General features: G+C 47.3%; 1 protein-coding gene and 4 long non-coding RNA genes across 10 annotated transcripts in view; 1 reads left to right on the top strand and 4 right to left on the bottom strand.

Annotated features, from left to right (window-relative positions):
• LOC144175586 (uncharacterized) overlaps positions 1–95 on the top strand; it is a 1,737-nt gene extending 1,642 nt beyond the window's left edge. Inside the window, exon 2 of the long non-coding RNA XR_013323659.1 lies at positions 1–95. This exon is cut by the window's left edge and continues 689 nt beyond it. This is a non-coding gene — a long non-coding RNA (uncharacterized LOC144175586).
• A 270-nt stretch (positions 96–365) lies between these two features.
• On the bottom strand, positions 366–18,279 carry LOC144175566 (uncharacterized). Of its 5 annotated transcripts, none has more exons than XR_013323653.1 (3): positions 17,910–18,275; positions 10,490–10,656; positions 366–2,366 (listed from the first exon to the last, which is right to left on the bottom strand). It is a non-coding gene; the product is annotated as an uncharacterized LOC144175566 (long non-coding RNA). The 5 variants fall into 5 exon arrangements; XR_013323658.1 differs by lacking the exon at positions 17,910–18,275 and adding an exon at positions 12,102–12,195; XR_013323655.1 differs by lacking the exon at positions 17,910–18,275 and adding an exon at positions 12,142–12,194 and having other exon boundaries at positions 367–2,366.
• Positions 18,280–22,164: 3,885 nt separating this feature from the next.
• Positions 22,165–23,978, bottom strand: LOC144163386 (uncharacterized). 2 transcript variants are annotated; one of them, XR_013320907.1, is made up of 5 exons: positions 23,767–23,978; positions 22,689–22,815; positions 22,531–22,610; positions 22,389–22,475; positions 22,165–22,319 (listed from the first exon to the last, which is right to left on the bottom strand). It is a non-coding gene; the product is annotated as an uncharacterized LOC144163386 (long non-coding RNA). The 2 variants fall into 2 exon arrangements; XR_013320904.1 differs by having other exon boundaries at positions 22,389–22,610.
• A 35,810-nt stretch (positions 23,979–59,788) lies between these two features.
• On the bottom strand, positions 59,789–122,100 carry LOC144175559 (serine protease HTRA2, mitochondrial-like). Its single transcript, XM_077704627.1, has 7 exons — positions 121,783–122,100; positions 114,583–114,805; positions 105,967–106,168; positions 100,656–100,880; positions 82,509–82,617; positions 78,887–79,043; positions 59,789–59,982 (listed from the first exon to the last, which is right to left on the bottom strand). Exons 1-7 carry the CDS (start codon positions 121,904–121,906, stop codon positions 59,829–59,831), a joined length of 1,194 nt encoding a protein of 397 aa, XP_077560753.1. The 5' UTR covers positions 121,907–122,100; the 3' UTR covers positions 59,789–59,828.
• Positions 122,101–135,090: 12,990 nt separating this feature from the next.
• Positions 135,091–138,598, bottom strand: LOC144175555 (uncharacterized). The gene is made up of 3 exons (XR_013323651.1): positions 138,109–138,598; positions 137,264–137,464; positions 135,091–135,951 (listed from the first exon to the last, which is right to left on the bottom strand). It is a non-coding gene; the product is annotated as an uncharacterized LOC144175555 (long non-coding RNA).
• Between the last annotated feature and the right edge of the window lie 5,581 nt (positions 138,599–144,179).

Raw genomic sequence — 144,179 nt, 5'->3', positions numbered from 1 at the left:
GATGACGTGTTGGTTTCGATGTGCTTTTAGCCTTTTCATTGGTTGTAATCGCATTGGTATGTTTATTCCTTGAATAAACAATCAGTCACAGTTCAGTGCTTTGTCCTGCCTTTGTTCATATTGCTTTGTAAGACCCACTTTTCATTATGCAATACCAACTAGCTTACCAACCCATGTTCTTTGTGCACCACCAAAGCTTAACATTGGTGTTTCCGGGCATCAGCAGCAAGGCTTAAGTTAACTTGTCTTACTTACACCTAGGGTAACTGCTAACAGCAGCTTGGGACACTATTAAAAATGGCATGATGAGAACATGTCTATCAAGAAACATTTTATTACACATCAATAAAACACCGCCCAACCAACAGTTCACAATGTAATTACCCATCAGTTAAACATTAGTGATAGTTTGCAGTAGGTCACAGGAGCACCGATGCAGTCTGCCGATTCTCTTTTGTTGTCACTTCTGCGCTACTACTTGGAGCTAAACAGAGACAAGGAGCCTTGCTGGGGTAAAAAAAAAAATTACACCCATCTCCCCGAAGGGAACCATGAGTAGGATGCGGAGTGTCATGGGGGTTCCGTTTGCGTTTCCGTTATGTTTCATTGCGTCAGCGCACCCGTTGACGGGACTGTTGCTTCCATCCTACTTCATCTGAAGAAGCTCGGAGTCAAGCGAAGCAAGCGCAGCACTGAACGGGCGCTCTGCTAGTTCCCCTTTATATTCACAGCTGTAGGAGAGGAGACTACGAGAGAGAAGTTTGAAGTTTATTAGGAAGATTGCATATAATACAGTACATACATTGGTAAAGAATACAGAAAGAGGTCCCATAGTTTATCACTGTGGGGGGACCTCTTGTTAAAAAATACATAAAAAACGGTAAAACAAGAGCAGTCAGAAGAGATAAGCAGAAATATAATGTAGATTTATACACAAACCAAATGGACATGGTATAACGGTATAATGAACAATTGCGATGATCGTTCATTACTGATTAGGCCAAAATATCAGAGCGGAGGTAAAAAAAAAAAAATGACGCTTCACTGGACATCAACAGTGTCGAAATATAGAACAAAACAGTTTAATTGTGGCAAAACAGCCTAGGCTGATTTGTTCAGCCTTCATAAAGAAAACAGAGCATGAAAGCAGAATTATTGTAAAATAATATTACACAATAAATGCATTACGGGGATCAATCAGGCAACATGCTTTCACTGGGATGGATTAAAAAAAAAATTGCAACACAGAAATCAACGTCAGTGAACTGGAGACATACATTTTCCCAGAATATATACGCTTTCCTTGGATTTATAGGGTGAGAGTGAATGAAGGACTATGAAGGAAGAGCTGCGCATGCGCGCGAGAGAGCTGAAGCGAACGGAGGAGGAGCGCGCGCAGACGGTAGGAGAGGAGAGGAGAGTACGCAGCTGTTTGGAAAGGAGGAGAGGAGCGCATGCACAGATGGTGTGCGGACGGTCGCCACTGGTCAACAAGTGACATACCCCCGAGCATAAGACACTCCGCATCTAGAACACGGAAACACCATTTTTTCCCATTCCATTCGGTTTTTGTGTGTGGGTGCTTCCACTTGTAACCTTCCATTCTTTGTGTTACGATTGATACACATAGCCATGCCCTCTTGTGCACAGTTAATCTAAAGCAAGGGTGTGAAACACCCGGGCCACATGTGGCCTGCAGACCTTTTGATTTTTTTTTTGACCTTTTGATGTATTAAAGGATCACCGTAAAACAAATATCAGTGCCTATATTTTAGTCATCCTGGAGATCAGTACTGATATGTTTCTCGAATGGTGACACCAAATTCCATACAGAAATGACCAAGCATATTTACAATGTGTGGGAAAGGACTTGTTTCGTTTGAACGGCAGCATTAGGTGACGATTTGTTACACCCCCCTCCCCCCTGCCTTTCTTGCATTGCAACCTTCCCACGTGGGACTGAACTTCTTGACTGTGGCTTGCTTGCTCACTGATGTGAGTTGAGACCCCTCATGTCACTAACTAAGATGCACAATTTTTTTTGCACAAAACATTAACAACTCTTAAAAACTTGCATACTACGACGACAATCATCAATGTCAGCTTGGACAAAAAAGGGAAAGAAATACTGACATTGGGCAGCATTACAAACACCCTGTATTTTTTGTGAAGACACAGAACTAAGCTGAAGAATGTTTACTAGAGCAGCAGCAGCAGCATAAAATGGACAGTGGTGTAACAACTGACAAAATATAACCTACCTAAACCATTGGAATCAAAATCACGAGCGTAACAGTTCAAAATTGGGCTTGATGTCTTCATCTAGACTCCCATTGCTTTAGGCTCGCAATGGGTGCTGCCATTCACTGCGTGAAATAGCATTTCACATTATGGATAATTCGGAGGGCTTATTTTACACATTACGGCACATCAAAACTTTCACCGCCAAGAAATTAGGTAAATCGTCGGTCAACAGTCCAGGAAACAGCTTTTCATGTCTACAGGAGCAAAATCCTCATAATGTTCTGTTTGAACAGAAGAGTGCATTCATACAGATGACCAGGGCTAAAATCTTCATGACAGAACATAACTGCAAATCACACAATGAAAACCAAAACATCTGTGCATTTAGATACTACAGCGAAAAAAAAAATTGCATCAATAAGTCAATCATCAGGAATTGCACTACCTGGTACAGTAGCCTGTGCATTGTGCTGTTATGCCCATCGCTGGGTAGTCCCTAAATCATGCTTCCAATAAATACACATGGTTTGCGGCGATTTTAGATGCCCATCACACAACATTTTTTGCACACCCATTACACACCACACTAACCATGCGTTGCATCCTGGCTGTCTTAATGGTCATGTTCGCCTTCTAACCAGTGGCATTGGATGCCTGCTGCTCTTTTCACTGTTGCCCAGTATTGGCATTTCATTGCGGCCATTCCCATTCCATCCTCTTCTGTGTGGCTAAGGTGTTGTGCTGCTGGGCCCAAGGACATTGCAGGTTCGATTCCCAGCCACTTTTCTGACAGAGGCGAAAAGCAAAAACGCCCGTGTCTGCGAGATTTCGGCGCACGTTAAAGATCCCCCCCCCCCCCCCCCCCCCCCCTCCCTTTTTGCCCCAGGTGGCCAAAATTAATCCGGAGCGTTCCACTACGGCATGCCTCACCCACCTATTTCCCACACAATAAGGGAAACTGCTAGACATTGTTGTCTCAGCCAAACTGATGCACACGGCTTGCTGGAAAATGCCTATTCGAATGGCACAACTGACTGGCTCAGATTTGCTAGAGCTGCGCAGACAGCTACAATTTTGTCTAGCTGGGTGAGCCTCTCGTTGTGCTTCACAGTCACAAGATCAATTGGAATAGTGCTTGACAGGATTCAGTATCGTCCTCTAAGTAGCCCAATCACCCGTTCTACATGAATGCGGACATTAGCCAATTTTCGAGTTTTTTGGACGTCCCAAGCCGATAACTGCAATTTCCCCCTAGTGAAAGCCGGCATTTCTAGCTTGGCTGAGTGGATGCCAACAGCCATCACCTATTGTGAATCCTCTGTCAGCCAACACTGTGTCACCTGGTACAAGGTTATTTAAGATGCCGCAAGACTCGGTAAGGCGCTTGTCGCTGGTCCGACCACCCCAACCCTCGGAAATGAAAGTGACTGCACCTCGTGCTTTGCAGCGCAACGCCTTAGCCACTGAGACACCGCGGCGGGTTATATTTGCAGCATTGGTAAAACCATTTTGAAATACTGCAACTTGCCAAGGAATTTAGTCCTGTCAGTTTTACCTTGCAATCTGATTATACTCACATTTTTTGCAGTTTGTTTTTAGTTGTAAATTAAGTGTATCAAGTCATTTTTTTTGCGTGTTTGCCATTCAGCAGAAGACTGCACTTACTGGGCACGTCTGGTATTGATGGTCATTTGTACTCAACACATCCTGTATTTACAGATTTCTTTTCTGACTCCAACAACTGCATCGGTGAAGCAATTTTGTAAGCCTGCAGCTCGTCGTCTTGTTCAGTTGTTATTAACGTGCATGTTAGAGAAATTACATCAATCTCAATTATCTTTTTAGTTTAAGAGTGTGGCATTACTTTGTGTATTTACCAGAAAACTATTACCTGTCTGTATAATGCCTTTAAATCCCCATTTCTTTGAACTGTTTCAACACTTTTCTGTGTATGATACTGTCCAGTTGCTGTGATTTTTTTAACACGAGGAAAATGCAAATATCATTTTAAGCAGTGACATCACAAATGACATACTGTGTGCTGAATAAACTTTTTCTGTTGTTGCCCACTAACCTGTTGCCTACTAACAGCTTTGCAGGCTTTGCTTAAAGACCTAAAAAAAAAAATAAGTAGCAGATAGTGAATTTTCACTATTGTAAACGCGATACCCAGGACTCTGCTGGGAAAAACTCGTCATTGTGTACATAGAAGGGAACTTAGTATCTGGCACACAGCATCACTGAAAAGCAATTTACATGCCCATCATAGCTAAAACATGCTAAAATTCACACTCACTGCTACATTGTAATTTTTTTTTATTCTAAGCATCCCCTTTTATTCATGCCCCTTGCACTTGCGATAGATGCACTTATGGTTGATGCACAAAGATTTGGAGTATTTAACATTCAATACACCTTTTATTAAAATGGGGTAGGAACTAAGAATTGAGCAAATGGGGCAGTAAAAATTGGAACAATTCATATGGTGAAAGGTGTTGGAGGGCCAGAGACAGATGTGATGATAGTTCCAGGGTGCTTACTGCTCCTACCCTTGTTCTACTCTCCCCAAGTAGGAGCTGTGCAGTACGGTCTCCCACTGCTATTAACACTGCAACTTGGTGTGGCTGTGTGAGGACGCTGACATAGCATGTGTGCTAGGCCTGGTCCTTCCTGGCACCTGTGGCACTCTGCAGGGGGGGTGGGGGGACAGCTACTGTTACCTGTCCTGTGTAACAGTAGCTATAGACAATTAAGCTCCGACACGAATTTGTCTGGAGGTGTCTCCAAACCACAGATTCCTGGGAGGGATACAGGCTCAGGTCAGCTGACAGTGGTTGGGGATATCCGTGTAGGACACTACTCTGTTCCTGCCTGACAGTGAGATGAAGCCACCGTCCAGATTGACGTGCGCTAGGTCGGTGAAGCCGCAAGCGGCGTTGTGTGCGGATTCACTCCTGGCCATGCCAAAGAGGGCAGCGGTCCAGATTAGATCCAGAATTAGCGGTCCAGAACTTGCCGGTTCGTTTTTCGGGGTCGAAGCCAAAAGTTAGAGGTACGGACACCTCTTCGGAGATCTGCCCTCGGGAGAAATTTAGGATTGCAGACTTGGAGGTTTTAATTAACAGCGATGCTGTTGAGCAAATCATTTCTGTATGGTGTCCGCAGCTTTTAAAATACTACGAAAATGCACACCATTCATGCTCGCGTGCCTTGATACGTGTGCATAGTTTGTCACGGATAGTGGATAGGCCACAGATAGTTGGCATGGCCGAGGAAAGGAAGAGGCCGGTGTGCTTCGACAGGCTCGGCGTGCAAAGCATCTGCTAGAGATGATAAGTCATGCTTACAGGGCGGCACAAGAAAACGTCGACCAAAACGACGAGGTCACTCTGGCGTTGCTCAACGTAAGGTAATGAAATGCCATCCCGCCGACGTCAACCACGGCACCACGACAATAAAACTCAACTTTGTGTCCGTCAATGATCAAGTCTTGCACGTGAGCACAAGCTTCCCTGAATTTTTTTACTGTTCTGATTTTTGTAAAGGCCACCATTGCCAGTGCAATGGCTGCTGCTTCATACACCACTGGGGTATGAAGCGGGCCAGAGGCAATAGAGTTTCCCTGGTTATTGACTACAGCAACTAATATTACGTCGAGACGAAAATAGTTGGCTGCGTCCCTGTAAACCACGTCCTCACATTTAGCTTAGCGTTTGCGCAGAGCTTGCGCCCTGGCCTATCGTCGCTCGTCGTTGTAATTGGGGTGCGTTTCACGAGAAGAGGGGGAATGAGGATGCAATCTCCGCGTTGTTGGAATAGCTACTTGTAAAGTCGTGCTGCAAGGAAGGTTAATGTCCAATGTGCTTAAAATGCGACTCCTTGTTTGGCTGTTAGCTAAAGCTCATGCTGCCTTAACCTTTGTAGAAAGTGTACGTCTGAAACTGATCATGGTATGCAGAAAAAGAGTTTTCCTCCATGTTCAAGAACCTTTCCCATGCATGGAATGAGAGATAATGGCTGGAGAATTTCAATCGCAAGCTTTTTTTCAGGTTTAGGGATTAAAATATTTTTAGCTCTTTTCCACTGTTTCAGAATGTGGCCTCTATCCCAACACATATTGAGCTAATGAGTGAGGGCTTCCAAAAAGTCATAACCTAGATTACAAGCATTTGTTCCTGATGTCGTTTTGCCTAAAAGCACATTTTGTTTTGTGCAAAGGGCCGTATGGCAGCCGCGTACCTTGCCCGAAGTAATGTTGAGGAGGGCATTATTCCGGCTCGAGTAGGGGGCAGTACCTTGGCAGCACAGCTTGCAATATGAAGATCCTGAATAACCTTCAGTAGTTCTTTGTCCGTGCTACCAAACTGATAGAGAATGACACTTATGGCGAATTCCATTGGGAGAGCAGGAGCACTCAAAAGCACTCTGAAAGTGCTCTCTCCTGAGCAGGCGTGTTTCAGTGGTCGAACAGAAGTAGGAGCACTGTCATCCAGTGGTAGTGCGAGACCACTTTCGGTGCTCTGAGAGCAGTTGGGAGCAGTTCGATCTGCTCCCGCTTGAAAAGTCGGAGTGAGCACAGTACGATACGAAGGAAGTCACATGACCTTTAACGTCATATCCTCCCCTTTGTGTGTGTGTGTGTGTGTGTGTGTGTTTTGCTCCCTTGTATCGGGGAGCGCGGCAGTATCCATCGTGCATTTGCAACTTTGTGGAATGGGCAGCGAGCCCTACGAGCATGCGAATGCTTCACACCGCCACAGGTGCTTTGCCCGGCTTTGCTCACACATGCTTTTCCGCAGAGATTGCTGGGATGCCTAAAGGCTGGAATACGTGGAGCGAACTTTCACGACAAAGTTCGCGCGGCGGGAAATCTCTGAGCTACCGTACTTATCCAATTCTAACGCGCCCCCGATTCTAACGCGCACCCGATTTTCCTGACAAAAAAAACCAAAAAACTTGCACCTCCGTTTGTAACGCGCACGGAACTTTATAACCCAGACAAACGAATGCGGGAGAAATGGGCGATTTATTCCCCAAAGTAATTTCGCTCATCTCACTCCTCGTCGCTTTCCGCTGACCAGAACATCTCGTCCTCGGTGCCACCAAGAGCCTTCGCGATGCCACACTTCTGAACGAACATTCAACCATGGTCGATGGGATCGTGGCCCACGCCTCGCACGCCCATCCCGCGAGCTTCTCCAGAGCCGCACGCTTCAGCCGACCGCTCGTTTTGAACGCGTGAGAGCCGCTGCTGCCATTGCTGTTATCAAGCGCGCAAGTGGAACAATTTGACGATTTGTGTGAACGCCGATAGAAAAGTCTAGGCGCATATGGTTCCTCCGTCCGAAAAATCGTTGCTAAAAGCTTTAGCGCCATCTTGACATGGTGATGGCGATGGGTGGGACGAAATTTCTGCTGTTTCGGTTTGGGTTTCGAATCCGATGCTAACGCGCATGTGATTTTTCGGCCTATTTTTCCGGAAAAAGGGCGCGCGTTAGAATCGGGTAATTACGGTACATAGAGCGACGACATGGCGCGCGCCGCCGCGCTACCGCTGGGCTGCTCTAAATTAAAGCCCCTCCGCCGCGGCCCTGCCCATAGGAGGGGCTTTACTCTCACTGAACTCCATGCCCAGAATCAACGGTGCTGTTCAGTAAACAGACCCAGTGAAGGAGCTTCCCACTTTGGTTGTACATCATTTAACGATTCTGCGTGGGGCGGGGGTGTTTCTTCTACTGAAATATTCATTCTCAGTTCTCAAAAACGCTAAAGGCCGAAGAGAGAGAGAGAGAGAGAGAGAGAGAGAAAAAAAAAAAACGAACGGCACCGGGGAGATTCGCATGAACGACTACAAGAACAAGTAGCCGGCAGTTTAACCTCTACTTCACCCCGAGAGATGGTGCATATGAGCAAAATAGCCTCTGTTACTGGTTTTTGTCGTATTTGAGACGCCCTCGTAGTGATACCGCCTGTTCCTCACTCGCCAATCTTGCAGACAGGCCTCATATTGCTGCTACTGCAAGTAGTGTAGCCGGATCGCCCTTATTTAACCTGATAAATGCTATCATGTATGCCCATACAGCCGGTCGGGACCGTGTTTTCCCCTCGTCGTTTTTTCCTCTCCCACCTGCTCTCCGGGTGCGTGCCGCACTCATGGCAGGTGCAGTGGCCCTGCTCCCGCGTGCCCCCAAGTGTTCTGTCACCTACTCCTCACTGCACGATGCCACTGCTCCTGTTCTCTCAATGGAATTCCCCATTAGGTTGCATCAATGTATGGCTTGGCTCTTACCGAGATCGATTAAGCATCAGACGACGTTTCATGTCTTGGGTAGTTGCTTCTCACGGTGCAATCGCAAGCTGCATGCCAATTTTGTCGCAATAACTGAGTATTCTTCAATGTGTTGGTCAAGCCAATCCAGGCGACAAAACACGTTGCAACTGACTTTGTTCTTGCGGAGTTGCTGTTGCAAACCACTCTTGGCCTCCCACATGTGGGGAAGCTGCAAGTCAACCTGGCATTGGTTCCCTGCTTCAAATGTATAATTAGTTGCCTGCTCAGCATCTCGGCCCAGTTGATCCGCCTTTGCCTTGATGTTAGTTATTTCTCAGATATGTGGACCAATCACCGAATGTGAGGAATCCCGCTGCACCACTCAGAGCCCTTGAAATGCATCTCAGTAAATGAGGATAAGCGGGCCTACCAGACCTTCGTTTGATGTTGCCGGGTGGTCGCTGCCGAGATTCTCTTATGTGTTGCGTGAAGTGGTCTTCCTTTACGTGTGTTCCGTAAAAGTGAGGCAAGGCTGCTCACACTGCTGCTCATCACTGCTCACACTACTTCCGGTGCAAGTGGGATGCGTATGGTCAGTGGTAAGGGTGAGGCCTTCTTGTTGGGCATCAAGCCAAAGGTTTTCGCTTTTTAATGGTGTCATGCTTGCAATCCCCACTTAGTGTGATGTGCATTAAAATCACCGACAATGAGTAATGTGTCGAAATGGAAAATTTCAAGAGTTTTCTAAAAAAGCTTGGTCAATTTGGAGGTGTTGCGAGAAGGGCTCCATACGTTTAGGAGAAACGTGCCGGTCAGCCATGTTTTGCATTTAGTAATTAATTCGATGCAACAATACTCGCATCCCGGCCGGCAAATTTCACTTCTTTTCACAGACGCAGAAGTTTTGACGCCTCCAAACGCTCCAAGTTCTACACCATGTTTGCCATTTGAAAAGACTTTCCACACTGATGAGTTCTACACTGTTTGTTGATTAGTAAACACATACCCTGAAGTCACTGACCTAAGAACTGAAGCGCATGAAAACTTCCTTGCCGGCCTGACCCCTGACCCGACAGGCACAGTCAGCCCTGTGCGGCAGCAGCGGCTCACCATTGTTTGCATTGCTGGATGTAAACAAATCTTTCCTTTGCAGCTACGTCAGCTGACTCCTTAGCCATGATTGGCTATCCGGTTTTGCATTGCCGAGGCGCAACGAGGGGATTCAGTCCTAGAGCGATCTTGTCCTCCCTCGCAAAGCGAGAAAAAGCGATGCCTGGCTCATCACTTGCGACGTCACGCAATGTGCCAAGTCGCCAGTGGGAATGTGACTTTAGACGATTGGTGAGCAATTTCGAACTGTCCGCTGACGGAGGCCAGACGCACGTGCAGTCGATTTTATGGGGCCTATTCCCCTTCACGCAGCGTCCTCAAAGAACCGGTGATGCAAATGTTGAGACAGGTGATTTCAGCACCAATCTTATCCTCAAATTGCACTAACATGGCTTTGAATGTCGCACGAGAGTTTCCATGATCTGTTCTCCAAAATTTTGAAGCACACCTTCCGTAACGTACTAATCATCCGACCCCGAAGCAAGGGGGGATTGCCAAGGCCAATTTTCTTGTCCCAGTGTTTTAACTGAGTAGAGCCAGATGGAGAATTGTCCATTGCATCTGCGGACCCAATTTATGAGGACCCCAAGGTCGGTAACCTGCTGTGGCTGGAGTCAACGATGGCCTGAGATGTTGGTCTGACGTTTTGGAAGAGGCGGGGTTCACAGTGGTGTCGACTCCCTTAAGTTCAGTTACGGCTGCTTTTAGAACTTTTTTTTCCCCAACGATAACGAACTCAAGCATGTGATGGATTTTGTTAATTTCTGAGCATGAATCGGAATGTCTGCCGTGAGTGTATTGAATCTGGGGGACCATGTGTCTCTGAGTGTGTTTGCCGTGGGAGACCGTAGCTGCCCAGCTCACCTTGTTGTTTAGGTTGATTCTGTTGGCATGGATATGGCCGCCAGTTCTCGATGGTTTTGGCCCTCAGTGCTCGACAGCCGACGACGCAACGTCCAGCGCACACAATCCCAGCTCCGGGTGGAGTTGTCCTTGGTCGCCGGTCCACAGCTCGCATTCCCTTGGCTTTGCTGCAACCAAGGAAAGGAGCCCAAATGGTCACTCTCTCCAGATGAGGCCCTAAAGAATTTTTTACTGCTCCTTTCTATTGTCCTCGTCCTTCACGAATAGTCACAATCTGCGCATAGAGTGTAAATCCCGAAGTGCTAGGACTTGATTTTAATGAAGCCTGTCGCGTGCTTAAGCTCCCAATCAGAGGTCAAGAAAAAAACGTTCAATGCATTACTGACCGCTAATCGCTAAAACACTTCAACAAGGCCGAAGCCACATGTAGCCAAAGCAACAAGCACGAAATGAACATCGTACTGTTAAACTAGGCCGTACAGCCAGTGTCTTCTTGGCAGGAGGCACTTATTCACGTGGCAGCATGTAATGCCTTTCAGCTGCTGCTTGCATCAATCTAGAGTTTTGCTCCCGTGAGTACACCCCATTGTTTTTCTCAACAGCTGCGTAGTTTAATTTGACCCAATGCAAGTGCAGTTACTAATACGCCTGCAGTGCACTGGCCTTGAATGCAGGATCACACATGCTTGGTGCATTGCTACCGTGGTATGCTGCACGTATCAACTCGACTCAACAGTGTGTCACCTGACAACCTCCAAATGCACACCTGAAACACCTCCTTTAGTTCTTTCCAGGGTGCTCATTCTTCACAGTCCATAAACTGTTGGTACAGCCAGAAATACTTTTAGGGGTTGGGGGTGTATGGAGGTATGGGAGAATGGAAGGAGCCTTGCCAAAATGAATGCTAGCACTTGCTTATGTGCAGCATAGTAAAATGTTGGGGGGAGGGGGTTCAAAACCCCTCCGCGCTGTACCTGGAGAATCCTATCGGCCATCTGGGAGGCCATCACTGATGTGTTGCTGGGGCATTTTTGGCTCGTTTCTCTCTCACAAAGGTGAGCACATGGCGGAGTTATTTGTGCACTTGACAGCACCTGAGGATTCACAAGGATTGTCAGCTGCTGATAATGGCTGAGCTGTTGGGTTGACCTTTTTTCTGTGCAGCTTAGCAAAGGGGTCAGCCTCGCGTAGGATGTTTACTAGCACTGATGAGAGGCTGAAAGTTGGGACATAAAGAGTAGTCAGGCAGTGGATGTTCACACGTATTTAAAGAATTGGCCATAATATGGCTTATGTGAAGACTATGACATGCTTTTCATCACTATCAGAAGTGGGGTAGGTCCAGCCCCTTTAAGGGACCGTGGCACACCATCTTGCATTCGGGACAGACGCAAACACCCACACATCAAAACGTCGACAAGTGCTCCTGTAATGATGCCAGCATTTACGGAGGTGAAGGATAAAAAAATCTAAAATGAAGTTTGCCTTGGAGGTGCAGTGTCTCTTTGGCACTGCACATTTTTATACGTTTCAACACGAAAATGCATAATCAAGATAAAAAAAAAGTTGTACAACTGAAACTGAAAAGCAACACAGGCTGCATAAACTTTACCTTCTTAAGAGAAGCAAAAATAGGCCAGAAACATGCATACGCTATGCCAAGTTTTTTCTGCAGCCTTGTGTGCCTAGTGGTGGATGGATGGCTGACTTCGCCGGACTGGGGGAGTGGCTGTTGAGAGCCAGTGGTTGATCTCATGCTTCAGACCTGCAAGAGTGAGTAGTAACATGTGAACTTAAACATGCTGCGATGCACAGTTTTACAACAGTCAGTTCACCAGTGACCACATAAAGTTGAAAACGGCTTGTGCTTGCTTTGTAGAAGGTTTGTACGAACACTTTGATTGACTATGAGGTTTAACACACTGACACTACACAGGTGATGGGGCACACCGTAGTGAGGGACTAAGGTTAATTTTGACCACTTGGGGATGTTTTAACGTGTGCCAAAATCTCGAACATGGGCATTTCTGCTTTTCGCCTCCATTAGAAAAGCGGCAACTGTGGCATGTTGCCGCTTTTCAAATATGAAGTCTGGACTAGAAGGTATGCAGGCAACGTTTAACAAATATACATATGTGCAGACGCAAGGATGGTGAGAACAGAGCCTGCAAGCATATGAATAGTCTGCTTGCCGGTTGGGAAGGTTGGTTGCTTAAAAAAAGAATGGTGCATAAAATAACCTGCTAGATACCATGTGTGCCCAAGGCAATGCTTAAAAATCAACTCGCCATTCCATGCAATAAATGCAGCTATGTAGTAAAACCACAGAGAGGGAGGGAGGAATAACCGGGTGTTTTAAGGTGCACAGTAAAAATAGCGCAGTTAAAAGGAACGAGCCAAAGATGGAACTAGCGTTACTCCGCTTTGTTCACTAATTAAAACGCCCAATTTTTTTTCATTCCTCAAATTAAGGTACTTCCTGTCTCGTCGGCTGACGAGTGACGATGAAAGCGACCACACCGACCGGTTGCTGGAACTCAAGTGCCTTTATTAAGCGAAGAGAAATAAACCCCCCCGGTCCCCGATGGCGCGGCGGCGCAGGCGTGGAACACGATAGCTCACGCGTCACACATCCGGCGGGTTTGATTCGCGGAGCTTTCAACCGTCACTGCTGGTGTTTCGTCTGTGCTTGAATAACTGTCAGACGCAAGGCCATCAGGCATGCCTGCACCGTTGAACGGCACCAAATGCCGACGGTTGCGCTGAATGATGCATGTCGGTGTTTCCACCACATATGAGTGTGGTCTTCTTGCTGGGCTGAGCACCTTTGCTGCGCATGACATATCCTGCACCCACACATCCTCCCCGTCAGCAAGTGGGTGGAGTTGGTGGGCGGCGTGACGACGGTTGAAGTCTTGACTTTGTTTTGTTTGGTTAGCTTTATCCTTAGCTGCAACTTCGTCGTGTGGTGGCCACTCCGGTTGCAGGGTGTCTGGCATCTTCGGCACTGTCGTTTGCAGACGTCGGCCCATTAGGAGCTGCGACGGGCTGTATCCGCTCGCTCCTGGCGTGTCGCGGTACACCAGAAGCGCCATGTGTGGGTCCTTGGATTTTGTGAAAAGATCCTTCATGGTCCGCACCATGTGTTCTGCCTCGCCGTTTGACTGTGGGTAGCCCGGGCTGCTCGTGATGTGATGAAATCCGTAGGTCTGCGCGAACTCGGCGAACACCCGTGACGAAAATTGCGGGCCGTTGTCGGACACGAACACATCAGGTATTCCATGTCGCGCGAACGTGCTCTTGACAGCCGCGATGACAGCTGTGGAGGTGGTCGACGACAAGCTGATTACTTCCGGAAAACGAGAGTAGTAGTCCACCACGATTATGTAGTGAGTTCCATCAAGTTCAAACAAGTCGGCGCCTACACGCTGCCATGGCCAATTTGGAGTCGGTGTTGCGATTAGTGGCTCCGAACGCTGAACTCTCGTCTGAGCGCATTTCTCACACGATGTTACGAGCTGCTCAATTTCGCTGTTAAGGGTAGGCCACCGTACTGCGTCCCTTGCCCTTGCCTTGCACCGTCCAATGCCCTGGTGGCCTTCGTGGATTTGCTGAAGTACCTCACGGCGCATCAGGCTTGGAATAATGATGCGTCGATCTTTGAGCAAGAAGCCATCGCACACTGTGATGTTGCCTCTTTCCTTCCAGTACTCCCTTAGATGAACTGGAACCTTTGAGACGTTTTCTGGCCATCCTTTCTCACAGAAGCGGAGTTACCCAGAACAGATGCCGTCTTCCGCTTGGTGCTTGTGTAAGGCATCCATGCGGGAGGACATGAGGTTGGCAGCTGCTGTAACGACTTCCCCGATGAATAACTCGATGGAGTCTGTCTGCCATTGACTTCGCTCAGGATCGTGTCCCTGAATAGGAGCCCTTGACAGCGTGTCTGCCGTGGCAATCAGCTTGCCAGGGACGTAGAGAACAGTGAACTGATAGCGCATAAGACGGATTCGCAAGCGCTGGATTCTGGGCGGAATCATGTCGAGTTCTGCTGATCCCAGGAGCGTGACTAAAGGACGATGATCCGTTTCGACTTGAAATGCGATGCCCCTCAGAAACTGGTCGAACCTCTTGACAGCCCACGTCACAGGCAAAGCTTCTTTTTCTGTTTGACTGTAGCGGCTTTCAGTGTCCGTTAGGGATCGTGAGGCGTAAGCAACCGCTCGTCGTTCTCCCGATGGTTGATCTTGAAGCAATACAGCTCCGAGACCGTATGAGCTTGCGTCAGCTGACACAACCGTGGGGTACGATGGGTCATATTTAGCCATGCAGACCTCTGAACTGAGCAAGCTTTTGAGCTTGTCGAAAGCAGCTTGCTGGCACGGTCCCCAAAGCCATGAGTTTCTCTTTTGAAGCAATGCCCTGATCGGTGCTGTGATGTCGGAAAGATGAGGAATGAAGCGGCCCACATGGTTCACCATTCCCAGTAGTCTTCGGACACCGCTGACATCCGATGGGGTTGGTAGCTTGGCCAAGGCCTCGACCTTTTCTGGATCGGGACTGATTCCTTGTGCGCTAACCACGACTACAAGAAACTTGACTTGGTTTGCAGAGAACGTGCATTTCTTGCGGTTCAGCTTGATTCCCGCTTCTTCCAAGCGCTATAACACCTGCTTGAGACGTTGGTCATGCTCTTGCTGCGGTGCTCCGAAGACAAGAATGTCGTCAATCATGCTCACAACTCCTTCGAGGCCTTCCAGGATTCTGCTCATCTGTCGCTCAAAATATTCTGGCGCTGAGCAGATTCCAAAAGGTAGCCTTTGGAAACAGAATATTCCCATTGGTTTTATGAACGTAGTGAGTTCTTGACTTTCTTCTGAAAGCTTCACCTGGTGAAAGCTAGCGGTAGCATCGAGCTTAGAGAATACCTTTGCTGATCCGAGGCGTCCCAGGATGTTCGCGACTGAGGGTAGTATGTGACGCTCCCGAAGCACGACTTCGTTGAGTCGGGTGAGGTCAACGCATATTCGGTAGCCTCCTCCTGCTTTTGGAACAGCCACCATACCGGAACACCATGGTGTGGGACGGTCCACCCGTTGGATGACTCCCTGGGATTCGAGCTTGATGAGCTCCTCTCGAACTGGTTTGTGAAGCGGAATCGGTACTCTTCTCGGCACGCTGAGTGAGAACAGTTTGGCGCCTGGTTGGAGACGTATCACGTCTTCGTCTTGCAGCTCGCCCAAGCCATCGAAGAGACTGTCCTTCAAAGTGATGGTAGAATCCGTTACACTGTCCACGAACCGTATAACTCCGAGAGCCTGTATCGCAGGGAATCCAAGAAGCGGCGGGTCTTGCGAAGGCACAACATACACTGTTTGCACTGTAGACCTGCCTTTCCAGCTCAGTTTCGCTTGGAATGTTCCGAGAACGGTGAGGGAGTAGTTTCCTGGGCCCGTAAGCTCACCTTCTGGCTTTTGCAGCTGTTTCGGTATGCCTGGAAACGAGTCCGGTACCACTGTCACCTCCGCACCCGAGTCGACCTTGAAGTTAGCGTAGTCCGTTGACGGCCACTTTTACGAACTTGGCTCTGGTGATGGCTGCTACGGAGGGCAGTGTGAGAGCTCCCATGTTCTTCTTGCTTTTCTTTTCGCAGACTGCTTCGAAGTGTCCAATCCGATTACACCCTTTGCACTTGGCTTGCCTAGCTGGGCAATCTGCTTGAGGATGCGTTGGTCGACCGCAGTATCTGCAGCTCATGGTAGCGTCGCTTGTGTTGGACTTTGTAACACGCTTGCCGGAGCTCCCTTGAGAATTCGAGCCATGTCGCGGCTTTTGGAAGCGCTTTTGAACTTTGGCCTCGGCCACAACGTGAGCAGGATTCGGCTCTTTTTGGAACACTGCTGCACGGGCTTTCACGGCATCTTCGTTGATGCGAGCCTGTAGTCTTGCTTCTTCAAGGGTAAGCTTTTGTGTTCGGCACAGTTTGTCCACAAGGTTAGAGTCCCGGAGACCCACGACGAACCTGTCTCGAACGAGTCGTTCTTCCACTTCCGCTGAGGCGTAGTTGCACTTTTTGACAAGTGTACGCAGCGCAGTGTAGAACTCGTCTACGGTCTCGCCTTCGCCCTGGGTTCGACGGTGGAAGCGGACACTTTCGTAGACCTCGTTGACCGGGTGGATGAAGTGATCGGTGAACTTCTTCTAGCGAGCTCCAGTCTTCGCTGGACAATGCTAGAGTGTCGAGAACGCGGCAGGCGTCTTGGGAGCCCATGTCGTAAAGAAGCGTTCTGACCCGTACTTCTCTTGGCGCTTGGTAGAGCCCAGATGCATAGCAATAGTCGTCGAACTGGTAGACCCATTCTTTCCAAGAGCTTGGGTTCCCAAAATCGAATTTCGGTGGCGGTTGAAGCCCGGTGCCGCTGAACTGGATAGAAGGATCTCCATCCGCCATAGCGTGTTTTGCAGGCTACGCACCTTAGACTGATTGCTATTAATAATTAATCGATGTGTCGCTAACTTTATCCCACTTCTGACACCATGTCTCGTCGGCTGACGAGCGACGATGAAAGCGACCACACCGACCGGTTGCTGGAACTCAAGTGCCTTATTAAGCGAAGAGAAATAAACCCCCCCGGTCCCCGATGGCGCGGCGGCGCAGGCGTGGAACACGATAGCTCACGCGTCACACATCCGGCGGGTCCGGTAAACGCGAACCGCCGCCCGAGCGAGCGTGAGAAACGCACCTTCAGCGCGCCGTGAAATGCGCGTCCACTACACTTCCGAAATCTGGGTCCTAGTAATTTTTCTGCGTCAAGACTTGCGCATTGAATCTACACGGCACCAGCGGAACGGGTTGGTCACTGCAACAGCAGATTTTCTCTGGAATTGGAGTCTGAAGAAAATCTCAGTGATGTCAGTGATTGTCAGTGTCAGTGATTGCCGCGATTTAAATAAAAAACAAGAGCGCGCCTGCTTTTATCCCTCGTACGAACAACCGACAAGGCATCCAGCGTGCGACCGCGACTGGTGACTGCGAAGCTGATGGTGGCGCATTGCTGCCTGCCTAAGTTTTCATTCCAATTTATTTGAAAACACGTTGGCACACGGGGGCGTGCACGAGTAGGTAGAGCGATAAAAACGTTAGAGTCCACGTATGCGTGCGACTGCGTCGCGATAAGTCACGCGTATGCTCGCGGAAAAGCGATCGCCCGAAGGCATATGCAGAAAATGTTGCCGTACGGAAGCCAAACTCGAGGGATTTGTTCAAAGGGCGCTTGCGATCCGTCAGCGCTCGGGTAACAGCACGGCTCGGGAAGCGGCCTCACATTCGCTACCATCGCTAACTCGGCGTACACGTGAAACAGCTCTCCAAAGAAATTATTCGGTTTTTGTAATCAACCATGTATTAGAGGGAACTTACCAGACAAAGTCGTGGATACGGTGCGGGTGCACTTGCGTCGGCATCCACGGCGGCAGCCAACAGCAGTGTCGGACTTTTGCGCGCCGTTCCGGCCGTTCGCTGCCGCGGTTTCATCCTCCGGTGATGCGAAGTTATCGATGGCAGGTAGAGCGCCACCACGTAATGTGAATGCGATTAATAATATATCTCTTGACGCCACTACTGATAATTGGGTTGAAACGCGGCAGACGACAAACGGGACACCGGTGTTTTTTTTTTTTTTTTTTCTCGAGATGTGGGCGCACAGCGCATGCGCTAGCACAGTGGCCACAGACATGGCGGCTTTCAGTGTGGCCAAGCGAAGAAAATCGCCCGCTAAACTTTTGAATGAATACCGTCTATATAAGCGGCGGAGCGCGCGTTCGGAATTCAGTCAAGGGCGTCTTTGCATGGCTTACGCTTGACGTGACGCTTTGCTTGACTTGAGTAGATGCGACGCATTTACTCGAGTTCCCCCCGTGGGAAGATGCGGGCGGCTTTGTTCTCCGGATCAGGCGATTCCATGACTAGGGCTGCGGGTGCACTAGGTTTTACTAGTATTTTTAAAATGGCCGCCGTCTCGATCGACTCCCGCGTGTGGGTCCTATATGGAGTCGACATACTAAGTATCTGTTTCATGGACCGGCTCTATGACGCCATGGTTCACGTCACAGAATGTGCAATTTTAGCGGGAGATTTAAAATTTTGGCTTAAATTGCCTTATTTCTCAGTGAACAAAGCATTATTTGCTTCCGGGAAAGCGCTTGGGGTACTATGAAACACCTAATCTTTCGAATAAAACAAACTTTTGTTTTCTCTTCATGGCTCCTTTAAACATCGTCTTCGTTCGAGAAATATGGTCACGTAAGACACCATCGCTTACGCCAATCCGCCTCTTTCACAACCCCACTGCGCATGCGCAATCCCCTAGCGGCCATGTCCCTAAGCAGTCCAGTAGGGGCAGCAGACGACATTCCCCACAGCTCCCGCACAAGCGGGAAGGGGTCGTGGTTGTATTTACATCGTTTGATTTTTTGTGTGTGCTCGTTGTGCGCGGAACAATGCCCACAACTTGTGCTGCGTTCCGCTGTAACTCGGAGTGCCGAAAAGGGAACGGTGTCGGCTTGTATCGCTTCCCGTCGGCCGCGCGCGATCGGCTACGGCGGCTTGCGTCGCTCGCGTCGGCTCGGGTGATGGGAACATTAGTCTTAGCATCCTGGCGGATATTTGATCGCTGCTATCTGTGCAACTGCGAATAACAATCCGCAACACAACTTTTCACTACACTATCATCCACTTTCTCGCATGTGGAACTCTATTTAAGTTATAACTGCCGTTTGAGCGATCGGTGACCAAGACATCTGGGTAGCCTGTTTCGATGCTCCCGTGCAGGTATCGCCATCTCTCGGCCGCTCAGCGCAACGCGCGCCGCGGCGACCGGTCAGATGCCGGTCAGCGTATACGCTTGCATCGCGGCAGATATATCTGATCGCCGCTTTTAAAATAAGCCCTGACAACAATCCCTAGCACAATTTTTCACCACACTAACACCTACTTTCTCGCATGTGGAACTTTTTAGCGATCAGATTGATTCAGAAGAGCAGCGACAAGCGCGGTTGCTACCGTGGTCTGCGCCGGTTCGAGCCGCTGAGTGTGCCGAGCTGGCAGGCGCGGCCGGCGTGTGCGCTGACTGTTTCCGAAGGCAGAAAACGCTTCACGATTGCTTGCTTTATCCATTTCTTGCGAACAAAAGCGCAGAATCTACAAATTCAGCTCAGCGATCATCGTAGTTGACCGTGGAGAAAAAACAGTAGGCGGAGCGACGCCGACGACGCATCTCATGCGCGCATCGGGCCGTCTGAAATTCACGCGTACGACTAGTCGTGGCGACAGTCGTAACGATCAGTCGCATGCGAATCGCGTGTACCAATCGTACATGTGTCCAGCGCTTAAAGGCATTTTGCGAACTGCCGGCCTTTGTTGAGCTGGCGATCGCACTTCATGCCAGACGACTCCAAGTACTGCTCGCTCTGCTACTCGGACGGCACACCGGGCACACGAATCTGTCCGAGATTTCTTTGCCAGCCCTCATTCAGTGATAAGAATTCCGCCTGGTATTATGTGATGACCAGGGGCTGTCATCTTAGGCGTTATAACACCAACACAGAAGAAAAACTTCGGCTGCTCCTCGCCGTAATGTGGGATTGCCGTGCATACAACGAGAACGCAGCCGGAGGAAACGCCGGCAAACCCTACCACGGCCTCCGCAATCGGCGTCCGGCGGCGCGGCGCGCCGCCGGCAGCCGATCGCGGAGGCCGTGACCCTACAGCTTCAACTTCCGCTAGGCACGCTAGGTGGCAGCACACCGCAATGAAAGAGGCGGATTGGCCAGTGTCCGTCTGAGGCAACGTTAAAGGAGCCATGAAGAGAAAACAAAAGTTTGTTTTATTCGAAAGATTAGGTGTTTCATAGTACCCTAAGCGCTTTCCGGGAAGCAAATGATGCTTTATTCAATGAGAAATAAGGCAATTTAAGCCAAAATTTTAAATCTCCCGCTAAAATTGCACATTCCGTGACGTGAACCATGGCGTCATAGAGCCGGTCCATAAAACAGATACTTAGTATGTCGACTCCATATAGCACCCACACGCGGGAGTCGATCGAGACGGCGGCCATTTTAAAAATACTAGTAAAACCTGGTGCACCCGCAGCCCTAGTCATGGAATCGCCTGATCCGGAGAACAAAACTCTCGCCGAGGAGCTCGGGCTTGCATTTAACAACCTCACACCACAAAAACGCTCAATGCTTCAAGTGCACGAGCGGCAAGAGTTGTGGGATACGCGGTGGACGGGAAAGCGACCATTCCGCGATAGCCACAACAGACGAACGCCCAGCCGTCGGCACCGCTGCCTCGTCAGCCCCGTCGCGACGGACGAATATAGACTGGTACGTATGTGCCGTGTTTTGATTACGGTTAATAATAGTTCAATTTCAGTAGCAGTATCACTTATGCCAGTTGGCCGGTGTTGTGTATGGAAAGCCGTTCGCGCGAGCTGTCTGCTTCGACCAGAAAGATACGAGCGTCAATGCGCGGTGTTTACGGCATTTTTTTTCCCAAGGTCAGAGCGATTTGACGAAGTCGGCGACGGGCGCCAGCATGTCCCAGGAGTGAGCTAACCCTAGTAGCACAGAATGTTGCCCGAACATTTCCACAACGTTTCCCCTTAACGTTGCCAAAACGTGGCTAATGTCCGCTTTTTTTAACGTTAGTGCAATGTTTCCCAGAAACATTGCGTCAACATGATATTAGCATTGCTCCAACATGGGGGCAACGTTTTAAGGGTGTTGTTTTAATGTTTGGATAACGTTGTTTCTGACGTTCGTCAACGTTGCTACACTCTTGGAGCAACCTTCCAGCCACGTGCGGGACACATTTGAACAACGTTACGAGACGTTTTCTGATGACATTGCAGCAACTTTTCAGCTACATTTTCGCAACGTGCATACCACATTTAAGCATATCCCTGTACCATTCGGACGTTGTGATAACATTGCTACAATCTTGCAGCAACTTTAGATCCACACTTTTAACATGAAGTTAGCATACAAAGAACGTTGCTGCAACGTTCAAGCAATGTTTTTATGAAGTTGCAATAACATTCCTACAATTTTGCGGTAACTTTCCAGCTATATTTTTCCAACGTGCGGGTAACATTTAGAAAACGTCGCTATCATGTTCAAGCGATGCTTCCTACAACGTTACCGCGACTTTACAGATACGTTTTTTCCCCACGAGGGCCGCATCCGCGCACTGTTGATATGACGTTCAAGCAATGTTTCTCTTACGAAGCGATGATATTGCAGCAATGTACAGGTAACTTACAGTTACATGTATCTAATATACATGCAACAATAACTAGATGAAAATATTATAAGTTAACTTTTTCCTAGACAGACGATTGTTGACTGCATGATAAGCGAGCACTTCAAACCTCGTCCTCATAAACTCCTGAAAGGTATAAACTGGCATTTTAGACTGCATGTTCATACATTTGATCCCTACACTGACCAACACACACAATTAAGGCAGTCCGGCAAAATAACAAACTAAGAAATGGCGGAATTTTAAAGCAAGGAACATGCCAGCTAGCATAAATAACAACACTGACACTCTTTAAGATGAAAGAACATGTGCGTTTTATTTTACCATTAACAATCGATCCGAATACGTATTGTGTTAAAGCAATTGAATTTCGCAAGTACGCTGTTTAAGCCGTTGTCTTCGTTTTTCTCCTCCTGGGCTTGCTTGTTCTTCTGCCTTGACAAGTCAGTTTGATGACATACTTGACGGCCATGAACCCAGTAACATGGGGTTGTTACTGCCACGCTTCTGCGAAATGAAAAAAAGCTGTAGTTTAGGAGAAGTTGCAAAGTTGTTACAGCATAGACAATGTCTCACCTCTCAGAACACCAGGACTTTTGGCATACAATATGGCCTCATCAATTTTCTTGTACTGGCACTTCAAATGAGGTTTGACTGCCATTCCTGGAAAACAAACAAAATGGCATTGCTCTAACACACAGGGTGCTCAGAAGCTCACCTGCAGTTTGGATGACGCTTGCTGCCAGATGAGCTTATTCGTGTGTCAATGTTGTGGTGCTGGTAAATCATAAGGTATTTCTGAAACAAAACAGAGTGTATAGAAGTGGTTCAGAAAACTGAAGTGAAGCAAATTTTAGCTAATAGAGAAAACCTTACCTTTAGGAAGGAATATTATAGCAAAACAGGCCTCTTCACTTTTCACTTTGTCTTGCTTGTTTAACTTTTTCTAATGCCCGTGCCAACTTTATGACGCACATCGCTTGAGTTGGTTTCTCAAGCATCCCTGGAAAACAGAAAAGGACAAAATACTAAATTATATAAAATACCTTACAGCTTTCTTTCCAGGCCATTGAGTAATTAAGTGAAAAGTCTTCGATCAGACAGCTTGCCAGAGAATTTTCAATTAACAAGAGAAGCCGACCAACTGATGACGACGTGGTACGTCGGCAATCATTGAAAGAGGACGATAATTACCTCAATGGCCATAAACATAAAAACGCAACGAACAAAAATTAGTAAACAGGCAAATGTAAAGAAGGGAAACATTACATGTACAACTAGATGAAATTACAACCGTCTATTTTCTTGGTTGCCTAATTTTACCTTTTGCTCTCGAAAAATGTGCTAAAAACTGGCTTGAGCTGTTTTATTTTCTTATTTTTATTTATTTTTGATCATTTTATTTATTTATTTTTATTTGTAATTTATTTTCTTTATAGTTATAAGCATCCGACGTAGACCAGCCTTTCACATGGAAAATATGTGAATACTACAAAGACGTCAGGCGTTGTTTTACATCGTAAGATGGTTCGCATAAGCAGCTGATAACATATGGCTTAACTGCAACGCTAAATTGTGTTCCGTTACAGCATGCCGCCGAAACTCGCGTGAAATTAAACATATCAAAGTTATATTTATTAGTTGTATTTTTCGCGTTCGTGAGCAGCTGCGGCGAGAAGTAAATTAAAAGCCAATCGTACATATCAAGGTTCTTGCAGAACATATATACACTCGATTTCAGCATCATAACAAAAAATCTACTACTGAGCGCCCACCTGATTTCTCATTATACTCTTTCCATAAAATTTAAGTGAATACGTGTTCCCCTTTTACAACCGTACGCATTCACAAAAGCAAGGATATGCTTAGAAGTTAGAAACGGGAGGGTCCCGCTCTTTTACGAAGTAAACTGCATTCGAAAGAACGAGGCGAGCTCAGAAAATCGAGCGCTTACCTTCACTGGTCGGTTGCTATGAACTTTCCGGCCCGCAAATATTCGCCGTAACATGCGGCCACACAACAATATTTCGTATGACATGGTTCCTTCTCCATTCCGTTTGATTGTCACTATGGCTGCTCCTTTCTGAAAAAAGCGCGCGCATTTCGTCTACTCTTCCCAACCCACCGCCGGCTGCCAGTCGCAAAGGAGCATGAGGGGAGGACCCCTCTGCGAGGGGCGCGCACGTGTGCACGTGTGAGAGGAGGGTAGGACGCTGGCCAAGGACGAAAGCCTTTTCTTTCGGTCTTTTTTTTTTTTTTTTTTTTCGGCCATCCCCATACTTCGCGCTCGGCTGCTGAAACTTCCTTCGCGACACACAGAAGGGACGGGACGGGACGGAGCGTCGACGAAAACAAAAAATAAAGCATGCAGGAAGAAAGGAATGCGCGAGACAGCGTGCCTGATTCCCAGCTGAAGTCTCGGACGGGGCGGGGCGACGACGAAAAAAAAAAAAAAAAAAAAATAAGGCATGTAGGCAGAAAGGAACGCGCGAGACGGCGTGCCTCCCTGCACCCCGCCCCGTTTCTGAGAACGCCTGGCGCCCTGTATTTCGTTTCGCGCCAAGCAGAACGCGACAAGTGTTCGATGCATTGGAACCTCTTACGAATAAAAATTACACCAGGAAAAATCTGAAGATTGTGTGTGCAATGCTATTGGAAGGGAACAAGAGCAAAAATTTTCAGGTTACTTGGAAGGTTCGTTTGTATAATGAGAAAAGATCCTTGAAATAGGCCAATGAGCTTTCGTACAGCTAGGCAGTATCTCCTGGAAAATGGGTGTCACACCAGGGTTAGGTCTTTGTTTTGTTTTATTGTTTCATATATGTTACAATATCATGGTGCTCTGACTTTGGCGCTCGAGGTAGGTGAAATGTCTATGGGGAAGTTGAAATATAAAACAGCCCACTCCATGTTGTCTATTTCAAACAAAGGTGCAAGGTGTGGACTAGTTGGAACGTTCGCTGATCAGAGGGGCTATAACAGTGACTAAATGTCACAAGAAGGGGGCAATTTAAAGTACATGAACTTTGGGCTTTAATCTATATCAACCCTAATTACTGCGGCAATGTATATATGAAGGAAAAACACACGATTGTAATTAGCTGGCGACATGTATACGGCTCGCACACCCATATGATGCACAGAAATTTATATAGCTTGCATATAAAATTTCTCCAGTAAATTAATTTTTTCGAGCAATTATGAGGATCCAGCAACAAGGCAATGTTTGAGCCTTCTATCTAGATTATTTTTGTTTAAGGATATACAGGCGGCAACATAAAACAACCCGGCCATGCATGCTTTAAAGGGGCCATAAATAGGCTTCCGAAGGTCGCCATTGTAATCGCGCAATCGCTAGAATACCCATTCACGGCAACACTTACCAAATATTACACCTATTACACCTAAAGAATAAAAACATGAAGCAAAAATTTGGTGTCAGTACTCCTTTAAGAGAGAAAGTTAACAGTGCGAGTCGCTTGTGAAAACTTAGCAAAATGGAACTGGAAATTTTCCTTGTCGATGCACGATTACCTTTTTATAATGCAACCGTTTACTACCAAAGGAAGGCGCGCAATGTTTTAACAATAGGAAAGGAAAGTTGGGAAGTCATTTCTGGATGCTGTTTTCAGGCAATGAAAAACACGGCGTATACCCGATCACTTTGTCTTTCCATATGGTGCACGTTTCCCAAAAGAACACATCTCCATTGTAAAGAGGCCGCGTTAAATTTCGGTATGATGTCATGGTGAAGTGAGCGGCTATGGAACGTAAAGGAAGCCAAGTCGGAGTAGATACCGTTTAATGATGGCATAAAAAGCTATTTTCTTGTTGAAATTCCAGTTTGTTTATTTATTCAGCAAATAATGATTGCAAAATAACACACGGCAATGAAACCCAAGTTCTCATTCGTGCCTCACGACGTCGAAATGCTGCGCCGTCCGTTTCACGCGCGCGTTGGGTTAATTAGCAGGCGCTGTGCATTTGGTCAGTTTCCTGGATATATGCGGCATGCACATGGACAAAAACGCACCCGAGTGGCATTTGTAAAAGACTCACGAAAACAGCCCGATAGTTGGCCATACGTGACAACGCACAGTTGAGGGTGAAAGCTGCGCGGCTTTATCGGTGCTCAGCAGCTGTGTTTTGCTCTTTAAGTTTAATAATGTGTTAAAATCGCCCTAAAATATCTGATTTGACTGATTATGAGGTTTCATGCGCCGACGCTACTCAGGCGATGAGGCGCACCGTAGTAGAGGGCTCCGGATTAATTTTGACTACCTGGGGATCTAATTAACGTGCACCGAAATCCCGAACACACGGGCATTTCCGCTTCTCTCCCCCCCCCCCCCCCCCCCCCCCCACACACACACACACACACAAAAAAAAAGCGGCTGCCGCGGCCTGCAATCGAGCCCGCGTCCTCGGGCTCAATCCTTGGACTCAGCGCTAGCACAACAGCCACTGTGGTGGGTTTCTAGAATAACTAAATCACACTATAAGATGAGACAATCGGTATACCAATTGCATGAGCGACACGGCCTGCAGGGGCTGGTGCGAACCGTTGAGCGCACGGATGTTCCAATAAGAGCGCATTCGCAAAATGGAAAAGTTGGTTTCGTACATCAGTGAAATTCTGCTTAAAACACGTCATTATTTGGGTGTCATTTACACGGATCTAAGTTGATTTACACTGCAGGTATTGATTTTTCAGAGCGTGGCTGTCGTGCCTAATTGATTGGCTTTTTACTAGGTGTGGCACAGCGACGCTTCATTGCACACGTTCACAAATTTCGCGGGGACTGGACTTCACGGAAACGCGTCCATAGCCAACAAAAGCGGCCGCTTAGAGTTATTGTAATTCCAATCTGTCCTCAAGAAACTCATGTGTCAGATGCACGCCGCCAAGAAATTTTTGCGTGTATACGTCGTATGCGTATATACCTTTAGGAAAAGTGAATGAAAAAAAAAACGGGTATAGAAATAAGGTGCTTCGTTGTTGAGTCATATCTTCAAATTATTGTGGGCACCTCACCGTAAAAAAGTAAAAATTTGTTCATCAACTCCATAAGAAAAGTGCGACTAGCACGACGAGTATAGAAAAGTCATGATTGCTTTTGAAAGTGACTGTTTTTGAGCGATATTACGAAGGCTGAAGTTCAAATGGGACATATAAATGGAGCAGGGATAAGCAACAAGTAGGGGGCGAGGGGGAACACAAACTTCTTGTTATTGCATGTTTACTGATGAAAACAAATAACGCGCTGCAAAGATTGGCTTAAATTGAGCTTGCTATTCCGTAAAACTAAGAGGAAACATGTAGAATACAGATACAGTAATCCCTCGTTATAGCGAAGTCAGCAAGACGGCGAAAAATTTCGTTATAAGCGGTATATTGATATAAGCAACCACTCGAGAAAAGCTAAACCAGTTTAGCTTATTATACGCCACAGCTGCGAGGAATCAAACCATAATGTATTCACTGAAGCAAAACGTTATTCAGAGTAAGCTGTGGTGGCTGTTTCATGTTCTTGCCGGGCGAGAGCAACCCCTGCTACAATTTGACCATTTGACCAAGCAATGCAGGAGGCTATGGTCGCCGCCCACAAAAATTGGCAGCGGCAGTGCCCCTTTTATAGGGGGGCGTGCGGGCGTCACGAAACGCTATACGAGAGTTTTGCGCTGAAAAGCGCCGCAGATGCCGTGGCTCGAGACGGAGGTTGTTTGTTGAGCTCAAAAAATAAATAAATAGTAATAATAAAAAGATTAACCGCTCATTGGGCGTACAAAGCACAATCATGAAAACTGATCGGTTTCGCATTAGGGGCATTGCATGATCACTGGGAATTGTTTTCCCGAGTTGTGCAGCCGTGAAGTTTGCAACGCAAGAGTTCTTCGGCGCCTCGTTGTCGGCGACACTGCCAATTCTACGGTTCAATTGCCAGTGTTCGCGCACCGTCGTGTCCACGCCCTTGACCAATGTGTTGCGACGAAGTTCAATGACCCTACCACGCATTTGGACCGTTTGCCCAAAATGGGGATCACCCGAATCGAGCATGACCGGCTCGAGAAAACCGCCGGCGAAGTACCAGCTTGTGTTGACCTGCCATGTTGACAGCCTGACTCGCCACTGGGTCACCGCGGCACGGCGACGCCTCCGCTCGCCACTTAATTCGCTCTAAGCGGGTCAAGCTCTTCTGGCGCTTCGAGTAATGCGGCCTAAAATGCATCCGTTTGGGTTGGGACCAGAATAAATTTCGAATGAAGCGATATTTCGAATAAAGCGATTTCGTTATAACGAGTGACTACTGTATTTATATTTATTGGACGTAGTTTTTCGATGATTATAATAATTACGCCTGCGTGACTAATAATAGAAGTTCGATTTCTTACACGTGGAGGAAATCGCCGCGGGCCCATGTGCAACACAAAGAAATGCCACTGCCAACACGATCATTGCGGGGGAATTTGCGGATGACGCGAGCTCACGCACGACACTGATAACTTAGTGAGGCTAGAAAGTATTGGCTATGATCGGGAATCTGCCTGCCTGACCTGTTAAAATTCTGTTCTCCAACGTAAACGAAGCCTGTTAGTGTATTTTTTTAGCTTTACAAAATGATACAGCAATGAATGAGTGTTTTTGTAAGTTTTTCCTGAACAAAAAAATATTTTGTTCGCGCTCAACCTTCAATCGAAGGTGCCATATTTGTGGTATATTTTCATTAACACCAAGAACGGCGATGAGATTTACCCGCTTACTAAAAAAATGAAATAAAAACGATTTTCATTCATGGAACAGCCGGCGGCCATCTTGAAAAAAATGACCGTCTTAGAACGGTGCAGCACCTGGCTTGTAACGCACGATGCGCGGAATGGCGGTATTATTTTATTCGAGGCTGCATCCACTCTAAGATAATATTGTGTGATCATCCAACAAATGAGGGACTAAAATAAACGGATCTGCCGCCGAGTTCGGCTACGCCATCCGTCGGACCGGCACCACGCGTTTCTTTCGTTTTGAGAAACGTTCAAACGTTCACGGTTTCTTTAAGATTTCATGGGGGAATCTACACGCTCAGCGTGACACTTCTCCACATGCATTTCTGCAGTTTTTCGAGAGCTGTGTTTCTAAATGATCACACATCGATGTAGGGTTTTTGCGGTCTGCCTCTGAACCCAGCAAACCACGAAAGTCCATAGGATATCCACAAATGGTCACAATATCCAATGTCATTTCAGGACATTCATGTGATGTCCATACAATATGTTTCACCCAAGATCATCTGCTTGTGGACATCCATGCGATATCACTGCAAGTGTGTTATAACATCATTACGCGATATCACTAGGACGTCCACAAATTTACATTTTTCCTTACACTGAGAATTCGCATTCATAGCGTGGTGTACATATAGGGGCCCCAGCCACACAAAGCGTGTCTTAGTTCAAATCTCCCCTCATCCCCGTCTTTCCAGCTCCAAAATATTTTCGGGCCTGTTTGTAACTCATATTTTAAATGAAGAGCGGGTAGTTATTTGATTTGGAATTTGAGCGAAATCTGGTTTGCCTTTATGTTTGATTCGCGAATTGGATTCTATATTTTAGGCTGCTTGATTTATGTGGATGAAGAACAAGTGGGACTGTTGATTTTCTCATTCAGTTGTAGGTGAGCACTGGTACGGAGGCTGCAGTACGGAGCCAGTTACGGAGCCTGCTGAGTAGGCAGGATTCTTAATTGTCACCCAAATTTGATGCTTGGGATGCGAGCGGGTGCATTGCATGATGCAACCCACGCGTATGGGTATTGCTTGTTTGGTTCTTGCGCGATGGAGTGGCGGGCCTCGTCCAGTCTTGTAACGTCGGGGAAGATGAGGGTGACGGCCGAGTAATTTTGCAGCGTTTTACTGCATCATGAATAGCCTCGTGGCGTAAGCGGTCGAAGGCTTTGCGAATGTTCAAAAGGACGACAAAGGCCACGGTTTTTGGTAGCCTTCGCGTTTTCTAGTGCAGAGACAAGGTCGGCAATTGAATCCAATGGCACTGCGCTGGCGAGGAAAACCCGTCTGCGGCCCAGGGTTCAAGTTGCAGATTCGTGCATACTTGTAATTCGAGGCGTGCGAGCGCCATGGATTCGAGAATTTTGGAGGCAACGCTCGTGAATGAAATAGGACGAAAAGAGGAGAAAAGTTTGGGAGATTTGTTCTTTTTTAGGATGGGAGGGACAAGTTGGAGGCCAAATTGAGCAGGGAGGGTGCCGGAAGACTAGTGGAAGTTGCAAAGTCAAGAAGGCGCGAGTGCTGCCTCTCGGCTACGGGCGCACTTTTCCTTTTTGCATTTTGAATGACCCGCACGAGCTCGGCCGCCATGAAAGGAGCTTCAAAAGCCGTGCTCAGGGCGAAGGAGGGAGCCGGCGCGGGGGCGTCAGATTCTTCGTTTTGGGCTGCGGCAGGGTTTGCGGGAGAAGAGAAAGCTCGGCTACGTTTTTTCTCCTTGCGATGGAGCGGGCGAGGAGGGAGGGGGGGGGGGGGGGGAGGTTGTATGTCGGGGCAGGTCGGGGTCGCGGAGATGGCGCGAAGCAAGTGCCGTGCAAGGAGGAAAGAATACTTTTCTTTCCTGCATGGGTGAGGCCTAGAGCCACGTAGCTTATTTAGTGGCTCTAGGTGAGGCCCACGTCCTGCAGTAGACAGGCTGACGATGGGGATTTAATTTATGTGCGTGCGTGTGCGTGTAAGTGCCGTATTATATGCAGCTAATGTACAGTAATTAAAGTACACGAGGCGATGGTACAGTGAACCAACATTTTCTAAACCAACCTAATCAGTGAACTGTGGCTAAGACGTCCATTGGGCATAACCATTTGAACTTTTATAGGCGACGTAATTTCTCCAAAACATGGGTTAGTGTGGTGTTTCACATAATAAATAAATGGAAAAACTGCTATACATTCAACATTCCTCAATATTGCGGCAACCTAGATAAACATGTACACAGACAATGTTAATTTGAAGGTTTTTCGTGAGCATTGCTAAATATGTAGAAACTGTACGTACGCGTTGATCACTTTTAACCACACTCCCGAAATTAACGTATCCTGTAACTATATCGCAAACATTCAAGTGTGCTGTACGGGATCATTTGAATTTTTAGGCAGCTTATGTAACTCCACGTGAAATCGTTTATCATCATAAATATGACATTTGCCAACATTCGGCAACATTGCTGCAACGCGAAAAAAGCGTGTAAATGGCAGTTTCTCATGCGTTGTTTTTAAACGTTACATGAATGTATCCAACGTTGGCCCACATTTGGCAACATTGCTGCAACGCAAGAAAATGTGCATGTGGGCGACATTGCCTATGCGTTAAACGTTGCGTGAATGTTGTTGGATGCGTCCAACACTGATTTTACGTTGGCCCACATTTGGAAACATTGCTGGAACGTGAAAAAAACGTGCATACGGGCAACGTTGCCCATCCGTTGTTTGTAAACGTTGCATGAATGTTTTTGAATGGGTCCAACGTTGGCCCACATTTGGCAACATTGCTGAAACGTGAAAAAATGTGCATACGGGCAACGTTGCGCATGCGTGCATGTTGTTGAATGTCTCCAAAGTTGGCCCACATTTGGCAACATTGCTGTAACGTGAAAAAACGTGCATACGGGCAACATTGCCTATACGTTGTTTGTAAACGTTGCGTGCATGTTGTTGAATGTCTCCAACGTTGGCCCACATTTGGCAACATTGCTGCAACGTGAAAAATGTGCATACGGGCAACGTTGCCTATACGTTGTTTGTAAACGTTGCGGGAATGTTGCTGAATGTGTCCAATGTTGGCCCACATTCGGCAACATTGTCACCACGTTGTGTAACGTTGCCTAACGTTACACAACATTGGCAACACGGCAGAAACGTTGCGGCAACAATTTGTGCTACTAGGGAACGTAAGGTTCCCTGCCGTAATCATTTCGTCGGAAATGAAGCGAGCACACTCGTACTTCCTTTAGCTCTCTTTCTCCTCCGTTTGCAAAGTTCACAAGACGTAGCCACTTGCTTCGCCTAGGTTCGTCATTGGGCAGCACATGAAAGAAGATCTCCTCACCGGCGGGGATGTCGCACTCCCTCGACGATTTGCCCGTACTACATGGGCATTTCAAAACGCAGCAACGAAATTTCATTGTGAAGTACTCGAACAAACTGAAGTTTTCAGTGGTTGTAAACTGGAAACGAGCTAGTAACGACAGCAGCAAGCCAACACCATTCGAAACTTACGCGACGACTGGCACTATCTCGTCGCTTCTTGCTGTTCCGTACTCCCCTCGTTTCTATTTTTACCTTTGCTGGTTGGCGATATGACGGCCGACCTCCTGTGAAGGGATTACGATACGAAGCAAGGTCGCGGCTGTGCGTGCTGGAACGGTTCGTTGGCCCCGAAGAGCCTCGAACCCGAAAATTCGTCTGCGCGACGGCGAGATGTCGAGCTCGGCCGGCGCTAGTTTCGCACGCATTGGCGCACACGCTTGCGAGTTCCTTCGGACCTTCAACCGTTTACTCCACCGTTCTTTGTCATAAAAAGAATGTGCAGTATGTTTCACGGGCATTTAGCTCGCTATGCAAACTGTAAGCCCTGCCTAACATGCGGTTGCTTTTGCCGGCCTCCGCCAATCGCAGAGCATTCCCAAGTGACATCACAGGTTCTGTTGCGGAAAATGAGCTGGTGGTTCGCATGGTCATTTCCTTTTTTCCTAATTATGTAGCTTATTTGAGCGAAGTTTGCGTTATAAGTGGTGTCGTTATGGTTCTAACGAGGCAATCTTTCGAATGAACCAAACTTGTGTTTTCTCTTCATGGCTCCTTTAAAGCCCTGCAGTGCTATGCATCTAAACCAAGAATAGTGCACGCAGTACCAACAGCTGTGCGCATCGGTACTTCAGTTTACGTGTACTTTCGTAATTTCCACTGTTTACGCCATCATTCTTACTGCTATAGAAAGAATTCGCCCTAATTGTAAGGGCAAATAGCTCGTTCGCCGAGCTTATAAGCCCTGCCTAATTTGCATTTGCTTTTGCTGGCCTCAGCCAATCGCAGAGATGGCACATATGATATCATAGGTTCTGTTGCGGGAAATGAGCTAGTGGGTCGCATGGCCATTCTCTTTTTTAGATTATCTAGCTTATCTCAGTGAAGTTTACGTTAAAAGTGGTGTCAGTATGGTTGTAACGAGGCGGTCTCTGGAATGAACCTAACTTTTGTTTTGTCTGCATGGCCACTTTAAGGGATAATTTCCACAATGACAGACACCCTTACACCCCGGTCCTGTATTGTTTTATTATGTGTCAGCTGGGGTGCGCGGGTGTTAGTTAAAGAGAGCGAAAATTCCCTTCAAGGGTGTAAATCTTTTTACTGTGTACACTGAGACCGAGTTTGAAGCATTTAAGGGCGGGATAGGTTGCGGAAGTTGAAACTTCTAGCCCTGCAATGGGCAATTAACGATGGTTAAATACGTAGAATGATGAGAATATTTTACCTGTGCCAGCATTCTAAAGTCGCTCGATGATCGCTTATGAATTTTCAACGTGAAGGTTGTACAGTATTGCGTGTGACGGGACACCTGAGCGTGATGGCATAGGAGAAGGGGAAGTGCACACCAGCGGCTCGGAACTCTCATTCTAGGGAGGCTGTGGCGTGTGCCAGTCTGTTTGCTGGCATAATTTAGCGCCGTAAGCCGAGGGCTTCCCTTCCGCGCGCAGCCAAACAGTCTCTGCTCACACGCTGGAACATCCAACCCGCCTCGCCTCCTTCTCTGTGGCCACAAAGCCTTGGAATGTTAACCCCGTGTTTTAACCTTTCGCCCATCTTTAGCTGAGCACACGTGCTTGAGCGAGGCGAACAGGACCAGATGGAAACTTCGCGAAACATCCTAATCAGCTGCAGTGCTTTTAGGCTTTGCTTCCGCACGTAGGAGTGTATGAGAGGTCATCTCACCATCAACGAGTGGCTTTCTTCCCTTGTACGCGCAGCTGATACGTCCATCCGACAACGGCATCGTACAGGCGCATGTTTCTACCAACGAAGGGCAAGCAACTAGACCCGCACGCGTGTATGAGAAGTATAGAAAGAGGGTCGCATGAGTGCCATACTGCGCGGATCAAGTGCACGGCCGCCTCATGTAGCGAGCTGAGATGACAATCGCTGGACCACCAGGGCAACAGAGTGGACACCCAAAGACAGATCTAGAAGACGGGAGAGGTCAATAACTCGATGGTGGGACGAAATAAGGAAATTCAGAGACAATGAACTGACTCGAGCAGCGCAAGACAGGAGTGATTGGAAGGGAGGCCTTCGTCCTTCAGTGGACCTAAGTAGGCTGACGATGCTTGTGCTGATAATGATGATGATGATGGTGATGATGATGAATTAGGCGTAGTAAGCCGACTTATAAATAATACAAGTGAACAATTCCAGGAGAAAATGCAGGGCATGGCCACTTTTAGCATTTTTTTTCTACACCAGTTGCCATGAAAACTTGCTCCATTTCACTCCATCAAAACTTGCTCCATTTGGTCGCATGGGAAGATGAGTTTGGTATTGAAAAATACAGGAGGCGACGCCGATAGACGCCGATTTCGCTAACAGACCCCATGAATAGGCTCTCGCCCGAGCTCCCAACCGGAAAACAAACGACCCGGCGCGTGCCGTTTGCCGGCCTTCAACATCAAGGCATTCCCACGAAACCAGTCGGAAACGTAACCGTAGACTCAAAATTTTTCAGCACGTCTGCTACGTGGTTCGAAGGCGAAAGCCTAGCAATTATCAGAACTTCTTTAAGCGTGAACCGCATGGAGCGTTTTCTGCTCGCGAAAACGCGCCGCGCACGCCACAGGCGCGCTGACGCTGCCGCGGAGCCACCCGCACACTGCGCGCGCCGCGGCCGGCGGCGGCAACATGGCGGGAGCTTCGGCAGCGAAGTGGTGCCGGGAGCTCGAGCGAACGCTCGTAAGAGCTCTCTAAAAGGCCGCTCAAGGCACGCACGAAGTTGCTTGTGCGTTATTGGAGCTTATAATGTGGATGAAAACGGCCACTATCAAACATCATCCGCGTCGCTAGTTAAAGCGCCCATTTAATATCTGCTGGGGTGGTAAGCCTAAACGTCCCCGGCGGAGCCAGCCGGCTGTCTCGAGCGCTTCAAAACCGCCGCCATGATGCGCGCGCCTCCCCATTGGCGCAAGTCGCCAGGCTCCTCCCACTGCCGCGTGCGACGCGCGTCCAAATCTAGCCAAGGCAGATGCTGCCGCGGGCGCGGAATCGGCGACGCGGGCGTCGACAAAACGCACACGCAACGCCGAAGCTCGCGAATCGCGCGAAAAAACGCTCCATGCGGTTCGGCCTTTACTGCTACGTAGTGTTTGCGCGTCTTCTTGTTCTTTATTCTCTGACGCGAACCACTCAGTCAAGTGGACGGGCCGCACCTCACGCTGCAGCTTCGCCACAGTCAGAGCTGTCGTCTGCGTGCAGCCGTACTACGCACGTGCCCCCTCGTGCACCGGTAGCGGCGCCGGCATCCGTCGAATTCTTGATTCATTCTGCTAGGGAACCTCTTTAGTTCTGCGGTTAGAACGCTTAGCCACTGCGCTGGTGACCCGGGCTCAAATCCTACACGAGCCGAATTTGTTTTCTCTTTTACAGCGTCGATCATCTCGGTGCCATTCGTGTTGAGGATGACAACGGTCACTTTTGCGTTTCTTGAGACGCCTAAGGCGATTTCGCCGTAACAAAACGAGGCCTGCGTCCTTAATTCACCATATGAATTTTATATATAAGTGTAACGAAGTGCGAACGTTTTGCCCGCGCGATGCAACTGCTCATTAATTATTCATGTGTATTCTTTCCTCATGCGTCCAAAAAGTTCGTCGTTGAAGCTACTTGCCTCAAAGCGCCGTCAGGTGTGGCTCTTCCAATGCCGGGTGGCGGCGCTGGCAGGAACATGAGTCCGTCCGTTGGGCCTACCACGGTTGGCATGGCGGCAATGGAGGGTCCTCTGGCCGCCGTCTAAAAGGGAACCGGTTGGCGGCTCAGCACGAAGAGCACGCGGCGGCGAAGCTGCGGAGAAGGGAATGTCACAACCCAAAGAACGTTATTTTCAAGGATTTCGAATGCCGTCCCGTCAGTCACGTAGCTCACCACGTTGATCATGCCGCTACGCCAGAAGCGCTGCTCACTCGATCCGACGTTCTTCGCAACGCTGACGCGGTGACAAGCACGAGATGCCACGAGCCTGTGACGTCTTGGACACGACGACGACGATGGCAACGACGATGATGATGATACCTCAAAACCAGTTTTTCGACTGCATAGGGCTCACTAAAAGAAACAATTTTATTCTTGTGACCTGAGTGCATATGTCAGGAAACCGAATCTGCACATAAGAGTCAGTAAGGTGCACACTCAACAAAACTCAACTGAATCTGGTGAATTGACCGCTTATGCGCAACACTTTTCTGATGAGGCGAACAGCGAAAGCACCCGCGTGGTCCATGATGGTGATGGTGGCTTGATGATGGTGGGTTTAACTGGTTTATTAAGTGCAGAGGTTGGAAGCGGATTATCCACCAGATAGTACATCGCACAAAATGACGAGTCATAGACCCGATTAAAGAAATCACAAGTTCAAGACAAAGTTCGTGGGGTCTAGGTGGTGTCCATAAAATGTCCTCCTGGGTTCGTTTCTCACGGATTCACGGCAAAAGGCCCACAATATAAGTGTATATACAAGTGTATATACAATATAAGTGTATATACAATCACCCCTATAACAACGTGTCGAGTCTTTATATGATGTGTGGGCGAATGTTTCACGGTTTTACCGGTAAGCATTGGAGCTTCGCCCCACTCATCATTCACTTCGTGGAGATGGCGGGATTTTTTTGTTTGTTTTTTTCATCACATTTGCGAGTACGAAACAGGTATGTGCCGGTTCCAGCAGCGGCTGTGTTGATTAGCTCGCATCATAAATTCGCCGGTACTACAAACGTATTGGGGCCCGCAAAGGCTGCGGATCTGTCAGTCAGCTCTGTTTACAAACCCCTCAGCGCTTGCGCCGCGACTCGGGCTCAGGCCTGGGTTCGTTCTTTTTTTTCGCTTCGCCCGCAGGAGAGGTTGCGCGCTCTAAATGGCCATAAATGCCTATTTTTAATTCCTATTTCATTATTGTCGCCTATGTGAACCCTATTTTGTCTCAAGTTTCGTTTGCGGGGCGGTTTGAGACCGTTTGATGTTGATTAGCACTAATGAAGCTTTTGGACCTCGAATTTTTGCACCTTGCAGCTTACTTTTTTTTTATTTTTCACCGAAAAGAGACAATAATTAGCTATTATCACGCCTCTACTTTTGCTGCAAGGTTTAGAAGACTGCTGGTTAACACGCTTTGTTCATTTCGTTGTAGTGTTGCGGGAGGGTGAACTCGTGCTAAGAGCAGCAGGTGAGCTCATAAAAAGCAAAGATCAAAACAGGAGGGAGGGGGTAGACAGGGCGTCCGAATGTCAGGGAACACGGCCGGATCTCGCAGAGTGGGAAGGGAAAACTTCGGGGGGTGGGGAGGGGAAGGGGGGAGATAACGTCTGGTAGTGTCGGGAACAAAAAAACCGTAGCTTTGTAGAATACTGCACATGCATAAAAACAATGAGTCACAAGAAATATGGAGTCTGTTCATCGAAAATTACCCCATTTTTTGACACGCGCCAATAACAGTTTTTCGGTAGCGTGCGTGCGTTGTGTTGTGGGCCAGCACGTGTTTGCTCTTTCAGCACCCTGTTTTCTGTGAAGTGTAGGCATTGTGGCTTTCCCCTCGGTAGTTTTAATGACTCACGGAGATGGCACTCATTCTCTCATGCCACAGCACTGCTTCAGACCGCACCCTGCCCTTGGTGTCGCCCTCCGTCACACTGCTCCTCCTCATCCCACCACGCTTCTCTCGTGCTTTCCTCTCGAAGAGGAAATGACGCTGCAGGGCACGGGTACTGCCCGTATAGCCTCGGCTGCAATTTTCAATTGAAACGGTGATAGGGTCCCCTGGCACTTGGCACCTGGAGAGCCACCAGCACGTGCACATGAATGCCTCGCAGAGATGAGAGATACAACTTCTTTATTGAGCCTGCGTGGAACCGTTAGGTCACCTACTGTCGCCGCCCTCCAGCCCCCTGTGGGGGGGGTGGGTAGCAGCGATTTCGGCTGCTGGCGCTCGATGGCCGCAAGCGCGAGCTCCGCAGCCATCTTCTGGTGTTCGTAAGTTCCGCTGGTCGCCGCGCGCTTCACACGCGGTGGTAGCGGGTCGTCCTCGTCTGCTAGTGGTGATTGGTGGCAACCCCACAGCATGTGCTGCATGGTCGCCCGAGCGCTACCGCACAGCGCACACGTGTCCGTTGGAAATAGTTCGGGGCACACGTGCTTGGCGAACACGGGCGTCCATATCGCTCGCGTTTGAAGCTGTCGCACGAGCACCCCTTCCCTTCTGGTAAGGTTCCGGTGTGGCGGCGGGTAGGCTCGTCTGCCCTCCCTGTACCATGCCAGCACGTCTCTGTAGGAGCTAAGTGGGGTTGTCTCCTGTTCGTCATCCCCGTCTTCATCCGTTTCTTGGTTGCCTTCCGCGTTCGATGGAGGGGCCGGACTCGCTGCGGCCGCAGCCGCCACCGGCGCCGCCGCCCCCATTGCGGGTGCGGCAGCGGTAGCAGCGGCTGCGCCGGCGGCACTGCCGTGACTTGTGAGCACGCGCGCCGCGCGGTCCGCCTCCTCGTTGCGGTTGGTCCCGGTCCCCACTGGTCCCACGTGTGCCGGGAACCATTTGAGGACCACCGGTAGCGTCCGTCGGGGCAGGGCCCCGCACACCCTGATCGCGCACTGTGACACCGAGTTTCTGGCGTAGTTCAGCACTGCACTTCGCGAGTCGCACAGCACTGTCGCGCACCGTGGGTCCACTAGGGCCAGCGCGATCGCCAGCTCCTCCGCTTGCGTTGAGTCCCGGGCTCTGACGCTGCCCGCCGAGCACAGCTTCCCGGAGGTCGCTGCAATCACGGCCACAGCGTACGTGCCCCGGCGGTTCGGATATTACGCCGCGTCCACGTAGTATGCATTAGTGTCCGTCGCGTGCACGGCCGCTCTCGCTCTGGCCGCGCGGCGCTCCCGGTTCTCTTCTGGGTCCATGTGCTTCGGTAGCGGCGGTATCTGCATGAGGCCGAGCAGCCCGCGCGGCAGCGACCGCGCCGGCACCGGCAGCGGCCGCCGCGGCTCCTCTCCGCCGCCGCAATCGCCGCCCCCGCCCGCGCCCTCGCCGCTCCCGCCTTCGTTTTCCCGCAGCGTTCCCGATCGGTAGCCTATTCTGCGGAGAATTGACCTACCGGTTCTAGTGAGTGTAAGCCGCGTGAGCTGTGCGGTGTTTTGCGCTTCCGCGATCTCGCTAAGGGTGTTATGTACCCCCAGTTCTAGTAGTCTCTCTGTGCTAGTGTGTGTATACAGGCCTAACGCCGTCTTGTATGCTTTGCGCAGCAAAGCGTCCACTTTCCCGCGCTCCGCCACCGTCCAGTTGTGAAAGGCAGCAACGTACGCCACGTGGCTCACGGCGAATGACTGGACCAGCTTAAAGGAGCACTGACACCAATTTTCGGCGTTAATATTATTGCACAGTTCGCTTCCTTCACTCAACATAATACCCTGGCTGAAATATGAGCGGCCTGCGACGCGAAGAACGTAGTTCAATTGGATCTCATTTATCGCGCCGACGGAGCAGCGCGCGGAGCGGCACTCAGCAAATGGACATCAGCGTGACGTCAATCCAAGAGCGGAAAAGAAGTGACGCGACAGCGCTCGTCAAAAACTCGTGACGTCCCTTCACGCGCGCGACCCCACGAGCGGCGAGCGGGCGCAACACCCTCTCAAGCGGGCGCCGGTGACGTCCGCACAAAGCGGTGACGTCTGTCCGGGAGTCTGTCATATGCGCCGTTCGGGATGAAAGCGCGGGAATTTGAACCAAACGATTTTCAGGCCGTTCAATGTAATTAACTATCGCGCGCTGAAGTATTTGAAGGGCTGTTTCGGGTTCGCCAGACCATTAAGCATCGATAAAAACAATAAAAGTGGAACATGAAATTTTTGTGTCAGTGCTCCTTTAAGGAGGTTGGCCTCTCTCATGCCTCCGTGTCTGGACGCCACTTTCTTGATTAATCGCATCGCCGTCATGACCTTCAATTCGAGCTTGGCAACGGTGAAGCCATTGTGCCCGTGAGCGTCGACGTGCAGTCCGAGGACTCGAAGCGTCTTCACCCGCGGAATGGCCGTCCCGTCCCGTGTCTTTAGGTTGATGCCCGGCTTCTCTTCTTCTTCTCCTCTCTTGTGGCTTCTTCTTCTTCTTCCCTTTGGTGTTAATATCAGCAGCTCCGACTTGGTCGGGGAGCACGTCAGGCCCGTGTCTTGTAGTTGGTCTTCGACCGCGTCTATGGCTCCCTGCAGGGACGCCTCAATCTCGCCGTCACTGCCGCCGGACACCCACAGCGTGATGTCATCTGCGTATATGGTGTGTCCGACCTTCGGGATGCCCTGGAGGCAGGGTGTCGAACCGGAACCGGAACCGAACCGAAAACCGGAACCGAACCCGAATTTTTGCCCGGAACCGGAACTGAACCGGAACCGTATTTTTTCCGCCATTTTGGAACTGAACCCGAACCGGAACGAATTGAAGGAACCGTTCCGAACCGGTTCCGGGGCTCAAAACTGTAATTTCTAGTTTTCCATCCCGGTACCTTACCTTGCATCTGAAGATATTTTTACCATTCGCCAGACGGCACTACGCAATATTCTGCATAGTCTGCAGTTCCCAAGGCCCATAAGGTTCTCATCTTATTATTACCCTAAATTTAATGTAAAGTCCGCATACACTATTAGTTTGCTTTCGGTATTGCCCATTTTCCCAAATTATCTTTTGCATTTACAATAGCCTAAGTTAGAACACATATTCCGTGGCAACATATCATGGGGTATTCTTTATGGTTTCTATCTGCAGTGTGTTTAAAATCGTGTGAAGTTTTCATGTTGTTAATTCGAATGCATCCGTGTCCGCTTGGGAAGGCCTTCAGGGACACCATCAACAATAAATCAGTATCTTCCACTTATTTTAGTTTGAGTGGGCACTTATATAAAAACAGCACTGAGAGTCTGAGACACAAACACTCACAGTTCTCTACGTCACCATCACTTTTTCTTGTACAGTGCCGTTGTGTCCTTTGGTTACTGCCCTAGGAGAACATGAGAATTGAAAAAAAAATTGGGGCCTCATTTTCACTTTTAAAGTAAATGCGATAGCATTTCGATGCATGGATTTAAGTCGATTAACGCGCATTAGCGGGTAGACTAGGGTGGTTTAGTGAGATGAGTGAATGAACTAATGGGAATTAGTGGGACTGCGGTGTTGATTAATATGGATTAGAGGAATTAGCGGGTCAGTTAAGGCGGATTAGAGGGTTGGACCAAACATGATAGATTTGGGGTCCTTGGCATTTGTAAATTTTGCAGCGTTCTCTTTCTCGACCAATCAGGAAATTTAGTTACGCACAAAATAGCCGGAAAATTATGTGTCGACCACCTGAATGCTATAAAAGGCCTTTTTTAAGCACGTATTACGCTCTTATGTTATTTCTCGCGTAAGATTTACATCTCGCAATGAAATTAAAAACTAATTCCCTAATGCATGTCTTATATTCACCAAAAGGTTCTCAAAATGTGTATATATATGAGGTAAGACTAGGAAGCAACTAAACTGAGAGAAAAAAAAGGAACGATCAACTGGTTTGATGCGAAAGACACCCGATAGCATTCTCCGATACCTTCTCTTTCTTTGTGCTACCGTTCTGCAGCCTTCCACAGGTGTAGCATCTCAACCCCCGAACACAGCCCCTTCTAAGCTGAGGAAGAGGCGATAGCACGTGCGCTTAGCCAAAGGGCCGCCAAAAGTCTAATAACAGACTCTTATCAGGCGTGGCGCAACTTTTCCAACAGTCTGTTGCATGTTACATCACTTCGAATGAACAAGTAGAGACCACCAACGAGACCAGCCAGGATTGTATGGACAGTGGGCACCAGCTCATACTGGCATCGCCGGCAGACAGGATCACCAACCTCGTGGCTGGACATTTGACCCGCTTAGCCAGCGCTGATGAAGCCGAGCCCGAGCGCATGCATCCTGTATACATTCCAGGAAATTAATTAGCACTATAGGCTCTCCCGTAGAACGTATTCCTTCCCGCACAAATCGCTCCAACTCCAACGGCCGCTTCTAACCGCTCTTTAAAATGCTACTCAAGGCGCAAAGGCACTTGCTTGTGCAGGAAAAGGAGCCACCGCAGGCAAGAAACCGTCGACGCGGCCGTGAAAATACCGCGCACAAATCGCGTGCAGAAACTCGCCGTGCGGTTTTCAGGCAGCTGGCTTAGGTTGCTGGGTGCATTTGCGGCCTAGGGACGTGTAGGTGGTGCCCAAATCGCACGCACGGGCTTTTTTTTCAGCGATATTTTTAAAAGGCACCGCTTTTTGGGAGGTAATCTTCAAAGAACTTCCTTTTATGACATCAGGAGCCAGAATTACATAATAAAAAAGGAACATGACATGGTTTAGCGCGAACCCAGTGAACCGCATGGGCGTTTCCTGCTCGCGAAAACGCGCCGCGCACGTCACAGGCGCGCTGACGCTGCCGCGGCACCACTCGCACGCTGCGCGTGGTGCTGCCGGCATCGGGCAACATGGCGGTGGCTTCGACCACAAAGTGGTGACGGGAGCTCGAGCGACCGCTTCTAAGCGCTCTCTAAAATGTCGCACAAGGCACGCACGAAGTTGCTTGTGAGGTAAAGGAGCTTATAATGTGGACGAAAACGGTACTATAAGACATCATCCGCGCCGCTACTGAAAGCGCCCATGCAATACCTGCCGAACTGGTAAGCCATCTCTGGCGGAGCCAGCCGGCTGTCTCGAGAGCTTCGAAACTGCCGCCATTAGGTGGGCGGCTCCCCATTGGCGCAAGTCGTCAGGCTCCTCCCACTTCCGCGCGCGACGCGCTTCATTTTCTGAGCGAGGCAGAAGCTGCCGCGCGCGCGAATCGTCGACGCGGGCGTGAAAAAATCGCACGCGCAACGCCGACGCGCCCGAATCGCGTGCAAAAACGCACCATGTGGTTCACGTTGCATGTCAAGACAGGACAATAAAAAAAGCAAAAGGTGCTTGCTGAAGCGCAACTTGAAGCTTCTATCTCGCAAGATGAAATAAACACTCTGAAACCGTAACTGAAGGCAAGCAAACCTCAAACTGAACAAACAAACTGAAGTTAATCAAAATGCGTTTTGAGAATTCGGGCACTTGCAACAAATGTTTTTCCCTATGATAGAATGTGTTTTCTCTACGCTTTTTAATGCTTCACGGACCATTTCCACAAAATGGCGCGTGTTGTATCGGTCAGGAAATTTCAAATAAAATGGTTATGGAAAACCTGGAAAAGTCAGGGAAATTGAATTAGGGAATTTGCTAGACACCCTGTATGGAATATTCGCGAAATCTCTATTATTGTGGAAATGCAAGCAGTTATACGGTTTCCCATTTTCCTTTATTGCTTAATATTTTTCTTATTTTATAGTTTTTCAAAATTTCGTTCGACCAATTATTTCCATTTGCGCTATTATAACGATTACATTTGTAACTCGCGAAATCTGCCTTATTGTGGATATGCAGGGTGTTACGCGGTTCGCCAGTTTCCGCAATTATTTTAGATTTTTTTTAATTTTTTACATTTATAAATCTTGTTCTACTAATTATCTCCATTTACCATATATAACGATTACAGGTGGAAATTTCCCGAAATCCTCATTATTGTGGAAATGCAGGGTGTCACACGGTTTGCCAGTTTCGGTGATTACTTTTTTTATTTTTTAGTTTTTCAGAAATTTTGTACGACCAGTTATCTCCATTTACGCTATTACAGCGATTACAGGTGGAACTCCTTTGAAATCGGTATTTTTGTGGAAATGAAGGCGGTTACACGGTCCTTGCTGTGGGCAAAGAATGGTACGCATTAAAACGATTGTGGACGGACGGGTCGTCTGCTTAGTAGGACGGGGCAATAGGCAGTCTGAAGGAAGGCTGCCCATTACCAGAAGATTCTGGCGAAGATGCACCGAGGGGGAGGCGTCGGAGGCACCGGTGTGCTGCCCACTGGCCAGGAGGCTACATGTTTGCCTTCCAGAAGACTGTGGCGAGAACGCATTATTTGGAAACGATGTGCGGCCCGTCACTTGTCGGCGAAGGGAGTGGATCACATGGCTGCACAGCGGCTACGTAGAGCCATGCGTTAGAGCGCAGCCCGCTCCTCTGGTTTCGCGTAGTCCCTCAGCGTTGGACTCGTTGTAACCGAGAGAACGAAGACGCCACTGAAGATAGAGCTGGCAGGAAAACGGAGGTTGCAAGTATGACGAAAGTGTAAGGGGGAGGGCGTAATTCCGTGACCGTGCGAGACGTGCTTCACAGTGGCGACCCCTTACGAGATAACGACAGAGTATGCCGCGCGCCGTCGTGCATTAGCTGATGACGCGATCACTTTCTGAGGCACAACATCTATGAGCCGTCGCCGAGAAGACTACAGTTCGCACTGCACTCAAATTTCGCATTAGCGAGTGTCGTAATCGTCCGTCATTTTCTTCCTCAAGAAAACAACTGCTAGGTATAAAACTGCAGTGTTATGATCCAAGAATGAACTAAATTAAATTATAAAAATGAAAGAAACTAAATCAATAAAAACAAACTTGCGGCCATAAAAAGCAGGGCTTTCAAATTGATACAAATACGCAGTCTTATGTGTCCGAGCGAATTTTTCATTTCGCTTCAGTTAATGTTGTAATCGTGGACCTACTATAGAAAACATTTTGCAGTACATCTTACAGTTAAAGGAACTCTTCAACACTTTAGATCAACGCTCTCACTCTTATCTTCGCATCTGGAAGCACTGCAAAAATTATAGCTATTGCCAGCACAGAGGATTTACTCGTCCCAGCAGATACGCCTTCCGTTTCTGCTTCGCTGTTGTGGTTTCATTTTAATGTCGCAACTTAAGGAAAGCCGGCAAATAGCCGCTACATCGCTGTAATGACGTCATTCCAGCGGTAGAAGAACGCCAAGACTGGGGAAGAGAGAAAAATATTTTAAGCAAGTTTGTAAGTATCTGATGGGGACAGAGCAGTACTTTTTGTCTGGGGGACTTTACGACTCCCTGATCTAAGTTCTGGATGTGTTGTTGACTACTTTCTGCAAGCATTCAAGGTTTCGAACAAAGTAGAAAAAAGTGTTGCAGGGTTGCTTATTTGTGGCCAGAACAAAACATTTGCACAAAAAAACCTACATTATGGCTTCGTTTTTGACAAGGAAACCTGACAAGGAAACGAAAACCCAGGAGGAGGAGGAGGAAAACGTTTATTCAGAAAAATGGAGAGAGGAGGGGGAGATAAAGAGTTAGGAGCGGTGGGTGGCCATCCTATTCCGGTAGGCCGCGCAGGGTCGCCGCCGCCTTCGCCCGAGAACACACACAAAAAAATTAACAGAATAAAAAAACACGCTTGCTTTTTTTTTTTTTTCTCCGAACCCGTTCGAACCCGTTTGAACCGGTTCGAACCGGTTCGAACCGGAACGGAATGGTGCGCCGGAACTGAACCCGAACCGAACCCGAAAAGCTTGAACCCGAACCCGAACCGAACCCGAAAAAATTCCGGTTCGACACCCTGCCTGGAGGCGCTGGGCAACCCCGATCATTACGATGTTGAACAGCGTCGGCGAAATCACGGCGCCCTGCGGCGTTCCCGTGCTTCCCAGACTCTTCTTCGGCAGCTCCATGTCTCCGGCCACGATCTTTGCGGTGCGGCCCGAGAGGAAGTCGCGAATGTAGGCGAACGACCTCTCCCCCATGTTGAGGCGCAAGACCTGGTCGAGGATGGCTGAGTGGCGGACGTTGTCAAACGCGCCTTCCAGGTCTAGGCCGAGCACCGCCCGGTTGTCCATGGAGCCGGCCGGTCGGTCGAGGACCTCGTGTTTGAGCAGCAACATCGCATCTTGAGTGCTGAGCTTGGCCCGGAAGCCCAGCATGGTGTCCGGGTACAGGCCTTCCTCTTCGAGGTATGCTTGCCACCTGTTTAGCAGGACGTGCTCCAGCACTTTCCCCACACAGGACGTCAGGGATATGGGCCGCAAGTTGTCTATGCTCGGTGCATTACCCGGCTTCGGGATCAGGACCGTTTTGGCCTCCTTCCAGCTGGCTGGGAGCTTGCCGGTCCGCCAGCACTTGTTGTAGTACCCCGTCAGCGTCCTTATTGCCGCATCGCTCAGGTTACGCAGCGCTTTGTTGGAAACCCCGTCCGGCCCCGGGGCGGACTTGCTGTTTATCGTTTGGATGACTGCCCGAACCTCCCACTCCTCGATGTCGGCGTCGAGCTTGGCGTTAGCCTTGCCCGCGTAACTCGGGAGGGGGGTCGGCGGGGTGGACGGGAGGTACTTGCCGTCTTTGCGCCGGCGGACCTCGGCTTCGCCGAGCTCCTGCTTCGCCTTGTGCATCGTCCGTGCGAGGATGTGGTGTTGGGTCCCTTTCGTTTTACTCTCGTCCAGAAGGTGCCGGAGCAAGTGCCAGGTCCTGCTCTTGTGGATTTGGCCGTCCGCTTCTTGACAGACCGCCTGCCACTGCTGTCGGCAGAGCACTGCGCTGTGCTTCTCGATTTCGATGTTTAATAGTGCAATGCGTTTGCGGAGACTTCTGTTGTGACGTTGCCTCCGCCATCGGGCTTTCAGCGAGTTTCTCGCCTCCAGCAGGTGCGCTAGGCGGCTGTCTATCTGCGGGATCCCTTCGTCCGCCTCGATTTCCGTGGTGGCTGCCCGCGCGGCCGCGTTCAGGGCTCGCGTCCACTCTTCGATGTCGTCTTCCACCCGTCCAGTCAGGGCATCCAGCTCCGCTCTGTATTTGTTCCAATCGGTGGTTGCCTGCTTGCGGGGGGCCGGGGGTCGGCCGTGCAGCGGCACCGCAATCTCGAGGACGCAGTGGTCGCTGCCGAGCGTCTCGCCCGTGTTCCGCCAGCGGACTCCGGCGGTGGCTTTGTTGCAGAAAGCGAGGTCCGGGTTCGTGTCTCGCTGTAGCGACGTGCCGTGTCGCGTGTGGGTGTTCGGGTCGTTGAGCAAGTGGTATTCCGCTTCGAGGGCTTCGTCGTGTAGGCTTCGGCCCTTGGCCGTGGTCTTCGGGTACCCCCACGCCGTGTGCGGCGCGTTGAAGTCCCCGCACACGAGCGCGGTGTCGTCCCCGGCCAGCTGCTTCGTTTTATGCATGAGTGTCCTGAACTTTTGCTGGAACTGTTTGGGATTACTGTAGACATTAATTATGTAGGTGCTTTCTTTCCTCTTGCGACCCGTCACGACTTCGATTGCCAGGTGCTCGATGGTGCTGTTCTGTAGTAAGCCGTGTTCTACGTAGGTGATCCCTTTCCTTACCAGGGTACACACTCCCTGCCCCGCACCTTTCCCGGCCGTTCTTGCGCTGGGCGGGCTGGCGTAGGAGCGGTATCCCAGCAGGCTCGGGGGGTCTTCTGTGCGTGTCTCCTGTACGAGTATAACGTCCGGTCTTCTGCCGACACTCTTGATGTATTGTTGTAAAGCTGCCTTCTTTGCGCGCAGGCCATTCGCATTCCATTGCCACACCACGAGCTCGCGCGCTAGCGTTGTTCCGGCCATGTTGGGCGAGTGGCTTCGGTTGTTTGTTGGTGTTGTGGCGGCTGCTGTTGCGGCGGCTGCTGTTGCGGCGGCTGTGGCTGTGGCTGCAGTGGCAGCTGCGGCTGCTGTTGTTGTTGGTGGGTGAGATCGCGAATTCTTGTCAGTAGTTGTTGGAGCAGGCGTTCGACGTTAGACATGCGGGTGTTCATGTCCGACGTGTTGCTCCCACCTTTGCTATCCTTTGGTTGATCGCTTCTAGCTCCCTTTCCGTGTGGTCGACACGCTCGTCCAACCGTTGGTAGCGGCGCTCGAGCGCTTCTAGCATTGTTACCCGCCTTTTGGCTCTGGGGCTAAAGTTCTCTGCTTCCTCTTCTTCTTCCGTGGTAGTAAGTTCGCCGCTTCCGCTTGTCGCTGCTATTACTTCTCCCTCTCCTTCTTCCTCGGTGGATTCCGCTGTCTGCAGGCCTGCCGCGTATTCCGGCTCCGACTCCTCCTGCAGCTGCATCTGCTCTTCCTGCGCGTACGCGCGCCTTTGCGCCTGTCTACGCGCGACTTGCGGTAGTGCCTGTAACGGTGGCTGTTGGCGCTGTTGTTGGTGTAGTTGGTTGTTAAGGACCATGTCCAGCTTGGTGCTGAGCTCTTGTATCTGTCTGTCCCTCTGCGCTAGCTGCTCCTTGAGACGCGCAACCTCGCCGCGAAGCTCGATCGTCTCCGCCGTTGGTTGCTGTTGCTGCGCTTTTGGCTGCGGCGGCAGCGGTAGCGGCGGCGCCGCCACTGCCTTGGCCCACGCTACTCCTTCTCGTAGCTGACCGCTGCTGCTGCTCTTTCCGTGATTTCCCGCGCTGCCGGTTGATCTTTCCGCCGGAGCGCTGCCATCTGTTGCAGTTGTTGTTACCGTTGCCGGTCGGATTGAGTGTTGCTGTTTCGCGCCTTTTTCGGGCGCGCGCTGCAGCTGCGGGAAGTCGGTCAGGCCTAATGTCGGCACACGCCGCTGTTGCTGCCTTTGTTCTTCCGCACGCCGGCGCTCCCACCGGCATTGCTTTACCAAGTGGGGGGTCTTGTAGCGGTTCTTGCATCCCGCCGCCCCGATGGGGTGAGCCCCGCCGCACAATTTGCAGCGGGGTTTGTATTCCAGCTCGTGCGCGGGGCCCGGGTTGGGCGCTCCGCACGCAAAGCATAGTTTAGTGTTCGGGTAGGGGCACACGTCCATGCGGTGTCCCAACCTGCCGCAGCAGTGACACACTTCGTAGTGCTGCTTATAGAGACTGCATTTGGTAATTAGAGCTCCGAACTTGATTGTACTGGGCACTGTGGTGCCCTCAAAGGCCACGATCACCGCGGTAGTACTACCTATTCTGTGCGCCTCTAGCGCCGTCGGGTTCTCTCCGCTGACCATGATTTCCTGTAACTCCTGCTCCGTGTACGCGGTCGGAATGTTCCTAATAACTCCCTTCACGGTGCCCTCGGGCGCCGGTACGTACGCGCACACCTCGTGCACCCTGCCCGCTATCTTGAGCGAGCTGATGCTCGAGTACTTCTGGGCCCTCTGCTCGTGCGGGGTGCTGATTACTATAATATTCTGTGCGTCGTTAGTGCAAATCGCGTCCTCCCTGGACTCCTGCAATGTAATTCCCGCCACCTCTAAAATGGCTTCCATGAGTACTGTGCCGCCGCATGCGAGCTACGTTCAGCCCGCCACGTGGCCGGAGTATAACCCTAAAATCGCCCTTCGGCAACTCACGCGGCATGCACGCTGCCTTGGTTAACCTGGCCGCGACCTGTTTCGCGAACCTCGCCTGATTCTTAGCGGGGGTTGCGGCGGGCGCGGGAACGGAAGCGTTAGCAGCCGCGGAAACGGCAGAAGAGGGAACCGACTTACCGCCGGCCGTCTCCTCCCCGGTCGCTCGCCGCCGCATTCTCCGTCTTGCTTCTTGCCACCTGCCTTCGCCTCCCTCCTTCGGTGTTGGATCCACGCCGGTAACCGCTACCGACATCCGTCCTTGCGTGAAGTTAACTTGCATCGTCGATGCTTGCTGGTGGTTGCCGTCTTCCTCGTACTCGGGAAACTGGATGGTGGTGGTGGTTTCGATGTCGGTGTCCATGGTGGTCACCGCTCCCTCCAGGGTGGTCTCCGTCTTCGCCGCGGCGGCCGCCGTCGGCGCGCCCGGCCCGAAGTCGTGCTAAGCCTAGGTTAGGCTTAGCCGACCGACCACGTTGGCCGATCTGTCGATGCCGATAAATGGGTGAAAAATGATGCAACTTGCCGAAAATTGGTATCAGCCGATTCCCTGGGTCAAGCTGCGCAACCCTATACCAGAATCACTTCGATGTAATCGCTTGGCCCGACACAATTAGTCGAAATCATCGGAGCCGATGCGAAGTGCGTCCGCTGCCTTCGGCGACCGCAGCGCCCTCCCATGCCTCGCAGAGTTTTCTTCCACTGTCGCTGGCATAGCTTTGACAAAGCTAGCACGTGCTGGGGCATAACGCACACACAAACACACTTTAATGTATCAGTTATGCGTTAACATTAACACATAACGCATGCACTCTACTGAAAAACTAATCGATACGTGCGCGCAACAAAAATTTTGGGGATATTCCGTGATGAACAGATTCCATTTCTTGGGGCTGTCAGAAAACGCTCGCCGAATATTTGATTTCAGCATTGAGAAACGGGCTACTCGATATGCGTTCATAACGGTTCCCAGACAGTTAATCAAACACCGTTTTATTGAAAAAATGCCCGTTTTACCGGATGCCGTTTGATCGAATGCCACTTTTCCTAATAGAATGCCTGCCTATGTCTGTTTTGGTGAAAGTGCGGTTTTGTTTCTTTCACTGTCATTTGCAGTGTTTATATTGTTTAACTGGCCTTTGCATCAACCTTATCTGCAGCTAGTTTCATTCGACAGTGTCGCGGCCGTGCTTTATGTGCAAGAACCTGCATATGTATGTTGACGCGTCTTTCCCGTCTTTTCGTTGTTTTCGGGCACCTTTATTTTGATGGGTTTTTAATTTTTTTTACGTGTTAACCGATAGTTCTGAAGCATGTATATTCCAAGTTTTTGTATTACAATATTAGCCACGTGAACTAAACCTAGAAATGCCGAAATTGGAGGAGGCTTTTACTCTCTGTCCAATTGGATGGACAAGCTCTGATTTGATTGATTTTTGGATTTAAAGCGCCAAAGCCACACATGGGCTATGAGGCGCGCCGTAGCTATGGCTCTGGGTTAATTTTGACCACCTGGGGATCTTTGACGCGCGCCTAAATCTCGACATACTCGGGCTATCGCTTTTTGATTTCGTCTGAAAACCGGCTACCACGGTCGATATCAAACCCGCGCCAAGAAGTGCCGGACTGACATAAACAGACGTGGCAAAATGATTATTTATGCACCGATACAAAAGCAGAGTATAAAAAACTAAGAGCAAATCACGGCACCATACTCCACAATGATTTGGTATGCTGCGGATCAGATTGGGGACGAGAGGGAGACAGAGATTCGTTATAGCAGTTCTCGGAGAGAAACTTCGCACACCACAAAATCATGAAATGCACGCAGGAAATAGAAGGCGGCTACTTTAAAAATTTTGGTAAACGATAAATACCGGTTGTGGAGACATTCTTTTTAATTACACAGCATAGAGGAAAGTAAAAAATGTACTGCAAATTATCTTACATGAAAAGGTTGAGAAAAACATTTTAAATAAAACGTCCGTCAATAAAATGGCGTTCAACAAGCGCGGTCCGGACAGCTTATCAAACGCCGTGTTTGATAAGCTGTCCGGACCGCGCTCATAACAACATTCTGTTATAAATATTATGAACTCGAAGGTATACTCAATGACGACACAAAACAACTCTTTACTTGGGGACGGGTGATTTGCATGCTTGAAATAAAGGGTTCACTTATTCTGAAAGGCACACTACATGGTTTTCTGGCATTTCCTCGCGGATTTGGAAAAAAATATTTACTGAACCACCCACGTGGTTTCACTTGCTTTTTCAGGGGGTCCAGACAGTTTATCATTTTATCGAAGCCGTTTCATCGAAGGCGTTTTATAGAGCCGTTTCGTTTGGGAAAACTTGGAGTATATTTTTTTAAATTCCTCTTGGTCTCCACACCCGGTCCAATCTCTCGCAAAGCTGCGCAGGGCTACATAAAAATATTGCGTCATGACTATAGACCGGAACTTTAGGCAAAATGCTTATTTTTTCCTTCAGTCCGTATGAAGCCTATTTAACACATAAGCACGAAGTAAGGGAAGGGGAGCATTTTAAACAATAGTTTATTGTGCCTATAGCGCCTATTCTGTCTATATCGGATTTTTAGTACCTATTTTGACTATATGGACTTTTTGGCGCCTATAAATGCTTCGTTTGTGTTATACATGCCTTCTTTGGGTAGTTTGAGTCGGTGCCCTGCGGGGACTGTTCTCACTTCAGAAGACCGCTACGGGGTGTTTGTTTGACGCTGTTTTCACGAAGAATCCGCGCGTCGTTCCATACCACCGAGAAGCGGAAACCGTGCCCGAACCACAACCACCTCGAACTTGCCACCTCGGCCGAGCCTCTATAAAAACTCGTGCTCAGCTACACCGCAGCCAAGCTCACGGACGTCACCCCTTTCCCCACGAAATCTTCTGTTCTATGTGCTTCTGACGCACTGTGCCCGCAGACCAACAGCGAAAACTTCTGCCAGTTGCCCTATCTATTGCTAACGCGACGAAAAAAAACAGCAGACAAAAACAAACGAACGTGACACAGCCGCGTACACACCGGTCAAGGTGAAAGACGCGTGCCTGGGAAACCACGTGCAAATCTCAGACACCAAGGTTTTAAGGTGACGCCACGAACACGTGCATTGTCAGCCGCCGACAACAGGTACACCACCGTCTGGCAAGGTGCAGTGCGTGTAGCACGAAGAATGAATGAGAAATGGAGCTTAGGAATGGGGATCTCAGCAATTTACAAGTGATCTAGTACTGACACTTGTCATCTCCCGTGGCGGGTAATCCTTAGGCGCATTTGGAAACCTAGCATTATAGGAATTAGTTCCAAAGAATCTTGCGTGCTGTTTACTGTTGATAATCGGCATATAGTGCACAGTCACTGAACGGCGTTTTTCCCGCAGCTTCGCTAATGATCCGCATCTGCAGGAAAGAATTGCTCAATAATTTTTAGAGAACTATTGCCCTTCACTAGCTATCCATGGGATGATTCGGTGTTGTGAAGAGCTGGGAAGGTCATTCTGCTCCGTCAATGAATAATCAGTTGCAGTTATGTCTTCAAGCGGCAGTTACCGATTTTGCATCTTCTAACAGCGGCCGTTGTTCCACTTTCAGGAACTCGGCCGAGTGCTTAAAACTAACACAAAACACTTCGGTCCTATCAACAGAAATTTGCAAACACCAATAGCGTCGCGGCCCAAAGTATTTGCACCACGCTACACTTCAACGTGACAGGACCAGAGGTCGGCGAACTCACTCGATGAGTCCACTCACTCAGACTCATTTGGACTCAAACTCACGCGTGAGTTTGAGTTTGAGTGAGCGCGAGGCTAGTGTGGCATGGTGAGTTTGAGCTTGAGTGAGTTTGAGCCGAGTGATCCCGACTGAGTTTAGTCCGATTGAGTTTGAGTACGCCTTAGAACTAGTGAATTCTGAGTCCATTTTGAGTTCTGAGTACATTTTCACTTTGAGTCCATTTTGAGTTTGAGTCCATTTTGAGTTCTGAGTACATTTTGAGTTTGAGTCCATTTTGAGTTCTGAGTACATTTTGAGTTTGAGTCCATTTTGAGTTCTGAGTACAATTTGAGTTTGAGTCCATTTTGAGTTCTGAGTACATTTTGAGTTTGAGTCCATTTCGAGTTCTGAGCACATTTTGAGTTTGAGTACATTTTGAGTTTGATTACATATTGAGTTTTGAGTATATTTTGAGTTCTGAGTACATAGGAGTTTTGAGTCCATTTTGAGTTCTGAGTACATTTTGAGTTTGAGTCCTTTTGAGTTGTGAGTACATTTTGAGTTTGAGTCCATTTTGAGTTCTGAGTACATTTTGAGTTTGAGTCCATTTTGGGTTCTGAGTACATTTTGAGTTTGAGTTCATTTTGAGTTTGAGTCCATTTTGAGTTCTGAGTACAATTTGAGTTTGAGTCCATTTTGAGTTGTGAGTCCATTTTGAGTTTGAGTCCATTTTGAGTTCTGAGTACATTTTGAGTTTGAGTACATTTTGAGTTTGAGTACATATTCAGTTTTGAGTACATATTGAGTTGTGAGTACATATGAGCTTTGAGTCCATTTTGAGTTTGAGTACATATGAGTAGCCTAGCAGGCAGCTATGGTTGGCTGTTAAGTTTCATGCGTCACTGTGGGCTCGGAATTCAGGTTACCTGCGGGTACGGCACCAATCGCGATCTGCATGATCGGTTGGGAGGGAGGGGGTGTCTGACTTTTTTTAGTTTCTTGTTGAATTTTCATGGCCATAAGCACTTGCTGTATACCTAATTTTCGTGGCTGGGCGCGTGAGTGATAATTGACTGGTGAGGTCATAAAAAAGGGTTGTCTTAACTTTTCCTCCTCACGGATCCACTAAGAGCGTGGGAAAGGGTGGTGGGAAAGCACACGGCGGCGCTGGCGTGCTGGTTGTTCGCCTGCTACTGTTAACGGCCTGATATACTAGGGGTCACAAAGGAAGAGGTGAGAGCCGGGGGGAAATGGGGGTGGGGGCTGTCCTTTCTGCTGTTTCAAATGAATTAGCTGAATTGACTGGGTAGCGCCCCTTAAGACAGAATAATGACCACATTAGATTGGGTGAAAGGTGAAACTGATGAGGCTAAGGCGTGTAAGGTATCAAATGAAAGGTCCGGATTAACGGAATCAAGCGGGGTAAATAAAAAAAATGCTTCCTGATTGTAGTCATCAGGCAGTCATAATGAGTCATAGATTGGGTTAAAATTCAAAATGACGCTGCGAGAGCATGTGGGGAATCAAATTCAAGGTCTCGATGTGGGGAATCATTCGGGACGAAAATGAGTTATGGATATATCATGACGTAGTCATGGTAAGTCATATATTCGGTTAAAATTCAAGTTCATGACGCTAGGGCGTGTGGCATATCAAATTAAAGGTCTCGATAAGGGTAATCACGTGCTTCCTGATTATTATCATGACACAGTCAAAATGGGTCATAAATTAGGTTAAAATTCACAATGATGCCACTGGGTGTCCGGGGCATCAAATTAAAGGTTCCGATAAGGGAAATCATGTGGGACAAAAATGTGGTAGGGCTATATCATGAGATAGTCATGCTTAGTCATTGATTGGTTTAATTTCAAATTGATTCCGCTAGGATGTGATGGGTATCAAATTAATGGTCTTGATGAGCGGAATCACGTGGGAGAAATACAAAAATGCTTCCTGGTTATAACCATGAGATTGTCATGGCGAGTCTTATATTGGGGTAAAATTCGAAGTGACCCCGCATGGCGTGTAGGGTATCAAATTTACGGTCTTGACGAGGGGAATCACGTGGGAGAAATACAAAAATGCTTCCTGGTTATAACCATGAGATTGTCATGGCGAGTCTTATATTGGGGTAAAATTCGAAGTGACCCCGCATGGCGTGTAGGGTATCAAATTTACAGTCTTGACGAGGGGAATCACGTGGTACAAATAAAAAAAGGCTTCGTAGTTCGAATCATGAGATTGTCATTATGAGTCATAGACTGGGTTAAATTCAAGCTGAGGCCGCTGAAGCATGTGGGGCGTCAAATTAAATTTCCAGTTAGGGGAATCACGTCGGACACTTAAATAATGCGTCCTGGTTACAGCCATGAGCCATGGTTAGTTTGACCGGTATGAATTCCATATGACCCTGCTAGGGTGTGTGGGGTATCAAATTAAAGGTTTCGTCGAGGGGGATCACGTGGGACAAATATAAAAATGCTTTCTGGTTATAATTATGAGGATATAGCAAAAGGTACACACACACTCACACGTCCACTCACTCACGCTCACACTACACTCTCACTCCACTCATACTCTCACTAACACTCTCACTTACACTCCCCCTCTCACTCACACTTTCCCTCTCACTCACTCTCAATCCCACTCTCGCTCACACTCTCACTATCACTCATTCTCACTCACACTCAAACTCTCACTCACTCTCACACTCGCTCCCACACTCTCACTCACACTCAGACTCAACTCACACTCACACTCAACTCACACTCTCATTAACACTCACACTTACCCTCCCACTCACTCTCAATCTCACTCACACTCTCATACTAACACTCACTCAGACTCAACTCACACTCTCACTAGCACACTCTCACACTCACACTCGCTCTCACACTCAACTCACTCACTCTTACTCTCACTCTCATTCACACTCATACTCTCACTCTCATTCACACTCTCACTCACACTCACTCTCTTTTTCACTCACACTCTCACTCGCACACTCTCAATCTCTCACTGTCTCAATCTCTGTGAGGCCATTTGAGTTCTGAATTCATTTTGAGTTCTCAGCCCATTTTGAGTTCTGAGTTCATTTTGAGTTTTGAGTACATTTTGAGTTTTGAGTTCATTTTGAGTTTGAGTACATTTTGAGTTTTGAGTACATTTTGAGTTTGAGTACATTTTGAGTTTTGAATACATTTTGAGTTTTGAGTTCACTTTGAGTTTGAGTACATTTTGAGTTTTGAGTACATTTTGAGTTTTGAGTCCATTTTGAGTTTGAGTACATTTTGAGTTTTGAGTCCATTTTGAGTTCGAGTACATTTTGAGTTTTGAGTACATTTTGAGTTTTGAGTCCATATTGAGTTTGAGTACATTTTGAGTTAGAGTACATTTTGAGTTTTGATTACACTTTGAGTTTGAGTACATTTTGAGTTCTGAGTACATTTTGAGTTTGAGTCCGAGTGAGTTCTGAGTTTTGCGCTCAATGTGAGTTTGAGTTTGAGTGAGCGCAGATGTGCTGCTCAGCATTGAGTCCGAGTTTGAGTGAGTGGTGATTCGAAAAAAAAAATTGTGAGTGAGTTTGAGTGAGCCGCGCCAACTTTGCCGAGGTATGGACAGGACACATTCGTGTGCTTATTTCGCATTCTTGGCTGAAGGCATTTCAGCAGCTGAGAGCTTTGGCGCCACTCTGTCTGCTGAGCTCATTTGGGAGGTCCAGGACAGATCCGCCACCATCTCCGAAGGACCGTTTGATTAAATCTGTATGGCATAAAATTTCTGGAATCCGTGCGGTAAAATATCTGTTGAATGATCTCATCAGCAAACGTTGCCATCTTCTATATTCAATGAGGTCATGGAGCGTCCAGAAGTACAAAAGCGCTCCCCCACCTTCCGTGGACGTTGAGCGTTGTTTTTTTTCGCACACAATTACCTACTGAAAGAGAGTACATATTTCAAGCAGCAAATCATTGACATTGGTGTCGTTTTTCATGGCCTTAAGTCCTTTCTTTTGGCAGTGAGTCCCACTGAATTTCCTGTAAATTTTAAAACGGCAACTCTTGTGCGGCCGATTTTCCTAAATAAAATAAAATTGCTTTACCCCAGCCCACGATTTTTCCACAGTATGACTGCAAGTAAACCAAAACTGTGCTAAAATATGCTTCTGAAGTAAATACTAACTGAGCCTATATATGCCTAAACCAGAGTATTTAGTGCCTATATATGCCTAAATGGCTATTTTCAGTGCCTTATATAGGCGCCTAAAACCTACATTTTTCGTGCCTAAAGTTCCGGTTCTAGTCATGACAGTAAATTCAACATGGACGCTTGTCATTTGGGCTCGCGCTTAGTGCATCTGAAGTGCCACAAATGAAAGGAAAAGTAGTGCACCTTTTGTTTTGGTGCGAGAGGCTCTTGATGACGACAGTGCTGGTGTTCTACAGTGCATCAGAACAAAATGTGTAGCTAGTGCTAAAAGGTCCCGCCAGGAGCTACCACTGGCTGCATTAATTAAATGCAAATAAAATTGTCAAGACTCCAACTGGGACTTTGCATTGACAATTTGCAAATTGTCAAGACTTAGCATTTGTTGATAAAGTCCCTCAACTGTTGCCTGTTGCAATGCAAAAAATTTGAAATGCAAGAACTTTATGGCTTCCCCTGGCAACACTCATTAGACTTCCCTACTGCTGCATTGTGCTTGCATCTTTCTTCACTTTTTGTTCATCCGCATTGGTTTTGAGACTGCAGACCACACGGAACTCAGCACTGAGTAGCTATGAATCTGTATCAAGGTAGCTTTGTGGAACCAGCATGGAACCAGCCACACACTTTGTGGAACCAGCCACACGCAACGTAGCAGTAAAGTATTTGCCAAGTATTGACAGGGGAAGCCATAATGCTGCCACATTCAAAAACTTGTGAAGCACACGCTATAGCGTCACAAGGGGCATGCACTCGTTTTATTTCTCCTTTTGGCTTTCTTTTGTTTGTACTTAAGGTAGCTAGAAAAGTATGCTTCGCGTGATCTTGGTGTAGAGTACAAGTACTTGTACTTGTACTCTTTTTAATTTTTGGTAATGATGTAATGCAGGCTTTTGGTACCACCTGCTATGGATGGTCAACAGTGCTGTATTTTTTCGCTCGTGAAGCACATAATGCTTTTGCATGAATAAATTTCCAGCTCAGTAAGCATTTATGGCTGCTGCTGGGCTCATATTTTTTCACAACTACTTGGATTATTTGCTCACATGCAAAAATCACTAATTGCACAAGCCCCGTCAACTGTGATCACCTAGCATTTCCCTTTCTGAAAACAGGCGCCAAATTCACTACCATAAACTTGAGAGCGGTTGGATATGTAATACGAAGCACTCCAGATGTTGGGCTGATGCTTTCAATAGCAGTCAAAACAAACCCTTTTGTTTATGGGGCTACATTTTTCTGCCACTACAGCAGTTAAATCGTAGCGAGTATATACTCGACCCTCAGCTAAGCTAGATTCTAATCAAATACAAATATTCTTACACCATGGCTTATGCCCAAACCTGGCAAGTCAGATAAAAAAAGTGTAATCTCATTCAAGCAAGCGAAAAATGCAAAACACGAAACTTTTGAAATCCCAAACAGCATCTGTTTGCCAAAAGGTGGCAACAGCACCAGTACCGTTGCAGTTCACCGCTTCCAAATGCCATCACTTGTCCCCATTTTTTCCTCCATCCATTGCTTTGGCCTGTTATATCCCTATCGTCATGGGAAAAGCTGCTGTCCTCTGCATTCTCATGCAGTCTGATAATCTTGTTTCAACAACGTGATGACAGCATCTCAGTGGCCAAGTAAATGCCATCCTGGTGCCAATACACTGACACAGCTTCTTTCGCTGCATCCTTGGTGAAGCATGTTTGCTTCCCCACACCAAGGTTCTGCTAAGCTTGGAGATTAAATACCTACTCCTCTGCTAAGATAGCCCTAAGCTGAAAACATCGGCATAGTGAGAGCACTGGTTTGGTGAAACTAGTACTTTGATTGTGGCACAGATTGTGGCAGGAGTTAGACACCTCGGCATGCCCAACCACTGATGCTATCAAGTAATGCTTTGTGCCTCGTTACAGGCTCACCCGCATAAGCAGCAGCTGTCATGTCTATGGCGAGCAATGGCAACAATTGACAACACAGAGCGTGGTTATGGGGAGGGGTCAGTAGCACACTACTTGCCACTACTAATACCATAATTTTTCTGGAAAATAGAAAGAGCAACGTCAGACAATGTGGGCCTGAACTCTGTATGGTTAGACTGCATGCAGTCCTCCACCACAGTCACGAAAAGAAAGCCATAAAATAAATCCATATCCATCTGTTGCTAGCAGCGGACATAGCCACGTGGACCTAATTCTTGAAACTATATCGACTCACGAATTTGGCATCAAGCGCTAAGAAAAAGAGAAATCTGCTGGCTTAAATTAGAATGACTACAACATTTCTAATTTACACTAGCGTAGCTACAAAATTCCTAAATATATCAAAGGTGCAGAGCAAAGTACAAAGGTTTCCAGTCTTTTTACCAAGCTGCTTCTTGGTACCTCAAAGCTAACATTCAAGAGCCACTAGCTTGAATATGCCGATTATGCCTGGCCTAACATCATATATAAAAAAGCATATTTGCTGGTAACCCCTTGTAGCAATAATACTGGGTGCCCATGCCGTTAAAGCATAGGAAAAGCCCGAGGAATGAACCTTCCCGTAAAGTTGGCAAGGCTGCTTTATTAACACCGGGAGCAGCATCAGGGTTGAACTCGGAGCTTCTTCTTTGTTCCCCTATGTATGACCTCGACATCGAGTGGCTTCCAGACTTCAAGCGCCTTGTAGACATCCTGGGAGGACTTGACTTCCTTGCCGTCGATGCGGACAATGATGTCACCGGGCTGGAGGCCTGCCCTGCATGGACAACACATTGTTCTGATGTACGAGTCTTTGGCAGCATAGCATGCATTCTACAGGGAGAACCACTGGGAAGAGTGTGGCATGGCTGCGGGCGTGTGCCACAGAGCCACTGCTTGATGCCAGAGTGGCGACCAACGTTGTTTGTGTGGCTGGAAAGGGTGCCAGCATCAGGGGAGAAAGCAAATGGTGGGAGGTGCTGGAGATAACTGCAGTAAGCACACCAGGTCTAGTGACGGCCTTATACGAAATCTGCAGGCCTCTCGTGACCGCATGCAATTGAACTGGAAAGCGGAGCAGCTATCCGTAGAGAGTGTAGGGCGATTTGGCGTGTGCTGTGGTCAAGGATGCCCACGCACTGTTCTGTGCCATGCTGCACACAAAGTGGGAACAAGGATGCTCTAAGAAGAAAGGTAAGAACTCTACAAGCCAAAGTATGATTATTCCTTCTGTAATCGTAGGTGCCGCAAGAAAAATGGCATGGACATTGCTACTATCTATTGCATGCGTGTCACGTGCACTGTGAATGATATCTGTTTTACCTTCGCTCATGCAACAATGACAAGATGAAATTATATCCCTGTGATATGAAAAACGTTACCAAAGCCTGCTTGTCTCAAATGTGCCAGCTACTTCGCGCTAATGCAGCAATTGCTGCAGCATTAGCGCGATTGCTTTTCCTCAGTTTTCTTCAGTTTTCCTCGCGGATTACGTACAACTGCCGAATTTTTTAATAATAGAGAGTTTTGGCAGTCCATCTGTTCCGTCGTGTACGGAGTTACCGTGTTCACCAGGACATGACTGCGCCTGCGTGCTTGGAAGGGCGAGGAGGAAGAGCGAGGAGGCGCACCCCACCATAACAAATGCGCGGACATGGCGAAGGCCAGCCCGCGGAACTAATCCCCCTACCGTGACGAATGCACAAGTGCCCAGACGGGTCCCGGTCAACACGGTAACTACGTACACGACAGAACAGACGGACTGCTAATACTCTCTAATATCGTAAGTGTGTCTACCGACAAATTGAGTGAGCGCAGATCACAACGTTTGCACGCGCAGAACGGTCCTGCTAGTGCACCCGTCATCTGCTAGGGTGTTCCCATGATCACGACACAACCTCTTTCCTCTGGTAATCAACTGGCTATCTTTACTGCCAGGTGGTAACAGCAATTTCTCCTGCGCCTTGTTCAAGGCAATGACGATAGGCGACTTATTACAAGCAGAAAGGGGTTGCATCACAAGCAAACAGTGCAATCTATTCTCGCTCGTTTCGCTGCTCTCTAATGTGACAAGGCACTTTCCCTCCCACTGGTCGACGCTCCCGCGATATTTAAAATTTGGCGGCTGTACGTAATCTGCACGGAAAACCGATGTTTTCGGATGTTGTAAATAAAGAGTTTATTTAACGTTTCAGCAGTACTAATGTCTTTCACTCACGACACACCAGCACCTGTGGCGTAGCCAGAAATATTTTCCAGGAGTAGCAATAGGCCACCGGCAAAAAGGAATCTCAAGGGAAAGATACCCTGCCTGCAAACATCACTTAATTTTGTTATGTAATTTCCTTCCCTTGTTTTTGCATACTAATATACCAATGAAGGTATGAACAGTGTGGACGAAAAACAGGCCGTAATGTGGAAGGGACAGAGGGGGGAAAGCAGTGCTCAGAAAATTTCAGGGGGTGTTTGTAGTTCATTGGTGGGAGGTGCTTAGATAAACTCTTTAATTTATAAAGAAAAGTACTCGCGGGAAACATCAAACGAACCACCACAATGGGTCCTAGTTTTATGCCGTCCCTTCGAAACAAAAGGCGCTCAAACCTAGTGTTCTGCACATTGTTTCAATTCTTCAACACACGTTTGTACGTGTTTGTTGACCTGGGCATGCTGTCGAACTTGGCCACAGCACAAACGGTCCACAAATGTAATACTTGTATGGACAATCGATGTTGTAACTTGCCCAGGCTGATTGCACTACGCACACCTAGAACAAAAGCAGGGTTCGTACAGGCTTCAAAAGCAAAAATTCAAGGGTTTTCAAGGACTTTCAAGGACCAGAAAGCACATTTCCAAGTCCCCTATCTAATGTTTTATCCGGGATTATTTACAACTTTTTCAAGACAATGCAAAATTCCGTTATTGCCCAATTGCTAAGCACATCAGTGCACATTTAGATAGGCGCTAACGGGTTCGTAAATGCTACCCCAGCTTTATTTTTTTTATTTCATGGCTGGTATTTACAGGTTTTTCTTTTTTCTTTGTTTTTCTGAGGCTGTTTGATTTCAAAACTTAGTTCATGTTGCCTGCATCACCTGTTTTGTCAGCAAGAGCATCAGCTGGAGCAAGTGTTGCTTCAAGGCAGGATGAACTATGTGCACGTCCACCATTTGCACGTAAAAGCAAACGTAGATGGAGCGTATGAGGCACAGACTAGATGGAAGATGCAAGATAGAGAACAGAAGCTGGCTTTCACTGGATTGTATCATGATATGGATTGGATTGACAAGTGCCTGCTCCCAATGTTGCCTTGTAATAATGAAAATCCACCCAACTTGTAATTTCACGCAATACACTGAAACTTGATTGTTACAATGTTTCTTTACATTTGTTAACACCTAAAATCCACGAAAAACACTTTAAATTCTTGTGAAAACGCAGGGCCATTGATTCTCTCCGGAAAAATCAAGGGTATTCAAGGACCATTTAAAAATTCCAGGACTTTCCAGGCCTTAAAATTGACACTTCTAAATTCAAGGGTTTTCAAGGTTTTCAAGGACCTGTGCGAACCCTGCTACGGTGCACAGCACACACTCATAGAATAAAATCTCACACATAAGCCTCTACGGCTGCACCAACACCAAACCGAAGGGCTCGTGACCCCGTGTAAGTGATGAAACCTTAACCGGAACAACTGCCAAAAATAATACGGCACCATTTGCATTAAAACGAGGTCTGAGACATCCCCACTGTCATTTACCGATTTTTTACACTGCTTGTGTATGAAAAGTTCAGCGGCTTCAGCCTTGGAAAGCTGCGAATGTTCAGGAGGATGGCCCTCCCCCACACTAACTGCCGGCATCAATGCGAAGTGCATCAGCCAGAGATGCCCCGTGAGCCCACTACAAACCTTCTAGAGCACTGCAGTTGAAACTAAGCCACAAAATAATTTGTGCCTAGAAGAATGTGCCTTTAGTTTATTAGTTTCTAAACTGCATCAAGCTTAGTAAAGCCTATCAAATCAAGGTAGCTCCACACCGCCGTGCATGTTACGCTTCGCCGACTGGTACACTAGCGGAATATCTAAGGTCAATTAAAAGGGCCCTGAAAGGCGTTTTGAGCACACTAAATGAACTAGCACAATCATTAGATTGGGTCGTCAACGTCATCTGTGCCAAGCATTACTCTTTTACGCGCAGTGGAAAGCTCACACTTTTGTTGCAAAGTTTGTCGCTTTTTTCTCACCCTTCCCTTCGTGTTTTTGGACGCCGCTATCTTCACATGTCTACGTCATCGATCCCCAGATGTTCGTCATGAGCTAGACATCCTGCTATTGGGCGGCTTTTTCACGCACTTCCGCCAAAGAGATGAGTCGTCTGCTCAGCGTCAGCTCGCCCGCTGATCTGCCAGCGTAGTGCCGGGGTGCTTGGACATTTTACGACAAACGAAACAAGTGTAAACAAACGCTTAACCGTTTGTATTAAATACAACACGGCCATAACACGACATGCATATTCTCTTACCTGAGTACGTTCCATAAAGAAAGCGTTGAAGCCCCGTGGCACTTCTTTCGTGCAATGGCAGAGAACGCCCTGAGCCGAATTCCCATGTTTGACGCACACACTTTATTCAACTTCAAAACAATCCAGAGATGCGTTTCGAACGAACAAACGTCACAACATGTGTTGCAAGTCTGAACCGTGATTGACAGACGATGGGTTGCCTCCTCCTGCCCGTCGTAAATTCGGCTCTCGCCTCGCGCGCGGTTTGTGGGGACGAACAGCAAGTCACTTAACTCTGGCGCACAAGCCGAGATGGCTTTTAGCCTCGCACACTGCACATACCCCATGCGAGGTTGAGTCGTACGTTGCTCGAGAAAGATAATCCAGACCATGGGAAGCACTATCCACCCGCAGAAGCACAGCGTCGCATTTCATCGCAAAACAAAGGCATCCACAACACACACACCATCGCCTCCTGTAATGCCAAACGCATCTCGCACTTCCCAATGGGAGTGAGTGGTACGCCTGCAGTGCCCACATGTCGCGAGGTGGGGCCCCGAGCTGAACCGGAATCACGGAACCGTAACTGACTTCTAGAGCGGTTTGTGCCTTGTTGCTAAGGCAACTGATGTTTGAGATTTTCAAAGAAATGGCGCTCGATCCAGCGCTAGAAAGCTCAGAGCCGCGGCAGAGCATGTTTTGCCAACGTTGCCGCTCTCCACCATGCGTCTCCCCAAGCTGAACTGGTCACATGATTGAAGCGTTTTCTGCACGGGTTCTGTATCGGTTTAAAATGTATTTTTCACATGCCGCCGGCAGGAATTACCACTGCCGCAAAATAAGACCCGGCACCAGCGGGGCCACATCTGATACGGCGCTTTTTGGATAAACAGTGCGCGGTGCATCAAAGAGAACGAGCGCACGATCCTCCCCGTGCGGCTGCGAGTTCGTCGCCGATAAAAAGTCACGTGCCGCCGATAGCAACTGCAGCGACGTACACCGCGAAAGGGCAAAGTCCAAGCCGCCGCACACATGCGGCCAGATTTTTCGTTCGCTTTTCCAGCCTTGAGCGGAGTGCAGGATTCATGGTGTCAACAAAGCTGGCCCATAGCAGACGACAGTCTGAGCAGCGCAATAGCGGAAGTACGTCACCGCTGCGGAGCACAGCATCATGGGAGGGAAGGCTCGCCGCCGTCAACAGCGGAGAGCAAGTTGAAAGGAGGAGGAAACGCGGCGCGACGATAATGCGCGTTTTTTTATTTACGATTTCTCAGCTAACACTCATCGCTTTAACAAAATTCTTGCGCGAGGAGATTGCTAATACATTGCTTTATTTGGTTACATGTACATCCATGCATCGGCGGAAGGTATTTCAGGACCCCTTTAAAGGCGGAGGAAGAGTCAGTGAAGTTAATATAGGTATTTACGAATTAAAAACAACTTAAACTGTCATTTTAAAGTGTAATACAAAGGTGTGGGAAGCATGTTTTCCACTGGGTGAACAAGCACAGCGGTCAGCAGCACCACCATACATTTGCAACTGCTTTTACCAACTAAGGAATGCAGTCGCTAGAGAATTTTTGTGGTAATTTGGGAATTTTGTGGGAATATTCGTGGGAATTTGGGGAACGCTTACAGCACAAGCGTTATTCAAGAACCAGCTGGAAATGCTGCTGGAACTGCTGAAACTAAAAAAAAAAAAAACAGGCTATACTATAGCCTGGCTATACTTTATAGCCAAGTGGTCTGAAGCACTGTGTGCATTCTTTGCAATTAGCAGGTTCGAATCCCCGATAGTACTTGTTTTTTTTTGTTGTTGCTGTTTTTGTACTCAGGTAATGTTTTCTATACTGAATTCACCATTTGCACTACAACTTTCATTGCTCCACGAGTGAGTCTGCAGAATGCCTGCAGACGGGAACTGATGCGCTGGCGAGTCCTCATTGGCGTGGTGTTGCCGTAAGCACCGACTGCTTGCGGGCACAGTGCCCAATCAGCCGACTCTCGGCCTGGTGCGAACACGCCTCTTACGACACAGGAACGAGCCAGGCAAGCTCCACAGGTGGGGGCACAGTTGAGTGTCTCTGATTATGCGGAGGGCGTTCAGCCACTGCATACGCCTCAGCTAGTGAACATTACAATTCTAAGCGGTGCTGGCAGGCTTATCTGATGCATTCTACAGTCAACAACGTGGCAGAAGCGTGGTATGCCGGTTCCTGAGATACCGAAATGCCCAACCAACGATAACGTCGGATGCCAAGCATGTTGCTGCACAGAACCTGCACAACCTGCTGACACCTTGTGCAACGAAGATGCGAGGCACCCGTGCGTGGGGTTCATTTGCCCGTTCTTTGTGCAAGCCGCCGTAATGGTGTAGCAAGGAGCACCAATTCCGTCCACATCTTTGCATGGCGCATCCTCGGGGGATAACGGGTTCTTCGGCCGCATACCTGTGATGCCATCACAGGACTCATTGTTGCTCTACATTACACCTACCATTACAGGTAAAAATAATTTTTTTTCCCAGAAAAATAGCACAAAACGTGCATTTGCCTGTACATTTATCACTCCTGTTGCATCTGTCACAAAAAAAAAGGACCTTTTACAGAACTTTGACCACTTGCACTTCCGCATGCAATATTTGCTGCATTTGGGCTGGCCCAACACCACCTTCACCCCTTAGACATCTCAAAAAGTCTGACGACCTAACTTGAGTTGTTCTGTGCAGCGGTATAAGCATTTGTGCGACATTTCCCTCACTCGCTCAGTGAACCAAAATCAACCTTGTTCGTGGTAACAAATATATATCCCCACAAAGATCAGCCGTCGTCTTTGCGAAGTGCAAAAGCTAACAAAACTGCTCCTCTCTTAAACTACATTATTTTAGAGTGCAAGCTCTTAACTCTTTCGCTACCGCGCCTATCAAAATCGATCAATACTTTTGGAAGCGCTTTCATAGCGTTCCAGGCGTTGCTCGAGCAAGTAAAGCTGTTTAGAGTTAGATCAGAAAATGACCTTTCAAAATCAGTTTTGTTTTCATTTTTGCAACGAAAAGGTGATTTTTGACACGCGTTTGAATCACCTGGGTGTGGAAAAGGGGCGTGGTCATCGCGCGTCGTCACTGCTCCCAGCGAAGAATGCGTGCCACTCGTAATTACTCTGCACCAGCGTTTGTTTTTTTGCTATCAGGGCGTGAATGGTGAACCAGCAAACGATTTTCAATCGTCAGGTTCGCACTCTGACAGTAATAATCCCAGAAATCGGCTGAAAATGTCAAGCAGTGCCCGGTTGCTAGGCTACTTTATGATTTTAGGCAGTTTTATTGCCTTTGCGCACGTTGTTCTAAGTTCTGTGGTAGTTCTACTTACCCCAGGACCATTCGCGAACAGTTTAAAACAGTTTCGGTTTTGTTTCTGCATCACGAAATTCATATTTAGCGCTACTACGCAGTTACCCAACTTCAAGGCTACCTGCCATGGCGCCTGGAGCGTCCGCGACTGATCCTCGAACAAAGCACGGCGCTCCTGATTTCCCCCACCCCTAACCCGATTTCTGCGATAAGAACTTCGGATGCAAGTCAAAAGATCACACCCAGTCACCAGATATCTGTTCCGCCGAAGACAGCGCTTCAAACCGGCCTTACACTGCCAGCTGTTCGCCTTCCAGTTTTGTTTCCATGCGAGGGTATATCCGGGTGTCTAATGTTGCTGCTTAGTTGAACTGTCTATTCGGACGGAGTCTCCAATAAGTTTTTGTACTGTTTCATTTGAAAACTGTTAGGTGGCGCTTCAATAGAAGAGGCTCGTTGTGCTGATCTTTTTCATCGCGCAACTGCTACTCGGCCAAAGATCGCAGGGCACGATTCTAGCTCATCGTACCTCATTTTTGCGAGCAAGGCTACAATTGCGAGTAAGAAGATGATAATAAAGCTCAGGTTTATGTTTTTAGAGATAACTGACCGTGAACGACAACAAGCATCAGCCACAGCGTTCCGTTTCCAACTTCATGCATGTTTTTTTCCGCATCGCGTGCTTGTCCCAAATATTGTGCTCGCTGTAAATGCAAAGTCAGCCGTTGACCAGATGTTCTTACGTTATGTGGGGGCAAATTGGTGCCTCTGATAATGACAAACCGCCAGATTTATTCCAGGAAACCACCCGAAATTGCCCATTTTGAATTGGAGGTTGGGCTTCACCGCATGACACGAGCACCGTGCATGCAAACATTTTTTTTTATATCTGACAAACTGTTCCACGCAAGTCGACATTTTTTCTAGGGCGTGTTTTTGAAATGTTTTCCTACAAAATGTATATTCTAATTTTTTTCTACTACCGGTGGTTTGACATACACAACTCCTCTTTCATCATTTTTTTCGACAACTTGACAAAAATTTTGATTTTGATATTTTTCTACAACTATGATATATAAAAACCTTCAAAAAACTGGTGTTATTGGAAAGGCCGTTAAATAATCTGCATTTTGTGTTCCTGCAATTAGTGCCTAACCAAATTTTAGCCGGAAAAAAAATGTTTTCTTGGACCCCTAAAATTAGTCAATTTTCCGGCGGTAGCGAAAGAGTTAAGCGCCTGCTCCAGTGGTTTCGTGGCGCTGGCGTCCCTCAATGTAACCGAGCAAACAAAAAGGACACCGAAGGCAGAAAAGATACAGCGAGAAGGAAGGCGGAGGAGGAAATATGGCAAAAGTGTGAGGGGGACGACAGTATGCCAAAGCCGCGCAAGACCTGTGTGGGAAAACCACGCCTGGGCATCTGGTGGCACCCGAAAAAGGAGACGGAAAACAAGGCATCCACGAAAGCAAGTGTCTTGTTCTTACAAGTTCACAAAAACCACAGAAGCCCAGCATGCACTGCATGCTGCACGAGCATCGGTCCTTAGTCGTCCTCTTCGTTGCATGGCTCATCCGCACCACATGACATTTGTGCAGGAGATTCAAACACGACGATTTACAACATACTCAGCGGTGGCGACGTGTTGAGAGATAATGCCAAAGTAGCATGCACCGTCATGAGTTTGCAGATCACGAGATTACTTCCCGAGACGCAGCAGCTACATGCCTTGACCAAGAAGACTACAGTTTTCACTGTGTGCAAATTTCACATTAGGGAGAATTGTAATAGTCAGACAATGTCTTTTATTCATATTTCGTCGTTTTTCCTGGGGATTGGTGTTCTTTGTCTTTTTGTCAGTCGCGAAATGACTACAGTTCAATGCACTTATGACAATACCGGTTATAACAATATATTCGATATAACAATGAATAGTCACGGCATCATCAACTTAGCTATATGTTATATGGTAAAATTGATTGATTGTAGCGTTTAACGCGCCGACGCAACGAAGGCGATGAGGCGTGCCGTAGTGGAGGGCTCCGGATTAATTTTGACCACCTGGGGATCTTTAACGTGCGCCGAAATCTCGTACACACGGGCGTTTTTGCTTTTCGCCTCCATCAGAAAAGCGGCCGCCGCGGCCGGGAATCGAACCCGCGACCTCGTGCTCAGCAGCACAACGCCTTAGCCACTGAGTATGTATCATCTTGACGAAACAGCGTAAAAAACGGGGACACTAGGAGAGAAAGACGACAGGACGACGCTGTACACACAACCATTTTTTAATAAACTGCAACACGCATATATATACTATGTCCCCAAAACCCACGTGCGCTCACAACATGACGCACATCGAGATTATCACTACAAAGTAACACCAAACTCTAAGTCACGGACTTATCTAGAAATAAGAATTCTTTTTCATGTAATACTATCGACGGCTCACTTATGCAGATATCGCCTCTTTTTCTAATGTGAAATGCTTCGATAACTTCCCTAGTGATCTGATTAGTGTGAACCGAAAGGATGGTGGTGTCATGAAAAAGCGGAACGCACCCATGCTCGGAGCAGTGTCTGGTGACATGTGAATCTTTCTTGTTTTTTAGTGAGTTTTTGTGCTCTGATAATCTTATATTAATGCAACGACCGGTTTGCCCAACATATACGTGGCCACAATTAAACGGAATTTGATAGACCACCCCCGTTTTACACTCGACTAGAGGGGACCTGTGCTTAACAGAGCATTTCTTTTTAACTGCAATATCAGATTCTGCCAATTTTCTTTCTATTCGACCACAAATTTTTCCCATCTTAATGGGTGCTGAAAAAACAACATTTATACCAAATCTACCAGCTACATTTTTGAGCCCATGTGACAATTTATGCTTATACGGAATTACTACCACCTTTTTCTTTTTACAAGGTTCACCCTCCCTTGGTTCTACGGAGGTAACTTCTTTTATCCGCCTAAGAAGCTTTCTTGTTGTTGCACAAAGAACATGCTCAGGAAAACCTGCCGTTCTTAACCGCTCCATTTGTACTACAAAACTTTTTGAAACCTGATGAAAGCAAGACCTGGAAAGGGCCGATAACAAGCATGAGAAGCCAATGCCATTTTTTACTATCTTGGAATGGGAGGAATTAATATTGAGTATGGGTTTTTCCGATCTCGGGCTGTATTCCCAGCACACGTGCGCATTAGTTAAATAGAGTTTAACATCTAAAAATTGCAACTGATTATTATTTGGTACTTCATGCGTGAACTGTAGACCGAAGCCATTATTATGGAAAATTTGAACCACCTCTGTAACTGTCTGTTTGAAATCACACTTCTTCACAAAAACAAGAAAATCGTCTACGTATCTTAGAACTTTAATTATTACGTCTTTCCCCCTTTTATCAATATACCTATCCACCATTGCCAGAAAAATATTGCTGAGTACTGGTGCAACTTTTGACCCCATGCACACCGCCGACCGTTGGCGAGACACTTCCCCACTTCACACAGGTAGACACTAAATAGAAAGAAAGTATTTCAAGAAAACTGCCGAAGATAATGATGAGCCAAAATTCTGTAATAGTAGCGGTGTGTCGGTCAGCAGTTTTCTTGAAATGCTTTCTTTCTATTTAGCGTCTACCTGTGTGAAGTGGGGAAGTGTATCGCCAACGGTCGGCGGTGTGCATGGGGTCAAAAGTTGCACCAGTACTCAGCAATATTTTTCTGGCCAGGGTGGATAGGAATATTGATAAAAGGGGGGAAGACGTAATAATTAAAGTTCTAAGATACGTAGACAATTTTCTTGTTTTTGTGAAGAAGTGTGATTTCAAACAGACATTCACAGAGGTGGTTCAAATTTTCCATAATAATGGCTTTGGTCTACAGTTCACGCATGAAGTACCAAATAATAATCAGTTGCAATTTTTAGATGTTAAACTCTATTTAACTAATGCGCACGTGTGCTGGGAATACAGCCCGAGATCGGAAAAACCCATACTCAATTTTAATTCCTCGCATTCCAAGATAGTAAAAAATGGCATTGGCTTCTCATGCTTGTTATCGGCCCTTTCCAGGTCTTGCTTTCATCAGGTTTCAAAAAGTTTTGTAGTACAAATGGAGCGGTTAAGAACAGCAGGTTTTCCTGAGCATGTTCTTTGTGCAACAACAAGAAAGCTTCTTAGGCGGATAAAAGAAGTTACCTCCATAGAACCAAGGGAGGGTGAACCTTGTAAAAAGAAAAAAGTGGTAGTAATTCCGTATAAGCATAAATTGTCACATGGGCTCAACATTTTTGCTGGTAGATTTGGTATAAATGTTGTTTTTTCAGCACCCATTAAGATGGGAAAAATTTGTGGTCGAATAGAAAGAAAATTGGCAGAATCTGATATTGCAGTTAAAAAGAAATGCTCTGTTAAGCACAGGTCCCCTCTAGTCGAGTGTAAAACGGGGGTGGTCTATCAAATTCCGTTTAATTGTGGCCACGTATATGTTGGGCAAACCGGTCGTTGCATGAATATAAGATTATTAGAGCACAAAAACGCACTAAAAACAAGAAAGATTCACATGTCACCAGACACTGTTCCGAGCATGGGTGTTTTCCGCTTTTTCATGACACCACCATCCTTTCGGTTCACACTAATCAGATCACTAGGGAAGTTATCGAAGCATTTCACATTAGAAAAAGAGGCGATATCTGCATAAGTGAGCCGTCGATAGTATTACATGAAAAAGAATTCTTATTTCTAGATAAGTCCGTGACTTAGAGTTTGGTGTTACTTTGTAGTGATAATCTCGATGTGCGTCATGTTGTGAGCGCACGTGGGTTTTGGGGACATAGTATATATATGCGTGTTGCAGTTTATTAAAAAATAGTTGTGAGTACAGCGTCGTCCTGTCGACTTTCTCTCCTAGTGTCCCCGTTTTTTACGTTGTTTCATCAAGATGATACATAACCAGTACCAACTCGCCCAAATGTTGATCCTTCTGTTAGCCACTGAGCCACCGCGGCGGGTTATATGGTAAAATAAACCATTTATTATGATGGTCATTTTCATTATTATTGGTTATAACACTTGAGCCTGACGGTATGAGTCTACATAAAATATAGCATTTGGAGATCTGTGAGAGATCCCGTGCGCATTGTGAGTGACCAGGCATGACATTAAGCATGAAACAAGTTGCGGCATCTTCTACCTCTCCAACACTCAGAAAAAGTTGGTGCCTTTTATGTAGCCACGCTATCCCTGAAGGAAGAGACCTCCTGACTGCCCCTCTTATCTTCTGCTGTCAGCTGGCCCAGGAAATAAGAGGCAGGGGGAACCTCTTCAACACTGTCTAGATTAAAATAAAGCTGCAGCGAGGTAAAGGGGATTCTCTAGGCTACTGCTGGTTACCACTGTTACAAAGGGCAGAAAACAACGCCGCTTCAGTGACATACAACCTGCCAATCGTTTAAAAAGAAAGCAAACAAAGTCAAGGATTTGATGCGGACACTTTCTCCTATGTGGAAGATGGTGGTCTTTCCTAGAGGCCCTGTGGAGTCAGCTGGCACAGGCATGGCTAAGTCTGGGTGGTTGGCTGCAGTGCCATTTCCGTTTTGTAAATATTGGGTGAAGACTACTAAATGCTTGGAAAAGTAACTTTTTCAGCCCAACCCTGTTCTACTAATTACTGGTTATAACAATGACTTCTTTGTGGCATTTCAATATTGTTTAAGTGGGTTAGAGTGTATCTACTTTTGCAGACTGTTAGACTGAGTTTACCTGAAAGTAAAATGTTATCAACTACACATGTGAAAGTAGCAAAGAGCAGTAGATAGGTAACTTTCTTCGTGTTTTAGTGCACCATCTAGCTTTGAAAGCGGACGTATGGTTTCAAACTGATTTTACAATTCGATCCTCGATGTGCAGTGAGGTGAAAGTAGTAACTGGGCAGATATTCACTATGCTGTTTGCACGTAAAGACGTAGTAAAAACAGTTTGCGATTTGTTCCCCACCCCACAAAACAATAGCCAAGGCGGCGCCAGAGTCCTTCAATGCTTTACTGGTCACGAAACTGCTCCGTAACTCAGGGAGAGCTTCATATGCTGCGTTTGGCCGCTGCGCGGTGGCGCCACCATCTCACTGAGGTCATTCCTCCGGCAACGTTGCGCTGGCTCGAACGGCGGAGACGCAGCGAGTTGTGTTTGTTTTGTGCGGGAAAAAAATGTAACGTGCATCTCGCGCTGTTGTGATGTGACTTAAATAGTGCAATGACGATGCCGAAAATGTGTTGCATACCGGGATGTCGTACCTTGTACAACGATACAACAGAAAGTGCTTTCTTGTTCTATTAATGGAGCGACGGGGAGCTGCGTGAGAAATGGAGGCACGCCATTCCAAGGCAAGAAACGGGAGATTTCAGCTTCAATTATTAGTGTCTGGCAGTGTTTGGGAATGCACTGTGTGTGAGAATGAAAAAAGCAACCTAGAATTGTACAAGCCTAACTTAAAGACGGATTTTTGTCAGATCAGTCAGGTAGTAGCTTTGCTTCATTACCTGTTTGCAAACTTTTATTACCTTGCGCACAGGCTCGCATGTAAAAAAAGCTTTGGGATGTCCTTGTGCTTTTACTTTTCATAATTCCGCGAATTATCCTTTAGGGTCCGTTTTATTTATTTTGTAACCGCACGTGGCCGCCTCCGGTTTTCTTATGTGGCGTTTCAACCGGAGCACCCGTTTGCTCTTTTTGTCGTACGTCCCGTAGGACAATATTGTTTAATATGGAAAGGGTGTCACCTTGTCGCTAACTTCAATTTTTGTTTCTTCGACAATGTTCTCGATCCTATTTCTATGGATCTGAAATTAATAACGTTCCGAGAGTAATGCATGCATAGCAAACGCCGCACAACTCACTTTATCGACGTTAATCTGTGCACGTCACACTGCGGACTGCTTCTTCGACGTTTGTGTTTTATTCTAGTCTTTTGTAGAGCAGGAGGTTGCTTTAATAAACTTCATTCAGAAAAGGTTTGCGTCGTTCTTGGCTACGTGGTAATATTCTGTCTACTCCGTGTGCTGCACATCGCAGCGCAAAAAAATAAATTTTTGTACGCTGGACCACGCTCTTTTGTCTCCCTTCGTAATATTGAAATTTTTTTGTTGCGTGTGATAAAATCAGTTTAATTGTTCTTTTTTCGCTTCCTTTTTTTGCAAGGATTGCAAAGTGTGGATGCAGAAGGACACATGGTGCAACATATATCTCTTCGTGTTTTGATCCTTCGAGTTTCTGCAGCATTTTTAGATGTTATTACGTATGCGCCCACTCATCGAAACGACAACACTACTGGGCTATCTCTTTTAGCATTCTGTGCATTCCAGAGCAATCAACAGATTCATTAAGCGTAGTAGTCTGAACGACGTGTACTTGGTTTCTTTAATTTTTTTTTTATCGTATTATCGATGGGCACGCAGCAGTCCGTGACTACGGAGCTACCGTATCTGTAGTATTTACAACTTTTGCTTTAAGAAGAAAAGCAATAGAGATTTAAAAATCCGTAAACATGACGGCGCAACGCTTGTGCCAGATTACGCAGAAGCCGTTGCCATTCGCGGCCGAAGTCTACAGTAATTTACTTGGAAAAATAAAACCCCATTGAAGGGAGGTGATATTTACAATGAATGGACTATTCATCGCTAACTACTACAAAAAAAAGCACACTTAATCAGCGAGCAGACACCAAAAGCAGCGAGCGTTTGCACTCCAAGAGCTGGCCAATATGCCGCACGCGCGGCGGCTGGATGCCCTTCGTGCGGCGGTGGCGCCTGTAGTGGCACCTGCGGTCCCTATATGAAACGAGCGCCGAAGTTTCGTGACCAGTAAAGCATTGAAGGACTCTGGCGGCGCCAAACTAAAGCTGGTTTTCGATATCATACAAGGAAAAAACTTTGTAAATCTGGACCTGCTTTTTTCTCGCAATGCCAAGGATTGCTACTCCGGCAGGTGTTCTCATGCAAAAATAACTGCCAAGCAATCTATCTCGATTGATAGCCACGCGGTGCGCCAAACTCCGTTAGCCACCACAAAGTGATAGTGGAAGTTCTGTGGAAGTAACAGTGCAAAACGCGACGCCACCACGCACATCTGGAGGTTGCTGTCAGCGGCCGCCGGTTCTGGCATGCCTGTTTCTGTTCTGTCACCCACGTCATTTCCGGCTGCTAGTAATGGCCACCTTTTTTTCAGTTTCGGTTCCGAAAACGGCAAACTTCACGAGTCGTTTGTATTACGCACGTTCCAGTTTGAAATGCAGAGTATTGCAGTTGGCACTCCTTTTATGTGCACTATTAGATGACATTAATTTTTTTATGATGAAAATTTGAGAGCAGTTGGCCCTAAAGTTGTCTCTGCGCCAGTTTTGTGGGTGTGGCTTAGTCAGACAACGTCACCACTGAGCAAAAAAGCCAGCTTGACCACAGTGCTACTACCATGGAGAGAAGCCAGTATGGTGTGCAGCCCCCCCATCAAAGCCAGCTTGCCCACTGCCAGTGGGAAAATTGTCTTTGCTGGGTGAGCTACACAAAAAAGGGCCACAAAAAAAAAAAGCAAACTGGCGCAGCTCGCACTAGTGGTGCGTAATTGGAGAAACAGCAGAGCTGGGGGTCGACCTAGCTTCTCGCCACACTGGCAGCGGATCCCAGGAGAGAGGGAGCAGAAAGATGGCGAGTGGCAACCCAAGACTGCCACCAAGACGTCATTGCTGCCAACAGAGTCAAGCCCACTTACGCTGCCGCCCTCCGACCCACCTAGACCTTCCCTGTCTCAAAAACCCTGCCCCAGAATTGCCAAGCTCAACCGACGAAGAATGTCACATGGGCAACACAATGGCCTCAGCTTCTACAAGGGGGAGCCCTGTAGCGACCAGCCCACCACGGGCCCACAGTGCCAAAGATGACAACGACGACGACAAAGAAGGGAGCCCCTCATGCAGTACAAGCTCACGCACAAGCCTGGACGCAGCTGGGTGCTCCTCACAAAGCAGACGCTCATGTGCGCCGGTATTTTTTTAGCTGGGCAACTCACGCCGAAAGGCTTTTTTTTTTTTTTTTTTTTTGCTAACGTCGACAGACCACGTTCAAGCTTCTCTACAAGTTCAATCTACTCTGCTGTTAAAAGGCAGCTTTGCAAACCCCGTGAAACCTCTTCACAACCCCCCCCCCCCCCCTTCCCCCCACATCCCCGTTTCTTTAGAGGTGTGGCTTAGGAAATGCATGTGAAGGGAATACAGTGTTGACCACTTCTAACGTACTATGTCATGCGACAAAAATCCACACTTTAAGCGGTACCGCACTATACACAAAACATGCACGAATCCAACCGTATCGCAAGCAACCTTTCAATCATTATTTATCATCACTCAAACACATGGCACTTAAAACAGAGGTACGATCTTTATTTCGTCTTTTTTTTTTTGTTTTCGCATTAGATGCTGCTGCACTGTTTAAACCCAGAGTGTGGCTTTTAATTATACTTTGTGTTTGCGTTTTTGAGAGATCTGCGTTCATTAGCATCTAGAAGAATGAATGCCGCATGGAGGGAAGCAGCCCAGCTTATGCCGGCGAGACAACGTGGTAAGTTTGCAAGCCGGATTTTTTTTTTTTTTTTCATCTGCGTCGTGATATTGAAGGCAGTTGCTCATCAGCACAACACACAGGTAGTGGAAACCTCCGGCGTCACAGCTCGACTTGCTACCTCCAGATGTTTGAAAAGGAAAAGGGTGATTGCTTATCTGAACAATGTTCTAATCACAACAACTTACCACGCCCAAGCGGGGGGGGGGGGGGGGGGGGGAAAGGGGGGAGGAGTGGGCTCGCTATCTTCAGAGGTGGGAGCAAGGGCAGTTGTGCCTATCACGTGAGTGCAATCGGAACACGCAAACTGAAGGGTGCCTATTTTTATTTTTTATTTTCTGTGTCTAAGTTAGAGGACAGAAGGGAGCGTGGGCTGCGTCAAATGGCTAAATCCACCTTTCTTCTTTATTTTTTGCGGCCCTAAAATGATGCCCCTGCTGCTTGATCGATCAGCGGACCTGCCAAAAAGCCCCACTACGGGCGGTATTGTGCTTCAGGCAACTGCATTATAAGCGGTAAGCTTATGCAGTTGCCAGGAAAAGCCACGTTATATCCGGTACACCAATATAAGTAGTTACAGAGCAGACCATTTACAGCATAACCGCTTACAGCACGGGACCAGATATAATGCAGGTTTTTGTGACTACTGGTTTGCCTGCCATAGGACTCAATGCATAAGCATACCACTTAAAATGCGGTTGCCCGAAACACAATACCGCCTATAGTGTGGCTTTTTGGCAGGTCCGCTGATCGACCGGTGCTGCTGGGGCATCGTTTTAGGGTAACAAAAGAAAAAAGAATGGATGAAATCGGCCATCTCACACAGCCCTCATCCCTTGCTGTCCTGTAACTTCGACACACAAGAAAAAAACAGGCACCTTTTAGTTCATGTGCACGTACATAATAACCACAACTGTCCTCGTGTCGACGATTTCGCACTCGCGGCAGCTTCTTTGCATAGCAGTGGGAGATACCTGATGACTTGCACCAATAGGGAGACGCGTACCTAATGGCGGGAGATTCGAAGCGCTCTGAGCAGCCAGCTGGCCGCACCAGAGATGTTTGATGGGCACTTTCGCAAGCAATGTCGACGGCACTTTATATTCCACTTTTTGCCCAGATTATCAGCTCTTTTCTTGCGGGAGAATCTTCGCTTGCGCCTCATGCGGCACTTCAGCGAGCAGTTAGAAGCAGCCGCTAGAGCTGCCTCCACCACTTCACGGCCACTGCCGACACCATGTTGCCACCTCTTACTGCGCCGCACATACCACGCCAATTGTACCAGCACCTATGTCGCCGTGCCTGCGGCATGCACTGCGAATTTTTGCAAGAAATAATTCCATGCGGTGCACGCTTTAGAACATTGTGCAGATAAGCCACCACCTTTTCCCTTTCCAAACAGCTGCAGATAGCAAGCCGCGCGAAGCTGAAGATTACAGTACATTGCACTGATAAGCAGCCGCCGTCAGCGTCGGGAACACAAGATAGGGTAAAAAAAATCCCGCTGCCGTTCTTATCACATTGTCCCACACAGCATCTGTTCATAGATGCTGAAAATGCAGCCATGGTCCTTCAAAACACAAACACAACGGAAGTTAAAGTCGTGCTCGCCATTTGTAAGACTGCGCTTGCAATGTGCAAGACCCAACAGCAGCGGCTGATGTGGAAAAAAAAAAGAATGAAATAAAGACCATACGTATGTTTTTAAGTGTTGTGCGTTTGAGTGATGATAAATACGGGATGACTTGAGAGGTACGATGCAAGGTAGTTGGATTCGCGCCCGTTTTGTTTATAGCGCGGTACCGCTTATAGTGTGGATTTTTGCAGCTCCCGCTACATACATTATAAGCAGTATACACTGTACATTATAAATGGTCTGCACTGTATATGACTTTTAGATAATAACTCACCAAAACCAGGTTTCACTCCACTGCAGCCAACCACACCACAAAAAAGCACAGTTGAAGAAAATGTGCAATTCCTCCAGGCCAGTGCCAAACGCAGGCAGCCTTGACCTTGTGCACTCCAATATTTGCTCCACCCCTTTACTAACCACAAGAGACAAAGGCGGACAGTTTGCATGCAAACTTAGATTGCAAAACACCCTCGGGGAAGTTTAACGCCACGGGGATGGCGGTTGCGTCAAACACGTCCTTGCAAACCATCACGTGCACGTCACTACCACCCGGCAACGAGCCAAGCCAGCTGCTGCACAGCGTGCGACCTTACAGGTTGGCGGGCGATCCCAGCATCACCCTCCAGATGAGCACACCGCTGTGGACATGGGGAAACATGGCATCCCGCTGCTGAAGCTCCAGGATGAGGCTGGGCGTCAGGGTCAGCATCGTGATGCCAAGGTACCACCGGTCGGTCGACGCCTCCTCCTCTGCATACGCACACCCACCACGGATAGACGTTACCCAAGGGGGGGGCACGCCCAAAAAGCACGAATCACAAATTCAACAGGCATAGGGCGACCTGCACATTTGGTTTCGTGCCCCGTCTCCCTACGTCATTATAGTGCATGAATGTCTCTTGTAGACCCACAGAAAGTGGCCGATTTCCTGGCGGGAATGAAAGAGGCTTAACCCATTCGGGCCTTCCCAGCCTATATCAGCATGATCAAACATACGCTATCTGCCTCCATAAAAAAAAAGAAAAAAAAAAGAAAAAAAATTGGTGCAAGTCTAGAGAAACAGCGGAGCTGGGGGTCGACCTAGCTTCTTCCGGTTTTGCCAAGTTTTGCAACGCTTTGCTATGTTCTTGCTAGGCTAAGGCTGTGTTGAGGGGTGATGTTCTAGAGCAGTGACATGACGGTGTTTGCACTGCCCTTCTTCTTCATTCCTCAAGAGTTGCACACTTCTTTGGCCGACCCATGTTTTGCAGAAGTCAAAACAATGTGCTTGGTACGGAGTCACAAGGCACTGTGTGTCGCCAACGCACCTTCTTTTATGCCACGTGTTTCCGGAGTAGAGTTGAACCTGGCTGTAAAGCTAGCTCACTCAACGTTGCTGGAAGCTGGGCTGACTAGAGTTGAGCTCTGCTGGGAGGCTAGGCTGGGATGCTAGCGCGTGCCCTCCGCTGTTATCTGATGCACACTGCTTTCGTGCTCTTCCTCCTTGCCAGGAGGTACCAGTTGCCTCTTTTTTCTTGTTTTTTTCTTTTAACTTTGCCACCGGACCAAGCTCAAGCTTTAACTGCTGTTAAAAGTCACTGCAGCCAGGAATCAAGCTTGTGGACTTGTAGCCAGAGGGCCACAGCAACAAGTAATACACAGCCCTTTGTTTCTAAACAGCTCAACAAAATTCTGCTGTTGGCCACAAATATGATTGCCAGCCACATAAATGGTATCCAAACTGGTCCCTCCACCTTTTGAAGGCCTTCACCAGGTCTAATCTTCCAAAGGAATTCTTTAGGTCACCCAGAATTGACCATAAGTGTTTGTCAAAAGTATACAGCCTCCAAGATCTCCTCTGTGCCTGTGTTGATAGCCAACAACTGTGCCAGATGTCAGAAAAACCTTCCATGTACCACTTCTCTTATGAGGGCCAATTTCATGCACTATAAATAATCTGCTGAATCAGATTACCAAGTAGCAGCATTCAGTCAGAGGGTTTTGAGCTTTTTCACAAAGGCCAAGCAAGAAATGTAATGGGACTCTGTTTCTGCTGTAAAGACCACCATGTAACACGTGGCAGCATTACATTAAAAAGTTTCTTCTCTGACTAGTGTCTAGCCGAGTCAAGTTATACCGAAAGAATTCCTCATGCTGGTTGCAAGGCACTTGTTTATGCTGTGCAATAGGAGGCAAACATTATTGCAAGGCTAGCATGCTTTTCCAAAATCTTGAAACTTGTGACATAAAACTCAACTGGCCCTCATCAACACATTCTAGACAAGGAAGCATAGCTGTGCAGTGCCATAGTCCCCAGTTCTCTAGTCAAATTATGCACAACTGTGAACTTTTTCTTATACCTATCATGTTCTTTTTTTTTCGATGTGGGACATTCTCAACAACAAACTTGTCTCGCTCTGTACTCTGACACCCAGATAAAGCTTTCTTGCCACAAGGCAAGGAAACTGCGGCACTGAAAGAGCTAGTTTGCAAACAACACACATTTTCTATCGCTCACTTGCACCAATTATGGGCGCAATGATTTTCAGAGATTTATATGAGGTGGAACCCTCAGGAGAACCCATATTTAAGGTTTCTGTGCTTGTGGGGACATTCACAGCACAGGTATTAAAAGTACTGCCACGACAGACGGTTCCCAGCAGTTACCTCCATGAAACACGCGGTTCCCTGCAGATTACAGATGAATCCAGCGGTTCCCGTTCCCTGCACTGCCTGTTTCATCTGCAATAAAGCCTATCTCACCCCTACAACCATTTAATACAATTAATGCATTGCTAGTACTCAGACAGGGACCCATGCAAGGATAATAATCACCAAGCCATGAAGGAATGCCTGCAAGGTTTCACATGTCTGGCGTTGCCCCACATACTAAGCTTGCCTTCTTAAAACTTGAATGCACTACAGACATAAAACAGCAACTTTTTTTTTTCTGCTCAAGAAAGCTGAGATAATTAGCTTGTTTAAACAGTTATACTCTTGGAACACTAATGAAACACCTGTGGCTAGGTGCCCACATGGGATCGAAATTCCCTCCACATACAATACATCCCCAATAGACCTAAAAGCAGTAGGATAGCTTTTTTACGGTTGTTTCATGCCAATAAAAATTTTACAAAAGCTTTCAAATGACCCAGTTACTGAAGCATTTTCAAGAAATTGTAATGCTAAGGTTTTGAACTGGAAATTGTAAACTTTTCGTTTCGTATTTCTTCAAAACCAAAAATTACTCCTAGCACAGCCCAAGCAATTACTACTGTAATAAACTGGGTTCCCTATCTAACATTGCAACTGCATTTGTATGCGCACACTGAACTGCCTGCTTATGCACCTTCCCTGCAGAGAACAAAGCTTTCTAGTCAGCTTCTCGACAATAAATTTTTCAAATGCTCAGAAGCACAGCCACTGCCAGCCGACTTGCTGCAGTGTGAGAAAACATGCTTGCTCTGCACCAGGTGCACATGAACACATAAAGTGCGTTCTGAACAGCTGCATTTGACATTCTTGATCGCTTTGTACCGCACACAAGCGATGATCAATGCGTGCAACCATCGGCAGCAAGGTCTGCAGTGACCCCACATACTCGCCGACAGCTAACAGCAGTGCTGACCAATGGCAGAACAGCAACGCTCCCCCACGAGTATTGAACCCTGCAGGCACGCACATCAACAGCTTCCCAATTTACACTCCTTCCCCCTTTGGCATCTTTCAAACGAGAAAAATCTCTCGTAACTAGGTCCGTGTGAATTCACCTTCCTAAACCATTTCGAAATGATGCAGGTGTTCCTTCTGTAATGCGATTGCTCCCTTTTTTTGCCTACACCCTGCCCACCTATGCCTGTGCTGCTAAATCTGTGCAATGCTGCACTTTGACAGCGGTCTGCACATGCACTAGTTATGCGGGTGACATCCCGTTAAACACACTGCCACCTGAACCAGCCTTGCCAACATGATGCAGCAATGCATTGGTGCCAACCAGACCACTTGGTCAGGGAGTCTCCAGAGAGATGCCCCTTGATTTGGTTACAATTACAAACGTCCTGAAATCAACACTGCTGCTCCTCGCAGCATATCAGTGTTCTTCACCTAGTCGCTGAAAATAGTGCTCGGGACTTCAGCACACTCAATGACACGTGCAAGCATGCCAATGCAACTGCGTGAGCGTGTACAACATTGGGGACAGAGTGTTGACAACAAAAGCAACAAGCACCCACTCACGGCCTTTTTTGGAGGCCTCGTCCAGGAAGGTGAGCGCATAGTCGGCAGGGATGGCAAAGGAGATTCCAGCAGTGACCTTCATTGTGTTGATGCCTATGACGTTTCCATCCTGAAAGTAGATGCAGAACATGAGGGCCTCGTCACGTGACGCCATTAATAAGAAGCACAGCACCAATTAGGAACCGCCGCACAAAAGCAACATTTCCAAAACCTCAGATTTAAGCACACTACATTCAAAACAACTTACAAATCAGAAATACTGCCCCAGAGGAGGTGCCAACCCCATTCAAAATAGTTTCTTGTTGGCATAATCGCTTCTTTCTGGATGGAACCTTGCAAAGGCTGGGACTACTCTTTTAGTATGCCCACCAAATAGATTAGAGCAGTCCACGAAACAGGCCACCTGATTTAGGTAATTAGCAGTACCTTGGTACAAACAGAAAGCATCAGTATGTGACCTGCCACCACAGAGTAGCATTAAAGAATCGCCAAATTTGCCACTTAGCAATGTTTTAGAACACTGACTACAAAAACATTAGGAGCCTAGCTACAAGCTCACAAGGCGCAAAGACAAGTGCGGCACCAAAGTTATGTAGACAATGATAGCAAGACTTGCTCAAAGTGAAATGTTCACCAGCCCTTGCAGCACACTTGGTGCATTCTAACGGGCGTGCGTAACAACATCCAGCAGCTACACCCATTGCACAAAAACACTTCGCAGAGAGGAGCAGCTGAACAGTACTGCAGGCTTTTGTCTGCAAACTCATTTGCACAGACGCACTCACGTACCAACCATTTCATTCAGTCACCAGCTGCTGTACCCGCCTTGGACCTCCCATTTGCAACTCAGGAATACAATGGGCCATTTCACATCTACTCCAGCACTTTTGCCTGTCTTCCAGAGCACTGAAACGCAACATGGCTGCATGGTACCGTCGCTTCCAACTGGATGCTGGCACAAATTACGTCCACCCTAAAGGCTGGAAAGCCATGAACACGTTACGACTCCTTTCGGCCGATAGTCTTACTCTGTAACGTTAAAAAAAAAACAAAAAAAAAAAGGCTGACGATTACAATACTCCCTAATGCGAAATTTGTGCACAGCGTGAACTACAGTCTTCTCAGTCAAGGCGCGTAGCTGCTGTGCCTCGGGAAGTGATTGTGTGATCAGCAAAGGCACGGTGGCGTGCGCTACTCTGCCGTCACCTCGCAGCGTGTCGGCGCCGCCAAGCATGTTGTTGTCAATCGTGTTTGAACCTCCCGCAGAAATGTCACGTGGTTCAGACGAGCCACGCAACGACGAAGAACCCGAACGCCGAAGGACGACGACGAAGGACCCGAAGGACTGATGTATGTGCAGCAAGCAGCTCGTGCTAGACTTCTGTGCTTTTTGTGAACTTGAAAGAACAAGACACTTGCTTTCATGGATGCCTGGTTTTGCGTTTCCTTTCTCAGGCAATACTAGACGCCTAGGGCAGTTTTCAAACACGTCTTGCGCGGCCTCAGAATACTGCCCTTCCCCTCACACTTTCTCCACACTTTCCTCCTCCGTTTCCTTTCTGTCTCCGGTGTTTCATTCGTTCGCTCGGTGATGAGGCCAATGGCGCTGTCAAACTGCAGTAGTGGGCACCAAAGTGCTGTGCACTGGCTTGGTCTTGTCAAACCTCGGTGTAACGAAGTCCTACTTGCAGCTGAATACTTTGTCACATCATGAATTTCATTACACTGGTGTTCAGACATTTTAGCAGTACAAATAATGTTACAGGTGTCTAGAACACCAGACAGTAGGTTCTGCTCTTTGCTTGATGGAGTGTCATTTGCCGGCAAAGTTTTTACGTGAATGGACAAGCGCAACTGATAATCTGCCTGGGCTCATGTTTCCACTAAGCATACTTTCACATGTATAATCCACATGAAAATTGGGGTGCGCGTAATGCGAGAATTTCGAGTGCAGCTCCACCACAATGCACGGTGTGTCATAATACATGCGTCATCATGGTGGTCATTGCATTCCCTTTCCTGCTCTATCCTAGCCATCGCCAGAAAGAAGGCCAAGTTCTTCTGCTCAGTCTGGGTCATGGCATTGCCTTTGCCTGCGAGAGTGCAACCCAAAGTCAGATGCCTGATGTGGGAAAGTAAGAGCATCAAAGGGGATCCGATAACAGGGGCCAGGGCTGGCACAAGTGAGAGAGGAGCTTCTTTTTACAAACTAGCAGCTATACACAAGTAATCAGCTCTGCAGATGTGCCTTGCTGTATATCAAGGTGGTTTTTGGCCCCCCCCTTTTTTTTCTGATTTAGCAAGGGGGTTGTTGTGCTCTTCATACGTGGGTGAAAAAAAAAAAAAGTTTAATGGCGAAGGGTCCATATACAAACTGTTAACTTCCTGGATTGTTAACTTATGGCGTTGTTCGTCTGACTCGTCTCCTTTCTTCAGGCCAATCGAATTCCACACAAATTATCGGGAGAAAAAGCAAAAGCAAATTTTAATATTCATGTTGATTTCATGAACAAACCCTCAATGCATCGAGGTGGCGCCGTTTCTCACCCGCTCAGATAAGTTCTCTCCTACCTGCACGGAACATGCACAACACGCATGCTCGTGCTATGTCACTGAATCGCTCGACTACCACACAGTTCTATTGGTGCCCCACACTGGACCACACAAAACCTTGTGCCGGATATACCAGCCCCGCTTCAGCCATTCCATAAATAAGGCACACATGACAGCAACCAACCGCAGACTCCCTGTGGGAGAATGCTCAGCCAGCACTAAATCAAAGGCACTGAACTATGCCCAGCCCTCACAGAAGGAGAGCTAAGGAAAACAAAGAAAGCCTAGGTGAGAGAAAAATGGACTGTTTGCCTACAATACGTTGCCTGATTAAACACAATGTAATTGTTTGATAATATGCACTTCTCTTTTATGAAGACTGAAAGGCTGCATTAATGCAAAAATACAGTACTGCTTGTCAAAAGGCTCCCGATACGTGCATGTGATGCATGCGGACTTCCGCAGACTTCATTGAGATTGACGTAAACAATTAGTTCGTTACAACCCTCTCCCCCAAAAAAACGTGGTTTTCAATAGGGCAAACATTCTGAAATGAAAGACATTTATGACACCGCAAATTTCGTTAAATCAATATTTGGTATATCGAGATTTAAAGCAAAAAGCTTAATCTGCTTCAAATGAAGAGCTTTTGACAGAACTGACTGGCTATTGACAACATCATTTCCCTCGTATGAATTATTTTTAGAACTAAATTTCTTATAGTTACAAATTCCAGTGTTGTTAAAAATAAAGTCAGCATTCAATTGTTCTCATCTCTTTCATGCATCCCTTATTAAAATAGGCTACAGCAGAAGGTTTATGTAAAGACTTCGAACTAGCTTGAAAGACAAGAACTTTTTATGTGCACAGCAGAAGGCCCAACACAAGTCAAAAGGGGGGTACCTCAAGGAGCTGTCTCAAGCCCGTAAAGGGACACTGAACTGATTTGTAAACATTGGGGGATTACCAGCGCAAGTGACTTCAAGTCAATACAGGTACTAAGGAAATAAAATAAACTGAAACTTTTACCGTACAGCGTAAAACTAGGGAGCAAGAAGCACTTTTTTGCGCTGGGTGAACAAGTACAGCGGTTAGCAGCACGACCGCACATCTGCGAACACTTTTCCGTCTAAGAAATGCAATTGCTAGACACGAGATATTGGGGACATTTGGGGGACGCTTACTGCATGAGCGCTATACAAAAAATATTCACCTAAGCTGCTTGAAATGCTAAAATTAAAGTGTAAACTGGTTATACATTATATACCTTATATTTCCGTCCATGGCAGCGCTTGCCCATGGCCAAGTGGTCTGAAGTGCTAGGTAATTTATTTTGCAAGTCGCAAGTTCGAATCCCCGAGGGTCTGTTTCTTTTTTTGTTTTTGTAAGATGATTTTTTTGTTTTCGGCCGATGTTTTCTATACTGAGTTCACCATTTTTGGGCCGTAACGTTCACTGCTCCATGAACGAGTTCGCAGAACGCGCGCAGACCGACACTGACGCACTGGCGAGTTCTCGTTGGCGTGCTGTTGCCATAAGCACCGACTGCTTTCGGGCAGTGAGCACAGGCCAGAATCAGCAGACCCTTGACCTGGTGTGAACACGCTTTTTACGATACAGGCATGAGTGAAGCAAGCTCCAAATATGGGGGAAAAGCGCATGACATTTGAGCGTCTGCGGTGACGCGGAGGGCGTTCATCCACTGCATAGGCCTCAGCTAGTGATTGCTATGATTCCAAGCCATCCTGGAAGGCTTGTCTTAGGCATTTTACAGCCGACAACACGGCAGAAGCGCGGTATGACGATTACTGAGACATCCAGAATGTCCATCCAACGATGCCGTCAGATGTCAAGCACGTTGTTTTACAGAACCGAGACCGAAACTTGTTTGAATGCTAATCTTGGACATCGTCTAATCACAGTACACCTCCTCCCGACGTAACAGCATTTAGTTTTTATAGTTCTTATGATAGTTTTTATTTTTTCAGTCTTTTTAAAATAAATACCGCCTTGTCGCCCGGATAAATGATTAAAAGCGCGTTAATTTGAGCCAGTCTATGCAGTGCAAGCAAAAACACGAACTTCAGTGTCCCTTTAATGACCTCCAATCCCACACTTATCTGCCCAAAGCGAGTTCTCTCCTCTGGCATCACGATCACATCCTATGAGGGTGACACCAGACGAGACCCAAGATACCTTGGCATAATAAAGGACTGAAAGCTCTCCTGGCTCCCAAAGAGTACAGAGACGACATGCACAAGTATCCACAGCATCCAAAATTATCGGATATGTATTGCTGGCGACTTGGCTGGATTTGCTGCAGCATTTGATGGACCCCACCAATACAGGCGCTAAAATGTCACAGCGGCTGCCACGTCACAGCCGCTGTTGAATGGCAGTCAGGGCTCAGAGTTAAACAAGAAAAGAAATTTTTTTTGTATGTTTGTACATCCCCTGCAGTAATACTTCAGCTTTGACATGAATGATTTTTGAAACCTTATTCACTGTCCCTTTAATTAACAAACTTTACTCTGCTATGACCCACAATTTTACAGATGGATAGGCAACCTCTAAGTGCAGTTCCTCAGGAATTTTATTCCATCAGCTGGCAAAGTACTACCACACCGGCTTGAGTAAGTGACTTTGTCCATGTTAGATGAGCCAGTGAACCATTTTCTCAGATCCAAAAGCAGCTCTCAAAAAGGCGTCCTAGCCATTCAGCATCCACAGACATGCTGAGTGTGGCGTGAAGTACCCGCACCATCTCTGCGTTCACGCTATCCCCCTTCCTATGAAATCTAAAAAAATCATATATATCACTGGCCATCGTATAACAATCCTGTGGCCCCTGGGCACTGTGGTATCATAGGAAACCAGCAATTAGACGAGACTGCTTGCAGTGGCTTACAAATGAAAAATAGCAAGAAGATTTTATTTACAAAAAAAAAAAAAAAAGAAGAAGAAGAAGGGAAGCAGCAGCTATGACCACGGCACAAGCTTTAACTGAACAGAACCGCTTATGGTCCCAGCTGGAGCATCCCCAAACTTCTGTACACAGCAAAGCCTCGTACATGACAATGATACTGCCAGAACAATTACCCCGCTAACTAGAGACATCACATTAGAGACTGTTCCCTAACACAGTGTCCCCAAACTCCTACCCATATCGTATCGAAATGACTGCAAGCAATACTCTGATAACCCAGGACCACGAAGTCACTGAACGTGTGCTATAGGAGTGCTACGCTTACATTGAAGCGGAACGCCATTTTCAGCGGAAGGTAGAATCCTTCCACCCTCGACACAAGGCCAAATGCTTGACCCTGGCACTCCCCCTCCTCTCAGTGCAAAGACTACACTGAGGACACTGGCATCGCTACAGTGTTATAGCCACCCCCTTAACAGAGAGTTTAGTTTTTACCAAATGCAGTGAAGAAGAATGCTACCACTTTTTGTTACTTTTTATTTTCCTTCACACCGCCCTTTCGTTACTCCTCGCTTTCTTGCTACATCTATGGCATTTTTTTCTTCTACCTGCATTCCTGCACAGAGTAGCATGACGATGAACACGTCAGCAAAGCTCCCTGTGTTTTCTTCTCTAATAAAGTGGAAATTATCGATTTTACGTGGAGGCAACTTTCATCTCATTGTGATCTCTGCCACAAGAGTTTCAGTATTAGTGTAATGATGGTCAAACCATGTATCCTGACCATCTAGGATTAACCCAATTCCGAAAGCAAAAAGAAAAAATTGCCCCCACCTCCCCGAAGGGAATCGTGAGGAAGTGCGAATGCATTTCTTGCGCCGAGAGTACACGGCGTAGTAATTCTGCCATCGCCTTGAGAGGCGCAGTACCGGCGAGGGGGAGCTGTCAGGCGAGGGGAGAGGCGCGCGCCGAGGGTGAGTGCAAACCTAACGGGGGGAGAGGCGCGCCAGCTGCAGAGCATGTGACGTCACGGCGCGAGGAGAGGGGGAGCAGACGCAAAGGCGCTAGCGCGCGGTCACGTGGGAGTGTGACGTCACGGCGCGAGGAGCGGTGCGGGAGCCGGCGCGGGCGCGCGCAGCCACGGCGCGGGAGGCGGAGCGCGCGCGGGTCACGTGGGGTGTGACGTCGCTGCGCCGTTGCTACGGACGCTCCTCTCCGCTCCTCGCGCCGTTGCTAGGGGAGAGGAGGAGGAGCAATGCGGACGGCGGAAGGTTCGGGGTCGCTTATAAAGTGCATCGCACTTAAAAAAGTAAGTGGCTGTTCTATAAATGTTTGTGTCAGTTCTAGGAAGGAAACTTGGCATGTGGAGCAACACAATAATTAAAGTGGCAAACATTAGTCTCATCTTAAAATGGTAGCAACACCCCCACTCTGTAGCCCCCAACCCATGGATTCTTCTCCCTTTTCACGAGTTTACTTTGAACTCTTGCACTGAAAACATGCCGACGTAATGACAAGCATCCCCGTGCTGAAAAAACATAGCAGACGACACCGAGAATCCGGGTATCGAAGAAGAGGAAGAAGTGAGGAAGAGACCCGTGGGAGCACGTGGTGCACGGAGCACGAGGGCAAGAGGAGAGCTAGCAGCGACAAAGCTTAGAAAGCAAGCGAAAGGATCACAACCGGGAGGCAGTTTGTGGCCAGCGCAAGGGTGTGCTTGGACCGGGCTGGGTGCTGTCCGAGGTGCTATCCCGGAGGACCCACCGCTGCCATACGAGGAGATGTACGTGGGGGGCCACAGTTCTGGGATGAGGCCTAGGCCAGCGAGCTGCCGGCGTGCGACTCGGCCATTTCAAGCTGCTGCCTCCGCTGCTCGAGCTTCCCAACTGCTCGAGTCTCGGCATATTCCTGATACGTCTTTGGGGCCTGAACGCACGGCAACAGCTGCGCAAGGGACTCGGGATGCGGCGAAGTTATCGACACCACGGCGTCCAAGCAGTGAGCAGACTGTAACGTGAGCGTGTTGTTTTCAGCTTGCGTTTGGTCAAAGTTTTGCGTAGTGTGTTTAGCTTAGTTTCTTTTAGCTTCCTTTGGTGTGTGTGTTGATGTGTTTCCACAATAGAGTACATTCCGCTTCGAATTCTTACAGAGCCATGGTGTCACTTCGTGATCCTCCTCTGTGGGTCACACGCCCACCCACCCGCTTAAAACACCCGTCTTCATAGCCTGCACGCACAATAATCTTGAATAGTGGCCTCACTAAGGGCATTCTAAGCCTAACATAAACACATAAAACGACTGGAAATGAAAACTGGAGTAAGTGCGCAACAATAAACATGCACGTCAACCCCTTCTTGCCAAGACAGCTTTATCTCCGTGTCCAGAAGTATGAAGCTGGAAATGCTTGTTGTTCTTCCCATATCCTATATGGCGTTAAAAAAAAAAAAAAGAACATAACCTGTTGGCCCAATGCCAAAAATATAAGAAGCGCTCTCCCAAAAACACCCTTGGCCGAACGTCACAGGAGCATTGAAAGAAAGCTTGTCTCCACTATGTAGAGGAAGCCAGTGGGTTTTTGCAGCAATCAATTGCAAGTGCCCTGGGTGCGCTAGATCTGGTGCCTAACCAGTTCTAGCTTGTGGGAAAGGATACATACTTCATTTTGAAAAATTTCACATAACTGAGTTTATTAAACAACTGTCCAATTGTGTTTCCGAGCTTTGAAATACATCATAAACGCTTCAGAGCTTTATAATATTGCTGTTCAGTTCAAATCCAAATCGAATATTGTGTTTTTCACTTCGACATTTGAAAGTTGTGAATATTCACACTCCTAGTTGTGGCCCTTAAATCATTGCAGGAGGATGAATTTTTGTTGTTGTGTCTGCCATCCCAAAATGTTGTTTTATATGATATGCAGGTCCACACGAGTTTTTAAGGCTACTATGCCTATGTTATCAAACATGGTTAAGAACTAATAAAAAAGTTACTAAGATATCAGAAATCACATTTTCCAGCTCAACCTAAAACCGTCATACCTGTCCATTCAAAAGGCTAAAGAACCCCATCAAATGTCCTTCTACGACTAAATCCCACAAGCCTGACATGCCACAATAAGTAATTGTTGCCTAATCAGACTCTACGCAGGATGAGGTTGCAGCCTCTCATAGGGTTCCTTGCTTTGTCGACCCACTGCTTACTCCGTTCCCTGATCAACTAATTCAATTTTTAGTAACAAAAGAACTTTGGCTGACCTAGTGCTGTATGTTGAAGATTTGTTTTATTCGTTTACGTGTGCACACATCTTGAAACAAAGAGTGTAAAGGATTGCATTGCTAAGGTGGCTTTGGAACAATGAGGTCTCTTCTACCAGCTGGAGTGGTATTTCAGTCAAGAACTTCTATAATTTATGCAAACTGGTTCGTAGTCTACATTCAGAAGTACAGCCAAGGATGTCTAGGTACAGCTCAGAAATTGAATTGAACCGCAATATTCCAGAAGTTCATATATTTTCGAAGCAATTCAAAGTTTGAAAATGCAAACGCATGGTACTCGATGATCAACCTTGCGTTAAATATGTGTTTCGGGAAAGGCATTTTGTTAGTGAGAACGAGCATGCACGGTCCTCAAACCAGCTTCATCAGGGCTGCAGTGTTGATGCCTCCCTCCCAAGGAAGGAAGGAAGGAAGTGTGTAGGAGCGCGACGCTAGACGACCTCATTGTTCTTCTTTTAAGGAACATTATAAGCTTTAAAAAAGATCCACTTTGCGCATAATTTGCGAAAAAAAAAAACGGGACTGAGGGGCTATGACAGTATGCAGCTGATATTTCTCATCTAAAGCCTGCTGACCAAGACAGTTCGAGGGTGACTATACTATCAGACAGAATGCGAAAACAGAAGCAAAAAGGAGCTCCCCAAAAGCACCTTCCTTTGGCTGTTAAAGTGGTACTATTCAGACAAGGGACTCTTTCCGAGCAGGACTGTGACATCATCGCAGGCACTCGGCTAGTTACTTTGCTCACACAAACGATACGACTTATATGAAGAAATATCAGTGTTTGCAGAACATATTGGTCGCCCGTCTCTACACCAGAGCAGAGCTGTGTTAGCAATGGCTATTCCGTGTTGGTGTCTGGTACTGCTAAAGCCCCTCACACTGCTCTTGTCCACTGCCCAAAAAGTGGCTGCGGATGTGATACAGGTAATGCAAGGGTCACTAAAGCATGTTGCTGAGCGCTGTCCCATCCGTGTGCGCAGTTTTACGTCTAAGCAATGCAAGGGCTCTCTGCCTCAGGTAGAAAAGGAAGTGTGATGCACGCAGCACTGGGAGAGAAGATGTGTATTCAGAGCAACCGGCTGGGTCACCGAGAGGGGTTTAGGCTTACCACTGTAGCGGATAGCCACTTTCATAAACATGATGATTTATAGTAAAATTTTGACCCATATCGTTCGCTCCTTTCCCGTATGTAGAATTTTGCTTGCGTCTTGATTTCCACTTCGACAAGCAATAGCAAGTTTCTGCTGGGGCTACCAGCGCCATTTCCCGGCTGTCACCAATACCATGTTGTCGCCATCGGCCGTGGTGCCTACAATGCGGGTTGCATCCATGCCTCCCTCAGTGCTCCTGTCACGTGTGCAATGCATTGTTGCATCAAGAACTACCTACAACTTTGGTCACTGCTAGTTGCCAGATGAGCCTACAAAATTTCACCACCAAGAATAGAATTGTTTGTAGCTCAAGAGCAAAAACTCTGACCTCCGACCGGAGCAGCGTGCCAGAGAGAAATCATGACGCAGGGGACACATAGTGTGCACTCCTAGGAGCCACACGGCTGATTTCTCTGCCATGGGAATACGCCTTTAGAAGTGCATCACCATAGTAGAGCAGAAAAGCCACTGCTAACAGAGAATGCCAGCCATGGTTGCAAAGGTCGATTGTACGCACTCAAAGAGTGATCTATCTGGTGCCCAGTTAGTTCTAACTCATTGGAAAGAATAAAGTGTGCATGTGTTTTATTGGGCTATTTTTTTGTTTTCGACAAGGCACACTTTTTATATTTGAGTTCATTGAAACAACTGTCCCTTTTTTTCGAACTTTGAAATAATTCGAATATAAATTATTTCAAAAAATGCTCCTCGCTTTTCTTGATTAGGTCTACTACACCTCTGGATCACACTACACTTCAACATAATGACATCGTTGAAATGTGAAGTTCAACTGATACTGTATAGAATTGAAATTCAGCTCCATCGCAATTTCACATGCACAGCGCACCAACGTTGTCCGGTATTAATATAACAACATTGTAAGTAATCTGCAACACAGTTTTTTGCCCCTGGTTCTTCATTAGAATTGTGATGCTGCAATTTCCGGCACACGACTTGTGGCACCCCTTGATGGTCTTTTGAGCTCGTGTACCAATCAGCACTTGCCAACCACTAACACGGTGCATCAGCGACAAACTGGTGCACAAACTGGTGCAAAGTATTTACACCGCTGCCCTCACTGTAGCTACTGCCCAAAGATTGTTGAAGCGAGAAGAAAAAAAAGGGCAGTTATTGTTTGCACAGAAAGAAGGGGTGGCTCTAACACAGCATTACTTTAGCCCCTCCACGATTTTCTCTTCCTGCCACACAGGGTTGGGCCCAGGCAAGAGCTAAATTTGCTTGCATGACACCGCGCGTGCAAACCTTGCACCAATCAGAGGTCAGCACTACGGCGGATGAACACAAGCCCCAGCTCAGCTCTCACTGCAGGACAGAGGCAGTGCTATGGCAATAGTGTGCAGCATCCCTCCCATCGGCAGTCAAGCGGCAGTCATCACACAGGGATCACACACCATATGCGGTGTGGCAATGGAGGGGACTAGTCCTCTCCTCTGTGTGAATTCCTCTTCAAGGGGCCATGCAGACAAAATACAAGTTTGTTTGTATTTGTATTTGGTGTTTTGTAGTGCTCCCAGCGCTTGTCCGGCAGCAAATGAGGCCGCATTCACTGAGAAATTAATCACTTTAGGTGAAAATTTTGATTCTTCCACCATTCATTTTGATTGTCCTGCTTATTCACACATTTCAGACTGCGTTTGGGAGTTGTTCTTGTCTTATACATGTTTTCTTTGGAAAAGCAACACCCAGTAAAGCGGATGTATTTTTGGTTTTATCTCTATACCAGAATATTTGTCTAAATCGTGGGGAAATGTCTGTACCTGTACCTGTATGTATATTTTATGTATATATTTTATATTTTATTTTACCTGCATACTTATGTATATATTATCTGTATGAATATTTTATAAAAACTCTACAGGTAATTATTTTTTTTCCATGTGTGTGTGTGTGTGTGTGTATCAAGCATTTCGCACATTTCTTCATTTTTGTACCTACTTGACCTTCAAATGGTCTCCTGGGCCCTGTCAAGCCCGATGCGTAGCTTTTAGCCCAAGAGACTATCCAGTTCTGTATATTTTTGGAGAAATAAACTTGTATGTATGTAAAAAAAAAGTGTGCTCATGAAAAAAAAAATTGTGCGTTTTCGTGATGTCTGTGTCATCAGTGTGCATATTCAAACGAACTTCCACTGCATCATTGACTCTGCAGCCTTGCTCGCCGTCAATACTCCCAGACAGTGCTACTATATTCATCCAGCAACCGCTTTCCGCCGTTGCTTTGTTTTTGACCATATTTGCACCTGGCTTGTTTTTGTTACTGTAGAAAGTAATCTTTTCGTGAAACATGGGGTATCCTCGACAAGCGGTCACGTAAGACAACGTCGCTTATGCCAATCAACCAGTGTCATGTAAGACAACTCCAAAGCAGTGGAGTGCTGTGCAGCTAAAACAAGCATAATGCACCCAGTACCAACAGCAGTGCGCATCGGTACTTCTATGCTTACGTGTATTTTTGTAACTTCCATTGTTTACCCCACCATTCTTACTGCTGTAAAATGAATATGCATTACATTTAACCGCAAATAGCTTGTTCGGCAAGCTTATAAGCCGTGCGTCAGTTGCGTTTGCTTTTGCCGGCCTCAGCCAATCACACAGCTGGGCACATATGACATCATAGGTTCTGTTGCAGGAAATGAGCTAGCGGGTCGCATGGCCATTCTTTTTTTTTTCCTAATCATGTAGCTTATTCGAGCGAAGTGTGTGTTAAAAGTGGTGTCAGTATGATTCTCACCAGACAACTTTCGAATGATCGAATGAACCAAACTTGTCTTTTGTCCACATGGCCCCTTCAAAGAGAGCGACATAAAATTCCCAGGGCAAGCCGCGGCCCTAATTCTCGATTTTGCTCCGCCGTCTTTATTTTCCTCACTGCCTGCTCTCATTGGCTTTCAATTTCTTTTTAAAGATTGACAACAAATCAAAATGTTTCCTTTTAGATGCCACGCATCTCATTCACCCGCCTTGTCCCTCCATCCGGCATCGGTGTCGTTGTTTTTGGCGTCCACGCCTCCCCCATTCTCCTCGCCGTGCCAGCTTCGCTCTCCGCAGCTCACCCCCTCTCCTCTCCGATAGCGAACACTCTCTCACGAGGGGCATTTGATTGAATTCGATTGGATTGGATTGGATTTGGATTGAATTGGATTAAAGTGGATTGTGTTGGATTGTGTTGCGTCATAGCCGCGGCAGACGCACTGCCGCCGGCGCGTCCCCTCACCGTTATGCGCGCTATAAAACGCGGTGCCTGCGCCGCTCCGCTCCATCGTTCCAGCGCCATTCCTCCGCTGTCCAACGCTGCAACGTGAACCCCCTATGCGTCGCATCTACACAGGGGTTCCCGCGAGGGGAGGTGGGAGTTTTTTTTCCTGATTCCACCTTGATACAGCAGTGTCCAGGAAAGCTCGGTCATCAAGCCTTGCCCCTCTATGTTGTCCCAGGCAAAGCTCTCTGATGGGGACTGCTACTTAGGAGAAAGTGTACAAAACACACGCACAATTGGTCATAATGAAGTTTATGACCATTTTGTTCCAATCGAATTGTGCTGATAATCTCCGATGTTGCCACTGGCTGCTGTATATAACATAGACATGACCTAGTCTATGTTATATACAGCACCTATATATACTGTATTACTATATTACTAATGTATTACTATATTAGTACTATACCACTGTATGTATTATGTTAGGTCACTAGGCTCTCGCGTTCGCCCGCATGTACCCATCTTTTGACTGCACTTGAACTACAAAGGGAAACATTTGAACAGTACTGGAACACCCACAAAACCAACTGCTTGGGCTGAGGCACCCTATTTGAAATGTCTGCTGCTGAAGTTTGTGGCTTTTAAAAAGCACATGACCAAAAAAAGTTGCTGTATACATTTATTTTACATTTACAAGTTCCCGCTGTCTCAGTGTTGGTACCCAAAACCGTTGCTACCCGTTTCTGCGCTTTAGGCATTTTCGGCATTGATAAGCAACTGCTGCTGCTCCTGTGAGTGTATTCCTGTTCGCGACATTCTAATCTACCAGTACAGGTCAATTTGCTTTACACTTTAGTGTCACTTTAAAACTGCATTTTCATAGCAGCACTCAGCTGCATTTCACTTTTTTTTTCTTTAGAAGTTTCCGTCATAGGTTGGGGGGAGGGGGGGCGGTGACCTCCACACGAGTGCATACTACAGTAAATACCGTATTCTTACGAATCCAAGCACCCCCTGATTCTAAGCACCTTCCTTTACTTTCAGTAAAAATATTGGAAAAAAGAATCGCACGCGAATCTAAGCAACCTTTTTTCTAAGTAACGATCGCAAGAAGGGCTTTAAGACAAGACGCGTGGAAGCGGGCCAGAGTTGACGTTGTGGCCAAGTCATTTATGAAGTTTTCAATTACAAACCACTTCGACGGAACAGAAGGCAACCTGCTGGGGGCTTCTGAGAGCAGCAGCCCAAGCAGCATAATGGACCCAAATGGTAGTGAGGGTGAGTAAGTATCAGACATAAGTGGTGGGTTCACTGAGTGTGCCTATTTTTCTTTTGAATGTTTGCCAGATAAAACATTATTCCTTTCACCCGTCTCGTCGAGACACTGCCGCGACAAGTGGCGGCTGGGGAGAGCGGGGGGGGGATTTAGATTTTTAGATGCGAAGCATCTCATGCCCGGGGCTGTGTCCCTCCCTCCCTTGTCCGCTAACCGCACTCTACTGTGAATGCGCGTCTCTTCAGCCCCGTCAGCGTTTGGGCTGACGCCAGCGCAGTCCACTATAAAAAGAAACAGTTAGGCGGTGCCCGGTTGCGATCCCACGACTCCCTGGCCGCAACGGGAGGTACATGGCGCTCTTCTCACTGCGCTACAAACCGAGACGGTAGCATGTGCTACAAACGCGCCTTATGTCCTTCACTCATTCAAACTACGTCAAGAAGCTACTGATACAACGAAGGCGCGCGAAGCTGAACGTCAACGGAAACGATGAACTGAAAACTTTAGAGGAGGATGTTGAATTTCCCGTAGGAAAGCTGGGGCGGGAAGCGCCACGCGCCTTGCAGCTCAACCAGAGAAAAGGACGAAGAGGGCGGGCAGCGGGGTAGGAGTGTGAGCACGCAATAAAGAAAGATGAGAACCAGGACGGGTTCAATCAGGTAAAGCGGGTGTCGGTCTCTTCGCTGTCTCTACATTTCTCCGTCTCTACATGGGGGATCACACTACGTTCTCATTCGTGATCCGATAAATGAAACAACATAACGGCAACACAATGGAACCTACATGGAACCCGCATGATGCTTTGCACCCTCCTCATGGTTACCCACGGGAAGATGGGGTAATTTTTCATTTTCGAATCTACTTAGTACCCCCCTCACTTTGGGCATCGTGATCATAGAAAAAATGGGGTGCTTAGAATCAAGTAAATACAATACAGTCTACGCTCGTTACAGCGGATCCGGCAACAACGGACTTTCAATTACAACAGACCATTTCTGTTGGTTTGTTTGGTCCCCATGCATTTTAAGTGGAGTCCACTCCGCTCATAACGGACCCGGCTATAGCGGACTATCGGCTACAACAGACTAAATTTTAGGCGAAAATTGTTTTGACTGAATGCTTATAGCGGACTTCCGCGGTGCCGGCACCCAATATGCGTTTTTTTTTTTTATTTTGGCAAAGAAACTTATGTCTGGCAACGTTGGCGCCGCCAAGTCAAGCCAGTGCCACTAGCCTTTTTTTTTGTGCATGGACCTCCATGTTTTTGTGCGATCGGCGGCATGAGCGGCAGGCTAGCTGATTTCACTGATGGATGAACTAAATATGATTGACGCTGTCGAACACGGCGAAAAACAGGCCGACATTGCCAAAAGTACAGGCCTATCTAAGCAGACGGTCCGTTCGACCGTTAAGAACAAGGCCGCTGCCGATAAACGCTGCTGGTGGGATTGAACAACAGCGCACTCGGAGTCGAGTCTGCCCTCCATCTTCACATGTTTTTTTTTATGTAATAAAGAACTCAGGTTCATTGAAACTCGGCATTCATTATTCCAACGCATGCATCGTTCGCGTTCCGTCCGGTGACAAAGGTAAGAAATACCCAAAGTAGGAGGTTGGCTCCCAGCCATTGTGTGCAATCGGCCGGTGGCAGTGCACAGTCCAACTGGTAGAACTTTGGACATTTACAGCTGTCCATAAGATTATATCGTATCAGCTGTTTTAATGCCCAGACTATAATTACAAGAAATGCGGAAGCTGACTTGGGGGAATGTCAAGCAGCGATCCGATTTGCTTGACGAACGGTGCCTTGTCACGAAGGGTTTAAAAGAGCCTAGCTGATTCTGCTGGCCACGACTGATTTTATAGCGGGTTAGTAATTGCTTCTTGTTATATTCTTGCTTTCTTTGCACAGCTTAGCGTGCGTCTTTACGCACTCGACCGCATATGCTAGGCCTTTTCCAAGGGCCGGTGCCAAGCTTCGGAAACAGGGTTTTTAGGTGATTCTTTCCACCACGTGAACACTGTGCAGAGGTGCTGCAGGGGCGTAGAAAGAATAGTGTCTGTAGCATTTATGTGCAGTACTGGTCAAAGTTCGCACTTTTGTGCTCGTACACCTCCTCCCCCCACCCCCAACACCGGTCGGATACTGCATACTTCGGCTACAGCGGACGTTTTTTTCCGGATTAAGAGGGTCCGTTGTAACGAGCGTGGACTGTATAAAGCAGAGGGGGAGGTAGTAGCAATGCCCGTATGGTGGAAGGCACCATGACAAAGCAACAGAGGGGTGTGGACGTGTGATGTTGCACATGGATCAAACAGCTTGCAGGTAAGAAAGACACAAATGCAGCAGGCTCGCAAATGCTCCAGTCAGCCTGTGTTGCTGGTGGCCTCTGGTTCCTGTGTGCTTCGTCGCAAGCCTAGCAGCGCTACACCGGTCATCAGCATTGCTTGCAATAACTATAGTTTTGCCGCATTGTCAATGCAAAGTCCAGTTTTAATTACTTCTACTGCAGTAGACTTCTTCATATTGGAAGTAAAGAAAGAACTGGTTTCATTATATGCCGGCTAAATAACGTGTTTACTTGTGTAATGAACCTACTCGTGTAATGAGCCCCCTGCCCCACTTTCCTTCTTGAGAATTTACCTTCTTGTTACCTTGCATCTAAAATGCTCCAATATGTTCAATATGTTTTTATCTTGGCATGGTTGCTGATGCCATTGACAATCACACTAACTTGATATGATGCCACAGTATGAGCAGAAACGCTGAAAAGGTATTCTAATAAAATAAGTCTCGACAGTAGCCAGAGACGCGAGCGCGAATGCCGTGGCTCACAATTTGAAAATTGCGCACTTGAGGACCGCCACCTTCTGAACACAAAACAAACCTACTTTGTGTATAGCGCCATGAAAGCGCTGCGGTGTGCGAACACAGCACCAAATGTACTCTGCACTCCTTCCCTGCCCTGCGCTGTTCTGCGACTTTGCCATTACATCCCATGCTTTTGTTGTGCAGCTGTGTTCCAACCTTTTTTTTGTGCCCCTGGTGCGCAGCGTACAATCAGCCAGTACATGAACTGCACAGTGAGTTTTAAACTGAAGGTTTTGGAGCATGAGTTGAAGCCTAAGGAAACCGCGCGGCTGGGCGGCACTTCAGTGTTGACCAAGTGCGTGTACGCTATACTGGCGAAAACAAGAGGTTTGGGCGACAAACAGGGATCGCCATGTGTTTCGTGGGCCCAAAGATGGGAAGTTTCCTTGTGTGGAAAAAGAAGTTTTGGAGTGCCTTGACGGCACGGAAGACGATGCGCTGTGGGCCGACAATGAGCGTGAAGCCACAAGCGACTCAAGTGAGGAGCAGAGATTCAATGGCAAGTAGGGGGACAATGATGAGTAGGGGACCACTAGGTTGTTGTGAATAAAAAAGAAATTTTGTCACAATTACCTGCGTGTTTTTACTGGAAAGGTAAAGATTTGACAGTGCTCTTTTTAGCATCTTTACTGTATGAAATTTCAACTTGTAAAAATCTGTTGCAACTTTTTCCCGCATAATCAACCCTCCCCTCAAATTCATTCCGAATTTTCTGAAAAAAAAAAAGTGGGTTCATTACACGAGTAAATACGGTATGCACAGGGTTCAATGAGCATAAATGCAATTACTCTTCTTTTCTTCTCCCTGAGGGCTGAGTTTGCAGTTACAAAACACGTGTGGAAGTGTTAGCAGTAACAGGGACAGCCACCGACCAGGTTGATGAGGGGTCCGCCCGAGTTCCCGAAGTTGATGGCGGCGTCCGTCTGGATGTAGTCCATCTCGTTGTGGATGCCCAGCTCCTTGCTGGAGCGGTGCACCGAGCTCACCACGCCGGCCGTGATGGTGTTGTTCAGGGCCAGAGGGCTGCCCATGGCCACCACCCACTCGCCGGGACGCAGCTGCTCCGTGCGCGTCAGCCGCAGCACCGGCAGGTTTTTCTGAAACAGCCAGGGCGGAAATACACGGCGGGCTTCTCAACCACGAGTGCTGCCTCTTTTGGGCTGGCAAAAGGGATCCCACAGTGACCTATATTGAACTGTGCCATAATGTCGCACAACCTGCACATGCAGCTTGTGGGCAAGATGGGCCTACGTACGGGATAGCAGAGGTCCCCGGCTAGCTTTGCTAGAGACGTTGAGCGCCAATGTGGGCTCGATGGTCCCTTGTGGGCCTAAGTGGGGTTCAGGGTGTTTCCCCATGCCCGGAAATGACCCATCCAAAATGCCCCAGAGAGGTTCGCGGCGTCCACGAGGGAGACGCCGCAACGGGTTCCACTCACCGACAAAGGCAACGACAGGCTCCAAAGGGCCAGGGCGAACCAGGGGGTTTATTGGCCGAGTGGTACAGCGCATAATAACGCCAAGACAGGATTAAGAACTACACTGTACCGACGCGCGCCTCAAGGCCGGGCCTCAAGCGGGCCGCAACGGCTGAGGCGACACGGGGCTGCCGGCGAGGTTGGACTAGCCTACCTTGCGCGTCCGATTGGGGTCAGGGGCCCCGCTCCGGACGTGTGGCGGCGAGGGTGCGGACGAGCCGCGATCCCCCACGTTCCCTACACTCTATCCTCCATGTCCTTTCCGTGCGCCCGAGCCACGAGCAAGAGGGAGCCAAGAGAGAGACCGGCACAGTGCGCGCACCGCGCTTATAAAGGTGCGGGGGAGAGGGGGCAGGTTCCCGGGCGAGGAGGAGCGACAGCGGCGGCGGGACAGTTGGTGCCTGCCGGCGCGTCGGCCGCGAGGTGAAGTCACACGCGGCGTGGGAAAGCGCGCTCGCTTAAAGGTCGCGTTCACGAAAGGAGGAAAGGGGATCTAGCGGATCCCCACAAGCTGAAGTCACCCTGTCCATCTTTTGAGGCCGACCTCTATGCTGATGCATGCCATACTGTCAAACAGTTAACAGTCGCCCAAATTTTTGCCTGCTGCTTTTGTGTGTCTGGCTTTTTTGCATAGCTGATGTGTTGTCCATAAAGCCAACGTTAAAAGATGTGCTACAAGGAAAAAAGGTAACCGCACATGCCATGCAGTGGCCACTTTTTTTGCATTGGCAGCAAAATCTGGGAAAAGGAAGAAATGAATGAGGGGGGAGGGAAGTGTGGGAAAAGGTTTTGTAGACCCCTGAAACGCACTCACAGACCCATTGGAATCTGCAGACCCCCCGTGATGACTACAACTGCCGCCACACCGGCAATTAAGTATTTCACTTTTGGAGTAGCCAAAAATTGCACTTTGAGGCAGCAAAATGCCTTTTTGGAGCAGCAGAAAGCAAGCTTCTTTGGAGTGGTGAAATGGGCAGGCACTGCCACTATCAGACTGTGACTACCATTGGCAGCAAACACGAAATCCGAATCCCATGATGGAATGACATACATCTGTGTTTAGGGTGAAACTGCCTTCCCGCACTCAAAAATGACCAATGCACGACCCAGGCCATCAAATAAAGAGGTAGATTTCAGTTTTTTACAGCAAAGCTCTTATGGCCATTCTATCATGATTTCGTTTACGTCTGTGTAATCGTCTGTTCACAACAAGAACATCTAAAAAAGGAGTGCGCTCAAAGCAACTTAGCCCACAATACTCCAATGGCACCTCACCTTCCCGGCAGTCGGCCAAAAGATAAGAAAAGACTAAAAGTAAGCCAACTTTGTACTTTTTATGGCAAAGTAACCTTAAGCTCAAACAAATTAATTAAATTAGGGCTTTGTGCGTTCAAGCTACACACAGGTTATGACATGCACCAGAGGCTCAGTCTAATTCAGGCCATCTAAAGGTTTTGCTGTGGGCTGAAATCTTGACACAATAGTATTTTCTGTTTTTGGCCCTCCCCAGAAAAACATCTACAGGAGCCAAGAGTCAACCCCAAAACAACGTGATGAGTAGTGCAACGTCGTAGCCACTGTGCCACCAAGGTGGTGTTAAGCTAATGTGAAGGACGATTGAAGCAGCGGGTTTTTGTCCATGTATCCGTAAGTGCCACAGTATTGACTGTCCCATGATCACGTAGCATTGTGAAGGCCACCACAACCTCAGTGGTTCTAAAAGTGTCTGTCTAAGAGCGGGCTAATGAAATTATTTAACGGCAGATGAAATCACAACCGAAAGCGACGTCATCAGTGATGTCTTGAACGAAACTAATGTCACTTTCTTTTTTCAGTAAAGCTGGCACATGAACAGGATGAGGAAACAGACAAAGCACTTGAACAGTATTAGCCCCTCTGGCAGCAGGAACTTCGAAGAGAACATATAGAGACAAGCTTGACCCAAAGCTGTTGCCTATAGTTTGACACAGACCACCACAAGCAGGGAAGGGGGGACATGAACTGTAGGCCTCCAGAGGTGCTAAGGCTGTTCCAGCACTTCCATCTGTTCACTCATCTAGTCTTGTCCTTTTTCCCGTTTTAAAATCATGCACAATCTGGCCTTACTCTGTGCTGTAACTAATGTCGTTTCCAGTTGTGATAACATATTCTTGACTGCTGACATCATTACCCAGAACATCAATGCAGCGCAGCGAAGCAGCCACTCAAGGCTTAATTAAATAGTCGATCATGCAGCTGATGAAAAATTTAAATCAAGCAAGAGAGAAGTTATAAGCTCTGCACCACAGAAGCATCCCTGGCTTTGTTGGTCAACGTAAGAAGGTTTGGCAACCTTTTTCCCCTCCCCACCCTTTTTTGAACTTGCACCCCTCAAGGTGTGAACCAGCTAGGGCATAGAAGGGCTACCAGAGAGCTACAAAGCTGGAGTGTCCTTACACGGCTAAACTCACAAGAGGGGACAGTGGAGATCAATGGTAATGCAAATCCCACAGAGTGCAATGCGAAACACAGAGAACTGCCAGATACCCTTTTGAGACTCGCCGCGGTGGCTCAGTGGCTAAGGCGTTGCGTTGTGCTGCTGAGCACTAGGACGCGGGTTTGATTCCCGGCTGTGGCAGGCATTTTTCTGATGGAGGCGAAAAGCAAAAATGCCCGTGTGTACAAGATTTCGGCGCACGTTAAAGATCCCCAGGTGGTCAACATTAATTTAAAGCCCTCTACTATGACGCACCTCATCGCCTGCATTGCGTCAGTGTGCTAAACCCTAAAATCAATCAATCAATACCCTATTGATCAATGTGGGGACATAATGCTGGAAGCACTACGTGAAGTTTCAACAGAGAATAACTGACCTAGGGCGAGATCTCGACGACACTTCTTGCGAGGAACAGTGGCAATTCCTCCCACTCTGAATCAGCATCGATTAATAGTAGGGTTTAACGCGCCGACGCAACGCAGGTGATGAGGCGGGCCGTAGTGGAGGGCTCCGGATTAATTTTGACCACCTGGAGATCTTTAACGTGCGCTGAAATCTCGTACACACGGGCGTTTCCGCTTCTCGCCTCCATCAGAAAAGCGGCCGCCGCGGCAGGGAATCAAACCCGCGACCTCATGCTCAGCAGCGCAACGCCTTAGCCACTGAGCCACCACGGCGGGTATCTGGATCAGCATCAAGAGAAGCTTAGGGATTGCACTCCTCATGACGGGGGAATACAGACAACACTACAAGTCTCAGGCAAGCAGCCAACACATGCTTTCAGAATGTAAACCTAAGCTTTCAAGATAGAAATAGAAGTGGCAAAGGATCACATGAAGTTTCCAGGCACAGCCAAATTCCCTAGCGCATCAAAAACTGTTTTTATTCAAGGTGGTAAGCAGCACAAATTACTAATGACCTGTTTAGCAAAAGCAAACAAATGTCAAGATAAATCTCCTCTCTTTATTGTTCTAGCTCGGTTAATTTCAGTAAAGTCTGTGGGTGCTAATGGGTGGATACAGTTCCCACTTTTTCCGTTTACAAATTAGTGTTTCAATTCTGTGGTGCCACAACTACACACTCTTTTTGTTTGGAAAGAGCATACAGGGAAAAGATTTCCCACGCGCCCATAGTGGGGTGGCCAAAGTTTTCCTTGAGATAAGAGTGATAAAAGTTTTCCCTCGAGGTTGCTGAAGGTTCGAAGGACAGGTACATCTTATAATACAGGCTTTTGTTTGGGCCCAGCACAGTATGCAGTGCTGCAAAACTCGTGCCTACACAAATCGATAGTAAATTCACCCGTGTTTAATTCGAAAAAACTAGACTTTTCAAGCTAGCTCAGCTCTGTTCCACCCCCAAAAGATGTTTCTTTAGGAAAAACCTAAAAATATTGAGAAGCATCAAAATTTTGCGCTACGTAATGTCAGCAGTGATGCAATAGGTGAGATTAACCGCCCATTAGCATTAGCATAAGTGCGTTAACCGCCCGTTAGCATTCAATTGATATGACCAAACAGGACTGGAGGCACCACTGCAATTGTACAAACAACATCTTGTGATGTCATAAGGCACCGGTGAGAAAGGTCCCGGTGAAGGTCATAAAGTCCTGCTGAGTCGTCATTGCTTGATCTCCTCTCCTTATTAATACCTAGCTTTAATACCTGGTGGAAGCTGCCGCAAAAACTGGCATCTATGGCTGCGAGACAAGGCAGTCTTTAGAGTTTTTTGTTAATTATAAGTCTTTTGGGACAAAAGTATGAATTCTTAAGACTGTATGCTGACTCTCGAGACATTCCCATGCCTGTTCTAAGCACGAGTTACGGCGTCAGAACAAGACAGGAGGGGCAACGTTGGTTCTTAGGGCGGCCAAACAACGTCACAAGCAGTTGGCCTAGGTTAATTTAATGACATCTGTCGCAGAAGAATCAACTTCGCAGCCACCGTGATCCTTTCGTCAATCAGGTGACACTACTCCTCCTTCGCCATCGTGACTACAATGCTTTGTAGTCCACATTGGTATTCATTGCGACATTGTCTGGTTGCTCGCTCGTGCCCACCACAATGGGCCATTTCGCCTCCTATATATATTCTTGCTTCACAATGCAAGCACAAAGAAGCGCTAGACACAGCTATGGAAATGGATATGCACTTTAGTGGACACACGCACCCAATGACTCCGAGACGAAAACCAACGCCCCAGTGTTCAGTACGGGAAGGGGGCCCCTCTCACCGCTGGGATGCGAACGGTGGCGAGATCCGAGCGGCGGTCAATGGCCTCCACCTTGCCCGTGTACTGCTGGCCATCATGCAGCTTGACGGTGACTAGCCGGCCATCGGCCACAACGTGAGCATTGGTCAGGATGAGTCCGTCCGCCCGCACAATGAAGCCCGAGCCGTTGGACACGGCAATCTCCTGCTGCGTGAACGGGTGCCTGGGGAGCAACAGGGACGTGCTGCATACCCCTCCACCTATGCACTCCTAAACGGCGGCAAACTTGCAAATTCTGACTACAAGCAAGAGCCAAATTCTTGTGCTGGGCTCCTTCCATTAAAGGGGCACTGAAGTGATTTGTAAACACTGCGGGATTACTAGCACAAGTTGTAGTGCGGAGTCCATAGGCCATATTTCGACCACTCTGAGCACATTTACGCGAATTAATTTAGTAGAAAAATCAATTAAAAAATGCTATCCTCCTCTCTGCATCCTCGCCCATATTCTGTGGCGCTTTCGTGTGACGTCAGGAGGAGATGAGCTGGCAATTGGCTGTGCTACTGCATTGCCCGCCAACCTTCCAACAGAGTCAGTCGGCTCAGCGTTTAGTCCACCGGCCGCTGACGGGTCGTCGCAATTCGCTCGCTCAGTTGAAACTAAACCACAACACGTTTGTGAATGGAAGAATGTGCCTTTCTTTACTTTGTTAGTTTGCACACTGTATCAAGCTCCGAGTCCAGGTCGCTCCACACAAGTGTTGCACAAGTGCACATGCGACGCTTCGCTGACTGGTACGCTAGTAGGAAAACCTAAGGCCACTTGAAGGCGGGAGAAGAGTCAGCGAAGTCAATATAGGTACTAAGGAAATAAAATGAACTGAAACTTTTACCGTACAGCACAAAACTAGGGAGCAGGAAGCACTTTTTTGCGCTGGGTGAACAAGCACATCGGTCAGCAGCACGACCACACATCTGTGAACGCTTTTCCGTCTAAGAAATGCAATTGCTAGACACAATATATTGTGGACATTTGGGGGACGCTTACTGCAGGAGCGCTATACAACAAATAGTCACCTAAGGTACTTGAAATGCTAAAACTAAATAAAAGTGTAAACTGGTTATACATTGTATACCTCATATATCCAACCTCCGCAGCGCTGACTTGTGACCGAGTGCTCCTAAATACGTTAGGTCCCTATTCCGATTGATTCCGGAGAAACAATCGGGTGTGGTTCCCCATTCTCCCAACCAAAATCCGCAGCTTTTCTCGAAATTCAGGGCTGCACCTGAAACCTCACAAAATTCTTGTGTAATGGCAAGAGCATGCTCCACGCTGGCCTTGTCAGTACAAAATAAAGCGACATCATCGGCGTATGCAAAAATTTTCACTTTGAAGGACGATAGCATAAACCCTCTAACATTAATGTCCTCTATTATGCGCATGCATAATGGTTCCAGGTATAAGCAAAACAGGAGTGGTGATAATGGGCACCCTTGACGAACCGATGAAAGAAGGTGCATTAGTTGGGTTAGTCGAATGTTGACTATCACTCTTGTCGAGCCATTGGCATAACATTTTTGAATACCTTCGGTAAGCCAAGATCCTGCGTTCACATACTGTAGAGCACGAAACAGGAATTGGTGACTGACGCGATCGAATGCCTTTGCCAAAGCTACTTGTACTAAGGCTACCTGGCCTGACGTACGCAAAACACACTCCAATGTAGACCTTGCTATATGTATGTTAGTTTGAATAGATCGCCCACGAATGCCACATGTCTGATGGTCACCAACTAGTAGCTCAATTACATTTTGAAGACGGTTAGCCAAAATCTTAGCGAATACTTTATAATCTACATTACATAAGGAAATGGGACGATATCCTTTTACTTTACGCAGTTTGTCAGGATCATTACTTTTGGGGATTAGAACAGTGTGGCCTTCGTACAGCGTAGGAGGAAGAAATCCAGTCTTGTAAGCCTTGCAGTAAACGTCAAGTAAAAATGGAGCCAGCAGAGAACAGAATGTGTGGTAAAATTCTGCAGTGAGACCATCAGATCCTGGGGTTTTGCCTTTCGACAATGATTCAATGCTAGACACCAATTGTTGAATGCCAATCTCCTGCTGAATGGATTCACACTCGTCCTTGTTTAATTTGGGCAGAAAACTTATGAATTTGTCAATGGAGTCCTCGCTTACCGCTGTTTTGGGAGCTTGGAATACAGTTCTATAATAATCGACTAAGGCCATCATTACCACAGTAGTGTCATCAGTAATTTTCCCTTTATACTCAATTTCAAGTATTTGTTTAGACAGAGCATGACGCCGCTCATCACATAGATACCGGCGACACGGTTGCACTTCAGCAAAGCGTTGTGATCTAGCTCGCACTAGTGCTCCCCAGTATTTCGCAATATCAAACGCCTGTAGCTGCGCCTTGACATTCTGAATGTCATCTATATATTGACCTGGAAATCGGCCTTCAAGTTCATAAAGTTCTCTCAACAATTTATTTAGGCGATTTATGTTGTTTTTCTTTTCAGACGCCATCACTGTAGCTTCTTCAATAGCAGTGACTTTTCAACTAAGTCATATTTTCGAGAAACTGTGGCATTTGTACATAGTGTGTATAGTTCGCTTGACCAACCACTTGACTGGTTCCCTCTTTTGAACGCTTGTGTGTGTTTGCCTGAATTTTGATGTATATGTGCTTCTCATAACTTCAGTGTATTCTTTTGTTTGCTTGACTATGTATTTTTTCGTACTGCCACATCTGAGCATATTCTCCCATATGTAATAAAGGAAAAAAAAAAGAAGACTCGTGGCCGAGTGGTCTGAAGCGCAAGGATTGTTGTTTTGCAAGTCGCAAGTTCGAATCCTCGAGGGTACATGCTTTTTTTTTTTTTTTTGTAAGTTGATTGATGTTTTTGTTTGCGGCTGATTTTTTCCAAACTGAGTTCACCATTTTTGGGCCGAAACGTTCACTGCTCCACGAGCGAGTTCGCAGAACGCGCGCAGACCGACACTGACGCACTGGCGAGTTCTCGTTGGCGTGCTGTTGCCATAAGCACCGACTGATTGCGGGCAGTGGGCACAGGCCAGAATCAGCAGACCCTTGGCCTGGTGCAAACACGCTTTTTACAATACAGGCATGAGTGAGGCAAGCTCCAAATATGGGGGAAAAGCGCATGGCATTCGAGCGTCTGCGGCGACGTGGAGGGCGTTCATCCACTGCGTAGGCCTCGGCTAATGATTGCTACGATTCCAAGCCATCCTGGAAGGCTTATCTTAGGCATTTTTCAGCCGACAACACGGCAGAAGCGTGGTACGACGATTACTGAGACATCCACAATGCCCATCCAACGATGCCGTCCAATGTCAAGCACGTTGTTTTAAAGAACCGAAACCAAAACTTGTTTGGTTGCTAACCTTGAACATCGTCCAATCATGGTGCCACCTCCTCCCGACGTCACAGCCTCTAGTAGGTGCGGCCGCCACAGACCGCGCATGGTAGTTTTTCTTCTTTCCCACTTTATAAAATAATTACTGACTTATCAACCGGATAAACGATGAAAAGTGTGGTAATTTGAGCCAGTCTACACAGTGCAAGCAAAAACGGGAGCTTGACAACTTCACCTCTGTGTCCCTTTAACAGGCCTTTCTAGAGAGCCAAGCTGGATAACAGAAAGCGTAGCGCACAAAATTACATAACCTTGGCATCAATCAGGCTAGCGTACTAGACTTGCATATGGTTCAGAAGATCCACAAGCATGCTCTAGCCTGGCACATAAAGTTTTATGTCTAGCCCACATAAAGTTTAATGAATGTTGGCCCTGCATAGCCCTCTTGTGTAAATATGCTGCTGTGCAGCACAAGCCAAAAAAAAAAAAAAAAAAAAGATCTGAGTTTTTATATTCTAGTGCACACAAGCTGTTACATGAATACACAAGCACATTTTTTTTTTTTTTGCCGTCTACTTGGATGATTTCTTTCACCCGTAGGTTTGAGATCCTTCGCCAGTGTTTGAGGTAATGTGGTATGTCTGTGTGCCCATCACGTCATTCTGAAAGTACCTGTGCCTTATCAATAAACTTTGAAATATAATTTCCTGCCCAGAAAACTGTGCTAAAATCCTGTAGTCCAGGGCTTTCCAGCGAAAAGTAGCACAATGGTTGTGTTGCTGTTGGATAGGGAAACCTCAACATATACTACATATCGTTTTATATTTCTGCAGTTGCATTATCTGCTGCTTTTCTGCAGCCTCCTACCCAGTGCAGTGGCTCAGGGGCTAATTACCGTCATGCTGCCGGGTATAGGAATGCGGGCATGATCCAGGCTGCAGCGGCCGGTTTTGTAATGGAGCGAAAAACAAAAACGCCAATGTGTCGAGATTTTGATGCCATTTAAAGGTCTACAAATTAATCTGGGGCTCTCCATTTATGACATGCCTCACAGCCTACGTGTAGCTTCTATGCTACAAACCCCCAAAACTTATTTGTAGACTTCCGATGCATGCTGCTGGAATCGATAACAAGCACTAGGCCAATGTCAGTACTCGTGCCAGCCAAAATATGCCCACTACATCGCTAACATCAGCTCCAGCAGCCCACACTGAAAACTGAGCAGGCAACAACAGCAAAGAACCAATAAGAACTGCGACACCCAGAGGCGGCCACCCTCGGCACAGCTCGCATGACCACATCCCCTGCACAAAAGTAATACGTCCGGGCCCACTTTCCCTCCCAAAGCTCCATTTCCCCAAGGGCTTTGCTGAGCTGTGCCAGTGGGTGCTTCACCCAAAACTTCCTCAGAACAGGAGGAGATTGTCTGTACCCCAGGACATTCAAAGGCCCCCCACCCGCAGGCTTCACCTGGAATCATTGTATTCAAGGATTTCAAGGAACTATGCCAACACAGTGAGCGTGCTTGGCAATTCAAGCCGACAGTTTCAATTCGCATACTAGTACAACACAACCTTCTCCTCTTGAAAAAAAAAAAAAAAAAAAAGACAGCAAAGAGTGAAGCTGGCAAACAACTTGGGCTCGTTTATATTCGACCACACAACAAGTTGCAGTAACTCGACTCCGGAGAAATTTCACACAAAATAAATGGCTTCTTTTTACGGGGCTATTTTTGTAGAGCATGGCAACAGGTTTCATGCAGCACAAAAAAGCCCCACATTGTACTCCACATCCCAGCCAGATAAGCACTCCACACAAATGCACCACTCAATGATCTCCAACACTTTGCACAGGACTCAGGTCGGCGCATAAAAGCGCCACATTGTTTTGTCCCTGTGAGCTGGCTGACCTTCTGCTGGCCGACTCCTCCTTCGTACCTTGTGCGACACACAAACCATTGTCTTCTGAACCAATTGTGCTCACATTTCACGGCCGTGTTGTGCTGTCACAGCCCCGCTTTTCCCAATCGGCTGCATTACAGAGGGCCTCCTATTTCTCCCTGTTTCTTTCAGCCTTTGCATCTGATGCTCTGGCAGCCTAGGTTAACTGCAACATACAGGGGTGAGCTAGTGGGGTTGAAAAAGCCGACGTGAATACACTCAACCCTCATTATAACGTAACAGGGTATAACGAAATAATGAATATAACAAAGTAAATAAAATTCCCCTTGAAATCTTGAACGTCGTCACACACACTCGATGCGGTTGACCTTCTACGTCGTTTCTTCTGTGCCCACGGCGACGGCGAAAACAGCATCAACGCGGTGGCACATGCACTGAAAAGGAAGTCTTTTGCTTGCGATGTCCAAAACAAAGGAGCTTCATGGACTATTTTCCACATATGTCTACCGAACAATAAACTAGGCAGTGCGCGCAGTAAGCAAGCAAGATATTTGTCTTCTACTCAATTTCCTTCGCAAGCATGGTCGCGTAGCCATACAGTCAGCCGCGAGGCAATTTTCTTCCTTGCACGCTTATAGGTGTGCATCCAACTCAGCATACATTGCCGTAAACTGTTATACGTAATTGATAAAACGAAATAATGGGTACGATGAAATAATTACGGCTCCCCTTCAACTTCGTTAAAACGAGGTTTATACAAACAAACTTGCCACTTGCCGAGTACATTCCTGTGCATTGCTGAACTTCTGTTTAGGCTCAGATTTTTTTTTTTCTAGACATAACAAATAATCAGGAAATATATAATAAAGGAACATAAGTTAGCTTTCCCACTAAATGCTGCCTCTGTGGATAAGTGCTTATGATACTTTTATAAAAAAAGCATGTGCTGCTAACTCTAGCATACACTAGGTGATGTAAACGCTATTTTTCAAAGATGAACACAACTTGCGAAGCTACCCAGTTTTTCACTCCACTGCTTTGCTATCTCATCTGGGTCTTTTATATGGCATTTTTTAGTATTACTTTTCCGATAAAGCTCTGCACTAGATAAACACGCAGGTGTGAAAAGTCCCGACCAGCCCATATTATGTATTTTTCTAATACCTGCATCCAGAACATTTATGCACGTCAAAAATGTGTTCACAGTCAAAAGTGATCCAATTATATTCACGGTACAATTCTATTATTCGCATTCAATTCACAGCGAAGGGTTTGACATTCACACCCCTCCTCTAATTTTTTAACCCTAAGCTCAAAGTGAGGAGTCGAAGAAGCTGAGAGATGGATCCTAAGCGGATCAGATAGCGTGCCTTCATGACAACCACAGAAAGGATAGTGAGCTACCCAATTTTAGGCCAGCCCAGAAGCTGCTTTTATTTCTCACTGCTATGCCATGATTTGGATGAAACGCACAAGGAAGAACATGAAAAGCTGAGGAAATACTGAGGTCATTTTTTTAAACACCCCGCAGCTTCAGCGAGCATTTGTAAACCCGAAATTCAGCGCAAAGGGTTCAACTTCAGCATGAGCTGACCTGTTTAAACATTTGAAATCTCAAATAGTTGCAAGCTTCTGGAGACAATTTCACTAGCGAGTTAAACAAGAGGGAAACATTTTGGACCCACATCTAGAGCTTGACAGTGACACAGTGGCTTCACAATGGCTTGCACGCCAGAAATAAAAAACCGAGCTGGCATGTTTTCTGACTGCCTTTTTGATACTGCTACATACTATAATCTTCACATAGAGTGTGGAATTCTGGGGGAGAATTGGAAGACACGTGCAGGCAATCACAGCGGTAGGCCTGGTCATAGTATTTGCCTTCATGTCAGCTTTTTGTGTTCTACCATTCCAACATATGGTATGGCAGGAGAAGGAAAAGACGATGGTGTTGCAAATGACAACCAAATAGTGGGCAGCACGCAGCTTGGCTGGGCGCTGTGACGGCTGCCATATTCATACAGTAAAGAGATCGCTCATCATTGTTAGCCATCGTTTGTCTCATTTGCTCTGCTGCCACATAACAATATGAAGCAATGGAAGATTCCACACGTCAATTTGGAGTACTCACCAAATCTACCCATCTAAAAATCTGATGAGAATTCAAAGTGAGCAGCAAAACACGCATGGTTTCTGCAGAACACAAGGTTTCCCATCAGAGCTAGGTGGACCGCTTTACAGCGGAGACAGTGAAATATGGGTAATGCACTGTGCATTAAAAATGTTTTTTTTCCTTCACACCAACAAGAGGAAGTCGCTGTAAGGTGTGTTTTTTTATTACAAGCACTTTTTAGAGGCACTGTGTGGTCTTGCCATTTTGCATTGCTACCTGCAGAACTGACATACCATATGGTATATATATTCAAATTTCAGCAAGCTGATTCTCTTTTTTTGCCGAACACAAAAGCCGTGAGCAGACTCGGATTCAAGGATTCGGCCAACCAACATGGACGCATTTATTTCGCGACTCTATTTTCACAACTGCAGCAGCCAATGCCACGCAGTGTGATAATCAATTGTGCAGCATTTAAGCCCGACATTGTCACATTCCATCTTTTCAATCTTTTTTGTGAAAATAATGGCATCAGAACTACAGTTATCAAAGTAATGGCACCAAACAAACAGTGCCACCCCTACACCGCCAGTTTTAAGCCCACACCCCAAAACAAACAGTGCTGCCAAAGTCTGCGCTCACGGGCATCCGAGGAGCAGCAGTGCTTGTTCAATTCAGCCCTCAGTATTTTGTGTCCCTGTGACTTCACGCAAGTCCCGTGAAACTGCACAAGCTCCCGGTGGCCGAAGACTGCCCTCAAAATGCACCCTTGAAGCGACGTTTTCTTCCAGTGTTTGCATTTTCAATTCACACAAGCATTAACTGCACTGTTTCTCTTGCCACCAAGCTTAGCTCAGTACCAACAAGTGACCAGGTTAGTGAACATTGCAGGCACACTCCTTGCAATGATTATCAGCCAAGAGCTATGAAATATCGTTAGTGGGTGCATTAATGAGGCAGAAATTTTGACGAGTTGGTTCACCCAGGACTGTTGCAAGTTTCCTGCCAAGGGAGGGAAAAAAAGGAAAAGTTTTTAACGCTCACACTTGTATGGCATTGCCAGCTATGGCATTGCAGGGCTATACGGCTGGCCTGACTGCAGGACATATAAGCAATACTTTATCATTTCTATACTGCTTACAGTGGACCCTGAACTCACACTGCCAGTCCCCTTCCTGTGCACTCGGGCAAAAATACGCGAGGAAACGCGAGACCCTCACCGGCCCAGTATCTCGATGTAGACAACAGCGGGCGCGCACTTCTCCACAGCATCGGCAATAAAGTTGAACCGGGACGAAGGGGGTGGCGGGACCGTGGCGGCAAACGCCTGTGGCAGCCAGCTGGAACGCCGCTTCCACAGCAGGTACGCCGACAGCACAGCCCCCGCTCCCACCACACACTGGCTCAGGCAGCTGGTGCGCGCTCCCTCGGGACCCCCATGGCCTGGAAGATAGAGAGAGAAGGTGCTCCAAGACTAATGCACCTAGACATGGGAAAGCCTCGTACCTTAATGGGGCCATGAGGACAAAATACAAGTTAGCTTTATTCGAAATATTGTGTGTTTTACAGTGCTCCTAGCGCTTGTAAGGCAGCAAATGATGCTGTATTCACTGAGAAATTAATCAATTTATGTTAAAATTTGATGGCGTTACCATACTCATGCACAGGCCATTGTCTGCCGTTGCTTCGTTTTTTGACCATATTTGCACCCGGCTTGTTTTTGTTACTGTAGCAAGTAATCGTTTCGTGCAACATGGAATATCCTCGACAAATAGGGTCTCGTAAGACAATGTCGCTTACACCAATCGGCCAGTGCGTTTAGGAAACTCAAAAGCGGCGGACTGCTGTGCAGCTAAAACAAGCATAGTGCGCGCAGTACCAACAACAGTACGCATCGGTACTTCTATGTTTACGTGTGCTTTCATAATTGCCACTGTTTATCCCCCATTCTTCCTGCGATAAAAAGAAACTACCCTAAGTTTAAAGGAGCCATGAAGAGAAAACACAAGTTTGGTTCATTCAAAAGATTGTCTCGTTAGAATCATACTGACACCATTTTTAACGTAAACTTCGCTCAAATAAGCTACATAATTAGGAAAAACGGAAATTGTCCATACGACCCACCAGCTCATTTCCCGCAACACAACCTATGATGTCACATGAGCTAAGCTCTGCGATTGGCAGAGGCTGGCAGAAGCATACGCAAATTAGGTAGAGCTTACAAACTAGACAAACAAGCGATTTGCGCTTAAATTTAGGGCACATTCTTTACAAAGCAATAAGAATAATGGAACAAACAGTGGAAGTTACGAAAGCACATGTGAACATAGAAGTACTGATGCGTTCTGCTGTTCGTACTGCGCACAGCATGCTTGGTTTAGCTGCACAGCACTACGGGGCTTGGGGTTGTCTCAGACGACACTGGCCGATTGACGCAAGCAACGGTGTCTTACGTGACCCCATTTGTCGAGCGAGCACTGTTTCAGGGAACGAATATTTTCTCCCAGAACAAAAACAAGCCAGGTTTAAATGCGGGCAAAAACAAACCAAACACTTGCCACGGTATGGTGGCGCCATCTAGGTTACGGAACGTAAAGAAACGCGGGAACAAACCAACACCGCTGTACAGGGTGGAGACAACCTTTGAACGGTCCCGTGCCGCCGCAATTGGGCCAACGGGCTCAACGCGTTATTCTTTTCGTTTCCCACGAGACCTAGCAACGCGAAACAGACAATATGATTCAAACTTCTTCAGTAAACCGCGTTGCGGCGATAATTTTAGCGCGGTTTTGACACAATGACTTGCTTCGGCGGCGAGCGAGCAACCGAAAATGGCGGCGCCAGTGTATACGTGTCTCTACCCTGTACGGCGGATGCGTGAATGAAGGTACTCTAGGCTGCAGAGCGGTCGGTTCCTGTGATGTCACTTGGGACCACGAAAACGCACGATTGAGCGGGAAAATCAAAGTTTTAACCTAAATTGTTTAATTTCTCAGTGAATAAAGCACCGTTTGTATCCGGACAAGCGCTGGGGGCACTATAAAACACGAAATATTTCGAATAAAACCAACTTGCATTTTCTCTTCATGGCTCCTTTAAGCGCAAATAGCTCATTCGGTAAGCTGATGAGCTTCGCCTAATTTGCGTTTGCTTTTGCCGGCCTCAGCCAATTGCATAGCCGGCTGGTACGACATCATGGGTTCTGTTGCGGGAAATGAGCAAGTGGGTCACATAGCCATTCATTTTTTTCCTAATTATATAGCCTATTTCAGCAAAGTGTGTGTTAAAAGTGGTGTCAGTATGATTCTAACGAGGTAATCTTTCGAATGAACCAAACTTGTGTTTTGTCTTCATGGCCCCTTTAACGCTGCAAACAAATCAGTTTTTTTCTCAAGACACACGTTTTGCTGGCCCGCCAAAGTTAAAACTTCTTACATTTCCCAGCTAGTGTTCAATTTCACAATGTAATTGATTGATCGAGTGCAGGGTTTAACACACCGATGCAACGCAGGCGATGAGGCTTGCGGTAGTGGAGGGCTCCAGATTAATTTTGACCACCTGGGGATCTTTAACGTGCGCCGAAATCTTGTACACACGAGCGTTTTCGCTTTTTGCCTCCATCAGAAAACCAGCCACCGTGGCCGGGGAATCGAACCCGTGCCCTCGTGCTCAGCAGCACAACGCCTTAGCTTCCGAGCCACTGCGGCAGGTAATTTTACAATGTAGAAAACCAAAAAGATTGAATCTGTGCATCAAAAGTGAGCACAAGCGCACTCTCTGGAGATGGTCCCAGCAGGAAAACATGGTCACCTCTCTTGCCACCCCTGCGATTATACTGCTTCGCCAAGTATTGAGGCAAACTGGCAACAAAGCCTTCAGAGACGGGTGCATGCACTGCGGACTGCGAAGATACAAATCTCAATAACAACAAAAGCTGTGATGTAAAGTGACACATTTTGGGCAGCATTACTATCAAAAGGCAAGATCACAAACAAACAAAAGCCTTCCTAACAATCACAAATATTTGCAGGCTTTAGAGCGCTTGTGCTGCTGTAAGTGTAAATTTTTTTTTGTGCCCACACTGTCCACGGAACCAATGTTTTACGGGTGCAACAAACTTGCACATTTAAATTCCTTAGACACATCACTTGTTCAAAAATTGATTTCCTAGTTGTTGCATTTTGATACCTCTTCTACTCTTTGCTTATTTTTCCAGCTTTGCTAGGTGTGTGGGGATTGCTCAGCTAGGAAGAATGAACATCCCTGCCCCCACCTACCCATTAGCAGAAGGTGTTTCTAATTGGGCTGCATTCACTCAACTCGCGCAGGCAGTGCAACATTCACCTTCTCATTTGTGGGTGTTGTGCACAGCACCTGCACTTTTCTCTTCGATTTGCAGCTCACCAAAAAAGCAGGCACAGAAGAAAAAAAATTTGTGGGGCACTTCGGTCTGCTACATGCCTTGAATGCACAAAACATTATGGGAATGGCAATGGGTGGCTCAGCGTGTGTGAGCCTCTGATGGCAGCTGTCACCTTTCTGGGCCAGCCTCCCCGAGTGGGCAGGTGAAATTGTGGGTAGGTATGATCACAACTCTGCCAAATGGGGGAGTGAATTGGCCATGAGCCTCAGACAGTAGCCGCTATCATCACCAGCCAATCCCCCTGTGTGGGTATGTGACCAGTCCGGAAACCATTCAGAACTCCGTGCTAAGACGCTACAAATCTGTGTTGTAGTAGCTTTGTGGATCCAGCATGAAATATGCGGGATGTAGCAGTATTGCCAGGGCAAACATACTGTCTCTGCATTGACGTAAACGTACCTCGAACGCTGTGTTTCTTACAGTATGGGTATAGAGAAGTGGCCTGTTGCTGTGCATCTCTGGGTTAGATTACCATTTCTGCCACGTTTTCTTTTAAGTTGAAAGCCTGTGGAAGTTTGGGGACACCTGCTGCTCTCAATGCCGGGTATTTTGCCTCGAGGTGCACACAATGCTTTCGCATTAAAAGTGCGGGCCCAGTTCTGCACGATGGTGGCATGTGCATTAAAGAAGCCATGAAGAGAAAATACAACTTCGTTTAATTTGAAAAAACTAGGATTCAGTATTTCACTCAGCTCCATTACAGCCACGAAAGATGTTTTTTAACGAAAAAAAAAGCAAGAAGTACTTAAAACTTTCAAATTTTGCGCCACAGTGACGTGTTATGAGCAAGAATGACGTCATACGGGCCAAAAATAAAACATAATTTTCAGTGCATTAACTGCACGTTAGCATTCAAGTAATGCGGTAAAAAAGAACTAGAGGCCCCATTACAGACGCACAGTCATGTGTTGTCGCGACAGGTCAGTTAGGCAGCCGCCAATCGCACAAACAAGGTTCCGTGACGTCATAGAAAAGTAGCGGGAAATTGGCTAGGGGGCCGTGGCTGCTTCACACGTTTTCTTTAATATCTCCGTTATTTGTTCAAAGATTGTGATGACATTGGTATCATTGTTATGGGGACTAAGCAGTCTTTCTAATAAACCCAACTTGTATTTTGTCTTCATGGCTCCTTTAAACTATTCATGAACTGGTTCAGAGAGTGCAGGTCAAACTGAAGAGACCTAACATGGCATGGCTTCCACCCCCTGTTTCAAAGTTTCTTACCTTTTCTAGTGCTGCAACATCATTCAATACTTCCTTTAACTAAGATGCCAGAAAAGTGGGCCAAAAAGGTCCTGCCAAATTTGGTTTCTCAAATATTGTCAGTGGCCAGTTCCCCTTGCAGTGGGTGACAGCAAATGAAGAGAATTGAAAGTACATTTCAACCTTAGCCTCTAAAAAAAATATTTATTTTGACAGAACCAAAACAAAATTTTCGCAAGGTGGTCACAAATGAATTCCAAGGCTAGGTTCATTTTCAATAGAAAATACGCGGTGGTGCCGCGAAACTCCATTCCCTTGTGATTACAAGCCCGGCATTTCCTGTGCGCACCCAGTGACATCTACTAATTTGCTCGGAACACTCCTTCTGTTCTTTTATGCAAACTGATAAAAAAGTTCTGCTGTTAGTTCAGTCTCAGTAGCCTAGGGGTAGAAGCGCGGTTTTGGAACAAATGCCCCAGGTTCAAGCCCCAGCAATGCCAATATTTTTTTTTTCAGACCTGTTTTTTTTTTTTCATTATAAAATATTCTCTTACCTCAATTATGCACATTCTTTTCATAAATAAATAAGGTTTGGCATCTTTTAGGTTGGTTTAGAGGTAGAATGCGGCGTATCAACTCATTTAATTAATACTTTGGATTGGCCACGGTGGCTTTTCTGATGGAGGCAACATGTGAAAACGCCCGTGTGTTTGAAATTTTGGTCACACTGAAGATGGTCAAAATTAATCCGGAACCCCCCATACGGCACACCTCATTGCCTGTGTAGAGTTGGCGCATTAAACCTCCTAACCAAATAGTGTTTTGCATCGCACCATAAGTGCCGGGCTTGTACCTATCATGGAACGGAATATCGCTCCTGGCAATGTCTGAGGTAGCCTTCTCAGGCCCCCCTCTATCAAAAGTGCCAGCACAGCTGCACTGAAAAACCTAGCTGCGCTCCTGCCATACAGCTCAAAAAGGCAGTGCCTCGTTTAATAGCTGTGCCCGATGACCAATTTGATGGTGACATTGATTCAAAATGAGTGGGGACCATCAAATGTAATGAATGTGTGCCGTTGTCACAGGGTCTGCATCAGACACACCAGACGACAGTGATTAGTAAAGCTACTGGACAAGCGCACAAGTACCTGCACCTTAAGGGCATGAATACTCGCCGGCCGAAGATGACGAGAAAGCTGACAACTAAACCACAAATTTTCGGACCAGTAGACTTTACAAAGTGAAGGAAGCAGAGGCAGTCAGGAGGGCAGAGAGAATAAAAACAAAAAAGTATGGGGAGTCTAAACGACGCCAAACCAGAGATTAAGAAAATTAATTTTTTGCAATAACACTAAAGATGTGCATTGCTTTTTGAGACCCAAGCTGGCTGTTCGTCGACAAGCACTCATGCTCCCCATGGGGTAAGGCAAGGGTATGCTGTTGAAAAGATACATAAACAATAACACCCACATTTATGCAATGCTAAGGTGCCAATCAAGCCCGTAATGGGAGGGGAAAATCCACTTTCCTCAAGCACTGCGTTTAGCGTTAACTGCTCTGCGGTGGAGATTGACCAAATGCGATCGCAGTTTGGGTGGGAAAAAAGCAAGGAAGGGGCCAACTGAGGTCCATCAAAACCACGATCCCCTTCAGCACATAATTAAAGAGAAAAAAGAAGCCCTTGTTCCACAAAGATTAACTGCATTGGCTAGGTTACTTGGGCAGGTAAGATGGCATCTGCCATCACCCCAACTCAAAGCAAAAGAAGTCCTTAGCTATCATCACAATTGAAATAAAATTGTTCTGAAAGAAAAATACAACAAGAAGTACCTTCTTTTCATTTTCTGAAATGACCTCAAAGCAGTTGAAACCGGCGTCCAGCATAAAGCAACACAGACTATGTGCTGTGTGCGTGTATTGCCCCTTTCTCTCTCTCTCTCTACTTTATCCCATCACTCCCCCTCTACTTCCCTTCCCCTGCACCGGGTTGTCCAGGTGAGCTCCCTGCCGAGTTCAAAATATCCCCAGTGCATTCTTTCCTTTTCCTCTCCTGCAAACCACAACCCCCCTGGCACACACATAATGGCGGGCTACATATATTCTTGGTTTAATAGTATTTTTCCAGTTATTTTGGCCTCCGTGTTTCTTTTTTTGTTTTTTTTTACTTCCTCGATTGCCCCCCCCCCCTCCATTTTGTCATCATCATCAACGAATCCAATGATCATTCAAGCGGCCGCCTGGCACCCCAATGACCGAAGCTTGAACACAGATGTCTCAACTGTACAATGACAGAAATATTAGACCGCAAAAGCCACAAAAGAAAAAAAGGGCGAAACGGTACCAGTGACTCCACAGCGAGTGGTGAAACTATTTTCCGCATTGCGTAACGGTTCGGGTACGGTGTTTACATAAGGTATCGCTTACGAAGAAGTTGCGCGAGAACGAAATGAACGAGAAAATGGTCCTTTCTGAGAGGTCAATTTCCAGGCGAAGCATTGCTACCGGCGCACATTCAGCTGCCGATAACATGTGCATCACCACGATTTAACCCTATCATTGGTGCTGTGACAACGACCTTTACTAGGCAAAGTGGTGCAGCGATTTCTATTGCCAATCGCTTATTATTCGCAAATGACGGCCACCCGGTCTCCCGGACAGTACAAGAAGCCGTGCACTTGCTCCAGCTGCTCGAAAAAAGCGTGGGAGCAAATGCTCACGGCGCAAGTCATTCGAGTCCATGTGTCCGCACGGCTTTCAGTTCGTTCGGACGCCATGCGCTATGCGGATTCCTTACCGTAGTGGACCAGCTTGCAACACAGCACCGAGGAGACCGGCGCGGCGGATCGCAGCGGGCCAGCTGCTAGCTTACGGCAAAGAGAAGCTGACACTCGAAACGCAGTGACACGGCTGTGTATCATGACTACGGCTACAGAGTACACAATGCCAAGAATCCGGCTAGTTCTACTTGGGCACGGTTAAGGCACAAAAGCAGAGCTGCACGCTGTCTGCAGTCAAGTGCCCATCGCCTGCCCTCAGTTCACCACCGTCAGCATGGAGGCTGCCATGTTGGACAGCCGGTCACAGCGGGTGAGCCTCATTTCACACACGATCTCTATGACACCCCCTCGCGCTCCTGTCACGTGATCAAAAAGGTCGTGACGTCAAGACCAAAAAGTCACGTGACAAAGATCGTTTCGTCACGTTCTTGCTTTGCCCAAAACAAATCGTGCCGTGCGCGTTTTCTCTACGTTAGCGTCGGCGTTTGTTTAACGCCCCATTTTCTTCCTCTAAACGTCAGTGCTATCCGCGTGTTACGTTGTCAAGGCCGGTTATTTAAACCAAGTGCAGCGTCGATCTGCAAACGCTAGACTTCGCGTTGTGTGCTGTGCTGGGAGCTCACGGGTGTAGCCGGCGTGCTGAGCCCTCGTCGACGAAACGGTGACCATGACGACACCGATCCATCTCGTGAAAAATCGAGGACGAAGTTTGCCACCACTAGTTCTGCAGTACCTATCCTACAAGTCACGTTGCCACCAGCAATGACATGCAACAACGTGCCAGAGATCACCACACGAACAAACGCCGTGCTGTGATGTGGCGAATACAGTGAGGTTCGATTGTGTGCATCGGAGCGTAGAGCTCGACGTACTTACCACATTCGGATTTTGCGGTAAATGCGCAAATGAGATGTGGAGGAATGGAGGGTGTGTTGTGTCCTATGTACCGATTACTTTGTGCTGTCGCTCTTCATGTCGGCGCACTCGGCGGTGAAGTGCGATGCTTGCATGGGCAGCGATTGTTGCAGGCAGCCGCTGCAAGCATCGCGCGGTTGTGCTGGTCAGTTACGATCGCTTTGGCGTTCGGTTAGCGCCCGAGGTTGTTTCGCCCAACGGAGCTGCTACCCGCGTAACATGCTGCGCGTTGCGGGGACGAAAGATGGCAGCGGCGGTGGTGAAAGAAAGGGTATGGAGACCATGGTGACAGCAGGACGCTTGTTTTCATTATCCCTCGTCCATGCACTTATTCTATTCCAGCATGAAGGCTAGACTTCTGCCAATTTACTAGGACGTCGTAACTTAGCTTTAGGAACGACAAAAAGTAGGTTCTGTATCTACCTAATAACAGGTTCGAATTTCACATTTACAAAAAGCCAGCAATTATACTGGACTATAAAAGGCCACTTTACAAGTGCCCTTTTAGGGATGCTGTAAATCAGGCATGTTCTCTGAACAACCTCCGCTTAAACCCTTTCGCACTTGCCCCCGCCTTTTAATATATATCCTCCTGTGAGCATTGAAGTGTCCACCAAATGTGCATTCTGCTCTTTGTTCTCTTGAATTTTATTTCAAGCTACATAAAAACCGCTTTTGGCCTGAATGTCCAACGAGACGAAGGGTCCAACAATACTAAGGCCCACTGTTTTATTCAAGACATGCATTTGTTGTGAAGATTAAGCCGTGTGGGAATTGCGGAGCTCCGCCATCTTTGCTATCCCTCTCGGCCCGCCGCGGAGGCGAGAGGGGTGGTACCTCTCTCTCCGCGGTCGCGCGCTTCCCCTCCGGGAGGATGCCCGTGAGAGCGAGGGGGCGCGGCCGACCCCCTCACGTGACAGGTTTACGCGGGAAGCGTGAAATAAATTGCCCGGACGCTCAGACGTGAAAGGGAGAAAAGGAGGAGTCGAGTGGGAAAGGCGAAGGGCGCTTGGCTTTTCCGCCGTTGTGCACACTCCCCGCGCTCTGGGAGTCGACCTGCCGGAGCCGCCGGAGCTGTGCCCTCTGCGCTAGCCTGTGCTCATGTTACGTGAAGTGTTTCAATTGGCATGTTGTATTTCGCTTTCTGCGACGGCCGCGCTGTGGATTGAACGCCTAATCATTCATATTCTAACGAAGTTACGAGTGCTTCAACCGTGCCTGTGTTGGATTTCGCGTTCTCAACAGGTGTTTCCCGCCGCTTATGCACTTACGTGAAGCGGCAAGTGTTTGGATCAAGCCGGTCGTGGTTTGGATACACAGTGTGCGCTGCCGCATCCGCTCCTCATGCTCTTACGTGAAGTGCTTCAACCGTGCCTCTGTGCGTGATTACGCGTTCTCAGGCGTTGCCCGCTGCTGTAGATTTCGAAGTGCCTCAACCGTTCGCCAATCGCCGTGTATATGAAGCGGTTGTTTCTCGAGCGTGTATCTAGATCTACACCATTCACCCTGTGGTGATCGACCGCCGCTGTAAAAGTTATAAAGTCAACCTTTAATTGTCAGGTGTTGCCCGCCGCTGTGGATTTCGAAGTGCCTCCTCAGCCGTTCGCAAATCGCCGCGTGGTTGGAACGGCTGTTTGTCAAACGTGGATCTGCACTGTTTACCCTACGTGGAATCAGCTTAACCTTTGGCCCGAAAATTGCATTTTGTGCCCTGATTGTTTCTGCGATAGTGCAGACCACGGGTGCAGACAACCGTGTTGCTTCAGATATATTTTTTTTCAAGCGTTCCGTGCTGACGAGACGGCTATTGGAACTCCCTAAAGTTTCGTCAGGCGGAATGATAACTGGCCAGAGTCCTTCAGTGATTTACTATTGCTCTATTTCACGCCCTCGGCCGTTCGCAAATCGCCGCGTGGTTGGAACGGCTGTTTGTCAAACGTGGATCTGCACCGTTTACCCTACATCCCTACATGGAATCAGCTTAACCTTTGGCCCGAAAATTGCCCTGATTGTTTCTGCGATAGTGCAGACAACCGTGTTGCTTCAGATATATTTTTTTTCTAGCGTTCCGTGCTGACGAGATGGCAATTGGAACTCCCTAAAGTTTCGTCAGGCGGAATGATAACTGGCCGGAGTCCTTCAGTGATTTACTATTGCTCACATGCGTTGCCTCCATCAGGCAGGATGACCTTTAATTGTGTTATTCAGTAAAGCTTGGGTGTTGGGCTAGTTGGTATGAAGACATGAGGAAAAGCAGAGCGCTGAAGTTTAAAAGACGACCACAGAATAAAGGAGCAAACGAATCACACCAACCGTTTCGTTTGTCCCTTTATTCTGTGGTCGTCTTGTAAACTTCAGCGCTCTACGTTTCCTCATGTCTTCATTGTGGCCTTTGGTGTGTGCTTTCGTTGCTAAATGTGTTGTCCGGTGCTTAATCAAATTTCGCCCCCCCCCCCCCCCCCCCCCCCGTTTTCTTTGGCTACAGCCATGGTAGCCATTGTTTTCACCTGTCGTGCAGTTCACATGGTGAGAGCAGAATAGCTTAAAAATGCTCACTTCTGGAAGCATATTTGGGAAACTGGTCATTGTAATGCAATAGTCATCACATCAAAGGCTATGTGACAAACTTGCTAACACCCACGCTTTGCAATTGGTCTGCTGTACGCTGAATTTGCGCACGAGACACTCTTTTAAGAGTGAAGTGTACATGCATGTGTTGCTGCAGGCCAGCTAACAGTGCTGAACTGGCTGTAAAAGTTGGTCTGCCAGAAAAACCACAATTTTTCAAAGCCTTTTCTTTTATTCATCAAACTGGCTTTTTCTCTTTCGCTTTTTGGAAGCATATCAGGGCACGTCACAAAGCGCCCAGAGCAAGCCAAGCCCGACTATTCAGTTGTTACCGCCTTCTTAAAAACTTTTCTGATTGCCCTTCACTTTTCAAAGTTACGTTCTGTCATTCTGTTACATTCTACCTAATGCTACCTTGGTGTGGCGGCGTACAGCAAAATAGGCCACCCAGCCCCATCTCTTTGCTGGCAGGCATTATGACATCGGCAAAGCTTCCCTAGGAACGCCCGCAGTGGCACCACCTAGGAAAAGCTGCTACGCGAACATGCCTGCGCCATTGATCAAAGCATTTCAGAGCCGTCTTGTTTCCTGCTGATTGTGCTCATAATCCCCTGCTGTCACTAGCTGCTTTATCTGTATGCGCTAAGTCACTAGCTAGGTACAGTACTACAGTCTCTAGTGCACCCACATGCATGCATTTTTGTGGCTGTGCTTGTAGGCAAGGCAAAACATTCTGATGAAATCGACACTGCAACAAAGCGTGGGATGAGGCATCATATTTTATGTTTGCTAGATGAGGTTTTTGTCTTTTAAGAAGCACAAGACCAGGAAAAGTTCTCGCACACATTCATATCCCTGCATCAGTGTTTGCTTCAGAAGAACGCTTCAACTAGTTCCACCAGTCTTGTCTTGACATCCGCAATTAGTAATGTCACAAGTTTTCGTGCAGAACAATATATGGAGCAGCCGTGCCTGTTTTCACGCCACTTTGGGAATTTTCATGCACTAATAAAGTACTGCTGCTGCAAGTGGCATATTATTTGTATTCACAACACTGTAATTACTGATGCTGGCCAACTTGCTTTTGCACTTTAGTGTCTCTTTAGGCGTCTGTATTGTACCGTAAATCCATTAGGTCCTTCCTGGGCAGATGTGCTGAACTATGCTCCTGTGCTATGTCGCTTTTGCATCCCAATATATTTACTTCCTCTTTCTCTCTTTTTAAGCATAGCAGCAACCTTTGAGGTGCAAAAAGTGTCGAAACATGAAAAAGTTCAGTGTAGTTCTTCGTGCTTGAAATGAGTGAGCTACATTCTGCGCATATTACACCTTGTGGCATTTCTGCTGCCCACAAGCCTGAAAGAAGGACACGACAAGTGCTTGACTTGCAACAAAGTTTATTTGTTTGCACCACAAAGATATGCAAGTACAAAACATCAAAAGCAAGTATCACAAGCAGGAGCCTGCGTCCTAGCCTTAAAAAGGTGGCATTATGCGAACCATAAAAACACAACTTCAGTCATATGCATGCTCCTATCACTCAGTAAGTACATTCACATCACTCAGTACATTCACATTAACAACTTCAGCAATTGTAGCAGCACCCACACAAACAAAGCACAGCAACATCTCTCACTAAGTGCATTGGCAAAAAAATTCACCTACACAGTCTGTACAGATGATTAACAAGCAAAGCTGTGACATACAGTTGCTGTTTTATGTGTGATGCGTGGCCTACCCATTGAGCTGTGCTTCACAAAGTAGCTTGCTGCATGTGCGCTCTGCTGCGAGAGACGCCTTAATGTTCCCTTTGATGTGGCATTCCCAAGTAGCACTGTCGGTAGGTGTGAGAGTGTAGCTGCGTCATCTATAAACCTATAAGCCAATCTCTGTCTTTGTCGAGAGTTCGACGGAATGCCATCTGGTCAGGTAAAGGCATTTGTATAAATGTTGCAACAAAATTGACGTTTCGGGATCTGTATGGATCCCTTGTTCATAATGGATTGATGGCTTAGCAGCAGGCTCCTAAGTAGCGTTGAGCGCATGACGTAATGTACGGGAGTACACATGGTTTAGAGTGCCAGATGATCTGTTGATTGTGTTGCTTGTTGTCTGAATTATTAGCGATTCAAGATTGAGCCTCGTTGCGAAATTCTTTCCCGCCGACCACTACATAATTCAGTCACAAATCTCCCATCAAAGAGCGAGCAGCCAAAAAATTGGCACTGCATGCATAACAAATTGGAAGAACTTCCGAGAAACCACCCCCGCTGGTCGGATAACAGTCTCGAGGAATGGACTACCAAGCTCATTCAAGAGGCAAGAAAACACGCCAAGGAACTTTCCCTTACGCAGGATAATCCAGCCATCGATGCCCATCTCCTCCACCTCTGGGACGCCCGTAGAGGGCTAATCAGGTGGTGGAAAAAGAACAAGACGAACCGCAAGCTGAAGATCCGCATTGCGGAAATTACAGCAGAAGCTGAAGTGTACGCCCGTGAGCTGAGCCAGCACAACTGGACGCAGTTCTGCAACAAGCTGCAAGGAACGCTGGGAATCCGCCACACATGGTACCTGCTCCGTTCCCTTATGGGCCCCGGTGAATATGAGGCGGTCGCAGCAGACCAGCTTCGCCTATTAATCCGCAATTACCCGGGCACAGAAGAAGACTTGTTGGACGAACTTATTAAGCAAGCCTTGGCGCCCCCACCTCACGTCCAACCCACCCAGGCACCTGACTACACAGGCGATCCGAATCCCAAAATGGACGAGCCGTTCTCCATTGCTGAAATCGAGGCGGCAGCGTACAACCTCACCCGAAACACCACTCGGGGTCGAGACAAAATCCCTAACAAATTATTGCGAAACCTCGACCATGCCGTCCTAGAAAATCTTCTAGTCTACATCAATGAGTGCTGGCTGGCGGGTTCCTTGCCCCCACAGTGGAAACACGCAGACGTCACTTTCATCCCCAAGCCCGGCAAGCCCTTGAACTCCAACAATCTGAGGCCTATTTCTCTGACCTCATGTGTCGGCAAATTGTTTGAACACCTGGTTTACAACCGGCTCTCGCCCCACGTTGAAGACAACGGCTACTTCCCTGACACGATGTACGGCTTCCGCCCACATCTGTCAACCCAAGACATACTACTTCAGCTTAAGGAGGAAGTGCTGGACGACTTTAATAGCCACAGCAAGCGGTCCATCTTGGCCCTTGACATTAAGGGGGCATTCGACAACGTTTCTCACCAAGCCATCCTTCAAGGCCTCGCATCTACAAACTGTGGCGAGCGCACATTCCAATACTTTGTCTCCTTTCTAACCTAGCACACAGCAACAGTGGGCATCGGGCACTGTCGATCCGATGCATTTAAAACCCTGCCAAAGGGCACTCCGCAGGTGTTGGTAGTATCCCAAATACTATTCAACCTCATAATGAAAGACTTGCCATCGTCGAAGTCGCCGGGGCGAGCGGACGCACGTCTTCCCCATCTCGGTTTACGCGTTCTCTGCTCACCCTTCACTAGGCTATCATTTTCCTTTTCTCTTTCCCCTACTAAAAGCCATCCCGAATCTTTGCCACGCAATATACGCGGACGACCTAACGCTCTGGGTCCCCACTGGATCTCTGGGCGACCAGCAAGATGCACTTCAAGCAGCCATTCAGGTCACCCAACAATACCTGAAAGCCCGAGGACTCGATTGTGCCCCCGAAAAATCTGCCCTTCTAACCCTGTGCAAAAGGACATATAAGAAGCGTCCAGATCCCATACCAGATCCAGAACTTACCATTAATGAGCAACGCGTCCCCAATGTCCCACTCCTACGCATATTAGGCCTCACCATACCAAAAGATGGCTCAGGCGCTCAGACTATCCTTCCCTTGCAACGGACTCTTGACCAGCTCATTCACCTCATCCGCAGGATCTCCCATCAGCGACTTGGGCTACAAGAAGCTGACACCCTGCGCATCATTCACGCCCTCTTTATTAGCCAGGTTACGCCACCGTATTTGGCCCTGTAACCTGCAGAGAAAGAAAAGCTAAACATCGCCATACGCCAGGCCTACGAGGCCGCCCTTGGACTGCCTCCAAAAATAGCAACAAGAAAACTTCTACAGCTCGGCGTCCATAATACATGGGAGGAACTGGAAGAAGCTCATCGCATCTCCCAATTCACGCGACTTAAGCTCACGCCAACCGGCAGGGCTACACTTACCCTGCTCGGCTACAGGCCTCCCCCAAAATGCGAACAGAGGCAACGCATCCCTCTAACCATCCGACAGTACATCACAATCGCACCCATTCCCAGAAATATGCACCCCATCTATAACAAGGCACGCCGAGAAGCCCGGATACGAGCCCTTAGAAAACGCTTCCCCAACTCTCCCTGTACTCGTTACACGGATGCCTCTCCATACCACCAACAACCGGAACATGCCGTGAGTGTCACCGGAGCCAACAGTGCAGAACTGACGGCCGCTACAGTACACACGACATCTATTGAGGCAGCAGAAGGACCTGCCATCGCTCTAGCCGCCACCACTGGAAACGACTACTTCACTATAATCCGCCTGCCACAACTTCCTGCTAGGTCGAATAACACCCACGGCCTTAAAAATTCTGCAAAGTGTGCACCAGCTCCCAGAAATGCACATCATCTGGACCCCCGGACATGAGTCCTTCAAGGGGAACGAGGCGGCACACGCCGCTGCCCGCATTCATACATACCGGGCCGTTTCTCAAGAAGGCGAAGTCACGCAGCCCCTTCGCTCTCCCAAGCCCGCTACTCTGAATTCATACGCGGACATCCTCGCCCATTACCGCCACGAACGGCGACGCTTCCCGCCACCACATCCCCATTTATCCAGAGCACAGGCGACTGCCTTTCCTCCATGCCATGTACCCCACCCTCTACTACTCAACGTGTAATTTCTGTCCCCAACCAGGCACCCTGTACCACATGGTATGGGAGTGTCAGAAAACCCCATCTCTTACCCCAAATCCTCACCCAACGTACGAGCAGTGGGCGGACCAGCTGGCCAGCTCCGACCTCTCAGTCCAGCGTATCCTGGTAGAGAGGGCTAGGGCAGCCAGCGCGGACCAGGGCTTCCCGGACTACAGGAGGCCCCCCACCTGGCGGGCACCTGAAGCTCGTCTTAATAAAGTTTATCCACTCCACTCCGTGGCTATGATGCGCGCGTGGTCCCACTCTATCTTGTGGCCCATCTTCTCGGCATGCTCTGCAAGTGCATTCGTCACGGTGTGGCCCTTGGTGACGTCATTTTTGTGCTGTTTAAGACGCCGGCAGAAATTTCCGCTTTCACCAATGTATACCGATTCGCAGTCGGCGCATGGGATTTTGTAGACCACACCAGGGAAACGTTGCCGAGGGAGGATCTTTTATGTTAAGCAAGTCACCCTTGAGCTTGCTTGCTTGCACATGCGCGATCTGCACACCACGTTTTCTGAAGACACGAGCAAGGGCTCCACTTCCAGGCAGTTCCTCCACAAGGACATGACATTAGTGTATCGCACGCCGTTCGATGTCACTGAGCTCTGCACCTTGCTACGGTTTTGCCTGTCTAACACTTGCTTTTCGCACAAAAGCGAATTCTACAGGCAAGTTTTCGGTACCGCTATGGGAGCATCTATTTCAGTCACGACTGCAAATATTACAATGGAAGCAATTTAACCCTTTCATGCATACGGGCCTCATATGAGGACACATATTTATCTTACTACAGACATCATCCAGTTACTTGCATCGAGCTATTAGCCGCATAGTGTCCTCAATTGAGGACGCGTCAGAGTTCCTAACTTGTTTCACAGATGGCGCTAGCTGTCTGTGTTTCTTAAATCGCCAGGTTCTGAGGGGCAGTAGGCTTGCTTGAGGTCGTTCAATGTTCCCAAAAAACAAAAAACATTTGCTCGACAGGTTATGGTGTTTTTCAACTACAAAAAATATGGTCGCAAAGAACAATTCCTGAATATTATGAGCTTCTTTTGTTAAAGTTTTCTTCTTGGCGGTGGGCCGTAGAGAAAGAAAAGAACAGATGTCCTCAAGTGGGGACAATATGCAAGAAACGTATAGCCTTACCTGCAGCGCCACCAAAAAAAATAATACTCGTAAAATGCCAAGCCAGTGCTGAAAGTGCTTGTTTTTTCCCGCGCTTTACGTGCATCGTTGAGTTTGCTTTTGCGCGGTTTATTGAATGTGAAAAAGTCTCCCGCTTCCATAAACCTTGGGCAAAACCACACATTTCGAAGATGCGTTCCAAGCGGGGACTTTCCAGGGAAGAAATTGATGCTCTTTTAGAGCTCTCCTCTGATTCTGGTGACGATTCCGAAGCGGATGATTGGGAGCCGCTCCTCACCGATATTGGCACTTCGAGCAGCTCGGGAGACGAAAGTGAAGACAGCGAGCCTGTGCGTGATAACGGCGCTTCGACAAGCTCTGGTGCAGCTAAAGCCCCCTCCAGAACATCTATGGTGAGCAAGAACAGCACACCGTGGATCGCCGACAAAGACAACGACTGGGCAGGAAAGGCTCCCGATTTCCTTGGTAAGCATAAAGTCAATGTGCACGGTGCGCTCCCCATTGACTACTTCCTGGCTCTTTTTCCTGAATCGTTACTGGAGCACATCGTTTTTCAGACAAACTTGTATGCCGTGCAAAAAGGGAAAGAGAACCTCAGGTTGACACTGCCAGAGCTAAAAGTCTTCCTTGGCATATGCCTGGTAATGACTTACATCAGATATCCTAGAATCAGAAATTACTGTCAACGGAATCCGGACTTCGAATGGACCTTGTCGCCGATTCAATGCCTGTCAACCGTTTTGAGGAGATTCGAAGATTTCTGCATTTCAAAGACAACAGCGACACTCTGAGCTTCCAGAATGACCGCGTAGCTGGAATGAGGCCAGTCATTGATGCACTCAACGAAGCATTTTGCTCGGCAGTTGATCCCGAGGAATACCAATCCGTCGACGAGATGGTGATACCATTCAAGGGGCGCTCCTCCATAAAGCAATATCTTCCAAGTAAGCCAAAGCGCTGGGGTTTCAAGGTATGGGTGAGAGCAGGAGTGTCTGGCTACATTTACCGTTTTGAGGTATACCAAGGCGCAACAGGGGCGCGATCCAATGTTTCAAGCGAAATTGGTATGGCCGGAGAAGTTGTCATCAGGTCGTCCAAGGGACTTGAAAGGAAAAATTATAAAGTTTATGCTGATAACTTATTCACATCTATGGCCCTGGTCAGGAAACTGAGAGAGGATGGAATATTGTTTGTCGGTACATGCCGTGCAAACCGTCTGCAAGGAGCGGATAAAAAGCTCAAGCCCTTGAAGGAGCTCAAAGCGGATGGAAGGGGAAGCACATCAATTTGCACCTCAGCCGACAACATCACAGTGACAAGGTGGCTGGACAACTCGCTTGTTCACGTTGTTTCCAGCTACGCCGGACGGCAGCCTGAAGGCACTACCAAAACGTACAACAGAAAAGAGAGAAAAGTAATGGATGCCACCCGGCCGTACTCCGTGGAACTTTACAACAAACACATGGGAGGTGTTGACCTCGTGGATTCCTTGATTGCAAGGTACAGAAACGACGTCCGGAATAAGAGGGGCTACTTGAGGATTTTCTTCCATCTACTAAACGCCGCAGTTGTGAACGCCTGGATTGTGTGGAGGTGGGACAAAGGTGTGGAGCATCCAATGGACCAACTTGAGTTCCGAAGTCGCGTTGCCAAGGCGCTCATATTTCGTGGTGAAGCAGCACAGAGCTCGAAGCGACGAGGACGGCCATCCAACGATTCGCCGACAGCCCCCATAAAGAAGAGAGTGTTCAACCATGTGCCCCTGGAAAAGAGGCTCGATGGCGGGCGCCATTTCCCAAAGAAGAGCGAACAAAAGTACGCCAGCCGCTGTCGAAGCCTTGCCTGCTGCAGCAAGACAAGGTACCTCTGCGGTCGGTGCAACGTGCCTCTGTGTCCCGAGTGCTTCCAGTCCTTCCACAGCACCTAAGCTGAATATGCAAGACTGATCTTCAGCATTCCATTTTGAATTGCAATTGTTTCTACCAGTGTTTTAGCATGAATGCTCAATAGAATGATTAGAGTATTATATATCTCATGTGTGCTGAAACCAAAGAAAAATATCAACTTAAAGCATGATGTCCTCAAATGGGGACACGTTAATACTTTCATACAGAGGCTCTTGATCACTTGAAATAAATTTTTTTCATAGTCTTTGTGGCCCCTGCGAATACTTTTTGGTGCAAAATAATTTTTGTATTCTCTGGATTTAATTCATGCATGAGAGGGTTAAAACAAGGCATTGGAATTATTTTAGCCGATACCCAAGGCGTTCCTGAGATACTTCGATGACTGCTTCTGCGGTAAGGTGTACATCAGACAAACCAGCCGATGCGTAAATGACCGCCTCAGGGAACATGATCTTTCCATGAAGAATGGCACCGGGTCGCATTTGCCTCATCACTGCCGCGAGTGTGGCAAAGGATGCCTTCCGAGACTGACAGAGACAATCATTATCGGAAAGAGTCGTGACACCGTGGCGCAAGAACTGTGCGAAGCATATTTTATCCAAAAAAAAAAACAGCGCAGGCTGTATCAGTGAAGCATCGCTATCCCTGTTTTCGAAGGAGTACCGGATCCTAGACAACACGCGATAAAAAGGTGCGATTGTTGTCTTCAGCTGTGGCTATTTTGTTTTTATAGTATCTTTTTCAGATCTATTATCCTTTGTGTATGTTTGTGCGTTTGTAGACAAGCTACTTATATCGCTGTCTTTCCTTGGAATAAATCAGTTGTTAGTAGCGCATCTGTCTCGTCGTTCTTCGTTTTTTCTGTCCTCGTTTGTAGCGCTCGATTTTCCTTAAGCAATGAACCAACTAGCCCAACAGCATATTTTACTAAAAGAGCGGACCCTGATTTACAACGCTACTTGCCCGTACGATTTCGAAAAGGAGCTTTTGTTATAGCCGACGCTCCAGCTATCACGTCTCTCTCTTTGAAGGGAACAAACCGCACGCGGGCTGCGATCGATCACTATTTTTACCATACATTATGTGCAAACAGCTTCGTGAATATCAACCCAGTATTTTTTGCCTTGCTGCCCATAGGGAAACGAATTATAAAACGGATCTAAAACGATAAGCCAGCTTCCACAGCTAAATGATGCACTAAAGCACGAAAACATTTCCTATCTGCCACTGTTTTCTACTTTAACCAGAGACAAGTGCTGCTGAAAACATTTTACTTTCAAATAAACTAAATCTAACGCTCAAAGTAAATACTTCACTTGGGAATTGAACTTTTAAAAATCTAGTCTATTATTTAGGAGAGGAGAAGTTTCGTTAGTTTTCGCACTTGACGAAGACGACGGCCGATATTTGTGCTGATGTATTTGTTACTTAGAGAAAGGCTGATTTTGGCTCACTTAGCGAGTGAGGCAAAAGTCACACAAGCGTTATAGCCGCGTGTACAACAACTCTATTTAGGTCATCAAACTTTTGAAAAGGTCTAAAGGATGGAGGTGGCGTTGGGCCAGCCCAAATATGGCCCATATTGGACGCGGGATGCAAGCAGCCAAAAAGTTATAAAATATCTTTTTTTTTTTCTGTGGTAAATGCAATAGGAATGACAAATGTAAGGCATGTGCTCATTTCGCACTATTTTTACCTTTGAGTAAAAATTTTATTTTTAAGTAAAAAGAGGTTTGCTAACACCAAGACATTCGCAAGCGCGTGAATAGTTTGTAGGCTTCTCATCTTTCTTTTTTTTTTTTACATTGAAAAAAAAAAAAAATCGCGGATACGCCTGCTTATGCGGTTAGTTTAAACATGTGATGGCGACGGCGGTACAGCGCGCTGGTGTAGCAGAGATACCCCGGGCGAGCACATCCCTGCACCTGGCGGAGCGCCCTGCAAGTCGCCGGAGAAATGCGAGCTTCACGGGACAGGTTCCCCAACCTCCGTCACAGGCTGCTCGGAACTTGTTTCGGCAACTCTCCGCCAGGTGCAAACGTCGTCTGCATGGAGCTACTTTGAACGATGGTACCTAGTGTGCAGTGTGCTTGCGAAGCTCAGGATTTCGCCAAGGTGATTTTAAGAGCTTAGACTGCTTATTTGGACAAAGAAAAATTTGAGTGCAGTTGGCCTTTAATGCCGAGACATGTGCATTTAAAAATATTGGATTTGATTTCCCGTGAGTTTTCACTATTCATTTACGACTTGTAGTGCCATTCACACACCTCCGGAGAAAACATAACCCTAAATGAAGAGGCCCACACAAGGGGCACCCTATTAGGTGCCTTCTGTCCCTTCTGTAGTCCGAGAGCTTTGGCGTGCGGCACCCCATCTCTGACGCTGAGGTTCAGGGCGTGAGGACCGCTTGACCTTCTTGCTAGCCGAGCTCTTGGCCAGCAGGCACTCTACCTGGTCCCCGGTTGACCCCAGGGCGACGCCTGGCAATGCTTGTGAGCTGGACCTTGACGGTACAGCCGCACCTCCGGGCGCTGGTGAAGCCTGCCTTCATGGGCAGGCTCCTTCCTGGGGCTCCTTTCTGATCTTGTGCATCTGCCGCAGCAGCTGCTGAAGGGCAGTGGCATAATATGGGTTGCCAGCAGCTAGGGAAGGCTGGCGCCACCACTCCTCGTAGATCTTCTGCAGCTCCGCAGTGTCCTACGAAAAATTTGTTCAGGATATACCACAGATTTACTCAAAATTTGTTGCATCTCCTATCTTTACTATTGTCTTCTTTGCACTGCTGAAGTAATAAGGGTGTTCCGTAGGTATTCAACTATGGGCCTACCGGGAAACCCATTAGGGCAGAAAAATGTTCACAGAACTCACCTTCCCCTGCCAAGCTTAGATAACCAGTTTGGACCAGAGAATACTACGCAAGTATTTACAGATTAGTTTCACAAACATTAATGCATTCATTGAACTAAAATAAAACACAAGAAAAAGCTTTGTTTAGTGCCATGTTCAGTTACATAATAATGACTGATTGATTGATTGACTGCGAGGTTTAAAGTACCGAAACTACACCTTGCTTATGAGGCGCGCTGTAGTGGAGAGAGCTGGGGTTTAATTTTGGTCACCTAGGAACAGCTAGGAAGAGTTAACGTGCGCCGAAATCTCGACACACAGACGCTTTCGCTTTTCACTTCTATCAGGAAAATTGCTACCGCAGCCGGTATCGAACCCATGTCCTTGGGCTCAGCAGCACAACACCATAGCCACTTTAGTCTCACAGAACCCAAGCAACGCCTCTTCAAAATCCCAGGGTTCCTCAAAGCCTTACTTGAGAGCCCCTGACCTAGCGCTTTCGCAAGGCACCTTTTTATTCACAGGGCCTTAGTGGCATACAAGGACTATTCAGCGAAACACACAGAAAAAACATTAAGACCAGAATGCAACTGACTATGTATGCACTATGTATGAGATTGGATCCTGGCAGAGTCTGTTTAACACTTCTTCTTTTAAGCTGGGCTGAAGACACCAGCACAGCGCTGTTTAATGAAAGTTTATTCCTCCTCCTCTTAGCACCCTCCCTATGTCAGAAAGGGCCTCGGAAGACATACGACAGCCAGCATACAAAATTTCACACTAGCTGTGACATATGAATACTACTTCATTCTTGCTCCCCTTTACATGCATTGGAAAAACTTGTTCGTCTTGCTTCTGCTATGATGCTACGCAGTCATGTTGGATTGCCTTAATTTTTGGAGTGTCTTTTTTGGCATCCTGTAGCCTTCTTCTACTTAGCTCCTGCAATTGTACCTTCGTAAAAATAAATTTTACTACAAGAGACCCCTGAAAAAATGCATGCACGTGGTTATAAAATAGGTAGCTCTTTCCAAAAGTGGAGTGTGTTGCTGAGAAACAGATCTTGTTCAGGTGTCTAGTTGCTACCTAGGTGTCCAGTAACTGGAGTAAGGGTCACAATTATTAGGCTTTGCTAAAATAAATGCACGAGCACAAGCCACACCTCAACACCTCACGTTGGTGACTGCTTCCAGTTGAGCCCTGGGCCTCCAGCTGTGGCTCGGTATCCATAGGCAGCTGCTGCTGTTCAGGCTCTGCTGCCACCGGTTGGCCTTGCCCTGTGGGTGTGCTGGTGCTGGCTTCTTGGGAGTTGTCCTGTGTTTGCTTTCCCAGTCAAGCTTCCTGAATGCCCCCTCCAGACATGCTGTGAACAGTTAGGAATAGTGAAAACTGACTGTGAATCAGATCGAATATTCTCAAATACGAATAGTAGAAACCAACCGCGAATTACATATATTCGAATGTAAATGGCAAAAGATTACTGCAAATGAATTATTTTCAAATGTGAATAGTGAAAATTCACTTCACATTGAATTTGATTCAAATTGCGCATTGCTCCCACGCCAGGCTGCTGTTAGCTGTGCCACGTATAAAGATGTATTATGAGCTGCACTGTTGTGGCGAATACCACACGCCCATTTATTCCTTCTAAGTGGAACAAAAATAGTAGAGCGAAGGTATGTACTGAGACATATGAACGTCTGGGCCATAATTTAAAAGTAGTTTTACAAGCACAGGCTTTCACAGTCAGGCTGTGCCATCTTCATTAGGACAGGTGCATCAGACGTGCGCCGTGGCTGTGCATGTGCTCATCGCTGCCTTTCTCCAGAATTGGAGAATTCAACACTGCAGAACAGAGTTTTTGCGATACCTTTCCGTCTACACTGCATGATAGCTTGCTTGAAGCTGAAAATTAAACTGAGAGAGATACCATGTTTGCATAAACGTTGGCACAGGTCACATAAAAGTAGCCATATATGGAGTGTGCTGGGGTACATAGCTACTTACAATGTTCAACGTGATTTGGTGCTCTTCTGTCCAGCTTAGTGAGGGGGCTCACTCCTTCGTCGCCATACTGCCCTCTCCGCCACCCGCAGAACCAGTGGTAGACGGTGCTGACTGGGGGATTTACAGCGCTGCTAGCGAGCAGGCCCTCACCGTCCTCCTGCCTTGCCAGCTTCGTTTTATGAGGAGCTAGTGCGGCTGCTGGGGTCGTATCATCTTGAAAGTAGCGGAAGAATGTGGCACTTTTGTCCGATGTGGGTTTTAGAAGGCGAAGCCCATCGGCGCAGTCGAGCCCGTGGTTGAGCACCTCATGCAGCTTGATGACAGCAGTCGGCGAGACTGGCCAGTTGAGGAATGGGTCGTTCTGCTGAGTTGCTTTTGTGACTTCCTAATTTTGACATCTACAAATGCTTAGCAGTAGTAGAATGCTTTCCGGCAGTTTCGTTCAAGCTTCTGTGCTGACACCTTCACTCCTTGTGGAACACAAGCCTGTAAAAAGAGAATATCACAAATTATCTCAATTCTCAAAATATTATTTAAAGCTTGACATACAATGACTAACCTGCAATATATTTTTTTACTTAAATTACAATTTTATGAAACACAAACATGTTAAACGGTAATATTATGAATTATTTTAGTTGTGAGAATATTATTGAGAACCAGATATGCAATCTGTAACCTACAAATGTTTTTTTTTTACTTCAATTACCCACTTCATCTGACAAGTTTCACAATCAGAAATGCTGAAGTTCCAAGGTGATGCGCATACTGTATTAAAGATGTGCCTCCAAGTCATGTTCTGATCTACTTCGCGGATTAAGAAATTGTACAGGTTTAGCACTCGCCTTTCACTTAATTTTCCCATGTATGAAAAATGGCGTTTTAGGAAAATTTGTGTTGGTACCAAGCAAAAAAAAAAAAACTTGCTCAATCGCTCACGAAATCGAAGCGGAACAGTTGCATGTTATGCTCTTGCATATAACACAATTCTCTCCAAAATAGGACAGTTATATGCTTCCCACATTTCGGTTACGTTTAAATCTACTGAACACGTAATAACACGGCACGTTTAAAGGAGCCATGAAGACAAAATACAAGTTGGGTTTATAAGAAAGACTGCTTAGTCCCGATAACAATGATACCAATATCATTGTAATCTTCGAACAAATAACGGAGATATTAAAAAAAACGTGTGAAGCCGTGGCGACCCCCTAGCCAATTTCCCGCAACTTTTCTATGACGTCACGGAACCTTGTTTGTGCGATTGGCGGCCGCCTAACTGACCTGTCGCGACGACACTTGACTGGACGTCTGTAAGGGGGCCTCTAGTTCCATTTGACCCCATCACTTGAATGCTAACGTGCCGTTAACGCACTGAAAATTATGTTTTATTGTTGGCCCGTATGACGTCATTCTTGCTCATAACACGTCACTCTGGCGCAAAATTTGAAAATTTTTAAATAATTCTTGCTTTTTTTTCGTTAAAAAAACATCTTTCGTGGCTGTAATGCAGCTGAGTGAGATACTGAATCCTATTTCTTTCAAATTAAACGAAGTTGTATTTTCTCTTCATGGCTCCTTTAAAGCCTCTTTTAAAGCATTTTCAGTTGGTCTTTTTTTCCTCCTCAGCAAGGGGTGCCCCTTTATAGACCGAAGGGGGCAGGAGATAATGGGCTAAAAATCATTCATCTGTGAAAATGTTAAAAGCATGACACACATGCTTGACTCTTTTTGCTCGGACCATACTATGAAGCGTTATTTGTTTGTGAATTAGAATTAAATCACACATTATTCTGATATTGTTTAATCTTACGTAAGGAAAAATAAATTAATTTGAACATGAAGTGAAATGCGGATTGTTTTTGCACGGGTGCTTCAAATCGTGGTCAAAAAATCCCAGCCCAACTCAATGTAATGTAATTTAAGCTACATGTTCTTTCACCTCGGCCAAGAGAACATACAACGACGAAGTTCAGGTGTTCTTCCCTTTGAAATTGAGCGTGAAAGACGGCGGCATCGATGATTGACCCGTGGCGTTGTTCAGCGTGACGGAAGCAAGTGTGATCAGTAGTAACCAGATTTTTAAGCCACCGCTACTGTAATAAATGCGTAGCAAAAAAAAAAAAAAAAACTCGCTGGTGTAGCTTCGCAACTGCAACTGATCAGTCTGTCTTGATTTTACCAGGTCGGGTAGGGGGGGGGTGATTTGGCAACGCCTCCGAGGACCTTGCCACAAAAAATAAAGACACTGCCGAAGAGCATCTATGGTACCTCGTTGGGTTGGGGCTACCAGTCGACGATCCACGACGCACGGTTGCCTCACCGTAGTAGTCAGCCATGCGTACGCATCCCCGCACGAAGCACGTCCGGCAGAACCAGCCTAAACATGCGGAGTACGTTTGGTGCTTTGTTCGAACTTCGCACACCGCAACGTTTTTATGGCGCAAGGTTTGTTTTGCATTCAACAGGTGGCGCACCGCAAACGCGCAATTTTTAAATTGTATGCCGCGGCATTCGCGCTCACGTCTCCGGCTACGGATGAGATTTCTTTTTCTTGGAATGCATTTTTAGCATTTCTGCGCGTACTGTAGCACGATATTACGTTACTGTGATCGCCTAAAGCATCAGCAACCATGCTTAAAATAAGACATATTCCCGCTGCATTTTTTATTCAGTGACAAAAAAGTAAATTCTCAACAAGAAAAGTAGGGGAAGGGTTCATTATGAGAGTAAATACAGTAGCTCTCATTTTAAGCACAAAAAACTGCACTGAACTTTTTCATGTTTCGACACTTTTTGCACCTCAAAAATTGCTGCTATGCTTAAAAAGAGAATGAGGAAGTAAATCTACTGGGATGCACAAGCGACATAGCACAGGAGCATAGTTCAGTACATCTGCCCAGGAGGGACCTAATGGTTTTACGGTACACTATAGACGCCTAAAGAGACACTAAAGTGCAAAAGCAAGTTGGCCAGCATCGGTAATTGCAGTGTTGTGAATACAAATAATATGCGACTTGCAGCAGCAGTATTTCATTAGTGCATGAAAATTCGCAAAGCGTCGTGAAAACAGGCACGGCTGCCCTGTACAATGTTCTGTAGACAACTTGTGGCATCACTGATTGCGAATGGCAAGACAAGACTGGTGGAACTAGTCGAAGTGTTCTTCTGAAGCAAACACTGATGCAGGGTTATGCAAGTTTAAAATGAGTGTGTGCAAGAACTTTTCCTGGTTATGAGCATTTTAAAAGACACAAACATCAGCCAGTAAACATAAAATATGATGCCTCATCCCAGGCTTTCTTGCAATGTCGATTTCGTGGGAATGTTTTGCCTCGCCTAGAAACACAGCCACAAAAATACATGCATGTGGGTGCACTAGAGACTGTAGTACTGTACCTAGCTAGTGATATACAGATAAAGCAGCCAGTGGAAACAGGAAAATTAGCACAATCAACACGAAGCAGGACGGCTTTCAAATGCTTTGATCAATGGCGCATGCATATTCAGCAGCTTTTCCTAGGTGAGTAGCGCCTGCAGGCGTTTCTGGAGAAACGTACATGGTCAAGTAGCGCGGTAAAGATGGGACAAAAGTAGAGACCACACAGGACTAGCGCTAGACATCAACTGAAATTTTTACTACACACATCAAAAGATATACAGGAAGGGCGCATGCGTGAACATGCTCAAAGCACAAAGAAAAAAGACAAGGTCAAGTGGTGCATTTTGTTACGCACGTGGCAAGTTTGCATCCAGATAATCTATTTCTTTTTTTGATGAACTAATAGATGCCGTGCTTACACACTTTTCACCGGCTTTCATGGTGCGCCACGCTTCAAACAATTCACGGCTGGCTTGGTCCTTAAAACAGCACAATGTTACTGTCTTCTCGCAAATTAGAACACAGTGTGGAACGCACCGGCAGCGGCGGCAATGGTCAGCTAAATGGCCCCCCGCAGCGAGCGCTTGAACAGCTGTACGGTGCTCCCAGAGCCTGTCATTTATGCACCTACCAGTCTGCCCAATATAGCATTTTCTACCAGATAGAGGCACTTCGTATACAACACCTTGTTTGCAACCAACAAACAGCGTGGCATGCCTCTTCTTCGGTTACCCTTCTTCTCGCCATTCACAGCAGAGCACATTCGTGCTAGTTTTTCTGGGGTGGAGAACACAACAACGGCACCACATTTCCCCGCCACCTTTTTAAGGCGGTTGGAGAAATTGTGCACGTAAGGGACGACCACAGGCCTCCTTTCTTTGCGAGGTTCATCTCGCCCTTGACGCCGTGCCCCTGACTTGACGTCACGCAATAGGCTTTCAACCACTGCTGCTATTACTTCCCGAGGGAAGCCGGCATCTTTCAAACGTGCAACTTGGTGCTGAACACTATCGGCGACTTGGTGCTGACAAGACTTCTCGAGGGCACCGCGAAGACAGCTAACGCCAATACCCCTTTTCACTATCTTCGAATGCGCTGAACGATAATCCAAAATTGCCTTTTTTGACCGTGGCTGATACGCCCAACACACGCGTGTTCCACAGAAATTAAAACACACATCGAGGAACTGCAAGGACCCATCATTTGGTAATTCATGAGTGAATTCCAAGCCGTCAGAGCACTCCAGATATGTTTTCTTAACTGTCTTGACTAAAAGGTTTACTTCTTCTGGCTTCACCGACCTAGTAACAATCATGTAATCATCGACATAACTAAATATCTTTGCTGTCTTAGCCGTGTCAATATATGCCTCAATGCTGCAGCGCCAGACAAACGTCTTCAAATTTTCCTTCTTCCCACACACCATATCCGACTGGAATAATCTGCCTGTATCTGTTGTCTGCAGCATTGATGGGATTGAACATATAGAAAATTGAGACAGTATGTTTTTACAAGTTACTGTATTTTACCCTGTGTTGTCGGTTTGTTTATATTGGAGTGATTCCTGTGTGGGGCCTGCAGTATGTCATAAATAAATAGGCTGGTCCGCAGCAACACATGCAATGTACACTTAACTCTTAAGCCAAATACAGCCACCATAGCACATTGTTTTCACCTGTTTTGCAATTCACACAGTGAGAGCAGAACTGCTTAAATATGCTCCTTCTGGAAGCGTCTTTTGGGAAACTGGTCATTAGGAATGCAATAGTCATCACTTCAAAGGCTCTGTGACAAGCTTAATAACACCCACGCTTTGCAATTGGTCAGCTGTACACTGAATTTGCACACCAGACACTTTCGTAAGCGGTCGCCAGCGACAAAGAAAAAGGGGGGTGGGGGGTCACAAGAGATTTGAACCCTGGAACAACACATTTAGCAACGGAAGCGCACACCAAAGGGTCATCCTGTCTGACTGAGGAAATCGTCCGAGCAGTAGTAAATCATTGAAGGACTCAGGCCAGTTATCATTGCGCCTGCCGAAACTTTAGCGAGTTACAACTGCCGTTTCGTCAGCACGGAACGCTAGTGAAGAAAAAAAAAAGAACGAAAGCAACATGGTCGTTTGCGCTATCACAGAAAAACATCGGGGCACAAAATGCAATTTCCGGGCCAAAGGTTGAGCCGATCACATCTAGGGTGAACGGTAGATCTACGTTTGAGAAACAGCCGCTCCAACTACGCGGCGACTGGCGAACGGTTGAGGCACTTCGAAATCCTCAGCGCCGGCCAACACCCGAGAACGCGAAATCACGCGCACGCACAGAGGCACGGTTGAAGCACTTCACGTAAGAGCATGAGGAGAGGATACAGTAGAGCGCACACTGCGTATCCAAACAGTTGCCGCTTCATGTAAGAGAACGCGAAATATCCGACACAGGTACGGTTGAAGCACTCGTAACTTCGCTAGAATACGAAGGATTAAGCGTTAAATCCAAAGCGCGGCCGTCGCAGACAGCGAAATAAAACACGCCGATTGATACACTTGTCGCTTCACGAAAGTGCCCGAGCAGAGGCTAGCGCAGAGCGCACACTTCTCCGGCGATATTCAACGCCGGCAGGGCCAACGTTTATAGATAAACGTTGGGCAGGGCGGTCCCAGAGCGCGGGGAGTGTGCACAACGGCGGAAAA

This window comes from Haemaphysalis longicornis, unplaced genomic scaffold, assembly GCF_048455015.1.
Source record: "Haemaphysalis longicornis isolate Haplotype H1 unplaced genomic scaffold, Haemaphysalis longicornis Haplotype H1 scaffold_1, whole genome shotgun sequence".
NCBI lineage: Eukaryota > Metazoa > Arthropoda > Arachnida > Ixodida > Ixodidae > Haemaphysalis > Haemaphysalis longicornis.
This window is presented reverse-complemented; position numbering and strand designations above follow the sequence as displayed.

What these genes read in the sequence shown, in the direction of transcription:
- LOC144175559 (XM_077704627.1), bottom strand. Translation starts at nt 121,906, where the DNA reads ATGATACACAGCCGTGTCACTGCGTTTCGAGTGTCAGCTTCTCTTTGC. An exon ending in TACATCGAGATACTGGGCCG is followed by an intron (nt 106,169 to 114,582) that starts GTGAGGGTCTCG and finishes GTTGCTCCCCAG; the next exon opens with GCACCCGTTCACGCAGCAGG. An exon ending in CTGGGATCGCCCGCCAACCT is followed by an intron (nt 59,983 to 78,886) that starts GTAAGGTCGCAC and finishes TTGTCCATGCAG; the next exon opens with GGCAGGCCTCCAGCCCGGTG.